The sequence below is a fragment of the Centruroides vittatus genome, unplaced genomic scaffold (assembly GCF_030686945.1).
Source record: "Centruroides vittatus isolate TY-2023 unplaced genomic scaffold, ASM3068694v2 contig_880, whole genome shotgun sequence".
Classification (NCBI taxonomy): domain Eukaryota; kingdom Metazoa; phylum Arthropoda; class Arachnida; order Scorpiones; family Buthidae; genus Centruroides; species Centruroides vittatus.
The window spans coordinates 1,650,969-1,795,147 of NW_027122572.1; the positions used below are offsets into that span (position 1 = coordinate 1,650,969).

Consider the following 144,179-nt stretch of genomic DNA (forward strand, 5'->3'; position numbering starts at 1 on the left):
GAGAAAGAGGCTCTGATTTTTGTCATCTAACAAACAGTAAGTGGAGAAAGGGAAAGAAAAAAAAAAAACGTCGACGAGGATTGTATTACCTTCCAGATGTTATCGACTCAAACATCGTTCCCAGCTGCAGACCTTCTACTATAATCTGCAATAACGCGTGAGTCACAACTCGGTCGCTTGTCCTACTAATTGTCACTAAAAGCACACCAAAAATGAAACTAGTTAGCTCATTGTATTGCAGAATTGAAGAAATCTATTCATCTCTATAAAATATTACTCTATGTTTATTTTCAGTAAACTTATCGCATGAGTGAACCTGCCCCAAGTTTTTTTTTCCTATTAATTATTTTTCACACGTAAAACACTTTTTTACGACATAAAAATAAACAATTGACATGTATAAACAATAGCTTAAACTCAATTAATTAATTATAATTAAATTTAAAAATAATTTTTTTGAATAATTAAATTGTAGAGATATGCACACCTCGACTTAAACTGCATAACTAGTTTTAAGTATATAATTTAAATCTTATCAATATTTAATGTTCAAAAGCGGGTGGTTGTTACTTGAACTATTTATTATTGACCTATATTTATCTTATTGCATCCCGTAAGGGCGTCGAACTTAAAGAAGAAAAAAAAAATATATATATATATATATAGATATATAAATACATTTAAATCTGTTAAATTATATTATTTACGTTTTAAATATTTTAAAATATTTTTTTAAAAAAAGAAACACGCTTACAGGATATTGTTACAATTTTTTGAATTTTTTTTAATGAAGTTATGAGAAAAATTTGATTCTGAATAGTTTTCAATTTTCCACATTTATAGAATGAATCACGGCATTTTTACTGACTGAATAAAATAGTTACTTGGCATCCGCTTTCCCAAGGATGTTCTATTTAGTTTCATTAAATGGGATGACTTACTCCATCTTGTCCGCTTAGAATCTTCTAAATTGAAATTTTTTCGAACGATAAAACTGTACATTTTATTTAAATGTGATTTAAGTCACGTAATCTAATTGAAATTAATTCAGATTCATTTACTTAAACGGTGATCAACCGAGATTTAAATGTAAAATATTTATTTAATTGTGTTTAAGTGAATTCTAAATGCAATTTTCTTATTTTAATTGAGATGATCATTTTACTATAATTATGTTTTAAATAATATTTATCTATTTTGTGATTGGCGTGTTTTAAAGATGATTTAAGTAAAAAAAAAATATTTTAGGATTTAATTAAGATTTGCCTGTTTAATTAAAAATGTAAAATGTCATAAATGTGATGAATTTTAATTGTGATATATATAAAATGATTATTACATTTGTGATTTAAATGATTTTACTTTTAATTGTCATATAAAATTAATTATTATAATTACGATTTAAATATGTTTAATTTTAATTATAATTTAAATATAATTTTTTTTTTTTTTTTTTTTTGCTATAGTTGTATTTTAAATATAATCTATTTAATTTAAACACAGTTTTAAATGTGATTTAGAATGATGATTTGAATCTAATTTATTTGCTTTAAATTTCATTTAAAAAACGAGAATATAGAATTGCTGGAAAATATTATTTTTCCATTTATTAATAGTTAATAATGGATTTCATATTATAAATAGTAGTAAATGGGAAGGCCAAACAATTGGTTTGGGAGTTGGGAGTTGTGTTTCGTGCAGGTGTGGATACACAGGTGTGAACAAACACAATTAGCCATTCAGGAAAATCAGACTTTTCTATGTAAGGAGTGAGTCAGGCAAACTTGTTTCGGATATGAAATATTTTTAGGAGAAAACTAGGCCATTTGAAAATATTCTTGACCTTTACGCAGTTTCAATAATAAAGAGATTTTTATTTTTGTTTATCTAGATATTAACTGAATGTATGTTACGTTTAATAAAAAGCTACAGTTTATAACTTCACAAACGCTTTCGATAAAAGATGAGACTAAGGTCAAGGGAGTCAAAAATTATCAATTCGATAGACACTGACGCATTTGGAAATTTGTTTAATCGTTTCTTCATTATCTTAATATCATCTATGAAAACAGGATAGCCTTCGAATACAAAATTAAGAATTTATTAAAGATTACATCAAGAACCTACATAATTTTTAAAAATTTATATAGATTTATACAGCGTTTTATTTTAATTATATATAATTTAGAAAAATTAATTTAAAAAAGAAAAATCTAATATTCTATAATATTGGGTGACGTCATATGGGGTAACTTGGTTGTCGGTTGAGGTTCAAAGGCCAGTTCCGAGCTGCCGTTGCTGACGTTCGGAGATGCTTTCTTGATTAGAGCTGACTCTGAATCAAAATTCTTTTATAAAGTGTGCAACTTAAACACTGGAATACTGGAATGTTAACAGCCATATATCACTGTAATATGTTTTGGTTTGGACTGAGTGTTGTGATGTCCTTTTTTGGAAACTCGTATGAACAGCATTCAGAACATTTAGTTGTGGCTCATGATGTATATCCTGGATACAACATAAAAAAGTTAATAAATAGGGGTCAGTCATTTAGTCTTATCAATAATGAATTTTCAAATTATTTTACCATATTCAGTGATGGTGTTCTAATTCCAACAGTTAGTATAGCTCATTTTATAGATTCCTCATTTACTTTGATTATTAGAGAAGATTATCCTAACAGAACTGTAGAAAAAAATTTAATCATTCATGTAATGGACAAAGACAAGATGTTAAAATTTATAAAGGATACATATCTAGGAAGTGTAATAGAGAATGTTCCAAAAGGTTCTGAAGTAGAAGGTTTGGATTTATTTTTTGCAACAACTGATCCAAAGGATCAAGTAAAATATCAATTTATAGATGGAAATGAAGATAATTCATTTTGACTGAAGTTGGTCTTACATCTGATACCATGCAAGTCAAAGAACTAGCCAACCGTTACCTCTCCTACACACTCCGGCAATCCTTCCGCGTCTAATCCCCAGACCGCCAGCCCAGCCCGTCGTAGGGTTTATTTTTGCTGGACAAGAATTGAGCCATCACGCCTTGCATGACTACATGAGGTCTAGGCATTGGACTAAAATATAACGCGTTGTGTACTGGTGTATGTGTGTAATGGTCGGTTTATTTCGTCTGCTCTGTCATCTATTGCATTTGGTCGGCGCGGCACTCCGCGATATAGCTGATCAGACTTCACGAAGAATCTTATGTTAACCGACGCTGGTATGTGCGGTCAGCGTAAGAACTGAGCTGATTATCGCTGTACTACCAGAGTGAGAATCCACTCCGTATCTCGACTACCTCTAGTTTCTTCTGCGACAACCTGGCAGGCGCTCATACGTATGATCTAATCGACTTTTTATAGTTCTTTGCTTTGGTGGTCACTCTAGTGCCCTCAGTCCCGCCAGAGTGTAACGATGTAATCGGTTGCCTGCTATCCGTATACTAGATGTACCGCGAGTGTGGGAGCGCGTAGTTTTAGTCTTATCAATAATGAATTTTCAAATTATTTTACCATATTCAGTGATGGTGTTCTAATTCCAACAGTTAGTATAGCTCATTTTATAGATTCCTCATTTACTTTGATTATTAGAGAAGATTATCCTAACAGAACTGTAGAAAAAAATTTAATCATTCATGTAATGGACAAAGACAAGATGTTAAAATTTATAAAGGATACATATCTAGGAAGTGTAATAGAGAATGTTCCAAAAGGTTCTGAAGTAGAAGGTTTGGATTTATTTTTTGCAACAACTGATCCAAAGGATCAAGTAAAATATCAATTTATAGATGGAAATGAAGATAATTCATTTTCGATCAGGCAAAAATCAGCAATTGATACAAATCTCATTATATATACAAATAATTCATTGGATCGTGAAACTAGAAAGGAATACAATCTGACTTTAGAAGCATCTAATAGTAAAGGTGATAGTGCAAAGACTTTCATTAGGATAAAAGTGGAGGATGTAAATGATAATCCTCCTCATTTATTAAAGAATAGTTATAAATTCCAAATACCAGATTCTACAGAGCTACACAAAGTTATTGGAAAGATAATTGCAGTGGATGTTGATGGTGATCAACCTTTATATCATTTTTCAAAAAAGCATTCAGTGTTTACTATTATTCCAAAAACAGGACAGATATTATTATTGGAAAAGCCACAGCTAAAAACTTACAAATTCCTAGTGGAAGCTCACGATAATCGTAAACCACGTTTAACAAGTAATCGTGTTCCAGTTATAATTGAAGTATACAGCCATAAGAAAGTCAACGAAAATACAACAGAAAATCAAGTTATATTAGTGCGTAGTAAAAGATCGGTTAGACCTACAAAGACTTATGTATATAAAGAAACAGATGGAAGTATCAAGGGTAAAATGATGTTTCATTTAGAGAAACTAACTAACGAAGAAACATTTAAATTAGTAGACAAAAATCGTTGGATAGACATTGAGGAAAATGGAAGTGTTAAAGTAAAGGAACCTTGGGACTACGAACAGTTAGAAAAAGAAAAAACTATAGATTTTTGGGTTTTAATAGACATTCCAAGATTTCAAATACAGGAAAGACAGCGTGTTATTATTTACGTGAAAGACGTCAACGATGAGAGTCCTAATTTTATAAATAGACCTCTACCTATGCAAACTGTAGTACAATTAAATGCACCTCCAGGTACTCCTGTTTTCAAATTACAAGCTAGGGATCCTGACCAAGATCATGATATACATTATTACTTAGTTCAAGATCAAACTGGTGGCAGATTTGAAGTTGATGAAAGATCTGGAGAGGTACGGACATTAGGAAGTGATCCTTTCATGTTGAATAAAGAATATGTATTGCACGTAAAAGCTGAAGATCGAAATGGACGAATGGGAAGTGGTAGCACTCTGCAGTATCAATCGACCGGAGAGAAAAGGTTATCTATAATGGGAGGGAAAAGACCACCTCAGTTCTATATGTCACATTATGATGTAACCATTCCTGAAAATCAAAAGAAAGATTTTAATATTATTGAAGTGAAAGCAAAATCATTTGCTGATAGAGAGATTAGATATAGATTAAGAACTCAAGGTAAAGGTTATGGAACTTTCAATATTGATCCTATAACAGGAGAAGTAAAATTAACAAAGGATTTGGATTATGAGGATTTGCGACAACTAAAGTCATATTATCTTATTATTACTGCAACTGAAGATTCTGGCGGATTTTCCACAAATGTTGAGCTGATAATAACAGTAACTGATGTAAATGATAATCCACCAAGATTTGAATTACCTGATTATCAAGCTCATAATGTTCCCGAAGATGTAGAAATTGGAACTTCAATTTTACAAGTTTCTGCTGTTGACATGGATCAAGGGAAAAATTCTGAAATTGAATATTCTATAGATAAAGATGAATTTACAATTGATAATAAAGGCATTATTCGTTCCAATAAGAGACTTGATGCAGATATTATGAATACATATGTTTTAACAGTCAGAGCTACAGATCAAGGAGATCCTCCTTTAACTGGAACAGCAACAGTACGAGTTTATATAGGAAAAAAAAAAAAAAAAATGATGAACTACCAAAATTTAGCCAAGATGTATTAATATATACACCCAACGTAGATATTCTGAAATATTTAATTAATTTTATTTTATTATTTTTTCCGCACTTCAAAATTTTAATGATGATATGCATTCGTTAAGTTCTCTCAACCGACAGAAAATTATGAAATTTTGACTGATGATGGACTAACTATGCAATATTCTTTATTTGTGTCAGAAAAGATTTTTTCAGTCATTTTTCTTCCAAATAGCTTTATACTTGGACTTTTTATCAGTAAAATTTATTGAAGAATATTAAATTAATATCTTGAATGTAATTTAAAATATATATTTCGTAAAACTTTATGATATTAACTAAAATAATTTTCTTATAAAGATTAAAGTGCGTTTTGTATAAATGAACATAGATTTATATTTATTTGCATTTATTTGTAAGCAAATATATAAATAGAAAAAATAAATATAATAAATACTGGAAATTATAATTTAAAAAATAAAATATTTGATTAAAATTTAATAATTTTAATGAGTTTAATATTCTTATAATTATTTAAAACGTGCAAAACGTTTGTTTTGGTAGAATAATATCAATAGTTTACCTAAGATGATGATGGTAATGGTCAAAGGCGAAGAGGAGAAAAAAAACGTCAATCAGTTTATTTAAATATAATTATATAAAAGTAAATATTTTAAATTTTATGATTTATGGAAGAGTAAATGCCTAGAACATAAATTAAACAAAATTATAAATAAGCATATTTTAAATTAACGATGATAGATTTTGACAAATGTTATCAAAACCATAATCTCATTTCACGAAGATCAGTTTTATATTCATAGGACAACTTTAAAGAAAATCAGTTTTAACTCAATGAATATTTTATGACAGATAAATATGATAAAAAAAAAAAAAAAATGATAATATTCATGCAGAGTACATATTATTCTAACAAATAGTTTGAACAAATACTGTATTTCATGAGTGGAAAAAAATTTACAATTATCTTTCATTTATGTATTCCTTTCTAAAAAAAAATATAGAATTAATTCTATATTTTCATTTTAACTATTTGAATTGATTATTTTTAATGTGTTTTTATGTAAAGATATCGTTTCTAACAATTTTAATAATGAAAGAATTGATTATGAAGAGGTAATTAGGGCACCTCCTTCTTACAATCATTGCATCCATCTTAGCTTAAAGGATAATTATCACAAGTAGCTATTGACTTCCCAATAAGTTAGCAGTGACCTATAAATGAGAATTTAATTACTTTAAATAAAAGAAACGACTGAACTAAGATAAATCAAATCTGTTTTTTCTTATTTTTTATCTTTCATTGTTGAATTAAGTACACTTCGATTGAAGAAATCATAATAAAGCTTTTCTTTTTTTTTTCTTTCTCAAAGAATATTTTAATTCGGTAGCCTTTATCAAAGTTGTACTGTCTTTTACATAGTTAATTTATATATCTACATGTATTCCTAAATGTTATAAAAGTAAAATAATTTTAAAGTTATTTTCCTTGTTCTTTTTACAGATATAATGAATTCCTGTTTTAGTAATTTTTTTTCTTTTCGATTCTATGAATGAAGTCATACGTTTTATTTTATTTTAATTTTGTTTGTTTTCGGAAATATCCTAAAGGAAATTTCTTAAAAGTTAAATAGAAGAATAACCTTTAAACCGTTTTTAAAATTAAAAATTTGCTTATGATAAATTTTTAATTAAATTCAAAAAACTTTAAAATTTTATAAAAATGTATTTATATTTTGAGAAATTGTTCTATATTTCGCACAACACAAGATTTTTCTGTTAATTTTTAATTTTCCTTTAAATATTTTAGAAATTAAGTTTTATTTTATAGCAATTTTTTAAATTAAATAATTTATTTGTTTTCAACATTTTTAAAAATAATCTTTTCAATTCTTTATTGGAATTGTTTAAATTTTATTTTATTATTCGAAATAATTTATTTATTACAACATAAAGACAAATATTGAACGACTTCCCTTCTGTGTGCTTAATGTTTAAAATCGTGAGAATATTCCAACTTTATCGCATGAATAAAACACATTATAATGCAAATAGAAGACATAAAGGAATAAATTTGATATCTTTACAGATAGGGATTATTAGTATATTCTGAGTAGATTTTTATCTATCTTCAAACTTATATCCTGTGGAGAGGGATCCATACAATGCGAGTTTTCAGGAATCATGAATAAGCGCAACGCTCTTTCATAATGAAGGACATTTTGTATGAAGCGTTTATGTAGATAAGAAAATGGGTTTGACTTTTATGACTAAAATAAATATAGAAAAAAATCTGTACATATTATTTTTAAACAGAATAAAAGAGAAAATAACAATAAATAATTTTAAAACAGAAAAAAGTTATAGCTTCGTAAAATAGTGCTTCTTTCTTTCCTTTTTTTTAGATTTTGCAAATCCAATTTTATTAATTTTATAAAATTTTAAATATCTTTTATACTGCATTCAATTACGTAACTGCATGCTTAGAGATGAGAATATATTTAGATATCTTGTCATATTTTATGCAAAATATAATATGTGACAGGAGACACAATGGACATCTGTATAAAATGACAGGCTTGACAGAAATGTCAAATTTGTTGAAGATTCATCTACATACAATATTGTTTGACATTTTATAAAATCGATTTTTTTTCTTTTTTTATTTAAATTTTTCGGTTCAAAATTCTTATTAGAAAGTTCTATTTCCTACTTAATATTTATATATTTACAAAGATATATGTGCATCAATAATATTCATTCAATCTGAACTTTCACCTTCAATAAAACAAATCAGCATAAAATATAATGCAAAAATATTTGCCAAGTATAGTATATAGACAAAGGTAAAAATTTAAATATGGCTTTCAGGATGTTTACAAACTTTATCTTTTGCTTTTTTAAAAGGAAAAAATCTATGTAAAAATACATATAAGAGATAGAATGTATCATAAAATTATTATAGTTCAATATAAAGGTTTTAATTTATCACGAATAATTGAAAAATTTTTTTTTTGTTTCTCTGTTTCAGCGGACATTGTTATTATAAGAATTTACAACAGTCATTACTTGGCCGGATAATGCTGATAGTCATAAATTTTCTTTTCCTGATCTGCAGTTGGCTGTCACTTCGCATATCAAAAAACTTTAAAAATTTTTTTCTATTAGCTTATAACGTATTTTATATCTTGTTTACCGTATTTTAATTATTTTGAATCGAATATTGATGATGAGAATGTGAATGTGATAAATTATATAAGACAAACAGGTTATAGTTCAGAATTATAAATCTTCTATAAATCATTTCAAAAGGTTTATATTTTAAATTAGTTATTAAGAATATTTTTTTCATGGTAAATTTTTGATTTTCTATGTTTAAACATATGTAAAGCCTAGGCTAATAAGTTTTCTATATTTTAATCGACTTATTCTATTAAAAATGTAAAATTTCGTTCTTTTCTAACAATATAATCTCAAATTTGAATTTTTATACTATTTTTTATAATAAGAACATGTAAATATCACAAAAAAGTTGGAAAGAATACGGTTTAATACGATTTAATTATGATATATTAAATAACATTTTAACATTAGATATATGTGATATTAAATTTAAAGTGTAAATTGTAAGCAAAATCATTTTTATAAGTTATTTAACGAGTTGTAGATGTCTACATTTTAAAATGCACTTCACGATTAAAAATTGTTTGTTTTTTTCACTTTTTAAATATTTGTTTTCGTTTAATTTAGTTAGAAAGAATTGTTAAAAATTCTCTCCACTAGTTATAATATAACATCTATTAATTAACCTGCTGAAAAAATATGAATTCGACTTTGATTCTCTCTTCAATCTTTTCATAGCTTTTGACCCATCTTTAAAAGGGAATTAAAGTCTCTATCCCGTTTAAGATATTTTATAACAGGATAGAAAATTCTTCTAGTGTTAAACTTTAACCTATTAATCTGGAGTTCATCTACGAGCGCACCTTTATTCGAATTCTCATAGTGGATGGGATTGCAATTTTTCTGTTAGCACGGTGATGATGATGATGATGTAGTACGGAGTGATTGACCTCTCACCGTTGATTCGCATTCGTTGCCGTTTTATCCCCCCACCAACAAACAGGGACTAAACAGGGGAGATGGACGGATGAATGTTGTCCGTTTAGTGAGTATTCTTGGGTGTCGGTAGCCAGACTCGATGCCGCCAGTCGGTGTGATCAGTCACTCACTCAGTTAGTGTAACATCACACACCGAAAGATAGATCTGTCCAAATAGTTATTATATAACGTAGAAAGATTTAAAAAAGGAAAACATTTAAAATTTAAAATATTTTAAAGCATATACCGATCAGTTTTTTAAAAATGTTTTAATCGTGTTAATATATTTATTTGCACGTTTACTATACTCGTCGTCGCAACAACCGCAGCGAACGAATACTCGTAGATCTAATTGTGATGCGGTCGTTCGTCCGTTCGTCGCCCGATGCTGTGTTAGTGTTGATGGATTCGTAAGAGGAATTTATTTGTTATTTTTATGAACATTTGTGAAAAGTAATATATTAAATATATTAATAAATGAAACCATCCTCGCTACATCACCAAATAACGTAAGTACGAAACATTTTTATCCGCTACGGTAACGTAAATAAGTTAGGCCTAGCCGAGTGACTTACTTGATGAATCCGTGTGAAAATTGTTTAAAAAATTCACTTATTAATACTTTAATTAATTAAATACGCTTCCGCCTCTTACGTTCTTCTACGATTTACCATTCTGTTAAGGATTAACTCGCTTTATAACTCGTAAATGAATTCTTTTTTTCCCTACCAAGTGTCATTCTTGTTAAGAAAGACAATCTTATCTCTGTTTCTTTAACAAATATTTAGAATCTGCACTTCCGTCCGACTGACAGTTCGTTAGATATTTCTCTCCTCCACTAATTTCCATTTATTCTCTTATTTATATCTTGAAAATATTCACTTATGACTACAAACGGTACAATATTTATTTTCTAACAAACTTCATTTACTTACAATTGATAATTATGTTTTAAACTTAAATTGTTAATAGGTTTTAAACATTTGAACAACAGGTGTGGAATGTATCATATTTATCAAGTGTGGCCTAGTAGGTAGTTGAATTGTTCTTTAAATATGATAATGTTGATTTCCTCATTCAATGATTGTTACATTTTACACTCATTATATCAAGCTTTTCTGAAGTGTGATGTTTGTGGATTAATTGTCTGAAATATATTAATCCACAAATGTCGTAGACAATATTTGTAAATATACTTGTACGTTAAATTGTTGAATTGCTACTGATGTCGGATATGTAACTTAAAGTTTTCGCTTTGTTAATTAAGAGTTTATCTGATGATTGTATTAACTACTGTCGGCATATGTAATATGACATGTATGTCTAAGAGCGTATATATTTGTAGATACAAACTTCAAAATAATAGTCCAGTGCAAATATTAGCTTGGAAAAATTGATATGTATTGTATTTTGCAGCTTAGATTTTAATACCAAAAAAATATATATATAAAGATTTAAATCTAACAGATGTATAGTATATTAAAAAATCCTTTAAAGTAGAAATTTCCATGACTGATTTTTGTTATATATTACACAAGTAAATTATGAGAAGAATTAAGTCAATGTTTATAATTGGGTAAAAGTGATTTAAAAAATTCAAAATTTCAAACATTTTACAAAATAAATTGAACATTTTGGAATGTTTACAAAGCTTATTTAATATATAAGAAGTTAGAATTTTTCTATATTCCTATAAATTATTTTTTCCTGAAGTTGTTTGCAATGTATTGAGTACAATTATTTGCTAAATAACTGAAATTATATTGAATTGCATATAGCTGGAGTGGCTCTAGTGTTGTTTACAGGAGGTGACATTATATTTCATTTATAATGTTTTCTGTAAGACATTCAATTGAATTTAGCATTCACTGTGTTTAAATCTAGAAATTACTTGCATGTTGATTTTAATTTTAGAAGAAGTTTTAGGTAATGGATGAAAGAAATATGATAACTAAAACAGTATACACATTGAGTGCTGCTGTTTACAGTAGCCTAATAGAAATTTATCCTGGAGAAATAAGCTTACTAGTAAAATGTGATTTTATTGTAATTCTATATATGATATCAATTGAGAAAATTGGTTTTTAATTTTATAAATTGTTTCCTTTTTTGTTTTTAAAAGGTTTAATCCTAAGGTAGCCTACTACGATTTCTTGGTAAATTGAGTTATTTTTGTTATCATTTTATTTTTAACTGATTTCAGTCTGTTATGACACACTACATTTATTGAAATAATAAAAATGTTTGTTGCAACAAAATGATATTTAAAATTAATTTGATATTTACTTTTATTGTTATATATTACAATGGGATTTTGAAACTGTTTTTGATAAATAGTATTATTCCTGTGAGTCAAATATGTTTTTACTTATTGTTATCAAGACAGATGACAATAATAGTTAAGATACGATCTACAAGTTATGTCTTGATTACTTATCATGATATCACTGTAAAAACAGATTTTTAATTTTGAATTATTTTAACATTTTGTAATATTGATAAAATAGAATTATTTTGAGCTTTGGTGTGGGTAAAGTTAGAAATAAAAAACTAACATTGAAAACATTATATTTTATCAGTAGTAATTAGTAAACATTAAATACAAAATAACAAAAATTCTTACATTAAATGAGTATTCATAGTTATCATTACTTTCTTAGAATAACTTATATACAGTGAAACCAACCTGCTAATGTGACTAATGTGACCACTGAAGGGACCAGCTCATTATACAGATGGTGACATTAGCAGGTTTTACTGTATAAGATAACTACATAGATGCTTAAAAGTGTAAATAAGCCATATGTTTTATCTACTGATAATGTTTTCAGAACTAGCATGTCCATCTTTAGACTTTCAGACAATTATAATAATGCAATAAGAATGAAAAACAAAAATATAAATTTTAAACTTTGCAAGTTCACAAGGATCAAACATAAATAAGAAGCAAATACTGTAAATTAAAAACACTTTTTAATTGTGCTGCAATTTGAAAAAATTGTAGGTCTATAAATTCCCACTGTCATCTGTCTCTCTTTCCTTAATCTCGAGAATGGAGTTAGATAGATGAAATCCGAGACCAGATATGGAAACCTTAGGGGCAGAAGGCCCTGATTAACTATGTACAAACTTCTGATGCAAACTGAAAGTCACATTATTTCAATTCAAAAGTTTTCCCCCAAAAGCAGTTAATGGATAATCAACTCTAGTGTTAAAGGAAAAGTATGATGTACAGAGGCAAGCCACTACTAATAATTTGAGATGAAGAGCATATATTTTAAATTAAATAAATTGAAAATATAATTAAAAATTGCAGCCTGGCATTGTGACAATGTCACAATAAATAATTTCTCCATTTAAATATATATGCTATGTTTAAACATCTGCAAATTTGCATGTACAGAATACACAATAAAAACAAATGTGGATATAATTATATATCAAATGGCCATGTATGCTCAGCAGTATATATAAAGCTTAAGCAATTTAAGCCTGAAATTATCTCAAGATAAAATGGAAACTTTAAAATTATGCAAATGTTAATATAGTTGTATTAACAAATGAGAATTAAACATGAAATGGAAATTAACAATAAAATAATGTAAAAATAAGATAATAAAACTAAACTAAACTACATAAGATAAAACAAACATCATTAGATAAGATATAGGAAGTCTTTGGACTGAATAGTCAAAAATTTTAATTTTGTTTTTTATTTATTTTGTGAACATGTATACATCAACATATCACCTAACCCTTCCAGCTTCTTTGCTGTAAGTTTTATCCAGATCAAGAAGTTCATTTTCTCTTGAGAACTGTTGCTATCTCAGATGGTAAGTGGTTTTCAATATTCACACAAAACAGTTTGGCTGCTCTTAAAACCATGTTTTTCTCAGATGAAGCTTGATCTCATTTATCAGATTATGTAAATGTCCAGAATAATTGGTTTTGGGCCTTGGAAAACCTGCATATTTTTTATAAAAAACTTCATTTACAAAATGTAGACATTGAATGCATATCTCACCAAAGAATAATTGAGTTTCTTTTTATGGTATTGTCATAACTTATGTGTATAAAGACGACATCCAACAATTTTTTGCTCTTCTGGAACCAAATGAGTGATTATGTTTATGTTGGTTTCTATATTCAGGTACTCCTCCACTTACATACAGATTAGGCTTCTGATGTTTTGTTGTAAGTTGAAAACTAACATAAAATATTTTTACACGGAATAACCACTTATTGTTAGTGTTTGGTCCTTTAATATAATTAATATAATATATTATACTCATTTACCTGCTCGCTGCTGTTTAGGAGCAGGTGTTTTAAAAGGGTTTTTTTCCACCTAATGCACTAGTTTTATAATATCCAATTTAGTTTCCAGGATATAAATGGAGATAAATGCATTTCTTGAATTGAACATTTATCCCACTGCTAGATTTACTATTATATTTTGGATGCATTTTGAAGTACTAATCATAAAAAAAAAGCCGAAAACAATAATGAAAAATGCTGTTACTCCAAAGTTACCAACTTTGATACCATCTCTTGAGTGTCAATCATAGTCCCCACAAGGTAGTGACTGACTGGACCCTAGTCAGGAGCCTGGTATGAAGATGACCAGCTTGTATTTTTTGCTTTGCTTGGATTTTCTTGTGGAATATTCAGTTAATTTAATTGGAGTATTTAATTCCTGTCAATCTTTCAGTTGGTTGTTCTGTCAGTTCTTGTGTTGGTTGTTATTTTGCTTTTGTTTTTAATGTTGAGTTTGTCATTGTAAAATTTGAGTTTGTCAGTGTAATTCCTCTATTGTCTCTAATAAATCTAATCTATGTTTTTGCAAATGTGTGCTTAATTTGTGAATGAAAATAATATTTTTTGTCATTTAGCTGCCTTATCATATCCCAAAGCAGCTTCAGGGGCCAAATGGTTAAGTCCTTTGCCTCACATCACTAAAGTCTTGGGTTCAAGTGGGGAGGGGAGCTCGCAAATGATCCTGATCTGGAACCCCCACTGTAGGATGAGGGGCATGGCACCAATGGACAATTTGCAATAGAAATAACCTACATTAATTACAGTGGAACCTCGTTTAATGAGCACCTAGCACAATGAGTATTTTTGAGTATTTGATTATTTTTGAGTATTTGAGTATAATGAGTATTGAGTATTTGCCTTGCTTAATGAGCGATGTTTTGTATAACGAGTGAAGAGGAGAGGGGAAGTCCCAAATTGTGCGCATGTAGCATGCTCCATCAGTCTGTGTTTAGCAATCGTTTCTCTAGCATCTTAGTGTTGCTTGTGATCACATATTTTTCCAAACTTGTGTTCACACATATTACTTATAAACATCAACAACCATAGCCTTTTATATAATAAACACATGCCAAACGATATGCCAAATTAAATTTTAGAAATGTCTGAATTAAAAATGAACTATTTATAATTATTAAATTTAATACGAGATGGAAACATAACTGCCTACCTCTAGTCAAATTAATTAATTTCTAATATTTAATTGTAGCCTTTACATAACCCAAGAATTTGACATATTGTTTGGAGTGTTTATCAAACATATTAGCTGTGATTTTTTTTTTTTTTTTTTGTTTCTGCAGATTGAATTCTCATTCCAGGATGGTTCATTCCACGCTAGAAGAAAAGATGATGATGATGATTCACGTTCCTTAACAGTCTATATTATACAATTTATTTTGAATAAATGTTATACATAAAATATTTGAGCATTTTTTCGGCATGGAACACATTATCGTATTTTACATTAATTTCTATGGGAAAAATTGTTTTGCTTAATGAGTGTTTCGCATTATGAGTAAGACTCTGGAATGAATTATGCTCGTTAATCAAGGTTCCACTGTATTTATTTATTACTGGCCAAAGACTGATTTAACGGCATCCCATAAGCAGCAACTGAACTTCAGAATTGGTGTGAAATTTAAATTTCAGATGTATGGTCAAATTGTTTGTAAGTCTGAAAGTTCATAAGTTGAATGTTTGTAAGTAGGGGAACTCCTGTACAGTAAAATCTTGTTAAATCAAAGTTTGAGGTAAAAAAACTCCCTACTTTTAGTTAGAGTTTTGTGTTAATGACTAATATCCAGTTTTCTGTGACTATAAATTTTGTCATGAAGCTATCTCTCAACAATCTGTTTATAGAATGATTACAAAATTGTGTACAGTTTATGATGCTTTTGAGTGCATTGTCAAGGTGTTTTCTCATGTTCCAATGAGAATGCCAAAACAAACCGTATTAATAAAAAGATGTTGATTCAAGGCTGTAAAGGTGTGATATTGTGTTTGGCATGGAACTATAGGTAGTGTTTATTGTAATTGTCTGTATTCACATGGAATATAAAAGAAAATGAAGGCCATGAGCTTATCAATGGGTGGTGGGTACCCAAGAAAAAAGGTTTGAGTTAAAAGTACTAACAATTTCAAGTTAATGCGACTGTATTATAATACAGTCGCATTAACTTGAAATTGTTAGTTGTTCTTGAAATTTCTTGGGAAATTTCTTGGTGAAAATTCTTGTAACTTGAAATTGTTAAAACCTATTTACTGTTCCTGGGAGCTGTGAGCTTTGAGCTCATTAAACGAGGTTCCTGGGAGCTTTGAGTTAATTCAGTTTAACTTAGTGATGTTTTAATGTGTATAAATTACAACCACCCAATACTTTAATATTGCCAAGGAATCTGCAGGATTTTATTAAGCTATATTTCAGATTATTAATTAATGCTTCTTGCCTTTTTTTCTTTAAATATTAGCTTACTGTGACTGGACTGTGCTGTACTAAGGATTGACTATGCTGTGTAATAAGTTCTATATGTTAATAGGAGCTATTATACTGATGTAATGTCTAGTAGAAAGAGATTGAACTAGTCTAATAGTTTAAAAATCAATTTTTTTTCATCTAGATGTTATATCAGCATAATAAGTTAAATTAATATATTATATTCATAGTAAACTAATATTAATAAAAATATTTGATTATTAAATTTATCAAGAGATAGTGTCGTAACTGCCTACCTCTAGACCAGTGATCTCAAACTTTTTTGATCATGTACCCCTAACACAAAAATAATTATAAGTTGTACCACCTATAATATATATATATATATATATATATATATATATATATATATTATATTATAGTAGGGGTACAACCAGCGCTGGATCCAATAGGTGAGAGGCCTGATCGAATTTTTTTTTTTGCGGGGCTCCTCAAACTTTAAATAACAAAATTAATTAACAGCTATTTTACATATTGAAATATGTTGTTTTATTTTTAATAATAATATACCTAGATATTTATTTTTGTAACATGTACTATTTTTAAAAATATAAATTTTGATGTGATGCGGGGCCCCTTCAAGCACGGGGCCCAATTGGCACCAATTGCTCCAATCGCCTCAAATCCGGCCCTGGGTACAACCTATAATTGTTTTTGTATATATATATATATATACAAAATCAAATTATTTATTATTTATTTATTTTAAACAATATACATACATTTAAATTAAATTACAAATTTACATTTTGAATTAAAATTTAATTTGAGTTATGTGATTGTTTTTGTTTAGTAATATCAGAAAAATCTGGTTTGATACCCTCTGTTAATGCAATTCGAAGATCTGATTCTAACTCTAATTTATTTCTGTGTTTGATTTTAATTGTTGTCGTGGCATAAAATGCTACTTCACATAGCTATGTAGAACCAAATAGTAAGATTGCATTTGTTATTGTGCTTACTAAATCTGGATATTCAGTTTTTAATCCCATCCATCAATTACGAAGAGATTTTTCTTTAAATTTGGATTATAATGTTGTTCTTTCTCTCATGTCAATTAACTGTTCTTGAGCTGCAATTGAAAGATGATCTATTTTTACATTTTCTTTGTGTCAGAAAATTTGCTAAATTTTCACTATAAATACATAATTTGTGCTAAATTTCCCACTACCATAAAGCAGATAAGTGCTCAGCAAATAATTAGTTTAATTCACCACACTACACCTTAAAGAACACAAGTATGACGTCAGAAAAGGCTCCAATGCAACGGTACTTTTGCAGTTTGCGCAGACCCAAGGTTCAATAATTAAATGGGAAGAAGCAGTTATTGTCAAACCCTTGAGCTCCCCAACGTTAGCAAATACCGCTGAAAAAATTGAAATTTACAAAAGCAAACTGGAAGAGACATGCATAAATGCGAGGGACGCAGACAGCCTACCGACAGCTTGGAAATTTGTAGTCAAGAAATTTAACATGACCTCGTAGTCTTGTCTTAGTTTATATTTACATTTTTTATCAATTATTCCTTAACAATTTGCTACTATGTTTATATAAAGTATCACCAGTAGATTTATTTTTATTTTTTACTTTTTATTTTCACTATTTTGATTTTATTGTATATTTATATTTGTATATATTATCTTGTTCTTCCTTTTTTCTGTTATTGATGCTTTGAATTTTTAAACAAATGCATTCTTTTAATGGAATCTAATGTTCTGTTTTCAAAAGTTAAGCCTGAGGATGGCCTATTGAGTAGGCCGAAAACGTTAGTTCTTTCAATAAAACTATCTCAGCAACAAACAAAGGTGTAGTGTGGTGAATTTCCCACTACCTGCAATTTGAATTTTTTTCTGTTTATGATCGCAAGTGATTGTGAGTCTACTTCTTTGGGAGGATGACTGTAAGATTATACAGACTGTGGACTGGACACACACAGTATTTTGAAGGGAAACTTGGCATACCCCATGTATTACTTTGCATATCCCTGGGGTACGTATAGCCCACTTTGGAGACTACTGCTCTAGACAGAGTGCTTGAATTCTGATTATTAATTTAAGTAGCCTTAAAATATAGCCCAATAAAATACATCAGATCATTTGGTTATAAATACTATACATTTTTTATACATGTTTGTTAAGGTTATTCATTTTAAGTCAAAAATAAAAATTTAAAAATTAATAATTTTAAAGTCAAACAATTGCTGGATTACATTGTGCTATATTACTGCTGCTATTAATAATTATGTGTTAATGATTTTAAAAAAATAGCTAATTATTGACTAGGTTCAGCATCTGTTTGAAATTAATTCATGAAAATTTTGTTGTTAAAATAACTCAGAGATGGGCATGAGTTTTTTGATTGTTTCATAAATTCAATTCAGAATTTGTGAGCTGTTAAGATAGATACTGTACAAAATATTTGCAAAAACATTCTGAAATAAGTGTTTTACAGTGAATTAGAAGTAGAGACATACCTCTGTAAGAAACACATTGAGGACAATTATGAATAACTAGTAAGAGAAGTGAATAATAATAAAACTATTGAAGAAAAGGAATCTTGTCATTATTTGTTACTAGCAGATAAGCCCGGCATTGCTCGTGCAAAAAGTAATGATAGTGAAGATTAAAATTATTATATTATAGGAAATCTTACCCGTTTTCACAGAATGCAAGAATTAGGTCCCCCTGTTTCCAGACTAATTAGAGAATTTTTAGATGGGTGTAAAAATATGATCGATTTTCCGCAAAAAACCGCATCTGCGCCTGTAAATCTCACACATTGCTTTCTCTTAACACTTCCATTGTTAAGGAATAAACTTTCATCCCCACGTAGTACTCTACTAAAACGCAGATAAAAACAAAAAAGTGCATCTAAAATAGTTCAGTAGAAGCAGAGTTCTTCAGGATAAGCTATAATCCTCTCCGTCTCCTCGTGGGGGAATTTCAAAAAATCCCTTCTAAACATTCTTGTGACATACCCTGTGTACCAAATTTCAACTTTCAACTCCTAACTGTTTGGGCTCTGTGCTGGATCCAAAACATTTGAGAGTATTTGAGTGTTCTGGAATGTACCACAATGATCCGGGATGTTCCAGAATGTTCCAGAATGCTCTCAAATACTCTCGCATGTTCTGGACTGTTCTAGAAATTTCTAGAGGGCGAAACTTCAACAGCACGCCCTTCAGGTAAAAACGAGAACCTTCTTCATGGATGGAGGGCTCCACACCATATAACTCCTTTGATCGTACCGGGACTCATTTTTGAGTTTTAGCAGCACGCACATTGTACACTTACTTTTATAATATATATTGATTAAATACGTACAGTATAATGGTACATGGAAAACAAAAACTGATTAGGCCAATGGAAGAAACAAACAGGGCAGTCAAATTCTATATTTCCGTGAGTTATTCAATACTTGTACTTCTATTAGTCAAGTTGGGTGAGATTGTAATTCATGGAGAGTGAGTCAGCAAGATACAGAACTTTTCGTACAGCTCTGTGAAGCCTGCCAACGAAAACAAAGGTTCCAAGAAAGATATCACAGTGAAACTACTGATTTCATTAGAATTTAATTCTTGATGTCAAATGGACCTGATAAATTTTCAAACTCATCCTGATGATGAATTTAAGTATACAGCAGTGTCTTGTATTTTTAATTTAATCCAGGAGGTTGTTTGAATCTGAAGCAGTTTTTCCCATAAAAAATAATGGAAAGCGAATTAATTCATTCCCTGACTGTGAAAAATATCCATTTCAATAAACATCTCTTGTTTTATTTTTACATTAACTAATGTGTATTTGCAATTTTAAAACTGCAAATACACATTAGTTAATGTAAAAATAAAACAATATTTGCTCTAATAATAAATTAAAACTTGAAAACAATAAATAAAATATGTAAATAATGTGTAATAAAATGAAATGAAAATTGCATTCACTGGTTGCAGCACACCATCAACTTTGGCATCTTAAATATGGCTGCCAGATTTGCCACAAGATTCTATAGTTTTTAATTTCAGTTGTCGATATTTCAACCTATCTTTTAGACTTTTTTGCATTCTATAGTTAATAAGTTATATTGAGTAGGCAAAATTTTTGCCTATTTTTAGCAGTGTCATTACTTAACATAGTTGTGTAATTTAATTGTAACAGTCATGAAATTTAACACATTGCTAATAAGAGATTGTATCCTTTGTTTAGAAGCTTATTTTAAACTTCATATTTGTTTGAATCAGATTAAGTCCAAATGTCTTCAGATAAAAAGTATATCCAACATGTTACTCTTTATGAATTTCAGAAAGGATATAACACTGTACAAACAGTAAAAAAAGGTTTGTAATGTGTATGAGGAAGATGCTCCTAAGCTCTGAATATACAAATATGGTTTAAAAGTTCCATTCAGGAAATTTTGAACTAATGAATAAACAATGTATGGGACATCCAAAAGATGTCAACAAACAAAAGGAAATTATTAAAAATTAATGAAAAACACACAATATATATAACCAAACATACCAAAAGCAAAGCAAAAAAAAAAGCACTGAAAACATATGAGCATAACATGAGAGTGAGAGAGGACTTGTGTTTATGGTTCAAGTGCATTTTTCAGTGCATACACAGTTTGAACTCTGAAGCATTGTTCAAAATCCAAGGCAAATTTGTGTCGAATTTAGAATAGAGTTGTTTGAAGTACAAGTTACCACTGTGTCTTAGTTTACCACAATCACCTAACACATTTTCTGGTATTGACAGCTCTTAAGCCTGGACTCCACATTACCGGAATCCATGACGGAATCATAAAACTGAAAGCCAAACTGATGAAATTTTCAGTTTTGGAATGTTCAGTTAAACAGAAACAAGACTGAAAGCAGAGTTAAAAATTATTTAACTTTTCTATTTTGTTCCGTGCTGCTGTTGTAATGCAACCAATAAAAACGCATGGATTTGTGATGTGTAGTCACTTGCACATTCACATGTAGTTTGATTGTCATAATGGTGGAAAGTCTAGTAAAAAAGATGAGGAAACAAATAGATTTGGAATTAATTTATCAAAGAAGTTGGAAAATACAGGTGTCTGTACAACAAAAAATGTAAGGAATTCAAAGATATGGATGGCGATTGGCATGAAATTTGGATGGAATGGTAAGAAAGTTTGATATACTGCATTGATCTCCTAAAATGGAAATGTTTAATTACAAAATGTTTTAAATGGGAAACAAAGCAGAACAGAAGTGGAAGGTACAGAGAGATTGCTACAATAAAGAGAGAAAAAGATTTGGGAGGTTTCAGTCAGTGGTAGTAGGACGAAAGCTATTTATAGGACTACATGGCATTTGTACAATTTAACGGATGTGTCCTAAGAGATTGGATGAGCGAGTATGTAAGATAAGTTTATTAATGTCACTGTTTCGATGAGATTTCGAATGTATCAACAATTTCAGTGTTAATAAATGCAGAGAAAACATTGCAAAATCCATAGCATCGTCCATGTTTGATTCTTTATGACAATTACAGAACTGATCAACAGGTGGCACATTTCTGCGTAACATTCATTTTGGTGCTAGTGGAGTCAAGTTAAACGAAAACTCTGTGTTTCAGTTCTGTTTCTGAGTTTCTGTTTTTAGGTAATATGGAGTCCAGGCTTTAAACTCAAGGAAATAGCATATCATTTGCTTGTTATATTTACTCTTCTTGGCATTCTTCAGACAATTAACAAAAAGGATTAATGGATTTATATGCCTATAATGTGTATATGATAAAACAACAAAAATAAAGACAACAGAAGAGAGTTTGCAAACAAAATAATCTGTAGTTTGAAGGATTATGGTATCAACTGAAAAATACTGTGTACAGAAAACACTGACATAATTGTCAAAACCAGAAAGCATTGAAAGATCAAACCAAGATATAGAAAATATAATAGCAATATGGATGCAGAATAAAAATAATCTTCATTGGAGGAAAGATCCAATTACTGAAGAATAGAGCCTATCCTAATATTTATTACAATTATTAAAATTATCACTAGATGGTGGCTTAACTGCCTAAATACTCTAGACTAGTAATTCCCAAACTTTTTGAGCCACTGCCCATTGGTTCCATAAACTTTACCAATGCCTCTAACCTATTTTTCCTCGTGGGAGAAAGACTTGGAAATATTCTTAGAAAGACTTTTCTATGAACTTCACACTTAGTGTACATTGTTCTCTACATCTGAAAACCATTAAATGCAATGTTTCTTACCTGTTTTAACAGAGGAAAGGGAAAGGTTGTGAGTTACCCCAACCCTTGCCTATGGTTACCATTCAGTAGCACTTTCTGCCACCTTGCTTCTTTTTGCCCCATACATTTACTCACTGCCTACAGGAAAGCAGTAGTGCCTACTTTAGGAACCACTGCCGTAGACAAATTACTTTGTATCTAATTATTAACTTAGTCTTATTATAACCTGATAATTCTGCAGATCATCTGGCTATTAAAGCGAGTTTAATAGATCCTCCTATTCAGGTATCAAAAGATCTCCATATGAAGCATTATTTGGCTGCAAAATAAAGCTTTATTTGAACACTTCATCTTTGTCACCAAGAAGTATTGAACATCACAAAAGAAATGAAGTTATTTTAGATTCTATTAATGCTGAAAAAACAATGAATATAAAGAGAAAGGGAAAGATAACATAGCTGCAAACAAATGCAATAGTTTGAAGGCACATCTCTAAAGCTTTGACTTTGACCCAGGAATCTGAAGATCATTTAATGTGTGTTTAAAATGAATTAGTGGTACACATCAGTACCTAGACTGTGGATGAAATATTCATGACAACTGTGGAAATACTTTTAATGCATTTGAAAAAGAATTTGGTGTGCTTGTTACTTTTTTCAAAAAAAAAAAAAAAAAAGAAAGCTCTTGGTTGCTGACAAGATTAAAATAAATCTGGATTCTAAGAAATGAAAATTCTCCCTGAAAACAAATTCCCACTCATTGAATATGGTTTTACAGTTCATCTTCCAGTTTCAGAAGTAGATAATGATAGAGGGAATACTTGCAACATTTTGGATATTGTATTAAGTATGATTATTGATGGATTTTATCAACTGGAACCAAACAAAGTGTTCTAAAATAGTTATAATCAAGATTACAGTTCACAATGTGTAAAAAACATGTTTTTTTATTAATGATGTCTGTAAGGATGAAGTCTCTCTCAGGTCAGCAGCAACTGAGCAAGCAACAGGTACTGGACAAGGATTTGTGAATTTCCTGTGTAAAAATAGATGCCAGAACCTAAAATGTTTTTGCCTGAAAAGAAAAATTTTGGGCTGCAATTTTTAATTTTCCATAATTTTCCAGTTTTGGGCTATAATTTTCCAGTTTTGGACTATAATTTTCCATTCTTGTCCATTTATCTTTCCATCTTTCCTTAATCTCGAGAATGGAGTTAGATAGATAAAAATTGAGATTAGATATGAAAAGTTAGGGACTGGAGACCCCGATTAACTATATATGAACATCCGGTCTGGATCAGAAGTCACATGTATTTTAAATTATAATATGATTAAAAATTGCAGCTCAGTATTGTGATAGTGTCATGAAAAGTAATTACTCATTTTTAATTTAAAATGATGTTATAGTGCTGTATGCTGTAATAAATAAACTGATAAATAAACAATAAATAAAATTAATGATACAATTAGTGTTATTTCATGTTCTAGTTGTACTGATATTAAAAATGAAATGTTATTATTATATAGTATACACTTGTACCTTCTTCTATATACTTTACCTAAAGAATCACAGATATTCTGTAGAATTTGTAGGTATTTTATGAAATGTCTAGGCAAAGTGGAATGTAAACTTTTTGTTTTATATATTGCCTAATATATCTAGGCATTCCACACAGTGCCTGAATTTCATATTTTACTGGTAACATAAATGTAGCAGGGATTATGCTTCATAGCACCAAAATTTATCACTTTGTGATACAGTGGAACCTCACTTAATGAGCATCTTGCATAATGAGCAAAACAAATTGTGAAAAAATGACACTTAACGAGCGATATTTCACATAATAAGTGATCAGAAGAGGGGAGGTCCCGGATTGTTCATATGCTCCATCAGTCTGTGTTTAGCACTCATTTCGCTAGCATTTTCTGTCACTTGTGGTCACATATTTTTCCAAATTTGTGTTCAGACGTATTACAAATAAACATCAACAACCATAGCCCGTTATATAATAAACACCAAAGGATATGCCAAATTCTTGGGCTATGTAAAGGCTATAAATTAAATATTAGAAATAAATTAATTTGACTAGAGGTAGGCTTTATGCTGCTACCTCGTATTGAATTTAATGACCAATTCCAGTTAATTCCAGAAATGTCTAAATTAAAACTTTATTATTTATAATTATTAAATTTAATATGAGATGACAGCATAACTGCCTACGTCTAGTCAAATTAATTAATTTCTAATATTTAATTATAGTCTTTACATAGCGCAAGAATTTGACATTACATTTGGCGTGTTTATCAGACATATTATCTGTAATTTTTATTTATTTGTTTTTCTGCAAATTGAATTTGCATTTCAGGTTGGTTCATTTCATCCTAGAAGAAAAGATGAAGATGATTCAGGCTCCTTAACAATGTATATTGTATAATTTTTTTTGAATAAATGTTATACATAAAACATTTGAGTATTTGTTAGGCATGGAACGCATTATCATATTTTACTTAATTTATATGGGAAAAATTGTTTCGCTTAATGAGTGTTTTGCATTACGAGTAAGACTCTGGATCGAATTATGCTCGTTAAGTGAGGTTCTACTGTATTTTTATTAAAATGACAAAAAAATATAATACTAGCGGTAAAAACCCTAATCCTCTTATTTTGACATTTTGCACAAAATTAAATCACAAAGCACACTTCAGGAAAACCAACAAAATATCAAGCTCCTGTGTGATGGGAGATCCATGGCCCACGCACCTATTGATGTCATGACATTGCATGGCAACTTTGGACAGGAAAGCAGGAAGTGACAATGAGAACTGAAGGCAGATTTTGTACAGTGCCACCTAGCATTTCCATATTGAGGATTTTTTTTATCAACTGACAATTATTCATTAAAAAATTATTCAAAAAATAATTTCTATTTCTAAGTGACAGCTTAACATATTACTTTGCTTTTCAGACTCCAAACTGTTAAGGCTATCAGTACCTTCATTAATTAGTAAGTAAAATTGGTGGCAATAAATAATTTGAAGTAGTGGAAAAAAAAAACTTTAAAACTGGAAAAATGTTGGCAATTTTTTTTAATTTTTCAAACTGATCCTTGATGTAGTACTGGTTCTAGGTACAATAAATAACTGTTAATGTCATATCTAGACAGTATAGATCACTACAATACTGCAGAGTTTTATTTAAACAAATATGGCATAAATGACAAACTCATTTAATAATTAATTCTGTAATATTTGAAAAGCTCTAGCTTATTCCAGCAACAAATTTTTATTTATCAAATGCTTTTTACTATCTAAGTAGCCATCCTCAGGATCAAACATGTAATAGAATTCCTTAACTGGAATAAATAAATAAATTTATTCAGTTAAATCAAGTCCAATTAAGTTTATTAATTCTGTAATAGTTCGTTCTGATTAATTAATTAAATATTATAATTATTAATTTTAATGAGAGATGGTACCTAATGCTTAACTCTAGTGCCAAATTTATTTCTAATCTATAATCATTTATCCAAAATTTAGTCCGATCATTTACGGCAGTTGTTGGTGTATTTGTTCTGATGAACTCAAAAATATGCTTAGGCATACTCTGTACGAAATTCTCTAATGCAGTATTCTTGGTTTCTTTCCATGTGTTCAGAATCACTGCTTTTAGCTAAGCTACTGTATTATACTGTTGATTATTTTCATAGATTCAACATACAAATATTCCCAAATGTTCTCCAATTTATTACAATCTGGAGAACACATTGGCCATTGCAGTATTCGATGATGATGGCCAGCCATACTTTTTTACTGTTATTGTGAATAAGAACATTGTGTTGTTGAATAAGAACATTGTGTTGTTGAAAGGCAAGTGGCTGTTTCTGGAATCTTTGTAAATAAGCCATCAAATTGTTATGAAGTACTTGCTGGTATTCTGTGCTATCTTGGAAGATGTAAATATCAGTGTGAACTTGCTGAGAGCACTAAAGGCACCTCACATTATACAGTTTCCTTTGTCAAAGTTCTGTCTAGAATCATGAGATTACACCAAAATAAATTCAGTCTATTGGACTCATCCAAAGAAAACTTTTTTTCATTGCTAAAAATGAACTAAACAAAAATTAAATTCTATATCACACACAATACTATCAACAAGAGTACAGTACACTAAGGTAGTGTCATACCATATTTCACTTGTGGTTTATCTTATTTTTAGCAAATTTCAATCTTGCTATTTTATGCTGATGTTTTAAAGATGGTGCAAACTTCAGTTTGGACCTTACGATGTTGAGACTTTGCTTAAGCACTTAATGAATGGTTTCTTTGCTAAAATTCACTTTGTAGAACTTTGGATTTGAGAAAATGCTTGCATAGAATTTGATGCACTCTTTAGTATTCGCTTTTTATCTCTATCAGAGAGCTTTGAAGGACATTCTTAATGATTTTTCTTTCTATATGGTTTTGGGTTTTTGATATAATTCAAAATTGTTTTGTGTTTTATATATATTGTATTTTAATTATTTCATTTACATTTTTATTGTGTGCTTTCAAGAATTTATTGTTTATTTTTATTATATTTTTATATTTACTGGGTTTTTATTGTTTAATTGGAGGGACAATATTTCTAGTTATCTGCACTTAACTGTATTAAAAAATGAAGAATGAATATTAACATGATGGCTTTGATTTATCTCTGGAAATGGCATGACCAGCCATTCCAAACTTAAGAAATTCATCACTAATGTCTGTTTCTTTTCCAAGTAAATGAATACTAAGTAGCATTGTACACACAAAGGACTCTTATTGTACAGTACATATATGTGTAGAAAATGCTATATTTGCTCATGGTTCTATATTTTTAAACAGTCTGAAAAAATTCCATATTGTGTAGCTTGTTAAATGGACTGTGACTGAAATTTGCACTCTTGCATGCATTTTTACTATTGGATAATGTAGCATATGGAAATTCATATAACTGCTGATTAAAGAAACCAAAAACTTTTTATTTGAGAAAAGCTTTCAACTCATCTTCAGCTCCAATACAGTAATGAGCAACATGTAGAATATGAATAGCATGTAATGTACTGGTACATAGTTCTAGTCATTTTATCATCAGGTACAAAACAGGAATGTAAGAATGGTTTTATACTTCACTCAGTGTTGTTGCTATTACTTAGATAATTAGCATTGTTGGCTGATACATTACTACACTACTGTTCTGGGGAAAAAAATTAAGTCTTAAAACATGGATTGCTCTGTGAATACTACTAATAAGGTTATTTAATAATTTTCTTATAAATTGAGTATTTATGTTACATGTCTTTTTAATTCTTTTTCTACATTAACTTTCTTAGTTTAAAGTAGTAGTACTCTATAAATCAAATTTCTAAAAGCTGATGTCTTGTATTTGGAAGAAACCTTACATTTACATGAAAGAATAATATAGCCAATTAAATAGTATAAATATGGCATTTATAATTCAGGTAACTTCAATATAATATGACAATTCTGCAACATTAAGGAATTGCAAAGAACTTAACATAATATTTCTTAGCTTTTGTGTAGTAAAAATCTGTGCTTCCATTTTCCTGAATACATGCAGCAGTACATTTGGTGTAAAAAGCATAAAGACATTGCAAGACTTAGATTCAAGGAGGCTTGTGGGGATTTTCCCTATTTCTGAGAAATTCTCTTGGAGAAATCATGAGGGGTCTCCCCTTTATGCCATTATGTCATTAATTACAGTAACTTGCAAATCAGTTGTTATTAATAATGATGTATAAAGTAGATTAAAATATTAGAAATCTTAGAATTTAAAAATTATATCATTGCATCAGTGATGTGGAAAATCCAAGTCCACAAACTTTTTGAATCAAGGTGAGACTCAGTTCTCATATTGTTGACTAATGTGAGAATATGAAACATCTTATGATGTCATAGAAATGTTGCTGAAATAAAAAATTCTGAAATCATTGATTTTTGTTACAGCAATTTCCACAATTGGAAACATGTAGATATTGCTGAAATTATAATTCTAAGTCATAATCTATTGCTTTTAATATAATGTCCAATTACAATTATATAATATGTGAAGCAGAAAATAATTGAATTAATTCATCTTTAAAGAAATTTGTTTGTTTTTATATAAAAACCTGTTTCAGTTTATCTGATAATGAATGTGATATCACTATTCTGTGGCCAAAACAAATTAGTTTGATTCAGTTATAATTCTTATAGGAGCATATATAGAAATTAAAAATATGTTCAGTATCACATCATACTAATATATACAACTCCATATTACTAAATTTGGATTGCTCAGGACTCTACAGTAGAGCATCGATTATCCGACTCAATTGGAGACTGGGGTTGGTCGGATAACTGAAAAGTATGAAAAAATACATTATTGGTATAGTGTATTAGGCCTGGTTTAAATACTAGCCTCTCTTTCATGGTCGAGCCAGTGCTGCCAGCTAAAACATGCAAAAATTTAACAAAAATAATATTAAAGTAGCCAAGACAACCAAATATTGTAGCGCCACATCACTAGCGGACATTTGAATTTGCCGACTAGAACGCGGTCGGTTAACCGATAAGTCGGTTAATTGGGGTCGGATAATCGATGCTCTACTGTATTTGCTTATGATTTGAATATGTAGTCCTTTCCCTGAGCTTGGATTGGAATCTAAACTTGAGTAACAAAAAGACCATTCATCTTTACTCTGCATTATTATATTAGCAATTGAGTTCTTAGTATAACATCAATTGGCATATTTAAATTTTAAAACATTTTACAATTTTAAAATACTGTGCTAGTTAAGTAAAATTATAAATTTCAGAGGGCTTCTAATAATCTAATATCAGTAAAATTGTTTTTTGAGTATTTTGAGGCAGATCTTGATTAAGATCAAAAACGTTTGTTTGTGTATCATTTCTTACTGGAAGTAAAGGTTTAACAGTGGTGTTTCCATGTACTGGTAATTGGTTTAGTAGTATGTACTGGTAAATTTGTATTTTTGAATATTTTAATTCTTTCTGAAAACCTCAAAATTATCCTTTACACTTTCAATTTAAGGCATGTGTTAATAAACTAATCTAAAACAGCATTGCCAGATGTGATGGTTTCTGCTTACATTGGTAGATTTGGACTTTGTGATGAGAAATGTGATCATTTAACTCTGTGGGTGGAATGTATTGATTTTGTAAATTTGTTAAGATGCAAGCTGAACTTAAAAAATAATAAAAAAATTTATTGGAGTGTACCCAGAACAATGAATAAGTACAATTTTTTTGGCCAGATGGCTGAGGCAGTTAAAGACATCAGCCTACTGTTCCAGCAGACCTGGGATAAAATTTGGGTGGAAGGAAGACCCCCAGGAATTTTTTGAGGGGTTGTCTGTCCTGGATGTGTTCTGCTTCATCTCTTATCACTCAGTTGCCCAATTGCAGCCTAGAAAAAGACTCTCTTAATGTTCACAAAGCAGAGAGTCAAAAATGAAAAACAAAAAAAAAATTTAATTTTGAAGTATTTGGGTTTTTTAAGTAAAAAAAGTTGTCTCCTATTTAAATACTTTAACAGAAAATTTCTTCTGTTAAGAAAAAAAAAAGAAAGCAATTGTATTCTGCATAAAATTATTGCTTGGCTTTTTAGGGTCTGTTTCCCTGAATCTCGCTTTCCCTGATGAACTAAAGACATTACCAATGGTTCAGAAAATTCACAGAACATACTTAAGACTGTGTAGGCTTTTGGTTGGCAGTGAAAAATGATATTGATGCTGCAGGCAATTAGACTTGAAAATATTTCTACATTGCCATTGAACTTCCTTTCTCATGTTGTCATTTTCTGCTGAAGGTATAAAGCATTTTTTTCCTCTGAATTTGAAATGAGAAATTTGGAACAAAAGTTTAAAAGTTTACTATTTTTATTTCTCCAGACTGAAGTAAATAAGAAAATAAAAATAAAAACAAAGCTACCTTTCCTGATTATTCTTATAAAGCAGTTCATACAATCATGTAACCCACTGCTTACTTATTGCCCATAGACAATTAAGAGAGTAAGGGGTGATTTTACTTAAATGAGAATGGGTGAGTGAGACTGGAGGAGCGCTGAATGAAATGTTTTCCAATAAAATTTACATTCAAAACAGCAGTGTCTTGTACTTGCTCATGGGCAATTATGTGAAGATTTATTATAAAACATTTTAAGTGCACCTGTGTATCAGTGGCTCTGTGCATTATAAATCTGTTTTCTGTGTGCAAGACTCAATGCATTTATTGTAAAAATTGTAAGGAAATAAATATATATAACAACAGGTTAAGAAATAAAAAAATATAGGATTATAATTATATAATTATGGAAAACAAAAATGTATTTTTGAAAAATGCCTATTTATTAATTATAACAAAAATATTAAATAAATGTTAAATGAAAAACTATTTTATCAACTGTTGTTATTTTTAAAAACAAACTAAGAAAAATTGTGATTAAAATTTAGTAATTGCTTATCTGAACTTTGTTTTATTGACTTAAAATAAAGTATTTTATAATATAATGTATTTAGTAATACATACATAATTCAAATTTTATCTAAATCATTTGTCAGTATGGGATGATATTAATCACTATGGATGTACTGACATATGATCAAGCTATGTCTTACTAATTGAATTTAGAAGAAGGAACAAAGAAAGGGTTTTACTTGCTTCCATAAATCATTTATATGTAGGAGTAAATTTGGTTTGTTGCACTTTGTTTAGCATTTTTTGACACAAACAACAAGGTTCCTGATTTTTTTGTTGGTCAGGATATCTAAGGGAGCCAAATGAAGAAGGTAGAGGATGTGATGTGATGGGCTGTCAAAAAGCTCTTCCTAGTAGCATCCATATTCTGTATAATCTTGTATATAATTTTTATATTATGTAAATATTTTTTTGCAAATAAATGTATGGTTAGACAGTGCCAGCTCTAGGAATGATTAAACTGTACTGCTGCACATGCTATCAAGAGAAAATGGATGCAAAATTTATAGTATTTATACATTGATTGGCAAGTCTGTGTTGTGCTAAAACTTGCAGAGTGTAGATTAGATATGGCTATAGTCAGTACTGCAGTTTAGAAATGTAGATTCTTGTCTCAGCTAATGGTGTCTACTTTGCCAAATGACAGAGATATGCAGGAAGAGGGCCTAGGTAGAAAGTATGGAGACAACAGATAACTTCCAGACCCATGAGAAGGGTTGAGAAACTGCAAAAAAAAAGTTTAATGGGAAAACAACCTTAGCAAACAAAAGGGATTGTGTACATGCCTAATATGACTTCACTCAAAAATTTTCTACATTTGAATGAATTGAGAGAAAATTTCAATTCAAAATAGCAGTAGTATTAATATTCTCCAAATCTATAATTTAAAAAATTTAATCATAAAAATTTAAAAATTTGAATTGAAAATTTTATTAAAATAATTCTGAATAAAAATTCATCATTATAGATTAATGTTCTGTTTAAGTAAAAATCAATGTGTAGAATATTCTGCATTAATATAGTAAGGCCAAAAAATCCACTGGTTTATATTGGGTTATCTGGGATGACTGGATGCTCATATTTTTATATATAAGTTACACCATGCTGTGGTAAAACAATAGCTGATTGAATGCCATGTAGGGCCTATTAAGTGGATTTTTAAGTCATCTTCAGTTGGTGCCATGTGTAACCAGTATGGTTATATCTAAATTATTAACAGATCTGGAGATAAAGATCATAGGGCAATCTTGGTAGTGTAACTGGTAACACAGCTGCATGGTTTGTGGGAGTTGCAGATATATGCAATTAATTATTATTATTTAAATCAAATAAAACTATGTAAGTAACTTAAATTTATATTTTTAGCTTTGCGTTGCTCAAAGTTAAAATATAAATATTAGCAACTCAAAGATGAATAGGAAAAGAGGACATCAATCTTATATTTTAACAGCATGCTTATTAATATACTAAATTTGATTATTTTTTAGTTTTTTTTTTATTGTTTACCTGTAAAAACTTTAATCTGCCTTCAAAAAAAGAAACATGTTTAGTGGAAGTAAATTGCTTAAATGGAATAACAACTTTGGTATAATAAACTAATTTATAAGATACTATTGAAAATAAATTCTGTGGTTAGGCATATTTATACAAGTTTCTGAATTATCTTTACTATATTTATCATATATATCATTACCACATATAGTAATTTCTGAAGAAAGCAAAATAACAAAACAAAAACATTTGCATTTGTTAACATTGAAGTTTTTGATTCTATTCATTCAATAAATATTTATATATTGATATAATTATTTTTGTAAATATATTACATAAAGCATTTTTTAAATAAATTCATATTTTTCAGAAATCTTCGTTAATGATTCATATATTAAAAACTGAATCCATATGTTGATATCAAAGCTGAAAACAGAATGACTACACTGAACAGTCTTTTTTCATTTACTAGTCCAGCTGTTAAAAAACTTTTAGGATGGAAACAAGGAGATGAAGAAGAAAAATGGGCTGAGAAGGCAGTAGATTCATTAGTTAAAAAACTTAAAAAAAAGAAAGGTGCAATAGAAGAACTTGAAAAAGCTCTTAGTTGTCCTGGACAACCAAGCAAATGTGTTACGATACCACGTTCTCTAGATGGCCGATTGCAGGTAAATTTTATTGATAATTTTAGAATACTACATGACAGGATTGAAACTTATAATAAATTTCATTATTTTCAGGTTTCACATAGGAAAGGTTTGCCACATGTGATTTATTGCAGAGTTTGGCGTTGGCCTGATCTTCAAAGCCATCATGAATTAAAACCTCTTGATTGCTGTGAGTTTCCATTTTCTGCAAAACAAAAAGAAGTCTGTATTAATCCGTACCATTACAAGAGAGTAGAAAGCCCTGGTTAGTATAATTTAGAAATGATAGAAATGTCAAAGTATTTTATTATATTACAATAATCTATTATTTTATATTGGATTAGTTCATATTATAATATAAAATAGAATTATTAAAAATTTATTTTTAAAAAGACCTTCACAAGTTAAGTTTTTCAAACATGATTTTACAACTGGGTATTTTGGGACATTCTACCCTTTACTTCTATAAAATATAGTTTATTTGAATTAAACAAGGAAAACAATGATTCAAAATTATTCCCAAGAAATAATTATTTAAATAAATATGGGTCTATAAGTATTGGAGGAAATTTGAATGAATTTGGAGAATATCAATGCAAATTCATTCCAAAAAATATACCACCATACAGCCATTAGATAACAACTTATTAAACATCTCAAATTTGCTATAAAAAAAAAGGTTCACATTTAGATGCAGCTACATTTTCCAAACATGAAGGTTTACACCCAAAAATTTTTGGCGAGAATGCTCTCTTAATTTATAAACTATACTCATCAAAATATGAGTCATTGAGAAGAGAACCTTTGAAAGTTTCTAGTCTTCTATGTACATTTCTTTAGTAATTTTGAAACTTTTTACAATATTTTCCATTTTCATTTTGGCCAATGATATCCTATAAAAATCGCTCATTTTCTGTGTTTTTTACTCTAAATTTAGTCTTTTCTACTTATTTTCTTAAGAGTAATTTTGGCATCATTGTTTTCCTTGTTTAATTTTGTATGGAATGAATTAAATTTTATAGGGTAGGACCTTGCAAACTACCCAGTTGTTAATATGTTAACAGAATAGGGAAGTTCAAATGTTTTACAATATTTTTGTTAATGAGTAATATTAATAAGTTAAGTAATCAAACTGTGAAAAAAAAACTTTTATTAAAATTATCAAAAGACTACTCATTTATACTAAAAAAGTTTAAATTTAATACTGACTTATACTTTAATTAATCAGCATACACAATACAAATGTGAACTGGAGCAATATGACACCTTACTTGCATTGAATTGAAACAACTGAATCTTAGAAATAATGTACAACTATTCAAATCAGTTTTAATCATTTTATTATCTTGAAATATTCTTGCTTAATATTTGAAATATTTCTTGCTTAATATTGCTTGCTTGAGAATATAATAAATATTCTCTGATTTTTGAGCCATTCTAAATATCATATTGACTTAATTATTAACTAGAGTTTTATTACCTTGTAATTACAGAATGTATTATTTGCAAAATGATCAGTAATGCAGGCTTTTTGAAAAGATGATTGTTTTTATTTAAATTATTTTTGATATTTTGTTTTTTGAAATAAAATTGTTAAAAGAATTGCTTAGTTTGTGTAATTTATATTAATAACAAAAAATTTAGTTTAATTTCTTATTCTTAATGTTTTTTCATGTAAAATACTCAGCATCATTCATAATGATGAAATCAGATATGTCATATTTAATTATTCAATATTTAAAAGGGTTTCTGTTTGATATGAAGAATATAGAAATTATACATTACATACATAATTTGTATATTATGTGAATGGGAGTGGGAAATATGTGTATATAATCTCTTGCTTCTTCTCCTCCTCCTTCTCCTCCTCCTCCTTCCCCTCATAAACAATTGCAATAATACAGATCAGTGTTAGTCATTTCAACGGTAATATTAAAGAATGTGTGTTTATATATATTGTATATATATAATAAATGTTATTTAAATGGAATTTTTAGATTAAATAATCTGTAAATAAAAACCATATAATAAATAACAAATAATATTTCACCCATTCTGCAAAACAATAATTATTTCATTTTAAAAGAAAAAAACAAAATACTTTGAGTTAGAATTTTCTACTATTAAAACATTTAATCATTTAAATGATAACTTGTTTTTAATATAGGCCTATATACTTAACTTATCATTTTAAAGTTCTTAATTTTGTCTTCATGATAAAAAGCATAATTCAAAGTATTTTTTAGTTATCTTTTAATGAAGTCATTTAATTAATCATTATCTCATAAAAAATAATTAAAATATTAACTGTTTATAGCAGTATGATCAGTGCAGTTTTCTCCAGAAATTTTTCCTAACCATTTTTTTTTGTCTGGCTGGTAAAGGTTTCCAGGAAGAACACTATTTTTTCAGTTGTTTCTACCAAAAATTAGTGGAAGTTAATATGATGATTTTATCTAATTTTCATAAATTTTGTTACAATTGAAAATTTAAATTGAATGAAAATATTAAAAATCATAATATTTTAGTTTATTCATTTTTTCTGAGTTAATTTTATTGTTTTCAATTTATTTTCAAATACAGTAATAATTTTTATTGAGAAATTTTGTTTAACTAAACCTTACAAACCTTTAAAATGCAGTCTATTTTATTATATTATCTAATGTTTTTGGTCAATTAATTGACCTTAATCAGGAATGAATTGAACAACTTTTCGATTTATAACGAATGAAACATTAGATAATATAATAAAATAGACTGCATTTTAAAGGTTTGTAAGGTTTTAGTTATTTATTTGTAAATACAGTTAGAGAAGAGTGAAATTTTGTTTTTAAATGATTAAAAAATAGAAATCTCTTCTAGAAAAATTATTGATGAAGAAAAATTAACAAAAATTGTTTTTTTAAGTTTTCACTACCCTGAATAGGATCATAACTTATTGTTAGTTAATGTTCATTTTCTTTACATTGACAAGAATCTGTTGTATATTATAAAACAAAGAATAATGATGCGTTGTAAAGTTAATAGAATAGTAATAAAATAAAGGTAAAACCTAATTTCATTCTATTTTCAACCTAATACTGATTTTTACGATCAGTATTAGATTGAAAGTATTTACTAATTAAACAATTTTTAATCTAGTTTAAAAGATTTCCTTTTTTTAATTTCCAATTTCATGCCATAATAAAAATTATGGCATGAAATTGTTTATATAAAATTAGCTCATTTGAATAACTTAAGATTTCAAATATAAAATATGACATATATTAATTCAGACTATTCAGTATGTAAAGACAAAAAATTATGAAGATAAATATTTATCTAATAGCTAAAGTTAACTTTCTTTTTCTTCTAAATAATTTATGATAGATCTAAAGTTCTTTCAGTTTTAGCTGATTATAAACAATCTGTTCTAAAAAGTTACTAACACATTTTAACACAAACTATGAAAGAATGATTTTCTGGTATTTCCCTTCTCAGTAACAACTACTTTTACTTGAAATTCATTGTATATTACTATATTTTTGTTATTTACAAGTTATAAAAGTGAAATCTCTAGAACAGTGAGTATAATCTATATATACAACTCTATGATAAGGTTGAAGATAAAGATTTTACTTGTGTTTTGATTTCAATATTGTACAGTTTCAATTGCTTTGGGAAAAAATAAAATTTATAAGTTTGATGCCAGATCAAGGCTTGGAAGTGCTATATTTTTCTTGTAAGAGAGAGAAAGCAATTTCAAAAAAATTATATTAATACCAATAAAAGAAAAAGCAGTTCATAACTTGTATTTTAAGATATTAACATATTTTTTTTTTAATGAAAATTTTTATCTCTATTTTCGAATGTTTTGTTACTTAATTGAATGATAATTTTCTATTTTTCAGAGTAACATTAAAATTTATTAAATGAAAATGATCAAACTTAAAACTGTTTAGAAAACTTTTGGAATTGTTAAACAATTCTTTCTTTAAGATTTATGAGATGAATTTATACTATTATTTAATTTATAAATATCATTATCTAAGTTCAATATAAATTTGGCTAAAAATATAAACATTTCAGAATTATCATTACATTGAGTTGCCATATTATTCAATACTATTTTTAATAAGATATTAACTAACTATTAATTAATATTTATTCAAACATTTTTGGACTTTTATATCTGTTACCAGAGATTTTAGGTTTTAAGCATTTGACATGTTCTGTTTTCTTAATAACTTTAATTAGAACATGTATTAAATCATCTTTAACTTTGCATATAGGCCCACTGGATATAATGAATTCAGTCAAATTCTTTATAATTTTATGAGGAATGTGTTATAGCTAGCCTGGTCAGCAGGTGGGTTTTGATTGTGTTACCTGCAATTGACCAAAAAGTATGTGGTACTCAACCAATCTGTTAAGACTTGAAAGAATTTGCAATTTTCATGGAAATTTTAATTCCATATTTTCCACTGATAGATTTTTTTAAACTGTCACTATGGATTGATAAACAATATATTCTGTAAAATGTGTGGTTATCCTTTGTTTCTGATTATAGTACAATGAAAAAATGCATTTGTAGATACTAAACAAGGAACACAGGGAAGTGGATCATATTCTTTGTATGGATAATCATAACTAGGTTAAGTTGTTATTTTAGAAATTCTGTATCACTGCTGTTAATAATATCAATTTTGTGCAAAATGAGTGCACCAAAGAAGAGCAAAACTTATTTTCATAATGTGAGTGAGAAATAAAATGCTTCATTACAGTGAAAGATAAATGTGATATTTAATTTACAATGCTTCATTCTCTTTGTCAAAAAAGATAGCTTGGAATATAATTTTATGCAATAAATAAATGTATTTTGCTATATTAACTACAATTTGCAGTATAATTTTATTTTGTAAATGACCAATAATAAAAAAAATTCTCAAAAGAATGAAAATGAGATGGTAGGTTGGATCATGAAAGTAGGTTATACCCTCTAAAGTTGGTCAAGTCTTTCTTATGTGATCATAGTTGTAATTTTTTTTGTTGTTTAGATATCTTTCCATTTAATTTTTCTTTGCCAGCTATTTCCATTGATAGAGTATTTGCATCTTTTATATTAAATACTTCTTGTTTGATGTTTTCCTGAAAAGATTTTATTTTTTGGCTTTTTGTGTGTTCATTCCATCATTTGGCTTTTTTCTTATCTTCGCATCTTCCAAATATCTTGCATCTTTATCTTTTCTTTAATCTTTTTTATATTAGCATTGCTACTTATCTCTCTTTGATTGATCTAGATTCCTCAATTTCTCTCTCTCTTGATATTTTTCCCCTCTTATTCATATTTTACTTTATGTAATGTTTTTTTTTATTTTTTTGGTCTCTCTTGAATTGTTTGAGAAATATTTGGATATCTATGTAAAATATTGTAATTGATTTTTTTTTTCTGAGTCACAGTCATATATCTGACAGCTATAAAATGATGTATGTAATCTTGTTAGAAGTATTTGCAAGCATTTTCAGTGAAATGGGTCATATGGCATAGCTCATCAACTTTCAATGTGGTGTAATTATAGGATGTCATCAAAACAAGAAATTTGTTTAGGAAAATGTTTGCATTGTTTTAGATACCATCATCAACTATTAGTGTTGTTATTTTCAAGTGAAAATGTCTTGGAACATCAACAGTGCAACAACGGTTTGGGAGACAATGTAAAATGAAAGACCAGGACTCCCAAATGCTGAATCTTGTAGTATATCAAAACTGTCTTTTTTCAGTTGTAACATTTGCCACAAATTCCAAAATACTTTCAGAAGCAATGTCATGTTATGATGTTTATTGTGAACTGCATTCAGTGCATTTTATTGACTGATCAGCTAAATATATGAATAATATACAGTAATACCCCGACCCCGAACTTACGCGATAGGTGGGACCGAGCGATAACTGCATAAGTCAGGGTATAATTTTGCATATAAATGCGTACAAATTATTTTTAATTGGAGCCGGAGACTAAAGAAAACAATAATTTAGAAAAAAATGTTTAATGAAATCTTAGATAATACATATGTATAACAAATTATATTATTAAAATTGTAAACAGAAGTTATTTCGATGTAGAAGGCTTCATAAAATCTAACAAATTTGTCTGACGGCTCAAAGATTTTTTTCTCCCACAAAATTTCCTCGTAGCATGCTAATAATTTTTTTATTTCTCATTTTGTAGAAGAAATGCGCTTGTCGTTAGTCTTTATTTTCTAAAATTTGTAACCCCTTTTCAATTGAACTGAGGCCTTCTGTCAAGTTTTCACAGCTTCAAGAATTTTTTCTTTACCTTTTATAATTGTTCTGACCATCGATTCTAGTAGATCAAACTTCTTTGCCAATTCACAGATTTTCATTTTTGTATTGAAGTCTTTAATAATGTTAACTTTACATTCCAAAGATAAAATTTTTCTTTTCTTGTTTGATGCAGAAGAATCAGTTCTACTTCGTTTGGATGACATAGTAGAGTCTCTCAAGTCTTCATAGATATAACAAACACAGAAATAAATAACACAAAATAAATTGTAGCTATGCATCGATTCCACGCGACATGTCCGAACATGTAAGCTGAACAATAGTGTAGGGGGACTGAGTAATCAAGAGTTGTGTGGCACTGAAACAAAAGACGAATCAACGAGATTTGAAAATCGTGTAACTCCGGGTTTGCGTAAGTCGGGGTAGCGTAAGTCAATGCGTATTACTGTATATCTGTGTTCTCTGTATGACCATGGTTTTCACTGGCCATGCCAGTTGAAAGCCTTTTTTACCAGTCAAAAGACCCTACAGGCTCTTGAAACTTTCATCAGAGCAACGGACATTCTAAAGTATAACAGCTAGGCTGTACAGTACATACACATTTGTTTTGACCCCATGGCAAGACAGCTGTTTTAATTTGTTTTGTTTTATTTTATTATGTTACCTCCTAAGCCATGGAGGGCTTTGTCTGTTTTCCCCCCAAAGGGGCTGTTCATACACGTTTTGTGTTGAGCACCAAGGCAAGTTAGCTGTTATGGGGCTCCTAATGCCTCAAGTTGTAGAGGCAGTCATTCTGTACACAACTATATGTTTGTAATTTGTATTTATTGATGAATACAAATTACAAACATATAGTTGTGCTCTTGGGTGGCACACTGTAGTCTCATATTTCACACTTTCTTGTCATTCTTTTCTTTTCTTCATTCTTCTAACTTCTATAACTCTTCATATTTCTTTTTCCAAGGCTATACCTATTGATGGATGCCTTCTAATCCTTTGGTAAATGTAAAATGAATGTATACCTGTGTTGTCATTAATATGATGGGTACACTTCTGTATCAACATGAAATTACTCCCATTTCTTGAAGCAAAGTTTATCAAGCAGTAGTTTGGTGAACTGGATACTGTAGAATTTGAATTTGCATAAAATCTGGATCTTAACACCATTGAACAGCTTTTAGATGAACTAGAGTGCCAACTGCAAGCCAGACCTCAACACTTAACATTGGTGATTGACTTGCTAACGTTTCCTGGATGAATGGATAGTAATTCCTAAAGTAATGTTTCAATAGCTAATAGTAAGCCTTCCTTTGAGTGGACGTTGCGATAACAGTAAAGGCTATTACTTTTCATCTTGTACAAGAAAGCTGTTTGTGACCAGGTGTCTGTTTACTTTTGATCAGATAGTGTGTGTACTATAGCAACATTGTTAATGTATAATGTTGATATACGTCTAAAAAATTTTGATTAGAATTAGGAAGAATACTCACTCTTGATGTTACAATGATAGAACAGAAAAGTAGAACAGCATCTAAGGAAGCTAACTTTATGGAAAATATTTGTAAATCTTTGGTATATTTTTCTGTACTATTAAAGTCCAATAACATCAAATCTCAGTATTATTGTTTATTTTATGTAACAACATTTTTTTTTTTAAACAATTAGAATAGAGTATCATTCCATTTTTCCTTTGTCTATATTTCTGTAGTTTTTCTCTAATTTTTTTTTTGTTGCTAAGATATATTTGAAAATCACATTTTTTATTACCAGTATAGTCAACATTATAGTGAGAATAAAGGACAATTGTGATGTGCTTTTTGTAAGATATCAATGTGTCACCTACCTTGTTAGTATATACAAATGTTTTTATTTGTATTTTTATGCCAACTAGTGAGAAATAAAAATGAATATAAAGTTTTTATTTCACAAAGTTAGAGAACATAAAGTTTCTTTATTTGACTCAATACAATAAAATATTAAAATACATTAAAGAAATGTTCTAACTCATTTACTGCCATTAGAAATATACTACATCATTTCCTACTTTTCTTAAAAAAACAATATGGCTTTTTAATACAATATGCAACATTTGTGGTTGGTAAACTTCATCTGTTAGCTTTTCATAAATGATTCTGTTATAGTAATTGATTTATGTGATGTAGACTATAAATAAAGAATTTATGTATCTCTGAACTAAATGCAGAACAACAAAATATAGTATATTTTGTTGTTCTGCATTTAGTGCCAAAATCACCATTTGGCAATAAAAATATAATAGTGGCAATAAAAAACAACAAAATGTTGTACTCCTGTACAATGGGAGACCCATGCACCACACTATCTGTCATGACATCACATGGCAGTTTTGGACAGGAAAGCACATTGAGAACTGAAGGTGGTTCTTGTGCAATGCTCCCCAGTTTCCAGATTGGGAATTTTTTATTGGCTGACAGAAAGTCTGGAAAATTTTTTGGGATGACTTTTTTTACTTTGATAGTTTTTTCAGTAGACTAAAGCATAAAAATTTTGACATGACAGAATGTACGAAATACTGTTTAAGTATTACGATTAAATGTGTTACTCAGAATTATTCATTAAAAAATTATTCAAAAATAATTTCTCAGCTTAACATGTTACGTTTGCTTTCCAGACTCCAAACTGTTAAGGCTACCAGCACCTGCATTAATTAGTAAGTAAAACTGGTGGCAATAAACAATTTGAAGTGGTGAAAAATTTTAAAACTGGCAAAATCGTTGGCAATTTTTAAAAAAATTTTCCAGAACAATGCTGACAGCATATATAACATGAATCATTTAAAATATTAAATCAGCCTACTTAATATTAAAAAAATGAATGTTATAAACTCTATAAAATATAAGTTGTTGATTATTTTAATCATTATCTTTCCATATTTCTCAAATATATTCTTAAAACATTCAAATTTCCAAATTTTCTAGATATTTCCATATTTTTTTAATTTGTGCTCTATTTTTGGATACTAGATTTTTTCGTGAATCAAAAGATGCATTCTTTTGTTAGATGACATGTTTATTTGAAAGACTGCACAATAAATGTAAAAATAAGTCACAAGACAATTTTAATATAGTTTTAACAATGCAAGTAGATGGTTCACTCGGGTGAAAGTGATTTTCCCCATTCATTAAATACTACACAGGACAAAAGTTTGTTTGTTATATCCATGAAGTTAACTCATTAAAACCATGAATATTTACATGAAAATGTATTTTAAACAGAAAGCAAAATGAAGATCTGCTTACAATCATTACAAACTCATTATAATCATACTTATTACAACAGAGTTTAACTCTGTAGTTCATTTGATTATTCAAAGAAACATTTTGATTTTACTTTTGTAGCAACTGAATTGAATTTACTGAAATTTTATATAACTTTCTTTAATATAAAGTTATAATTAAAAATTAATTTTTATTGTAAAATATTTGCATTCTCCAATTATTATTTTCTGCTCCTTTTTAGTTTTACCTCCTGTCTTAGTTCCAAGACACAGTGAATATCCTCCAGGTCATCCAATGTTGTCAAGTTTTCAACCAGTTCCTGAGCCTGCTATGCCACATAATGTTAGTTTTTCTGCACAAGGATTTACAACACCACCACCAAATACTCCTATTGGAAATACTTTATCAGCATCATCTGGTTTGAGTGTACCTTCTCCAGTTACTAGTTTGAATAGTAGTGCTCCAAATAGTCCATTTGGCTTACCTGGTATGTTAAACTTTTGTTTGTATTCAGTTTACTATTTTGTGTTGTTAAAAATTCAATAGTAATATCTTTTTATGTTACATTCTAACAATAGTAAAAAAAATTCAAATTAAATTTATAAAGGTTATAAAAGGAAAATAACAATTGGAAAGATAGCAGAAATAGCAGAATTTTTGAATATGTGTAAATTCATATATGTATTAACTATGCACCAATAGTGACTATTTCTATTTATAGTTAAATTTTACTTAAAATAATAATAATAATAATAATGGTTATTCAGTGGCTACTTTTGAGTTAACTTAGCGACATTCACATTGTGGTGTTTTGCAGTGGTACCTTGAAAAAAGGGTTATATTTTTTTGTTAACACAAAGAATTGATGCTATTATTGATTGTCATCAGTGGAGTATTTGATCATAGTGTTATGTTATAATGGTAAAAATTAGATTACATGTATTTTTTTCTTTTTGAATGACACGAGTTTTGTGGAGTGTTGGGAGTTGAGTTTCCAGTACTCTACTGTATAGTTTAAATTTGGCTTTTACAATTTAATATTTGAGGAATGTGATTTGATCTTCCCTAAAATTTTACAGGCTAATTGAATATTTTGTAATTCAAATATTTATTAAAATTTAGATGAGATGTAAAACTTATACACATCTGACCAAATTGTTTTTAGTCATTTTATAGTTTGATCTGTCACATAATGCACTTACTCACAGGGCTAGTATAGAAGTTTGATGTGTAGTGATATAAAATGGAGACTGTGAAGGTATGAGACTCCATTACATAATTTTTATTAACCTTAAGATTTTAATATGGACATAATGTTTGTTACTGACAAAGACTGCACATTTTCATGTCAAAGACAGGAATGTAGGTCTGGTTTTTCACTGTATCTGATTCTCCCCAACCTCTTAAGAAGTCATTTCAGATTAATTATGCTTACAATTCATAAGTATATATATTTGTTTAATGTATATTACACATTATAACAAAAGTGAATCTCTTCAACTGAACTATATCTTTCTCTGTATATAAGTAGCAGCTAGTTTTAACATATTCAATAAATCTGCAGTAAATAATAAATGAATAAATAAAATATATTAATATCTAACTACTATTTGGGCATTTATTATATGGATATTATTTATGTAGCAGTTTTGCCCACATTTTAATATTTATTTTTTGGCTAATTTATATAATTTTTTTTAAAACAACTTTTTTCCTAGCAGAAACACCACCACCAGCATATAGTCCAGATGACAGTCAGCCTGGATCCAATAGCAGCCAACCACCACAACAACCAATGGATACATCTAGTATTACTTCTGGTTAGAAATTTTTTCTATTTGAAAAAGATTTATTTATTTATTTTATTTATTTATTTTTTGAGTTATAGAATTGTAATACTTAGGTAATGTTTTATTTTTACAGTAGATGTGTCTCCAGTGACATATCAAGAACCTCAATATTGGTGTTCAATAGCATATTATGAACTTAACTCTAGGGTTGGAGAAGTATTTCATGCTCAGAATCATAGCATCATAATTGATGGATTTACTGATCCATCAAATAATAACAACAGGTTTTGCTTAGGTTTGTTGAGCAATGTAAACAGGAATTCCACAATTGAAAATACCAGACGTCATATTGGAAAAGGTAAACATTTTCTGTAAAAATAGAATATAATAAAAGTTTTTAAATGCAAAAATAATATAAATCACATCAACAAAAATTTAGTGTTCATACTTCAGTTTGTATGGAGGAGATTTGGTATTCACTTTATGATCATTAGTTTTTTTACAAATTGATAAGATTATTTATCCTCTGAATTTTTCCTCGGATTGGAGAATTATTTTTACAATATTAAAACAACGTCTGTCCAAAAAGGAACCACCATTTATTTCTTGCATTCGTAGACAATTCACACATTCGGCACAGTTGCCGAATGTGTGAATTGTCTACGAACGCAAGAAATAAATGGTGGTTCCTTTTTGGACAGACGTTGTTTTAATATTGTAAAAAGATTATTTATATTAATCATTTTACACAAAATATTTGTGTTAAAATGCTTTGGAAATTTTTTTGCTACATATTTGTCACAGAAGAAATTTGTAAATATACATCACTTACTTCATATTTTATATTTTCATATTTTTGATGTAAATAAAATACAAAATTTGTATTTGTAGAGAGAAGTTTTTAAGGTTAAAACAGGGCTTAAAGTGACTCTCTTTTTTAGCTTTTTTAGCTTTTTTTCATAGCTCCTCTCTTTTTTAGCTTTTTCTGAGAAAAACTCACTTTTTTAGCTTTTTTCACTTCCCATGTGAAATTTTTTTTTCGTAAATGCGCTCAGGAGTGAAATAGCGACCAGCACGTTCCCATATGCCTTATGGACTGTGCGCGACATGATAAGGCACTGTTGTATACACATGTAGTGTACTACATTTATATAAACTAACAAAACGAGGTACTTCCCAAAGTTTGATACTCTGCACATGCTGTAGGAATTTGCACGCGGGTTCTCCTTGCTTGTATCCTTGTGAAATACCAATCTCCGCGGCACTTCGATATAATCACGCTGCATTAAGACATAAGTACACTTCTAGTTTAGCGTTAAGAGTGATTTTTATACAGCATTATTTTTAGCATTTGTATTTATTTAAGTGCAGTGGACAAAAGAAAGAAATAGATTTTATTTAATACTAACAGTAGAAACTCATGTTTTAGCAATGGAAAATCGTATAGAACCCAATACTTTTCTAGTGGTATACCCAATACTTTTGCACAATTACTAGTGGTATTGCTATATAACAGACATGGGCAAATGCAACTCTGAGAGCTGCATGCAGTCTCGGAGTCGCATTTTTGAGTTTTATGTGGCTCTCTATCTGGTGTCAGCGTGTGCACCAGAGACATGTTTAGGGTCATCATGTTGCCTAGGTCCTTGTGGGCTATAGTGTATTTGGGGCAATGTAGCCAGTAATGAAGTGTAGTTTCCGCTGCGCCACAATGGGGGCACCCCGGGGAGTCGTGTAGATGCCGTGAGTAAAGGAAAGCATGTAACGGGGCCGTCTCGGTCCGGAGCCGGGCCAAAAGCGTCTCCGCGTGGCGAGATGACGCACAACTGTACCTCCAGGGGGCGAAAGGGCGTAGGTGGTCCTGGCCTTTGTTGCGGAGCACCACTGACCAGGAATCCGTCAGGGTGCCGATGGTGGTGTCCTGCAAAGCCCGAGTGAGGTCGCGTGGCGTGAGGGGTTTCCAGATGGAGCCACAGAGCGGGTCCCCAGAAAATTACAGCTTCTAGGCCCCCCATAACAAACTCTGGCTACACCAATGCACGTTAATTAATATGGAGGCGAGACTCGATTCAATTACTTTTTCATTTCAGACGTTAATTACAGTGTTATTTTAATGTAATTTTATACATAATGTATGTTTATTATAATTAATAAATCTATATAAGAACAATATCTGTGTCTAATAAAACAAAGCGATTATAAAAATAAAAAGCGTGTGTTCCATCTCGATCTTTTGTAAGCGAAATTTTATGATTTTAATTTTTAAAAAATGAGATTTTTATTTATAATTTCTGTAATTTGTTCTATAAGAGCAAAAAACTAAACTTATCAAATATCAACTCTTTGTAAATAATTTCATCATTTACTTATTAAAGTCAGATTTGTTAAATTTCATGGAATATTATTATTTTTCAACTTCAGGGTAGTAGAAAGCTTTGTATATTTTCTCCCATAAAAGTAATAGACTCTGCCGGTTCCCCACTGTGAAGGACAACAAACTGCTAAATGTTTAATTACATTGTTTTCATAAACTCTCTTCTCTGTCAGTTGTGGGTCGAATGACTAACAAATTGTTCTATTGTATTCAGGGGAATAGATTTGTGAGACTAGTATTACCAGTAATGAATTCTGTAATTTTATTTTTAATCATTTAAAAAATATTGATAAAATTACCAAATAAATGATTGGGTCACAATTACTAGTGGTATTGCTATATAACAGACATGGGCAAATGCAACTCTGAGAGCTGCATGCAGTCTCGGAGTCGCATTTTTGAGTTTTATGTGGCTCTTGCTGAAAGTGTTAATTTCTGCCTTTTATTATTATTTTTACAGTTTTATTTCTACAATTTTGTGAAAATATGTTTATTAAAAAAATTCAATACTTGTTTTATATTATATAATAAAATCAAGGTACAGAACTGCGGCTCCCATGCATTTTGCAAAACCTACATTTCGGCTCCCACTGAACTTTTGCTTGCCCACCCCTGCTATATAATGAACATGCAACCCACTGATTCTGCCAGAAGTTGTTTTTTTTCTTCTTTAATTACATTTTTTTATGAAGAAATCAAAAAATGTACCTTGAAATAAATGGCATTTGAAATTTGGCATGTTATATGGAAACACATTCTGGTAGTTATGTTACTATTCCATTTGCTTTGCTGTGTAATGGTGGGAATTCTGTATGGGGCACATGAAAACTTAATGTGGGCCTGTTCTGGCTTAATGCAGTCTTACTGGTCACTTTTCTGGAGTATAAACTCAGCCTAACTATTTTCATATTTAATCTTATCAGTCCACTTAATAATCAATCTAATATCATACGCAATGTTATTGATACAAAATATGTGTGTGTTTGTGTGTTTTTTAATAATGCCTGTTTTCATTCATTTTAAGACTATTAGCTTTTTTAGCTTTTTTTCAGTGTGAACTCTCTTTTCTCACTTTTTTTTATTGCCATGACTGCTTTAAGCCCTGTTAAAAGTACCAACATAACACAATTGATGCCAATGAAAAAGTTTTTGCAAATAATGAAAGGGTATATTTGCAAAAAATGAAAATATTTATTACAAGAACCAAGATAATTATGCATGCCCTACAATGACACACAGTTGTGCAGTGAAGTTTACTATTTGTAAATTATTAATTACTTAAAAACAGTTGGCTTAAATGCATAGTGAATTATCTTTAGAGCCAAAAGTTTTTGCTAGTTTTTGGCCTAAAATTGCCAATTTTTTGCCTTAAATTTGCCAAAAAAAATTGGCAGTTATTTATTTCAAAAACAAGTTAAAATGAATTACACTTAGATATTTCAAATAATCCTTGCTTAAACTATTGCTCAATATATATTGCTCAATATTGATGAATATAATGAGAACGAACGTTCAACGTCGACTGCAACTAAAGGAGCGTATTCACTATTAACTTTATCACTTAAATTCATATCAAAAGACACAAATTTGATAAGATCAGGATTGCTTGACAAAACTTTTTCCAATTTTTGATAAAATATAGGATAACCAGAAACAATTTCTTTTGCACTTTCAATTTGTTCGGCTTGTTTAGTTACACCGAGTCCTTGTTCTTCCAGTGAAATTGTAATATTTGATAGCTTGACGAGATTACGGAAATCAAATAATTCTTTCTTGAGGTTAACTTTCTTCTCTTGCAATAGTTTCACCAAAACATTTCTAGCATTTGAATGAGATTTTTGTTTATAGTTCAAAATGAAGCTCTCAACAGTATCAAAATTATCGACATAGTACTTTGCAGTGTTTAACCAAGACTCCCAGCGAGTGACAATTGGTTCTGGAGGAAGATTACTAACTCCAGTTGCATTCTTAAAATCATTTTGTCTTTCCCTTGACTTCACAAAAAAACTTCTTCATTTCTGATATAAGCTAATTTGTTAATTTGTACTCATTCTGAATCCTAAATGCAATGTTATATAAGGCGTGAGTGAGACACATGATGTGATGTACATTTGGAAAAATAAATGACTTTTTCTTAATCTCACTTACTGCCTTCATCATGTATTTTGCTTGATCTGTCACTATTAACTTCAGTTTTGAATATTTTAAATCATTTGGCCACAATTTTCTACATACGTTGAGTATACATTCTTGTATTATAATGTTGTCAACTGTTGAGTGAAATGTCACATCAATTAACATTGATTTAGCTTTCTCGCCATTCAATTTTCCTACAAGCACGTTGACCACTTTACATTGCACTTTGTCACTAGTTTCGTCAACAATGAAATAGACATTGTGCCCATTAATTTCGTCCTTAATTTTTTCTGTTACTGAGTTTTTTGATGTGCCCACAGTGCTAAAAAAAAATAAATAATGCAATGAGACTTCAAATAAAATCACATTTTAGCTAAATTATGAGCACAATCACGAACAGCAGCATCAATTTCGATAAAATAAACATTTCATTAAAAAAAAACTAATTACAATAAACAAATACCTGGAAGACTTTTGAGTGGCTTCTTCATATATTTCTGGAGAAACAATCTCAGTTTTTCGTTATTTAATTTTTCAAGCAGAATATCTGCACTGGTGAATGCTTCAACCATTTCTTTATCAAAATTGCTTCCATTTTCAAACAACTGTGTTTGTGTAGTGTGTTATGTTTCTTGTGTTTTGCACTGTTGAAATGTTCCGAAAGTCGTTTCTTAATTGTATCACGTTCGTAGTTGATGTGTTTAGAGCACTTAACACAAAGAATTGTTTTTTTTGGTATGGCAAAATATATTGCCACCTAATTCCTTAATCACAGAATCAATTTTAAACTCAATTGACTGTTTTCTAGACATTTTTGCACGAAGCACATGGGAAATTGATGATTTCGCCACTTATTACCAAATTTGCCAATTAGGGAGAAAATCGCTGATTTTTGCCAAAAAAAACTTAGTCATATTAAGACTGTATTTTTAAATTAGTACTAATTGAAAGATGCTCATTCCATTCATTATAGCTGAGAAATTCGCCAAAATTTCGGCTCTATAATTATTATTACAAAGAATTCATTTTCTATTTAATTTTCTAAAATTTAAAAGTAAAGAAGAATTGAATATAGTTAAAAAGTCTTTTATATATTTTTCTAAGTGAGAATTTTAAATGCACACTTCAGCATAATTCAGAATATTCATTGAACAAAATTTGATATTTTTGATGTTATTTCATAAATGCTGATAACTTTTTATTAAAATTTAAATCTTATTCATACTTTTACCAAAACCAGTATTAACTATGTTCAAAAATTTTTAAACATAAGTTTTAAATGTATATTAAATGTAACAAGACCATGTAAAATTAGATTTCTATGCAGTAATGCATATTAGTTGTGTACATAACCTTCTCTAGTCTAGTCAAGATCATCAAATCAGTTTCTTAACTCATTAAAAAAATAATTTTATTTATGAAAGAATCATTTGAAAACTATATATTAACAATAAATTGTTTTTTCTAAATATTTATACATTTTTTAGAGTTTATTTGTTACTCAAGTTTAGAGTTTACTCAAAAAATATATGTAATAGCTTTCCAATGTGTTTACATTATTTACACTAGGATAATAAGCAAAAAACCACATTTAAAAACTTTGCCTTTTCTTTGTCGTTAACACACATTTGTCGTCTCTTTCTACCAAGAGGTGATTTGACACCATTATCTCACAGGTGAAAACCAGTTTCCCTGTACTTAATCAGAAGAGGTTTGTGATGATGAAACCAAAGTTGGATCATTATTTTTTCAATTTTGATTGACAGTTATTTACTTTATATTTATAAAACATTTTTATGAATGTACTGGTATTTCATTTCTTTCCATTTTTATAAATATTGTATAATAAATGAATTTATTTTTTTTAGTCACCAATATGATAGCATTACATTCAAGTTGCTAGTTACTATGAGCTAACTCTGTAAATTCTATTATAGTATTTGAAAAAAAAACTAATAACTTTTTGCTTTAGGATATACAGGTTGTCTCATTTTCATCAATACATGTGAATATCTTGAGAAATTTGCATCCAATGAAAAAATATTCCAGACAAAGTTTGTACTATATCAAGAGAGCCAAAAGTTGGTGCTATTGGTTTCTCCATAGATGGTACTATTATTGGTAAAACCAATAACAACTTCAAATGGAAATGCAACCTTAAAACTTTTTTAAGAATAATTAAAAAATGCACTATTAGAAATAAAATTTAAAATAGTTACTATAATGCCAATATAGAAAAGAATTAGATTATATATTAGTTTTATATATTCAACAACTATTACATATTAGTTTATATATTCCAGTTGGCAGTACAGATAATTCCAGAAAATGAGAAAGAAAGATATGTTCTGATTGCAGAAGAAAGTTTTAAATTATTAGAGAAAGGCTGAAAAACTAAAACCTGGAAAAATGTTTAGGTTCTTAATGATAAAATTTTCATAAGAAATTTTTTCTCACTTATCTTTCTGAAACTAATTTAAACTGCAGTATAAAATTTATTTCATTTTTATATTATAAAATTGCAATGTTAAAAATTTTTTCTTTCACTAAGTCACTTAATGTTTTGCTACTTATATTTCAATAAGAATACATTAATTGAAAATAAATCCTGTATTACTTAATAAAAAATATATGGTGTGGAGTAATAATAAACATTAGCTTTATGATATAAAAATAGTTCACTGACATCTAAATTAACATCATGTCATGCACAAGAAACAATGTACAAAATAAAAGAAAAACTATTGTATTTTACTATTAATTTTGGAAGAATTAATTATATACATTGAGATAATCAGCTTAAACTGAATATGTTACTTATTTTTAATTTAAAATTTCTTATTTTCAATAGCAAATTTAAAACAAATTGTGTTATATACTTCATATTTATAGGTGTTCATCTGTATTATGTTGGAGGTGAAGTGTATGCAGAGTGTCTTAGTGATAGTGCCATTTTTGTCCAAAGTCGTAATTGCAATCATTCACATGGATTTCATCCCACAACTGTGTGCAAGATTCCTCCTGGTTGTAGTTTAAAAATTTTTAACAATCAGGTAAATTAGAATTTTTAATCTAAAATTTAATTTCTTAAAATTAAGTTAAAATAAATTTCTAATCAAATGTTGAAAAAGAACAGTAATAGTTATTATAAGGTAAATTCTTTAGAGATTAAATGGTTATTAGCTAGAAATAGGAACCTAACTCAATTTACACATTAACGATAAAATAGTGAATAACAATTTGTGCAATGACAAAAAATAGATATGGTTACTTTTACTACTTAAAAAAATAAATTATTAAAATATCAAATAAAATCATGTTTTAATTAATAAATTAAATTTATTTGTTTATATATTATAATTTTTTTATTAACTTTATTGTCAATAAATTTGATTTAAATTATATTTTGATAAAAGAATTAATTAAAATCCCTAAATAAGTGGCATAAAAAAAGTGAAACCAGACTAATTTACATAAATATACAAAATGTGTTTTATTACTTGTTAACATTGGACACATCACTGGCCTCTTCATGTAAAGCTATGCTTGATGAAGATGAATGGCTTGTGTCAACACTAGCCTCCTGTTCTTGTTGAAAGTCTGTGACATTCTGTTGATGATTCCAATAAGTGGTTTGTGACAAATAACAAACTCACCCTTGGGATAATAGTTTATGTACAACCTTGTTCTAGTCTTGTGTACTGTTCCTTTATTTAGGAATCTATTCCACAATCTGCTAATGATATTTTATAACACTACAGCAGCATCTGCAATGGCATGTTTAATTTGACCACCTTCCAATCTTATTGACCAATAAACTACAGAATATGATAAATCTTGCTGATGAGACATGGTTAAATATACCTGAAAAAGTGTTTTCTGTAATGCAATACTGATAAACTGCTGAGAGCTGGACTTAAAAGCAGTTCCTACCTTTTACAATTACTCATGTAAAACAAATCATAAATACAAATTTGCATATTTACTACACTTTCTACAATGATAATCAATTGTTTAGTGTGTGATATTACTTAAGTCTAAAGTTTCTGGATTTAGCCTGTAAATTTCTATTTGTAATGCATTATCCTCTAACTGGTGTGTGTGTGTGTACACACTTAAGTATTTATGTATGCATGTGTATATATAAATCTGTACTAGTCTCACTGTATAATATGAAATGTTTGAGTGGAAGCAACTTTTTAGGAAAAAATAAAATGATGCGATCAAAAGGAAACATTAAGGGTATTTCCAAAAAAGTCTGAATCTTAAAAAGTAAAACAGTTTGTTTTATGAAATGACCAAGTTTTTCTTTTGGTATCACATGTGTGATATGCAAAAGATGGTTTTATTGAAGTTTGTTTTGAATTGTATTTTTTCTCTTTTTGTTTTTTCATTTTTTGATATTTAGTCTTGAAGCAAAGAAGTTAGGTAGCATTATTAGATGTTTTTATGAAAATTTCAGCTTACAGTGTACTCCCAATTATTCTAACTAATCACTAGTAGTGGAAGCACAGATAATGTGGAAACAGATAATCTGCAAGTTTTTTAATGAAAGCTAATTGATTTTTCTTTTACTTAGTTTTTAATTTCATATTAAATATAACGTAATAGTTTATATATTATGAGTAAAATACATTTTGAGAACAATAATAAATCAATAAATTTTTCTGAATTTAATATTAAACTAGTGCTCCACAGTTTACAATTAATTTGTTGTATTGTGTTATTAACCGAGAATGACAGGATGTCAGTTACATATCATCATAAAATGTCATTAATTCTGTGATATTAATGATTTATTAATAAGGAAATAATTCAAAATATTTTCTTCAAACAATTTTACAGCTTATTTAATGAAAAAAATACTGTGTACACATGAGTAAAGCCATATATTTAATATTAATGACATTATATTAATTTAATAAATAAATTAATTAATAGAATTTAATTTATGCCTTCGTGTTCTGGTAGTAGTTCTGACACTCAATATATACCATTTTAAATAGCAAGAGTTAACAATGCAGATTTTAAAAAATTTTAATGGTAATATTTGTATTCCTGACATAAATTTTTATTGAGATGTATGCATGCATGGATAATCTGCACACAGATAATTGAGAGTATACTGTAAATAAACTTTAAAGTATTATTAAAATATCAAGGAATTTTTTTAAAACAGTTATGGCTAAATTTAAAAATAAATTCATATGAAAGATCATTTCCTATTAGTTACTATTATGTTAAGGTAATATATATTTTTCTATAACAATACTATAAGCATTGATAATTTAAATACTTCTAATAACATCCTGTATTGCTAGATAATTTTTCTATATTAATATTCCTTTCATGTGTGCATACATACATACATACGAGAAAAAGAGAGATCTATCAGTTACACATTATGATGTGTAAAACAGAAAATGATGTACAAATACAAAACATTGTCTCACTAAATGTTGTTAGCATTGATTTCATTCAGTAACATGTTAAAACAAAATTATTTTTAACAAATATCTATTTCTCTTTGTTAACAGTTATTCATTTTGAAATGTTATTGAATGTATTCTACAGAAAAACACGATATACATAATAATGTAAAACAAACTAGTATTGTCCACTGATACACAAAGGGTTAAAATAAATTCATAAAGAATCGATTAGTTTATAATTTGCATAAAATTTTCTGACACTTCAAATGGATATCATTAATCATTTGTGATATGAGATTTATATATTATTTTATTTTTATTTTTAATAATCTACTAGTTTCAATTATTGGGGTATTCAATTGCTTATATATACAGGGATCGAAAAGTCAGCAAACATTTAAAAAATTGATATTTTAGAAAAACTAAAAATTTGACACATGGTAGATTAGCATGGAAATGCATAGAATAACAATGGGATTTTTCCAGGAAAGTGTCAAAATTAGTTCCAGTTATGTCTATCTGGTGGTGCCTTACTATGAATGACGTCACATAGCTTTTGAAATTGTCACTATCATAGATCATTATTAGGTTAACCTGGAAGAAAGGAAAGCATTGAATGTTGTGACATTCATACAGGATGAAGTACCATTCCATGTTGCTTTTCCTGTGAACTAACTGTTAGTGTCATTGTTTGGAGAGACTAGAGTGATAAGCCATTTCTTTCAGAATGAATGGCCACCAATGTCTCTATATCTGATGACCTGTGACTTTTTATGGTGCTACCTGAAGTTATGGATGAAATTGCCAGCTGGTAGACCTAATTGGAACTAATTTTGACACTTCTGGGAAAAAACCTCTATTATCCTATGCATTTCCATACTAATCATGTTACTACATAAAAAATTCACTGAAATATCAATTTTTTCAAATGTTAATTGATTTTTGAATTAACTGTATATGTTAAAAAAAGACAGCTATTTTATATTTAGCATAATTTTGATTAAATGAAATTTATATTCTAATAATAATTTTCTACAGGAATTTGCTCAGTTGTTGAGTCAAGCAGTAAACCATGGATTTGAAGCAGTATATGAATTAACCAAAATGTGTACCATTCGGATGAGTTTTGTCAAAGGATGGGGAGCTGAATACCATCGCCAAGATGTCACTTCCACTCCATGCTGGATTGAAATTCATCTGCACGGTCCATTACAGTGGTTGGATAAAGTACTCACGCAAATGGGTTCACCACATAATCCTATCTCATCTGTATCGTGACAAAAACTGTTGTGTTGTACAATCATTGATATTTTAATGTCTGTCTGTGCTCAGGAAGATATTCATAAAAGTGAATGTAAAAATTTAATCATAAAGAAGTTACATTTTTTTACTGAGATCAGACAAAGATATATAATCTCATTCTAATTTTTTCTCTCAAAGGTTACATTTGTACATGAATGGTCACAAGAACATCGCGTTTGATACAATTCTTTAGTTGCAGTTCTATCTTTGTATCCTATTTTAGACGTGGAAATGTGTTCCTTGTTAAATATATATATAAACATGAAAATACACATAAATATAACTTGTACAGCAGCTGTTTTAAAATATTTCAGATGTTTAAGCATTTACTTGGGGATGATTTGAAACTATTACAATATTTGCATTTTTACTTTTTATTATCTCTGATTATGTTTGAAACTTTAGTTTGATCAACTGAATTTTTTCTAATGACAGTTGCTTTTTCTTATGATATCTGTCATTAAAAATACTTTTTTCCACTATTGTACAGTTACACATATAATTGTAAAGAATACCAAATCATGCTCATTTCATTGTGTTGTTCTAGGATGTTCACACTTGTCTGTAGAAAATAACAGAGGAAGGATTGCATTATCAAACTGCTTAAAATAGATTGAATAAGTGTAAAGTAGATCTGATGTAAGTTAGGTTACTTCAAATATTAATTTCAGTATTGGTATTACATTTAGACATATGAAATATTTAAATCTAGTTTAAAGGTTTGTTCTCATTGTTGTAAATATATAATGTTCTATGAATTGTATTATTCGCAATGTATGATTATGTATTGAGTTTAATTGCGCTCTCTGTGATTTATAGAATACTGTCACTTTATACAGTAACAATCATAGTTTAATTCTTTTACATCAGAAGTGCTAATATAAATATATTATGTTATAAACTTTACTGAATGGGATAATATTCAGAATAGTAATAATTTAGTTTTGTTTTTCAGATAGTTTATTATGACACATAGATGTACTGTATCCATCCATTTAAAATCAAAATCAGTATATATACATATATTTTAAAATTTTTCTAGCAGAAAATAAAATAATTGAATATCTTTTTAAATATATATATATAATTTGGTGTGAAGAAATTTTATTTTATATAATTGCTTTATTGCATAAATGATAAAATTTCAGTACAGTGTATTGCTAGCTTTATAAGATATTTATGGAATACGGTTTTAATGTACAGTATTTAAAAATTCCTTTAACAGAATGAAACTTGGTAAATAATTATACTACTATATAAGAAAAAATATTCAACTTTTAGATGTGCATTGTATTATTTTGATTCTAAAGTTTCTTAAATTGATGAATTGTGAAGATTACAATAATTATGTAAAATTTATATTCACCTGGACAAAAAAAAAACAGAATTTGTTTCTTTTTCTGATACTTTGCTCATGTACAAAAAAAGGGATTATGTTTTATATTTTTTTAATCATAAAACTGGGGTGAAAATGTAATAGATATATGCAGAACATTTAATGTAAATAAATATCATCAGTGTCTACATTTTATCATTAATTACAATGATGAATCATCATGTAGATTTGCACTATACAATATATTAAATGTGAAATATAAACAAAAAGTTGTAAAATGGAAAAGTGAAGACAAAAGTTAACAATGGAAAAAGATGCTTTATTCTTATGAGTTTTAATTTTAAAATATATTGAACATTGCCTTACTTGTCTGAATCTCACTTTATTTGCATCAAAAATTAAAGAACAATGTTTAATCAGTTTGCCTAAATTTCTGCATAATGCAAACTTTTTCTCCATGAAAATATTAAAATTTTGATTTTTTCATTTATATGAATGAATTTCTTTTCAAATTTTATATTATATATATAATGTATTACTATTATATATATAATATAATATAAATAAAAAAGTATTTTTTAAATCTTATGTATAAATGTTCCAGAATCATTTTTAATTAAGATCTCAAATTTAGTCAGACTTTTTATGAAATATTTTATAAAAAAACAGAAAAGATTTCATACTGGTAATGTGATTTCTGCCACTATGTTCAGACTGTCTTTCAGTGGTTGTGGATTAAAACAGTAAATATATATTTTTGTATACTGGTGGCCTTATTTGCAAATGACTCGTTAAATTGGCTTTATATTCTTCTAATAGATAAAAGAAAAAAAAATATAATAAATAGTTAATAATTTTAGCTGTATCTAATATTCTAGTATATGGGTTGATTGGTATATATAATATATACATACTGACAATCTGACAAATTAAAATTCTGTTGACATTTGACACTGTTGTATAAGTATTGTACTGTTTGTGCTATGCCCACCTGAATCCAGTACAGAACAATAAATGTAAAATTTTCAGTGTATAATTGTAATGGGATTGTCCAGTTTTATTTTCTCAACAATTGTCTTCATTTTTTATTTTTAATTTCAGAAATTTTGATGATTACAAGTTAACCATAGTTTACTAATTTATTCATTTTTATTTTTTATTTTTATATGACATTCATGATGTAGTCCAAAATTGGTTCTCATCAGTCTTGGTCTGTTATTTCACTTGTTTAAAGAATAATTATGAGCAAATGCTATTTTAAGCAATTTATTATTATGTTACTACCACAGAATACTAAAAAATTACTTTTTATTTTGTTGATTTTCTAACTACTATAGTTTATTCCAGGAATATTCATATCTGTTATGAACTTGGTTTATTAAGGCACAAATGAATTTTATTAACTGACTTCAGTAACGACAAAATTATTTTGGAGCTTGCCAAATTATGGTAATTTTAAAACTAACATACCCTAGTTTACAGATGTCTAAAACATATACAGATATAGTAAACTAAAAACAATTAAAAATATACTACATAAAAGATACATTAAAGTCAAGTTAGATAGGTAGTATATTGTTTGCTGCTGTTGATATATTTCAGGAATCTAGGTTTTTTTTTACTTACAATAGTATTTTATTTTTTAAAAATCAATAATTATATTATTCTAAGTGTTGCGCGTATTTGAAAGATTGCCAAGAAGAATTGTAAATAAAAATATTTATTTGCACTAAAAGAATTGGGTCATGTAGACTTCTGTCTAGACGCCAAAGTTCTACAGGTTTCTTGATGGTTAAGAAGCAACAAAGTTTGTTTATTTTGATTCACGATTGATCATAATAGATTTTTCAAGTCGCGTTAAACCATAGATTTCGACACGTTCTAATTTTTCGATTTCGTTTTTAATAGAAGCGGAGGGTTAGCGAAGCTTCTATGAGGCTTATAGAATTGTGTTCGTTCTCAAAATCCGTTCGATAGATTTTGATTAAACTTTGCCATTTTCCATTAATTGCGACGCGGAATCCAAAACTGCAATAAAAAATGGGGGTCCATGACTTCGTTTTTGAGGTATGAAGTCGTTTCGCGAGCGCGCGCGACAAAGCGATATCGCACGATGTTTCACGGTCTTTTACGGCTTATAGAATCGAATTTGTTCTCAAAATTTAAATGGATCGATTTTGATGAAATTTTGCTATTTGTCATAAATTGAGATGAGGAATCCAGAAATTTAATGTGGGTCTATTCAAATGTAAAAATTCAACAACGAATTCGCGGCAACATTTAAAATTCTGGTGGCGCTATCTGTTATGATATTCCATTTAAAAAAACTACTTACATTTTTAATTATTATAAAATGGCAAAAAGCTTAATTTTAGGTAGAGTGGTTTTATAAAAAAAATTGTATATGCTAATAACGAGTAAAATCGTCATTAAGTCCGACCCTACTCGAGATATGACACACGACCACCCTTTACTTCCCCACCCCGTCGACCTTAAACCAGCAAAATTTAATAACATCAATCCCCTAATAAACAAACTTTCCTACAAAATTTCATAAATTTTCGAAAGCACATGAGTTATTAAGATTCAAAGAGGGTAAACAAAATCGTGCCCCATACAAACACACACACATTAACATTATACATAGAGAAAAAAACTGAATGTTTTTGCATTTATCGACGTTTCAAGATCCCCTTAAGTCCAAAAATGTAAAAATCGTGGAGAGGGGGTCATTTTTGACCATCCTCATACTTTCCCTCTGTTATCCATAATAGAGGCAGAAAAGTAAAAATAGGAGTCCATGACCTGGTTTTCTATATACAAAGGTTTACCGTGACAATGTCCTTGCTCTCTGATGCGACGAGCGCACCTAACGGAATTTAGGTCTAGGAGTCAAAAATAAAACCAGTATTACGTGCGCCTAAACGAAAAATAGGCGCGAAGAACGAACGATCGTCTCTCCGTACCTGGCCAGTGCAAAGTTCACCTGTCTGCGTCAGTCAGGTACAAGGGTCGCCTGTTCTGTGCCTAACAGGTGCAGGGATAACTTCTTTCCTTCCGGCTCCGCTTCAATTCTATCGCGATACGACTAAGTGCGCGATATCCTAGTTTTTAGTATCATAATAGACGAATTGTGTGAATTTTCTTCGAAAGCGAGATCTATTTCAGATGTCCTGCCGCTCGGAATAATAGATTTTTGCTGTTGCTCTAATTTGTATGAATTCACCGTGCATTTCATGCCCCAAAGTACTGAAGTAAACATTTAGAGTTAGTTCTAAATGTTGATGTTTTAATATATTAAATTGTTTTGGATATAGTTCTAGATTTTAGTAGTTAAAATTATATGGAGATGCAAACATTTTGATAAAAAGTCCAAAATGATGGCGATTCCAAATCTTGCCTGGTTAGTAGTAGTTTATTTATAGATAAAAAGTCAAACAACGAATTTCTTTACTTTCCCGGCAAGATTTGGTGTCGCCATCTGTTATGATATTTTATTTTATAAAAAGTTTTTATTTTAAAAACTTTTTATATTTTTAATTATTATAAAATGGCAAAGAGCTTAATTTTGATGGTGGAGATGGGTTTTATACAAAATTGTAAATGCTAATAACGAGTAAAATCGTCATTAAGTCTGACCCTATTCGATATATGACAGACGACTTTTTTTTTATCTCCCTCACCCCTCTACCTTTAACCACCAAAATTTAATATTAATAGCACCAATCCCCCTAATACCCTATTCACACTGTACATTTTAAGCGGGATTAAGATTTAAGCAGAATTAAGTTAAGTCGCATTGTCGAAAACAAGATTAACTACTCGTTCACACTAGGGGTGCATATACTTTTCGTTTTGTATGGATCGATCTGTAAAATCGGATCAGTCCTTGTCACGTGATACAGATAGCTTCTGTCATGGCAGAAAGTATACAAGTAGGATCGAAGATGGCGGCAAATATTGGTTAGTTAATAATAGTCTCTGCTTGTTAGTTAACGTATACTGAATTTTAAAAATATACATATAATATCTTTGAAATTCTGCATATGTTAACTAACAAGGATCAATTAATTGAATTAAAATAATCCATTTTATCCCTCGATATTAAAACCGTAGTTAGTACTAAACGACATACGCTGTTATGAATTATCGTTTATTTGACAAAATTGTTTGTGCTCATTCATACGAATTTTTAAATCGTATTACTCTGTGAATAAAATTGTTTTCCACAAAATAAAATTTAAATAAAAATTTCACAAAATTAAAAAATAAAACTTGCAGAAAAGATGAAAGTGCACGCCATACATTCTTGCTGTACAATCGCAAATTGTCTCTAAATACTTATTTTTTCATCTCAGTTTATCGGATATTTTAATAATGATGTTTTTACTTGTCATTTATAAGTTTTAAATAAGTTCCCTTGTCAACAATTAAACGTGTTTCTTCGTTATTTACTGTACGCTTAACTTTAGCAATGGAAACCGCCATCTTTAATCTCTTTTATCCGATCCAAACGATCCTACTCTCCGCTCGGATTAGTTTGATCGCGATCCAGTTGATCCTGGATGGCGTTTGTATACGCAAACAGAGATTGATCGGATCGCAGTAGTTCCTTTGTATACACGATTTGAACGATCGAAGTGATCTTGGATCAGTTTGATTCCAAAAGTATATGCACCCTAGATAATTAAAAGCGAATTATTCGCTTAGCCCTCAAGTGGGTGTACTCAATATTACATTTTAAATAAAATCAAACTTTTGCTTATTTTTTGTAAATCATCATAAATTAATTTATATTTAGTAATTTAAATTTTAAATAACTTATTTAAAGAGCATAAGACGTTAGTTAGGAATTATTAACATTTATTTATCAGTGATGTCGTCGTCGACGGCCGGATGGCCGAGCGGTAAAGGTGTCAGCCTACCGCTCTGGGTGACCCGGGATCGAATCCGAACGGGTCGAAAATCCCCAGGAATTTTTCGGGGGGTGGTCCGTTCGGATATGTCGGGCCCCGTCCCTCACCACCCGGTCGCCCCATTGTGGGCCTGGCCGAACCGATAATGGGCCTTCTAAAAAAGGCCCTCTTAGTGCCCACAGGGCAGAAAGAGTTAAAAAAAAAAAGTGATGTCGTCGTCGTTGGCAGTACGATTCTCTCAATGTTTATGTCACTTTAGCGATAGAACAGTGATAAGAATGGATTTTTGACAGAAATTTATATATATATATTTTTTTTTTTTCGTAAACAAGAAATTTATATTATCATTTAAACTTCTTGTACCAAAGCAGCATATACATGCTAACAGAGAAGAGTATCGTTTGTTCGAACATTTGTACTGTACCTGTACTGTACAGTACACCTGCTTCCGCCATTATTTTTGAACTTGTGGCGGACCTCGTGGAAAGCTTGAAGTGACTTAACCTTTGAGAAAGCGATTTAAGCTGTGCCGGTTGTTGGTAGTTAAACCGGTTTAACGTTAAGTCAGTTCCGTTCATATTTCATACCTTAAGCTGGCTTAAAATGTACCGTATGAATAGGGTATAATAAACCTCTCTGCAAAATTTCAGAGATTTTCGACAAGAAGCTCAGGAGTTAAGCTTCAAAGAGGTGAATAAAATCGTGCCACATTAACATCCATACATACAGAAATCACTTCCGAAATTTTTTGCATTTCTCGATGTTTCTAGGTTCCCTAAGTCCAAAAGTAAAAATATTGGGAGGTCATTTTTTGACCGATCGCCATACTTTCCCTCTATTATATATGTTACGGACAAAGTGATTTTTTTTTTGTAACTCTTTCTGCCCTGTGAGCACTAAGAGGGCCTTCTTATAGCAAGCCCATTATCGAGTTCGGCCAGGCCCACAATGGGGCGGCCGGGTGGTGAGAGACGGGGACCGACATATCCGGACGGACCACCCCCCGAAAAATTCCTGGGGATTTTTCGACTCCGTCCGGATTCGATCCCGGATTCCCCAGTGCGGCAGCTGCTAACCTCGACCGCTCGGCTATCCGGCCGCTGGACAAAGTGATTAATTGGGCATTATTTGTAATGCCCGGCCATTATGAATAATGACCAAAAAGGGCGGGCAGTGTGATAAATATTGATTAATTTATCAAATTGACGGGTCATTATAAATACTGCTATCACCTAGTCGGGAAAAGTGATAATAATAAGTTAAGGAATGATCATCCGACATACGCTAGGCAATCGGCACTCAGTTGCGTGTGCGTATCGTGTTTAGTACCGAATTTAAAATTTGATTAAAAAACCTCCACTTATTTCATTTAGAAATATTTATTTTTTGTGAATTATTTCAAGGTATTTTAAAAAGAACATGTAATCTTTTAAAACTATGTACTATTAACTATATTAATTAAATGGCAAAATTTTACCTATGTGCACCATCTTGGCGGTGGTCGCGATTATTTGTGCTCTCGACGGATTTCTCCCGGAGGGGAGCCGCCGGCAGGCCGCCGATTGTTTAACGTCACTAGTTACTTATTCCCGGTAGTTCTTGAACACACGTATCAATAACTAGTATGTATCAATATCTACTAACGTTAAACAATCGGCGGCTCCCCTCCAGGAGGAATCTGTCGAGAGCACAGTCGCGAATGCCGCCAAATTCGGTACTAAACGCAATACGCACGCGTAACTGAGTGCCAATTGGCTAGCGTATGTTGTATGATCACTCCGCAACTTATTATCACCTTGCCCGACTAGGTGATAGCAGTATTCATAATGACCGGTCAATTTGATAAATTATTGAAATTTATTACAATGCCCGATTTTGTTGGTCATTATTCAAAATGCCCGTATTAATCACTGTGTCCATAACATATATAACAGCCGGGAAGTAAAAATCGTATACACGTCGGTTTTCAGTTGATTTATAATTTGAAAAATTAAATATGATATCTTTTCGTAGAAATTGATGCTGAGATTTTTATATCAATTTTTTCTGTTATAAAATCCCCACGGATTTCTTAGATTTTAATAAATTTAAGGAATCCACGACTTCCGAAGTATATTTAGAACAGTGCTTTTACTAAAATACAAGTATTTAAATAAACAAGAACTTTCTGTATGATCATTGATTAAATACTCTTGCAAAATGATATTGGTAAAAAATTATTTTAAACAGGAAAATTTTAGAATCTAGGACTACAACGCTTTCCCACCCCCTTGTTTGTGCTCATTCATGCGTTCTGTGTAATTTTTAATCTAAATTTAAACATATCTCGAACGAAATTAGTAAGAATCATTATGGAATATGCAGTTTTGAACAATTTCGTTTATGAATTTTCACATTCCGATATAAAAGTATCATTTAACAGCAATCAAATAAATGGATATACACAGTGGCATACTCAAGAGTTAATCTTGGGGATCCTATTGAATGGATAAAAGATTTTGTAATGCGAATAAAATTCATACCTTATATGACTGCTTATTCATAAATTAGTATAAAAATAAAGACAAAACACAATATAAATAAAAAAATGAATTTCAATTAAAATATTTCTGGAAATGTTTTCTAATGTACCCCTTTTTTCGGAGGATGCCAAGTCTCCTTAGCCCCATCTTGCAAACGGCGGATGGCCGAGCGGTTAAGGTGCAGCCTATCGCTCTGGCAGACCGGGTTCGTTCTGGATTGGTCAAAAAATTCCCAAAAATTTTTCGGGGGGGGGAGGTGATTCGTTCGGATATGTCGGGCTCTGTCCCGCGCCACCCGGTCGTTTCATTGTGGGCCTGGCCGAACCCATAGTGCGCCTGCTAAAAAGAGCCCCTCTTAGTGCTCACAGGGCAAAAAGAGTTAGTTAAATAAATAAATAAAAGCCTCCGCTGGTGTGTCACTAGATAGACCAAATCTCTTCATGTTAATTTATTGTGTTCAAATTTTAAAAATCGCTTGTTTCACAATTAACTGTAAAATTTCTGTATATAATGTATACACAGAATAAACTTTTTATAATACTTTTTATTACAGTATTAAAAATTTCCGTTTATTATGTTTGAATTTCGTATACTTTATGGCAAATTAATGAATAGATACATGCGATCCAAATTAATTACAGCCAATTTTACTAGATAATTTGCATTAACTATTGTCAAACTGCGATTCAGCCTCTCCATTTGCTTGCCTCTGAAATTGGCAGTAAATCGAGTGTGGCGCTAAATATCAATATGCCCAATATCTAGCGTAAAAAAACGTTCTGTAATAATTACAGAATACAATAATTAGGTATGATGCTAAGTAAGCAACTTGATTTTGAATTTTTTGGAGACAGAGTCTTTTGCCTTGGTGCGGTTCAATTCACGCCTAAATACAAAAAATTTCAATTCGATGCAGAGGAGAGTGGAAAAGTTAACATCTATATGGTAATGGCTACATAGATGGCCAAAAAAGTTAGATTAAATAAAAATAGTTGTTGGAATAGGCTAATTCTTTGTGTACATTACAATAATCCAGTTTAAGATTAATGTACGTGGAACTTGAAATATTGAATACTCGAACAAAAACATAATAATATCATAATAGGCCAATAAGTCTACTGAACATAAAAATAGGTAATAATATTTGATGTCATAATTAGCAGATTCTTGCCATCTCTCTGGAAAAATTAAGCCATATACAGCCACTAAATTCCGACGGCAGGATGGCGATTGGTAAAGGTGGCAATCTATTGCTCTAAGTGACACGGATCGAAAAACACCGGAACTTTTTGGAAGTGGTCCGCCCGGATACTTAGGGCTTCCTTTCTCCCTCATAGAGTGGAGAGAGTTAAAAAGAAATCTACTAAATTCCAACATTATCAAAAATTAATCCGTATATATATTATATACAGCGGCGGCCTTAATGATTGCGAGGCTCCGGGCAGCAGATCTTTGCGAGGCCCTTGTCTTTTGTGCAAAGTATGTGAATTGAAAATAGATATTTCTGATGATTGACGAGAAATGCAAAAGTTATAAATAAATAAATTTAGAGTGTTAAAATATTATATTAGAAGATTTATAAAAGTTAACAGTCATAAAGACGACAAATTAGTAATGATGATAAACTAAGGTACACGTACAGTACATAAATGCCTTAAAAGATTTGCGCAGGGATTTAAAAATGATGTTTGCGGCTTATAACTAATAGCTAAGGATAAAATAAAAAGTTTTAAATATCAACTTTTTTCTACTTCAGTTATTGCGCGAGGCCCCTGCAAGAGCGAGACCCTGCTCGCCACCCCCTAAGGCCGCCACTAGATATATATATATATGTATATATCCGATTGATACGTAGCAATGTCTTTTTAAAAATTTAGAATTTGCCCCCCTAATGCCATTGCAAATCTCAAAGGAGATATCTCGAAAGATGTTACTTCGATAGTTGCACCTGCCATTCGTCAGCTCTGCAAAATCCATTTGTATGTTTCCTTACCCTAATTGGTTAATGTTACCTATGGTTCCAAAATGGCGGCTCGTCTCTGATTCCAGCAAATAGAAGAAAGGAAACAGTGGGGATGCACGTTCTAACCTAACCTAACCCAACCTATTCTAATAAATTATCATAATTATTATCAACAAAATTATTAGAATAGGTTAGGTTAGAACGTGCATCCCCACTGTTTCCTTTCTTCTATTTGCTGGAATCAGAGACGAGCCGCCATTTTGGAACCATAGGTAACATTAACCCCTTAATTTGTTTTTTATGTTTGCCTTGAGATAAAATTATTCATTAAAATTTTAAATAATTTTTATGTTAAATTTAATCAAATTTCTAACAATTAAAAAAATTATGGAAATACTTCAATATTCGAGTAGATGTCGCTAGTTGTATTAATAAAAATAAAATCGCGCACTGGTTTGAATTTAAATGTTAGGGAAGGTTGGTTGGTAGGTAGCAGGTAGGATTTGAAATATATTCGAAAATATTTCAAATTAAAGTTTAACGTATAAGCAAATTATAATTAACGCGAGTTAACTGATTAGAAAATAGAATAAATTAATATAAAAAGTTTATTTACAGGTGAATAACAGCCGAACGTTACCATTATTTTAATCATGAATAAGACCATTCGGATAAGTCCAAAGAAAAATGTTTTGCATCCAATTAATAACGTATGGATATTGGATATTTTATTATTAAAAATAATTTAAGTTTTAAGATAAGTTTTAAAAATATAATAATATCTATTTTAAAATTGTGAAAGTGCCATGAACAAAAAATATTGTTATTATTTCATGATCTTTAACTCCAGTATGTTAATTTATCTAACATAAATATTTCTATAACATAGAGATGTTGATCACACACTAATAAACTCCATGAGATTAAACCAGTGATTTGAATTTTGCACATCTAGCTGTTGTGGGTGTAGGTGAGAGAAAGTTATCCTTATGTAATTGTGCTAGGTTGACTATTTCAAAGTTTTTAAAATGGAAGACAATGCTTACACATCAATATATATATAAAAGTTCCTTCAAATCTCTTGTCAGATAGGACAGATGGGCAACCTGCAGCCCTTGGACTGCATGTGGCTCACAGTAATATTTTTTGCAGCCCGTGTTGCATAAAATATGAATAAATATATCAATTTCCCAGCTTAAGGGAGTATGCAGCAAAAATTCAAATGTTATTTTCTAGAACTTATATATGTAAACAGTTTTTCCTACAATGAATTTTGTAAAAATTAAAACAAGTAGCCAGCTAACAGACACGTCGAAACTAATTTAAAATTAGTAGTGACTAATATTTAATCAAATATTTCTGATATATTATGTTTACATCAGTTCCGGAAGCTAAATTAAGTATACCTATGCTAGTTTATAATTATATATGAATAAATAATTGTGATTTACTGACTTTTTTCCTCTCTTTTTTTTCTTGTATGTGGCCCGCATTAGTTCAAAAATTTTGAAATGTGGCCCTCACATAGAAAAATGATGCCCATCCTTGAGATAGGGTATTGATTGTCTCACTTAACATCCATATCATTTACTGTCATAAAAGAAAAAATGTTTGTTTCACTTTATAGTAGTGATGGAAAAGTGGAGTTTATAATGTCATCCCTTGTTAACTATGTTATAAATGACTAACTTTTACAGATTTCAAATTTGTTTCTTGTATGGTTGGATGTCAAGGGCAGTTATTTTGTAGGATATCTTGACCTAAAACCATTACCTCCAGAATCATTTCTTACAGTTTGGTCTGAGATAGTATTACCTGTTTTATCTCTATATAGAATGTTTAATTTAGAGAATAAAATTCTAGGGATTTCCTTCTTTATTTTTGGAAGAATTTGATTATCTCTCATCAAATATTTACAAAGATGTTCAGAGCCAATCTTACATAGTAGATTCATGTTGAATTTTGTGAAAATTCTGGCTACTGCTTGCACATACATACATACATACACTGGTGGCCAAAACTTAAGGACGAAGAAGAAATGGGCATGTATATGAAAAACTGTGTGTGGTTGTACACCAAGAAGAAAACAATTGTATTGACAGCATATTCAACATGATTTTAATATAATAATTATGTTCAAAGGAAGTACACAGGATACCAAAAGAGGGTGTTTTTGTAAAAGGTGCATATTGTCTGAAGACATGGTCATACAAAAAATGCACAACACTTACTACAAACAATCCTGAGCATCGTGTCAGTAAGGGATATGGCCACTGTGAAGTGTGATGCAACTTTGTACATGACATGCCATACTCAGAACTTGATCCAGGAGCTATTGAGGCAAGTGGTACCACTCCTCTTTCACTGCATGGATGACGGTCTCCTTGTCTGTCAGTGGATATTGTCGACCAGCAATATGTCTCCCCAAGGCATTCCATACATTTTTAATCAGATTCAGGTCAGGAGAATGGGCTGGCCAGACTATGTGATGAATATCCTCACTGTCAAGACACTCCTCTACAGCCTGTGTGCGATGACAAGGGGCATTATCATCTATAAAATGAAACTTCACCGATAGCACCTCAGAAAAATTGAACATGTGGGAGCAGAACTTCATCAATGTACCGTTGGCCGGTCATGGTTCCTCGATCAAGCATGTACAGGTCCATATGGCCATTGACCACGATGCCTGCCTACACCATGATACTGCTAGTCGATGTCAGTCCTTTTCCTGAATATTTTCGGGACGATAAACACTGCTAACCTTGTGCCATATCAGTTGCTGTCTAGAATTTGATGATAGACTGAATCTACTCTCATCTGAGAAGAGCATGATAGCCCAGTTGTCATTTGTCCAATTGTGATGCAGACAGCACCATTGCAAATGGGTGCTTCAGTGAACTCTTGAGAGTGGGACACACTCAACAGATCTTTGGGCATATAGTCCTTTCTTTTGCAAATGTCTTGCGACAGTTTTATGAGATATCTTAGTTCCTGTGGCTGCCTGTAAATGACTTGTCAGTTCACTAGCTGTGCTGCTCTTGTGCCTGCTGCACATTCCACTAGTTTGAAATGCTGCCCGTAGCCTAGAAATGATACTGTGTGTGGATAAATTCACAGGCAACATCTGTTATTTGCTGCCCTTCTTCTAGCTTTCAATTATTTTTCCACGAGTAAAATCATCTAAATCAGTGATTCTCAAAGTGGGGGTCGTGAAAAATATTTGGGGGGTTGCTGAAAAATTGATGCTAGATCAATTTTTTCAAATATTTTATAAATTTACTATGGATTCATGTTTAGAAATAATAGAAATAAAAAATATATAAAATAATTTTTTCTTAAATAAATTGCAGATATAAATAATAAAAATAATATAAATATTTAAATACGAGCCTAACCCCCTTCCTCCGGGATGTTTTTTGACACACACTTATTCTTCGGGGTCCATTGAAATTTTTAAGTGCAGAAGGGGGGTTGCGGTCCAAAAAGTTTGAGAAACACTGATCTAAATGATGCCTGGAAGACATGTCCAAAATTTCATTATTGTGGCTTCACTCCTTCCTGTTCAAATTTCACATCCAATGAAAATGTACTGTATGTGCAGATTGCCTGAAATCTCTTACCTGTGCTGTCACGTCGTCATCACGTGCAGAACTCAAACATTTGCATAAGTTTTACATAACAGAGTACATCACAATTTCAAGCATATTTCAACAGGCTGCTGCAGTTCAATTTCTAACCGTAATTGTTAAAAATAGCATCTGTCCTTAACCTCTTTGTTATTTGTGAAATGCTTGTCACCAAGGTGATATTTTAGCAGCCAAAGAAGTGGAAATTGCTAAAGTCTGGGCTAATTGGGGCTAAGTTAAGGCATTTGTTCAAGAAGTTTTATCCTTGTTATCCATTTCTTCTCTTGGTTAATTGAGTCAAATGAAGATAGAAATTATGATGAAACAGTACTTTCTTAGTCAGTAGAACTGGTTGTTATTTTTTTTGAATTGCCATGTGAAAGCTTTGCTAAATTTTTACTATCAAATTCTGTTATTCACTTTATAAGATTTCTTCTGTAAATAGGTTGATAATACTTCTTTAAAATCCCAAAAAACTATAAGCATAACCTTCTTTCCTGGTAGCATTGTCTTAAATTTCTTGTTTGAAGGTGAAGAAGGATGCTTCCATTACATTGAAGCATGTTTTGATTCAGGTTGTTAGTGATGCATCAATGTTTCACTGCCAGTAAGAATCCTGTTAAGCATATCTTTTCCTTCATATTTGTACTGAATGAGATGTTGCATAGATCTGTTTGATTCATTTTGTTCTTCCATAACTTCTCTGGAGTACCCACTATGTATACAACCTAGTGCAGTTACAACACTGCCTACAGTTACTCATCTTTATAATAATCTACCTGCTTCACAGTAGCTTTTGTTGCAGTTTTTTCGGGGTAACCAGGTTGGTCTCACCACTTTTAGGGTATCTTTGAGAAAATTGACCCAATTGTATACTGCTTTGTTATAAACATTTCTCTTTGTAAATAGGAAACATTTTCTTATGAATTCCTTTGCAGGAAGTTTTTTTGTTTACAAAAAACATGCAACGATATGCTGTTTTTCAACTGTACATTCCACAAACATGGTTTCTATTTTGAAACTGAGTTGGACATGTGCACACAACACCAAGTCTTCTACTACAATTAAGGTGGATTGTGCTGCCACCTAATGATACCTTCAGAAATTACTAATGACCATTAATAAATATTACTGTAAATAAATCACAAACTGATATGTAATAGCTAAAAATGCTATTCTTACATATTAGTTTGTGATTTATTTACTGACTTTTCTCATAAATAAACTTTGACTTGTCTTCAACCTGTCTTAACGTTTGTTTTTATATTTTATTTTATCACTTTTATAACTTTACAATTGTAAACTCCATTGTTACCACATCAACAACTTGACCTATGTCACGATTGCACTTAGAACAGTGCATGCCTCTACGGCAGCAATGAGAAACCTTTTCTGGATGCAGGCTACAAGTAAAATTTAGGCTTTCAATAGACTGCAAGCATTTTTATACACTTTTTATTAACTTTGTTTGTCTGTTTGCCCAGAATCTTGTAACTCAATTTCACCCAATTTCCAATCTAGTTGAAACCTTGCATATGTATGATTTTCAATGACAAAACATTTTTTATAGTTGCAAACAATTGTAGAAATTAGCAAACATTTTTAGTGAAAAATTTAAAGTTTGTAAAAATCTGATAACAGATGGTGTTACACATAGGGCCAATGCACTGTTCAGTAATACAATTTATGTAAAATCTTGTAATTCAGTTTTTTATCCACTTTCCAATTAAATGTTTCCAGGGAGAATTTCAATAATTGAGTGTTCCATATCATAAATCATCTCTTACTTTTTACAATACATTCTATCAATATATTTTGAAAAAGAGAATAATCAAATGCATATTTATCATCATTTAGTGGATTATCAGTTTCTAAAATACAGAGACCATGTTTTTTTACGAAGAGAAACTATTTTTTTATCTAAATCATTCTAATTTGCTTATTTTTCAAAATAAATATTTTTAATATAAATTATAATAAAAGTTATAAATAAGTAAAAATTAAAAGAAATATCTTTAGAACAATGTATAAAATTTTAAAGAAACATGCATTTCTATAGTAACCAATTCAAAAAAAATCCACAATTAGTTGCATAACTTTCCTGGCAAAAAAATTTTAATTGTGGTGGCACTATCTGATATTTAAAAACTTTTATTATTATTAATCATTATAAAACAACAAAAAATAAATTTTGAGGGTAGATATAAATTTTATAAAAAGTTATAAATGCTAATAATGAGAAAAACATAAGTCAAACCCCATCAGGATGTAACATATGATCCCCCTCAATCTTTAACCACCAAAATTTATCATCATCAATCCTCCTCACACACACCTCCCTGCAAAATTTCAGAAATTTTTGATAAAAGACACAAGAGTTATTAAGCTTTAAAGTGGATGAAGAAAATTGTGCTCCACATGTACAAACATCCATACATACAGGAAAAAGTGGGAAAATAACTAAAAAGTATAAAATAAAAAATATTTAAAAAATTTTAAAGAAATGCTTTTTATTCATTTAAATGCACTAAAAGGTAAAAAGTATTTTTTTCAACTTTCACAGTTATCTTAGAAAAGTGCATAACTGATAAAACTAGTATTATGCAACCAAAAATAAGTGTGGGGTGCTCATGGGAAGCTCATAAAAATTGATAGAAAGTGTAACTAAGAATATTTCTAAACATGAGCACCCATGCTTTTATTTTTGGTCATATAACATCAAGAATACTGTGAAAGCTGAAAAAATTATATTTTGTCTTTTAGTGTATTTATGTGAATTAAAATTACTTCTTTAAAATTTTTATTTTCTTAAGAGGATTTTTTCAAGTGGTTATTGGAGTTGTAGAGTACCCTGTAGCAACTAATGCCTGTGAAAATTTTATTATAACATTATCTATTTTAAATTTATAAGGTATTTATAAATATAGCCTGCTGTATTTTGTTTTCTGAATCATTCTGTATATTTTTTTTATGATGTTTTGGTGGAGGCTGTGGCTTGTACCCAGGACTTCCATCCATAAATATGGTCTTATCCTTAATATACTCTTTAAAAAAGACTAAAGGGGGTAGACCAGGTGATTCAGTGGGTTGAGGAACGGAACTACTTTGACCAATCCAGTGATCTGAGAAAGTTTGATTCAAGACCACTTGTATGTCTGAACTTCAGTGTATGGGAGCTCCATCTTGCTGGAAGATATTAGGTTGCATGTGTTTAATTTGTGAGAATACAAATATCTCTAACATATCCTGGTAGTTAGGACCATTTTTCACTGTTAATGGATACATGTGTTTCTTCATTGATCCACACCAAATGTATAGGTTAATAGTTCCTGTGCCACTCATGTATCACTTTAGGAGATCAGAAAATGGCTTTTTGTATGCATGGCAGAACTTTCACTACTAGCATAACTGATTTGAACCTTCAAGGTAAATACTACATTCTGAATTTTAACTGCTGCCACCAGTTGACACTCTTGATCTTGACAATAAAAATGGGTGATTGGTTGAACCTGTCATAGACATTTGATGCTGTCTTAATTAATTTTGCTTCTCATGTGCATCATAAAGTGCACGATGCCACTGTGTAGCAGTGGTGTGACCCTTTTAAACATTTGAACATGAAACTCGAAGTAGTGACTAATACTTTCTAACAAATTTCATTCATCTACTTACACAAGTGGATTTTGCAGAATGATTTAAAACTGTGGAGGTTGTAGAAATACCTTGTATTTTTTCCATAATGACTAGTGAGTCAGCAATGGGAATTTATAAAGAAAGGGAAAAGTTGAAAAATTACATCTAACATAATAGCAAGGTCTTGTCCACAGAAAAGCTAAAAAAAATATTGTATTGTTTGAGGTTTGCTGTGATTCTGTGTTAGAATGAAACCATGTAGAAGTAAGTACTGTGCTGCATGAGGGTTATCTGTATTAGCTATCTTGGTCAGTGTTATATTTGACTTTAAAATATAGTAGCTCCTGGTTAAATTGCATGAGAGGAAACAAACTAAATGAGCGATATATCAGATGGTGTGATAGAACCAATGCATCTGTTCAAATGTTTTGTCTATTTTCAATCTCCATGCAGACTTGCTTTTTTGTGGGTTGTATTTCATACAATAGTAGTTTGTCATTAATTGGAATAAGGTAGCATTTCTTTGCCAGTAGAAATTCAATAGCAACTGATTTAAAAAAAAAGAAAAAACTATTAGCGAAAGTGCTTTTACAATATATTTGGAAGACAGAAAATAGAATGATATATTTGAATGAATATTTGAATTTATCTGAATGTAATTTAAAGATATGGGTTATTGTAATTCAAATTGGATATTTTTAATTCCAGAAAGTATTTGCTTAAGCAACAGATATTTTTGTTTATTTAATAAGCTATCCTTAGGTTTATATTTTTTTAAAATATGGAATATATAATTCAAAATATTTGAATTTAAATTAAAGAAGAATAAATAAAAAAGATAATACATTAATATTTTTAAGTTTTAAAATGTCATAAAATATAATCAAATATAAAAGTTTATTCTTTAATATAAACTTTGAGATAAAATTTTTTCAATCCTTTGCATCAATGAACTCTTCTAAAGTTTTCTGTTTACAAAATTTGAACAAGTTTGCTAATCTAGTGTAATATAGATTCCTAATTTTTTTTGATAAGGATGAAATTTTACAGTTCTGTATAAATTAATAAATGCTACTAATATTGTTAATTGGTGGCAGGATGGCCGAGCAGTAAAGGTGGCAGCCTACCGCTCTGGGGGACCCGGGATCGAGTCCGAACGGGTCGAATAATTTCCAGGAATTTTTCGGGGGTGGTCCGTTCGGATATGTTGGGCCCGTCCCTCACCACCCGGTCGCCCCATTGTGGGTTTGGCTGAACCCATAATGGGCCTACTAAAAGAGGCCCTCTTAGTGCCCACAGGGTGGAAAGAGTTTAAAAAAAAAAAAAAAAAAAATGTTAATTGTCTTACTGGTAACATCTTGTCTATTCAGCCATTCTTGGAATGGCTTAAAAGTATATTCTGTGGAATAACTTTCATTATTCTGGAGAAAAAACCTTATTAATATACCAATTTTTTATTAACCACATAATCAAAGATGCATTCTCTATGCAAATGATTCATTGTTAAGTTTTTTGTTTAGTTAAGCAAATTAATATCAATTTATATACAGTATGTAAAAATTGTAGTTTATTACTTTCCCAGCTAATATATATAACAGGGAAAGTGTGACAATTGGTCAAAAATACCCCCTGCTGAGATTTTTATATTTCTGGACTCAGGACCTTGAAATGTCAACAAATGCAAAAAATTTGAAGATTTTTTTTTTCTGTATGTATGGATGTTTGTATATGTGGAGCACAATTTTCTTCATCCACTTTAAAGCTTAATAACTTGTCTTTTGTCAAAAATTTCTGAAATTTTGCAGGGAGGTGTGTGTGAGGAGGATTGATGATGATAAATTTTGGTGGTTAAAGATTGAGGGGGATCATATGTTACATCCTGATGGGGTTTGACTTATGTTTTTCTCATTATTAGCATTTATAACTTTTTATAAAATTTATATCTACCCTCAAAATTTATTTTTTGTTGTTTTATAATGATTAATAATAATAAAAGTTTTTAAATATCAGATAGTGCCACCACAATTAAAATTTTTTTGCCAGGAAAGTTATGCAACTAATTGTGGATTTTTTTTGAATTGGTTACTATAGAAATGCATGTTTCTTTAAAATTTTATACATTGTTCTAAAGATATTTCTTTTAATTTTTACTTATTTATAACTTTTATTATAATTTATATTAAAAATATTTATTTTGAAAAATAAGCAAATTAGGATGATTTAGATATAAAAAATAGTTTCTCTTCATAAAAAAACAAATACTGGTCTCTGTATTTTAGAAACTGATAATCCACTAAAAGATGATAAATATGCATTTGATTATTCTCTTTTTCAAAATGTATTGATAGAATGTATTGCAAAAAGTAAGAGATGATTTATGATATTTTATGTATTGTATTTTGTTTATTGTTATCTTAATATTCTTTTGGGAAAGATTAAATAATGGAAATTGCAAAAATGCTACTTAAAAATGTTCAAAATGTAACAAGGTCTGCAGACAGCATCAAGTAAAATATGGGTTTGAAATAAAAGTAAAGAACAATAAAGAAAACAATATTCATAATGTCTATATTATACTGTGTCTTTCTATTTTTATATCTACTGTATGAACAAACTATAAATTGAAAGTATTCTAATACAGTAGAGCATCGATTATCCGACTTATCGGTTAACCGACCGCGTTCTAGTCGGCAAATTCAAATGTCCGCTAGTGATGTGGCGCTACAATATTGGTTATGTCTTGGCTACTTTAATATTATTTTTGTTAAATTTTCGCATGTTTTAGCTGGCAGCACTGGCTCGACCGTGAAAGGGAGGCTAGTATTTAAACCAGGCCTAATACACTATACTAATAATGTATTTTTTTATACTTTTCGGTTTTCCGAATTTTCAGTTATCCGACCAACCCCAGTCTCCAATTGAGTCGGATAATCGATGCTATACTGTAATTTAAAAGTATAGATCTATATATAGCTGACTTATGAGTTATTGATGTAAAGAAGTCATTCAATTTCATATAGGCTTGTCTCTGGATAAAGTAACCCAAGTTTTTGGACTTCTTTACAGAAAAAGATTAGAACTAAGATAAAGTTTAGACAAATTAGAGCCTGAAAAATCTGGTTTAGATTTTTCAGCTATAATTTTAGGGAACTTTTAGCATGCAACTACCATATCTGAATTTAGTGGATGAAGACCTAATTTTAAAATTGCAAAGCATGACCATCTACTTCAAGCAGTTATGGAATGTCCGCAAACCATATAACCCAATATTTTGTAAACAAAGCATCGTTTTTTAAAGAAATCCTCAAAATTTCAAAATTTGTTATTTAATTCATAAAAAATGGTATCTTTTGGAATCATTTTTACTTTCCTGGCTGTTATGGAAAGTATGGTAATCGGCCAATAAGTGACCCCCAGGAGTTTTACATTTTTGGATTTAGGGAACCTTGAAACGCCTAGAAATGCAAAGAAATTCGGAGGTGATTTCTGTAGGCCCTATGTATGGATGTTAGTGTGGCCGATTTTTTTCATCTCTTTGAAGCTTAACTCCTGAGCTTTTTGTCGAAAATTTCTGAAATTTTGCAGGGAGGTTTGTTTGTTAGGGGATTGGTGCTATTAAATTTTGGGGGTTGGGAGGTAATGGGGAGTCGCGTGAATCTCCAGTAGGTTCGGACTTAATGACGATTTTACTTGTTAGAATTTACAATTTTTTATAAAACGCATTCCTACCCTCAAAATTAAGCTTTTTGCCATTTTATAATAATTAAAAATATAGGATTTTTAATAAATTATGATAACAGATGGCGCACCAAAATTCTAAATGTTGCCGGGAAAGTTGAACAACTAGTTTCTGGTTTCTTTTGGAAAGAGCTTATTTTTCTTGTTTGATCTTGCTAGTCCAAAGTTTTATATTAATTAAACTAATTTTAGTTATGCATTACTGGAAATCATTGTCAGTAAAATGTATCAAGCAAAACAAAATCTAAAAGATGTATTAATTCATATTTCTAGAATTCATTTACTGTATTGTTTTCCATTTACCAAAAATAGAATCATGTAGTCTGAAAAATATGTATCTAGAGTTAAAATAATATAGTCGATTTGAAGGAAGATGATAGTTCCTTTTTGGCTTCGATTTTATACAATTTTTACTTTATTTATTATTCATTAATTTATTCATTTACACATTCAGAAATTATGTAAAAAAATTGCAGTTACGGTTGATGTATATCATTGATGTATTTGAATTTATAGTTTGTGTCGTCTGTTATGAACAAGAATTGATGTTTCCGAGATAATTTATTACCAGACGTAGAGTATTTTTAATTAAGTACGTTCCAATATCAGTACTGAAAGCACTTAGTGGCGTCAGTCCGTCAGCAAGACTGAAAGAACAAGAATTGGATTCTGTATAGATTTTGATAAAGTTTTTCTAATATAATTCTAATATAAATTTTATTTTGTTAATGTGAAATGACTGAAATTCAGAAAAGTCAAACTTACCATAATTATGTTTACTCGCTGTTTGTTTGTCTACATCTTTACAGAATTTAAAAGCTAAATTCTATTTTATAAAATTTAATAAGTAAATTTGATATATAATTTGTTTTTACAGGTATCTCTAAATTTAATTTTTTTTAATGTTAAAGTGAATAAAGCTATAAAAACAATCGCGAAGAATATTTAGAGACTTTTCATGAGAAATTCTATTATAATAATTCTAGTTGTAGACTATTCATGAATAAGTAGTAGAGAACGACTATTTTTTTTTAAATTTAATTCCTTTTATTTGAAGATTTTTTTAGTTTTTTTCCACCATTTAGATTTAAAATGTAATTAGATTAGTATGTGACTAAAAATAAACATGAAAACTAATAAAAAAATTATTTTAATGAACAAATCAATATTAAAAATAAATTCCATACTGTTTTGTGATTATCACTTTAAAAAAGTTTTTTTTAAACTGATTTCGATTAGAATTTTATAGGCAATTAAAAATAGTTGTTCTTTAAATCATATGTGGAAAATAAAATCGAATTTACTCTAAATACGGAATTTGATACACAAAAAATTATATTTTCTTTTCTAAAAATGTCTTCTGTATGTAATTATTAAAATACTAATCGAACTTTATAAATTAAATTGTGTAGGTATAAAATATCTCCGTTAAAGAGCGGAAAGAAGTTCAATGCACTAGCTGTGATCGTTAAGGCATATAGAAATGAAATTATTAACGGAGTAATAATACTTGAATTTATTGGTTTATATTTAATATTTCTTGAATTTACGTAGATTTAGGACTCTCATATTCTCAGGTGAATCTGAATATTCTATATAGGTATAATTAATTGTACAGTTAAGCTTTTATTTGCAAAACATATAAACTGATGTTTTGAATAAAATTAGCGATTTTATAGCAAATTATAACTTGTATGTACTAAAAATAAAAGAGTTTTATTAGAAAGAGCATATTTTTATTCAAAATAATTTGTTAGAAAGCTGATCTACTCATTCTACTTGATACTGTCAGAAAGGACGTGGATTCAGTTCAAAATATTTGCCTATTTGTCAAAAATTTCTTTATTCTTTAATTTATAAAATATTTTCGACTTGTTGTAATTGAGCTAATTTAATAATTTTGCTATAATTAGGGAGGAGACGATAAGATACGAGTCGTTTTCTCTTTATGGATGACCTCTTTGCGTATCTCCTCCCTCGTAAATTGTTAAACCAGGAAGTAGTCGCTTCGATTTTTATCTAAAAAGTGTAATGACTACTAATTTCATTGAATGCATTTTACTACGTTATATATTATAAGTTTACGTGAAATTTAAAAAACTTCACTTATTTGTATAAAGAGATCAAACTTATCTTCAGTGACAAGATACGAAAATGTATACCAAGCTTTCTGTATATTAATTATTTTTTTGACGACATTTAATTTATTCTTTACTTCACAAACTATTTAACGATAAGCTTTTTCGTACAAAAAAATTTAGAAAAAGCTAACATATTAATATTGTATTCTCATTCTTACCTATTATGCTGCGAACTTGTATTTTTAGAACTTGTGTGATTAGATTTGCTTCGTTAATGTGAATAATATCTACGTGAAATCTGTTATTATTTATAATTAAGTCTTACAGTCACAACCTGTTTATGTAGAAAATTGAGTTTTATTATTTCATGGACGTCGATCTCATCTCCTCTTTTAACTTTTAATGACACAAATATTTTCCATATTCTATTTTTCTCTCTGAAATATTCCAGATTTTGAAGTTTCGTTTTTCTTTCCATAAAATAGAATATAAAGTTACAAACTTAATGTCTTTTAATATGACATTTTTGTATGTTTTAGATCAGATACACGAATATGTTTACAAGAATTTTTTTTATCGCAAAAATATCCAAAATCGTGTAAAATTGTATGTCGTATTTCGCCTATAATACTTCAAAATAATTACAGACATTCTAGTCAAAACAATTACAGAATTAAGTAGGACGTGAAGGAATAAGTAGCTCTTGTATCTACATTAAAGAATAGTTTCACACTATCAGATGGAAGGGAAAATCAAAACGGAATTTGATAGCACTTCATCTTATAAATGAGTCTATTTTACTGAAAATATTGAAATAGATTTTTAGGATTATTTAACTTATCTAAGCTATAGCATGCATCTTATTTTTTATCCAGATTTTGAATTTAAAAACAAATATAATAATGCTTATTTATAATTTTCATGTAATTAACATTTAAGATATAATAAATTTAATATATTTTAAGTTAGTTAATAATTTATAATAAATTTAAAATGAAAGTAGTTTTTAAATTTTATTATTGAATGTGTGTGAAAAATATCTTAAATTTTTGAAGAGTAGTTTTAAAAAAATTACCAGTTGTTTCTCACTTTACTACCTCGACATATAAAGATCGATGAATGGAGTGACCCTAATTTACCAAATAAAAAAAAATTGTCTGGAGTGGAGAAGATTTTAAATCAATTCAAGAGAAGCAGAATTACATATAAAAGTTACTGAAAAGTCAGAGATTTTAGTTATTAAATTTCTTCTCTGATTTGCTGCATCACGCGACAAGATAACAGGAAAAATTCAGTGAAAATGTTTAAAAGAAACGATGTGATTTTAAAAGCATAATATCATTAAATGTAAATTCAAGTTACTTGCTGGTTTTAAGATGTTTAAAGCTATTTATTATTCATAACAGATCTGGATATTCCCATCGAGCCAAAACCTTGTTTTCTATTATTAAATGTGCCATTATCGACGGACTTTATTAAATATAGAAATTGAATTGGCTCTATATAAAAATTGATACTACTTTATTTTCTACAAATTCTGATTTATGACTCTACGCCAAAGTAGAAACTTCGACCTCGTTTTAATGTTTTTTAAAGCTGCTTTTAATCTCTGTAAAATATAGTTTTCTTATAACAGTTTTAGATGATAAACATATACACTTAAATTCATGTTTGTTTATAAAGGTTTTACTGACACAAAAATAAATGTTGAGAGGAAAAAAAAATTAAGTCAATATTTATATTTTACAATAAAAATAATTTTAAATTATAACCAAAAAAAAACTTTTATATTTAAAATTCTGAAATAAAAATAAAATACTGAGTTAAAATGTAAAGAATATTTTCCGAAATTTCGTAAAAGAATAATTTAGTGTATGTTACTATTCTTAGTTTTCATTCAGTTATAAAGTTTACATTAACATGATAATTCACCATGCTGATGCGACCTTAATGTATCGGACGTAAATATTTAATAGGCGAGAGATGTATGCTACAATATTTACTCTTAGGTGATCGAATTGTCCGTTGTTCAGGGTAATATGTACTTTAAATTATTTTATTTTAAAAATATTTTTTATTATAATATAAACTGTTGTAATTTATATTTAATTTTTGTTAAAAGTTCTTTTTAATTATCTTACATTTTTCCTGTCTTCTTCTCTTAATGAATTTTTTAAGATTTAGTTTTTTTTATCTGTGAACTTATTTTATCAAATATATATCGGCACATTAAATATTTTTTTTAGGATTTTGATACAGAAATTTATATTTTTTTAAGTTAAATATTCATTTTCAGTTATCCATGTCGCTTAATTGTTAGATATAAAAGTAAACCCTCTTCTGTAAATTTTATTATTATAATTAATCTTTTTATACCATATTTCTAGTAGGAATCTAAGGTAAAACGTGTCTGTTACACTTGCTTTAATTAAATTAATTAAACCGCACTTTTATTATCGGAATAGTCGCAGTTTTTAACATTTTAAATTTAGAAAAATTAGAAGAAATTGTGTATTCTCTTACGTGTTATTGCCCTTTCCGTGTAGCAAGATCCAATCTCGTTAATTGAAGTATCGCTTTCTGGTAATTGCGTATGGATCACCTCTACTAACTGAGGTTAGACAATCCCGTTGATGTAATTAAACTTTTTGTTATACATATTGTACAGTACGTAGGTAAGACGGATAAGTCGCTCATTCGATAGGTTTGAGTCATCTTTTTGGATATTGTCACGTAATTATCTCACTCGTCACCATAGATATTTCGATTGATTCTATGTTCGGTGCCATTCGTCTACGTCTTAAGAAGTGGATGACTCCACTTCCGCCATCGAAGAATTCTCGGAAAACGGAATTTTCTCGTCCAAAAATCGATGGCAAAAATATTTTTTGCGAAAAATCGATTAGGTCGATCTGTTTTTTTTTTTATATATAAGTAAAGTAACCTTAACACGTTTACAATTTAGATCTACTCTGTAACATAAAACTTAACTTTAAATGAAATGACCTATCTTGAAATAAATAATCTTACGGACGAAATTTTTATGATTTTAAAGTAAAATTTTACTTGCACTTAAAACAATATTTAGCGTCGAATTCAATTCAGCCGAAGAAAAAGTTACTAAATTAATCATAATCAATTGTCACAATTAAATTCTACACATCTATATATAGATTATTATTCAAAACTTGCAATTAATCATTTAAATTACGTTGAAAGTAAATGCAATAACTAACTAATTATATCAGAATATCGTTGCGTCACTAAATGTCTGATTTTCGTTTAAAGTTTATTTATTTATTTTTCCTATTTGCTTATTTTTACTTCGAGTAAACTTTTTTTTTAAGTCAGACATTTTTAATTAAGATTCATGTGGCATCTATCGTGAGTTAAGCTTAATTATAATTAGCGTAACGCAATATATGTTCAAATGAAGCTTTCGTAAGGTATAATTATAAATTCAAAGTTTCGTAACTTGTACTTTTAAACTCACGATTATCAAATTCACGAAGGAGGTGCGCATCGTTTTTTCTGTTAGGAAACGGCAAACCTTAACTTGTGTGTACAATCCGAAAATTCAGGTTTGATGTAGCACCTACTTTTAAGTAACGTTTCCACTCCCTCGAAATTTTTAGGATAATTTAAACGCACTTAATTCATAAATAAATTATTCACGAATGAATCGTGTGACTCGTGTCTTAATAAATAAAAACGCGGAAAGGGGAAGAGGAAGGTCGTAAAAATAATTACGGCACGCGCTCCGCTCGTATTTAACGCGTACTATCGTAATTATAATAAAACTCTCTCCGGTTTGTGTGCTATAGTTAAAAGTCCCCTCCGTAGTATACTGCGCACCCCCCGTAACTAGTGGAAGTCGGCCTGTTTCGACTGCGAAGCCGACTAGTCTCGCGTATATGCACAAGATTTTAGATCGATCGCGACATGGCGAATGCTCCGCTGTATTTACCATACTGGATCTCTTCTACTCTAGTTGCCATGGACTGATTCGAAGATGGAGAAGGTGAGCTATACCATTTAAACGTTATAAAATCGATAAGATTTATAAAAAAATAAATGACAAATACAAGAACAAAGGGCATATTTGTCGAAGGACCGTTCGGATACTTGAAAATTTCCATAAATTCATATAGATGTAAAATGTAATTCAGCTCCACGATCGTTTTCCATAATTTTATAATAATAATTTCGCTTGATCATTAAAATCCATTTTAAAATATAGATTATATAAAAAGTAATCTAAAATCGTTTTTATTAAAAATATATTTATAAACTGCATCCAGTGACGAAACTAATATAAGATACGGTATATGTAACATTCACAGAAGACAATAGGAATAGATAACCTTATCTTTCAGTTTTTAGTTCTTGTTATAGAATAAACGATTTTCTAATTTATTATCTGTTAAAAATGTTTTCTATAACGAGTGATAGATCTAGTTTATTAAATATACTTTAATATTGTGTATGGTTATTATCGAAAATATAATCGAAGCACACTTTTAAAATTCAATTTCTGTGCGACATTAAAATGTTTCTGAAATGCATTATTTAAAATAACGATGTTTCCTCACGATTCTTTCGATAGAAAATCCACGAAATGGAGGAATATTTTAAGGAACTGTACTGTACAATATATTGAAGTGCATCTTTTACCATATCCAATTTCTCTATATATGTGAGATATATTCTCTCTATTGATCTAGAATAGGTCGAATGTCGTCTCTCAATTGCCGACTTAGCTTCTGTTTGTATTGTATTTTAACATTTTCGACTATGATTTTAGTGCTGTATAGTTATAAACATCCATAATTTTTAAAGTGTAAATTAACTATACGGACGCAGTAACGAAATTTTTATATAAAAAATACCCTGCTTATTATAAAAAAAATTAAATTCGTTAGTTTTTAACGAGCTGTTTTCATCTTAAATTGATGAGAGTGGTGCGGATTCTTGACGCTGCTATTCGTTTCGATGAGGGAGGAAAACACGATGCTTGATTACATTCTAAGATACAATATCTTATCAATAACTGTTCATGTTTTATATATGTTGATAACTTAATACGAAAATTAGAATGTCAATAGAGAATTTGGATAATTTTTTTTTCAAGAAAAATAGTGTAGAGATGATTTAAAAAATGATAGAACACCATTTTTTTTTCTATGTATAAATGATTTTGTTTCCAAATATTTTTTTTTATACAGATGTTGGGTAGTGAAACATTTTTTTTTTATGGGCATAGTTGAGTAAATATTTATCATTATTATTTTGAACTGTTAGAAAAAAGTCATATGATATTTAACAAAATAAAATATTTTAAATATCGAACCGCGGTGCATATTTTTAATTCACACCTTTTATTTGCATTATCGATTTTTTGAAAAGACTTTCTTATCACGTTTAACTCACGAAGTCGATAATAAAATTTAAGGTTCCAAGCTACGAAAGATTATTTTTTAAGCCCACGAACGATATCTAGTCGTTGAATAAATTGTATTCTTCCTACAGTAGTTATGTTATTGCGGACGTATCGATGGCAATATCATAGAATGGGTTGTTATTTTTTATTTTTCTTGCGCGTGACTATCATCTGCGTCACGCGCTACTCGCTTGGGATCACGTTTCCTTACTTTCTTCGACACCCAAAAATGTAATGGCGTGTAAAGACCGGAAAGCAACAGGTAGATGGATGAATTCTACTCGCGGGATACCGCACTCCTCTAATTATAAAATAAACTATTTTTAAATTAAAAAAACTTTCCTACTCGAAAAAGATTGATTCAGCATCACTACCAAAACGATAAGGTTGGTCTTTCAAAGTATTGATAGATTGTAAATCACTTATTACGGCTTTATAATAATAATTTTAGATTATGGATTTAAATTAGTGATGAATTGTAGTTTTTTTTCTAAATTAGTTAAGTTTTTCCAAAAGTTTAATTAAACAACTCATTTCGATAAACGAATTAATTATCTCAACCAGTATATTAGTTGTCGACCTAATGACTTAGTCCCCCCTTCTAGTATTGGCAGCATCGTCTTGGATTAAAGCCAGATAGGCTATTTTTTGAAGTTTCGTCCGAGAAGAAAGATCGTTTAAATATTCGTAAAATTAAAACGATGCACTTCGTTTATTCATATTTATAAACCTCTTATCTTATTCTTCCCTGTTTTGCTTGCTTTACATTTTTATCGTGCTATTTTTTAAGGTGGTGCGTATCATCAAAATACTAAATAATTTGATATGTCGTCTGATAAGTTTTGTATTAAAATTAATTTGAATAAATTAATAATTTCCAAGCGCAGTTGTTGTTATAATTTTTATGTTAGTTTTTAATCTGCGGAATAGTTTTTCTTGTAATGAAACAATACTAATTATTTTTGAATATCTATTTTTAGAAGTTTTATCGTCAAGCGTAGAAGTTTTATAAAGTTTAACGAGATGCTTTGACTACATTTTATTGCTTTTTTCCGTCTTGAAATGCTTTCTTCTATATTTTTAGGCATCTAATTTTCGTTGAAAAATACGAATTTGGACTTCCTTATCATTATTATTACTTGATTTTTTTTTTCTGCTCGAGTTTTACGATTCGAAGTGTAAGAAACTTCGTGTTGGTAGAACCAGTTTTTGGAAAGGAGCCAACGAAGAACCACTAACCTACTACTATTGCAGTTTGACAGGTGCCAGATTTAGAATCAAAACTTTATGCTTACACGTACATCCCTCTTGCCTTCTTTTCTTTTGTAAGAATTCACTTGTTTCTAGATGGTAAACGTTTCGTGACGAGAAAAGGCCGTTAAACGGATATGCAATGGTTTGAAAAATTATACATATATATATATACACACAAAGTTACGGTGAACAAACGCCTATTTCAGGACACTGCCCTCACTTTGCGCGTTCGTTTTTTAAGGCATTGCTCTCGTGTATAATCATCGTGACGATTATGAGTTTGATAGTTGAATGTTTAGTGAGTGATTCGTCAGAATACTTTGAGTGATCCTTCCTTCATCTTCGATTCATTTGTAGTCTCTAAGGTGATATTGAAGTTAAGTCGATGACCTTTAGCGTACATTAACTTAATCATCGTAACGGAAAATACAGAAATTGTTCCAAAAATGCTAATATAATTACATTTTGCTATTATTTACAGATTTTATAGAGCGTAAGAAAGATATGTATTAACAAAAAATATATATATAATTTAAGTGGAATTCTATATTAAAATTATGATATTTTTCTTGATGCTGATCTCTCGAAATTTCTTCATCGTAAAATTACTTTTCCGCGTAACGTTCAGTGGTTGATGAATTTTTTACTACGAGAACTCCGGGCGTGATAACGAATGATTAATTTTTAATATATCACAATGACACTCTTGGGAAGGTTTCGTGTTGTGGGGAAGTTTTTAACCGTGATATAAGTGAATAATCTGAATTTGCATTGATTTGTTAAAATATTTTTGGGGGAAATATTCATTTCTTATGGAACTGGTTTACTATTTTTTCATAAGTTTGATAATTTGAATGTTACCAAATGGACCGAAACGAGGTGATATCTTCCATACAGTTGTTGATTATCGAAACTGGGGGAAAGTCTTCTGATTGGTCATCTCACGTTTACATTTTTAAATCAAACGTGTTGATTTGTTGTATAAAAAAAATTGTAAAAATTCTGTTTGGATATGAGTCAAGTGTATGATAAAAGTTAATAAACTTCTAAACTTAAATGACAAACATTTAGCCGAAAACATATTATTTTCGGCTAAATTCCCATTTAAAAAAAATGGAAAACTCGTTATCACGAACGGAATCATTTTCGTAAAATAACCCGAAACCCGTTAGTTTCGATCTGGATAATGTACGCCGTGACACAGAATCGATGTCACACTTTTGCTAACAAAGAACGGGTGTACTGTACGTCTGATGTCAAACATGTACTGTACAATTCACTCTATAAATTTGCGGAACGGAAAGGAATTAATATGCGCATGTTTATATAGTAAAACGCATTGACCTTATTCCATTAAAAAGAAATAACGATTACATATATATATTTATACATATTATTTATTGGATAAGAATGCATTTTTGGATACAATAAGCTGCACGAAAGAAATTAGTGACGCAGGAATGTTTCCATTATTTTTACTACGCGTGCACAAATATTGAAACGTGAGAGAAGTAATAATAAGATTTTATCGAAATTGTGTTTTATAATTTTCGACGAAAGGACCATAAAGTTTGTTGATTAGTGTCTGTATTGATATAGATTTTTCACGATGTAGGACGTACTGTACAGTACTCCCACGTAATTTACTATTAGGACTAGGTTAGCCTATATGATAAAACTAATTGAAATTTATATAAAATTAATTTTAAAAATTCTAATAATTTTTTTTTTATGATAACGTGTTTTTAAACAAGTTTGTAATGCAATATACTTACTTTTATATGTAATAATAAATATTTACTGGTAAATAAACTTATATTGTAAGGCAAAGATAACTTCTTAAAATAACTTTTATTTTTCTCATCATTTATTAATCGTTATATTGCAAGAAAATTTTGTTTGATAAAAAACTTTATTTGATAATGTTTTTTAAACATAATCGATTGAAAAAAGTTGTGTACCAATTCATTTTTTATTTTATTTATTTTTGTTTTTTCGTGTTTTTCGACGTCGTCGAGTTGAATATAATTTAAATGTCTCATAGAGATCAATTTTGGAAGATAAGTTTCCAGCGATGACAATCGATTCTGTCGGTTTTCTTCCTCACAAAATTCATGACAAAATAAGCTTTTGGAAAGTCTTTCTCATTTATTTTTGATAACGAGAAATTTTACTTTTTTATTGAAACACTAAAACCAATATGATGCTATTGCTACACGAATTATCCATCCAAAACGAATTTTCTCATATCATTTGGTTTTGTGAGAATATTTACTTGTCTAAAAAATGTCTTGAATCATATTTATTTGAGAGTTTTGAGTTTTGTTTACTTCTCAGCATGTCTTATACAAAATATATAAGTTGGATGTTGCTGTTTTACCTCTGTTCTGTTTTTTTTTTTTTTTTTTTTTTTTCAGTCAGATGTTTGGAATTTTGTTAAGATATAATTATGACTTTTGTGTATGAAAATGTTTTAGAAGAGAGTATGTTTAATGTAGTTTATAAGTTTTTAGTTTTCATATAAAGTGCTGGTTAATTAACCTTTTAGGTCAAGGTGTTTTAGGTTTTTTTCCTACTTACACAAGTTGATGGTTTTCAGATGTCATGGAATTGTATCTTGCTCTCTCTTTACTGGCTATATTTTTGATCAAGAGTCTGTAATAGCCAACAGAAACATTGTCACATAGCCTATGCTGTGCTCTTTTCAGTTGTGTTATTTACATCAAAAATATATTTCAAGCAAAGGGGGGAGAAGATTAGCAAAAAATATAGAATATAAAGAAATATGAAAAATGTGTAATTTCAAAATCTCTCTGATGTTGTATTTATTATATTAAGTATAAATATTCTCTTTTGACTTTATTAGCTGAATTTCAATCTTTTATTTATTTATTTTTTAAATCAATCTTCTGTCTTTATGAACTGACAGAAGATTAATTTAAGATTACTCTTAAAATATCAAAGAACTATTCTAACATTAATTTAATCTCTAACTAAAGCCAACATTTTTTAAATATTTCAAACATATTGACATAAAAATTTGTTGTAAAATAATTGTAATAATTATTATAACAAAATTATACTTTTACTTGTAAATTTATATAATGAATAAACTAGGGTATTTAGGCACTAAAAACTATAATATTAATTTTTTTAAAATCTAAACTTCATATTATATGCAAATGCTGTAACGAAAAGGATAAACTACAAAGGCTCCAAATTGGCCACTGGCTAACTGTACTAGTGAGAAGGAAATGTATAAGACATTTGATAGAGCTAATACTAACACGATTTATATGTTATATAACTACGTTAAACAATTTATTAAATGATAATTGTGACAAAATATTAATGAAATTCTATAGATCAGTAAATAGAAAATATCAATGTCGTAAAGATGTTATTACATGAGATGTAAATTGCATTTAAATAAAACGCCCTTGTAACAGACGAAAGCCTTTTACGCCAAATAATTATTATTATTATAATATTAATTTTTATGTGAGTGATAACATATATGAATTTTATAACTCATAAGTTATAGCTTACTTGATTTTTATTGCCTGGATGTATAGTGCTAGTTTTAGTAATGAACTATTTTAGGATTTCTGCAGTGGCGTAGCGTGGGTGTCAGCCACTTGGGGTGGAGGAAAATTTCGCCGTGTCTTTATTTAGGTATTTTTACAATATATTATCATTTATTGCGGAATTTTGCCGCCCCCTATAAGTGCCGCCTGGGGAGGGCCGCCCCTGCCGCCCCCACTATGCTACGCCACTAGATTTCTGACAAATTGTTGTCATCTAAAAATCAAAAACAAAGGAATTACAATGTGCTTTAGGTTTTTCAGATATAACAGATTGCAATGCATTGCATATTTTAATTAAGTTCAATTATTAAATTATGATGATATAAATATTGTCTACCATTTGTTCATCTTTACCAAATAATAAATACACTAAGACAAAAGCCATGATGTTTCATCTATTGTTTCTGATTATATGGTTTATTATATCATAACAGACTAATCAAACAGTTTATTGATATTAATCTGTTTGACTAGATAAACAAATTATATTGTAAATTTCTTAAACTGGTGCTTTAATTTGATTACAAGATAAAAAAGATCAACCTTAACCAGCAAAACTATTTATTTACATTAAATGTTTTTGGCATTTTTGTTTGCGTTATCCTGATGGCTGAAAAGACAGTCAACATTTAATGTACTATAGTTTTGCTGGTTAAGGTTGATCATTTTTGCCTTGTAATCATTTTAAGAGAATCATTTTGGATAATATGTGAGTTCTGGAATTGTTTATGTAATAAAATTTATTTTAATGTAACTCTGTAAAATGTGTCATTTTACAGAGTTACAAAAGAACATCATTATAACAATAAAGTTAAATTGAATAAAAGGAATATTATCAATCTTTCTATAGACTGTTTTAAATTGTCTTTGTTTTCAAATGATCTTTTTTGGAATGTCTTTTTTAATTTTATTGCTAGATATAGTTTGCATAAATTTAGAATTCATTTATGTAGTTAATGATGAATTAACAAGATTGAAAATCTTTTTGCATTAAATAAAAATTTTTGGTCTTATATTAAATTATTAATTTTATTACTGTTCTTTTGAAAATGGAATTAATTCCAAATGAATTAGCATTTTGATTTTTAATTGATTTAGTTTTTCATGTTTGTAATTTTGAATTTTAAACACAAATCTATAATGAAATTAGTAAATTATAGGAGAATCCAAATTATCTCAAGCAGTGGTTCTGAAATTCTGAAAGATCACAGACCCTTATAAAATATATATTTTGATGGACCTCTATTTTTAGCTGTTAGCTATTACTCATTAATTAATAAATTACAAAAATAATACTAGGCATCTGAGTCATCTATATTATTTTTAGATGGTTTATTAAATTTAATAAAAAGAACCAACTTTTTTTCTTATCGTTATGATGATGTTAAGATGTATAATTTTAATTACAATATACTAATTTATCACATTTCACTTTAATGATAATTATAAATATTTGCTAAGTAATAAAACAGCATTCCAAAACTGTGGATCTTCAGACCCACAGTTTTGGAATGCTTTTATTACTGATCTGATCTAAGGTAATATGGATGAAAGTTACTTCAAATAATCATAGACTGGATAACGTGAAATGTTTGGTAAATTATTAAACAAACTGGATTGGATGCAATAATATGTATGGTATTGTACTTTGTTTAGCTTAGACATATTTATTGAATATAATAACTTTTAAATTTTATAAGAAAGCACTTTAATAAATACAGTTGTAAGTGAAATTTAAAAAAGCAAATTTAAAGCTGTGATTTACAATTAAAATTTTTGACTCTTTTTAAAATTTTATATTATGACAAATAACTTAAAAGTTTTAAAAATAATAATTAAATATCAAACTCAGCTTTTTTTTTTTTTAAAACACTTAATAAAACATTGAACACCTTCAATTGCTGAGAATACCTTATTTAATTAAACACAAACGTTTTCAGCCTAATGTAATAAGCCATCCTCAGGTGAACTGGCATTCAAACATATTTCAAAATTGTAATAAATGGAACGTTCGATCATTATATATTCAAATTTAAAACGAAAAACAGATAAATTAACAAAATAAATAACAAAATAAAATATACTAAATACACTAAAGCCACAACGATATAAATAATAAAATAAATACACAAAAATTAAATACATAAAAAGGCATCGCAATTTAAGGACAGATACAGACTAAGAATTTTTATATATTAATTGTTGATTTTATGTAGAACTTCCATGCAGAAGCTAATCCATCTGCATCCCTTGCATTAATACAGCCATCTCTTAATTTACTTTTATAGATTTCAATCTTTTCTTGTTGCAAATCTAATGATGGGAAGTGCATGATCTTGAAGATAGTTGCTTCACTCCACTTAGAGTCCTCCGTTCCATTTATTACAATTTTGAAATATGTTTAAATGCCAGTTCACCTGAGGATGGCCTATTGCATTAGGCTGAAAATGTTTGTGTTTAATTAAAGTATTCTCAGCGATAGAATGTGTTAAATGTTTTATTAAGTGTTTTTAAAAATAATTATTAAGAACTCCTGTTGAGCACTGTTCTGTATTCTCTTATGCAATTTACTTCAGATAATATAGGACTTTGTATAAACAAGCCTTGTTATTTGTGATGTCACTACATTTATTCAATTTGGATGAAATTATCAAATGCTATGGAAGTACTTGAGTGTATTGCTAACAATGTAGAAAGCTTTTTAGATCTTACCTAACCTGAAATATTGATAAAGTTTGGCTTTGACAGATTGATTATTTTATTGTTTGAATTGTTTTTTTAGATATGTTCCAAAGCATACAATTTGGTATATATCAAAAGTTTCTCAGTTATAGTTATAATAAAAACTAAGACAATGTAAATTACTATTTTGCATTATAAAATTGAATTGTCAATTTTATAGATTCAAATTAGTTATCTAGGGGAAAATTGTTTTAATTTCCTGAAACAATCTTTTTTATTACATTTCAATGATTTGACCATTATGAGTAGATCTGACCCTGTGATTAGGTTGATTTATATAGCTGTGTAATTGAATATAAAATACACTGGCCTAATCTAAATTGTAAAAGATCACAAGAATCCAGATTAGATTTGAATCTGAATTCCTGAAGGCAATCAAATTTTATTATGTAATCATTTGATTGACTTTTAAGATTTGTAGTTAAACATGCATTCACACTAATTTAGTGTACTGTATGCACTGTAAATATAAAGTGCAGGATATAAAATTAAAAACATTCAAAATAAAAATTATTTATGGAAAACCAGTTTATTTACTAGAACAAATAATTAGGTTAAGTAGTTAGACTAATTATACTAATTTTAATTAGAAATATTGTTACACTATGTATCTACAGTTTAAAACTTGGTAGTTAAAGTAAAAGAATAGTTTGTTATAAAAGATTTTAATATTAAAATAATAGTAAATTTAGTTTTTAATAAATGGATTTATTCAAAATTAAATTTATCAAACTGACTTATTTAACTTGTAAAATAATAATGAAAATTATGGTATTTTGTGAAATTCTTTAACAGTTAATAGTATTTTCTAATGAAATCTTACTTTGTATCTTAATGTTAACTTTCTTTAAATTCACTTTAAATATATCTTATTTTTATATTTTGTTACTTTTGTAATTCTTTTATTCGTTACTATTCAGTTATAAAGTATAATAATAGTAAACAATAATTAAAACAAGACCTCTAGAAATAAAACTTAAATCTACTAATCACTAAAAATGTTTTACTAGCCCACAGTATTAATATGTTGTGTAAATAATTTTTAGATTGATGATGATAAAAAAAAAGTGTGTTAAATATTGTGATAAAAATGAAGCAACATATTCTTTGCTTCTTCTGTACCAGAATCAAAAAGTATGTTTCTCGGTTACAACTACATAAGATACAAAAATAACTTCTTTGCATATTTTAAAATGAAGCCACTAAAATAATTACACTAAGAACATATTTTGAATGAATTTAAAATGTGGCTGAAAAAAATTACTTATCTGTTTCTAACAATTTACCAATGGAGTATATGCAAATGGATTCCTGGACCCCAATTAAAACTGTTCAAAATTTTTTAAATTGAGAAATGCTTCATAATTACAGTGATACCTTGGTTTTCGTTGACTTTGGTTATCGTCGGTTTCGGGTTTTGTCGATTGCCTCGGTTTTCGTCGGCATGCTCAAGTGACACCACTGCTAATTTTGTGAAAACAAAGAGCGACTCATGCGTTTTCTGCCGCAGTGTGGCATTATTTCTCCTTGTATGAACATTACTCCACGACAGCCCACTATTGGCCAATGGTTTCGTTCCCCGAACACTGGGAAACGGGTCATAGGTTCGCGCTTCGCCAGGGCGAGCTGGCCACGTAAAGTTTTCCGGGTTTTCTCCACGTCTGTAACGCCTGAATAGGAGCCAGTTACCCTTAAACGGATTTTCCGGAAGGCATTATTCCCCGCGATACGATCATCATAAACACATACAACTACTATTACATGACAATTATGTCACACTTTACCACAGGGTGATATAGGCTAGAAGCCCATGTCCAACTAGCTTCTACAAGATGAGACATTACCCCGCGTGTCTAGCCGAACAATTCTATTGCTTTCATCTTAATGCTAATTATCTTATCTTTAATCTTAATGCTTTTATCTTTATGCTAATTAGTTTTTTATGTTAATTTCTTACTGCTTTTAGTATTTAATGCTATATTAATTCTCTATAAAATGTGTTTTTGGTATGTATTTTGGAGTGTCTAGAATGAATTAATTGGATTTACATTGATTTCATATGGAAATAATTGCCTTGGCTTTTGTTGGTTTTGGATTTTGTCGATTGTTTTCGGATGAATTATCAACGAAAACCGGGGTATCACTGTATAAAGAATTTGAAGTAAAAGACCAAATTCTAAATTATTGTGAAATATTAACTTGTAGTAGTTAGTAAATTTAAGTTTTATTTCTGGAGGTCTTGTTTTCTTTGTGAAATATTTTCTTGTAATGTTTAGTGCCATGTTTCAATTTTACAAGAAGAAAAAATTAGCAGTAGTAGTATATACAATCCGACTCTTATATTGAACAACTCCATATTATCAGTTACATAAAATGTGTAATGTGTAACTATGTATATATCAATAATATACAGTGAAACCTCCATTAATGGACACTCCCAAATAGCAGATACCTCTACTTAACAGATATTTTTACAATCTGTGGCTAGCAAATAGTCTTCTAACTGAAACAAAATGGAAATGAAACATGAAATTTAAAAGTTGGTCAAATCATTCTCTGTTGTGATTCTGGTTTTTGCTTTCCTGAGATACAACTGTCTATATTTTTAAAATTGTTACATCACAAAGCAAAGCATGTGACAATGATATGGGTTTAAACTTAAAAATTTTGTAAAAAAAATTTTTATAAAAGACAATACATAAAAAATGTTGTCCAACTTCATTTCTTTCACACACTTCAAGAATTAACAGTCTCATGGCAGAGTTGACCATTCTTTAGAGACTACTCTTTATCTCAATATGTAAAAAGGTTAAAATCCTCCCCTCTAGCAATGGCAAAATTAATTGAAAAATATACATTTGATAAAAAGTTTGCCAGGACAAATAATAATCACAAATACAATAGATTCTGTTTACTGTAATCATGAAGATTGTTACTTGTTTGTTATCCAAAATTAACATCCCAAAACATAAATGTACTTTTTATAGGATATTTTTAATTAGAATTTGTTTTTGGAATTCATTTATTTATAATTTTAAAACCAAATTATTTTGTTTATTTGGAATTCATTTATTTCCAAATAAAGAGGTGTTTTTAAACTTTTTTGGCTCTTTGTCTTTGTTGCTAATGTGCAATTGTTATTAGTTATAAATATCTATCTTAACCAGTACATTAAACAAACAACACTAATTGCTTTAATCATTATTTTCTCGATATAATAGTGCAGAAAACCCTCAGAAGTTGGAAAAGGATATAAATACTCAGTCACTTTTTTGTGTTGGTTGCAGCAGATGGCTATTAGAATATTTAACAAAATTTTTTTAAATATTTAAACATACTGGAAAATTTTTTTTATTCCCAATTGTATTATGGAAAGTTATGTGGATATTTTAAAAATTTTTATTATGTCATATTTCTTCATTATGTACATCACATGTTTTGAATTTGAATATCATAATGTGGTACATAGAATGTTCCATTTTTTACAAAAAGCTGCTCAAATAACATTTGATTTATGGGAACAGTATATTAATATATTAACCCGACAAAGATTTCTGAAAGTGATCGAAAATGTTTTTGTTCTTTTTTACAGTAATAACAATCTGCTGGACCAATACAAAAGGTGACTGTGAGTATATAATAGTTTAAATTGCTAGCAGTTTTTTCTTCAATTATATACCAGCTGCTATTAAAGGTGATAGTAGGCAAATTATTTATGAATTATATATTAATAAATAATTATAATTAATAAATCTTTAGTTTGCATTTTTGTTTTAACATGTCTTAGTTTCGTCGACTATGACATTTAAAAGATTTTCACTCATTGTAGCTTTATTTACCTATCTCACTTAATGTTATCAATCTGTTATCATCATCAGTATAGATCAGTCCCAAAATGGTATATACTAGAATCTACCTAATGTAATCTCTTTGCCAATTGGAAAAATAAAGGCAAATTTTATAATATATCATAACTATTGATTTAATATTAAAGAAGTTTTTTATAGTTTTATTAAAATATAAAATTTGATATTGGATTTTTTTTTTCTGATGTTTTATATGATTTTTCTTTTATTAATTTTTATTTATATTTTTCTTTAGGCAAATGAAAATCGAAATCTTTATCATGGAAGAAAGAAGGGAATTTCGAAGTTAAGACCACCGCAATTGACTACAAACAAATTTGGTTTTGTTAAAGAGTCTTGTGTTGCGGAGAAAGCTGAATTTGAACAGTTGGAGAAACAATCAAAAACTTTTTGTAAAGAGAATGTTCCTAAGACAGAATTTAAACAATGTGATTTAAAATTAGGCGATCCAGTTTGTATAGGTGGAGTTAAAAAAGGAATACTGAGATACTATGGAGAGACGAAATTTGCTGATGGGATATGGTGTGGAATTGAATTAGATGAGCCTGTTGGAAAAAATAATGGCATTATTGAGGGTGTTCAATATTTTCAATGTGAAGAAAATCATGGTATTTTTGCACCTGTGTCTAAAGTTCAGCTTATTTCTAATGCTGAACCATCACACAATGCCCAACAGCCAGTATCATCAAATTTTAGAGTTGATAATTTTCAACCAGTGCATAAATTTTCATATAAGAATTTAACAGATTTTAGAAGGACTAGTTCTCCAAAAGAATCACTAAGTCATTTAACTTTCTGTGCTGATCAAGAAAGTAGAATACCTTTTCCAAATTATGTTGGAACCAAAAAAGATAGCCATTCTGAACAATGTTTGTCATTTGTTTTAAGAAGGAATTCTGGCTTTGGCAAAGATAACAAAAATTCATCTGTAAAGGAATTAAAAGATTGTGAAAATTTATGCAGTGATACATTTGTAAGGAATGAAAAAGAAGAATCTACAAAAATTATGCCATCATCATTCTTAATAGATAAAACCACACACTCTACAGAGAGCTTGACAGTAGCATTCCCAGAAACAAATTCAAAAGCAAATGTGTTAGATAAAGATGATCTAAATAGTACATTTACATTGGGCAAGCCAGCTGAAATTTCAGAGACCACTATAATAAAAAATCAAGATGCACTCAATACAACATTTGATGTAGATTTATCTCCTATAAATGATAATTTTAATAAATTAAGTGATCCCTGCTTAAAATTAATTTCTGATCTCAATTCAACTTTTACATTGGAAACTTCTTCAGAAGTTGAGAAAGATAAAGAAGAACCAAAAGATAATGAATGTAATTTGCTAAAATCAGAAAAAAAACTGAGCTTTGAAGATGCATTTGATATTAATGATATAGATGATGATCAACCATCTTTAGATGAAAGTTTAGGTATTTTGACTCCAAACCAAATGAAAGATTTTTCTATAGACCAACAAGGTGTGATAGTATTTGATGGAGATATGTTTAGAATACCAAAAATGGCATCCTGTGATAATATTGATGATATACCAGAAGATGAAGTTAAAGAAACTTTGTCTCATTTGAATGATCCATATGTACAGATTTTAGCTGAAAATAGGGAAAATGATTTTGAAAGTGCAGATCTACTCTATGAATCTAGGACCCTTCCTAAAAGCACAAAAAATACTACAGAAAACAATGATGAATTTGATAATGAAGTTCCAAAGAATTCCAGACAAACTTCAACACCATATGGAAATACTAGGACTTTACAATCAGAATTTCCTTCTAGTCCATTAATTGGTTCTTTAGAGTTTAATATAGGTATTGATTCTTATGATAAGAATTTGAAATTGGTAATGAAAGATCAAACCAAAACAGATACAACTTTGGGAGATGATATTGTTACTGGCAATAAGAATATTGAAAGAAACACAAATGAAATCAATCAAGAAGAAATACCTTCATGTTCATTTATACATGATATAACACTTTCCAACCAAATTGATGGAGATGATGTAAATTTTGACAGTGAGTTAAAATCTTTGAATAATGATAAAGAAAAACTTTTGGCTATATCGAATGAAAATCTACAGGTTTCTATTGAAAATTTAAACATGCAACATATTTCTGACAATAATTGCAATAATGCTCCTTTGACCATTGATTCTGAAATTTCTGAAAATAACTTCTTAACAAATAGTATTCCTATATGTAGTGATACAAATGTTTTAATAAAATCTGATATTGAAGTTATAAAGGTTGAAAGACCAGCTTCAACTTATACAACTGGTAGTACAGATACAGGTTATCAAGAAGACGGAGATTTTGATGTGCAGAGTGAAATAAGCGCTGCAGTACCATCACCTTGTTCAGAAATTCCTACCCATTCTATATATAATAGTAATAGAAATATGGGTGTTGAGGATAATGAGAGACATCAAATAGAAATGAGTGATTCAGATTTTTTTACTGATTCTGGTGGAGTTGGTTTTACTACTGAAAGTGAAATGGAAACTGATGGAGAGTGTAAAATGGTCTCTGATTTTACTGTTGAAAGTAATGGAATGGATACAGTTGTTGAACGGAATAATCAAAGTGAAGATCAAAGAAATACCATTTTGGCCACTAAGCAAGATGATACTTTAAAAGAAATAATTTCAGAAAATGTTTCTGAAGATTTAGCTAAAGATGTTATTGTGTCTCAAACTGTGACATCTTCATTTAATTCAGTCTGTGAATCATTTACTACTACTAATAATAATAATGATAAAAATATTACTGTTGTAAATGAAACAATAGATTTAACTGAAAGAAAATTTTCAGGAGTTGAAAAAACTAATAGTTTTATCATTTCTGGTAAAGAAGAGAACTCTCTGAAAGAAAATTCAGACACACAAAAGCATTTATTAAAAACTAAAACTTGGATTAAGACAAAAGAACCAAATAAAACTAAGAAGGATAATATATTGAAAGCAAGAACTCAGAATGAGAATTTACAAACTTCTTCTGAAAAAAGACCAAAAAAGAATGTTGTTTCAAAAATTAAACTTATGATCGAAACATCAGTGTCAAAAACACCAAAGAACAATGAAAATTCTCAAAAAACAAATCGTCTTAAAAAGAACCGATGGGACGATGTCACTTCAAAAATTGCAGCAAGTTTAGCAGAAGAAAAATCCAAGGTTAAAACTAAGAGAGAGATTAAAAGTAGAATTGACACAAATCTTAGTGTAGCAAAACAAATTCCTTCAAGGAGATCTTCACAGCTTGATTCTACAAGAACAAGTTTTTCTATAGAAAACGAAAATACTTCAATAACTGATTCTGTTAATACTAAAAGGATAAAAAATGTTCAGAAGTAAGTATAAATTTATTTGTACACTCAAACCTGTTTTTGTGCGGTCTTTTTTTTGTGTGATTTTTTATATGTGCAGTGTGTTTTGTGCAATTATTTTTGTGCAGTATACCAATTTGATTGAAATTCATATACCGCACATAAAAAATCACACAAAACAAATTGCACAAAAAAAGACCGCACAAAAACAGGTTTGAGTGTAATAAACTTTTATTTTATAAATTTACTCAGAGTTGCTCAACAAAAAATTTTGACAAAACAGACTTTTTCATAAAACAGTATAGAAATGTAATAGAAGTTAATTTGATAAACTTGAAATGCCAGTTGAAACAAAATCCTAGATTTAACAATGCAATTTTGGATTAATATCTAAAAAACTTTAAGCTATTATTGACCAATATTGACTTACTATAATTATTTTGTGTGCATAAACTGATGATTTAAGTAGTTCATTCTGTCTTTTTTAATGAAGACAAATAGTTTTGATTATGATACACAAATTTTCAAAAATAAATAGGAATGTTTAATTAGCTTCACTAAGTAAACTGCTTAGAAATTTTCTACAACAAAAATGGTTTGTAGAATGTCTAAAGATGATCTATAAAACTACAGTCAACTCCGCATAAGTCGATACCCTAAGGGGAAGTGGAAATGTGTTGACGACTAAAACAAAGTTGAAAGAAATCACAAAACTACAATTAGGAAAATACAGTAATGCTTTATATAGCACATGCAATGTATCTCTCTGACCATCCATCACTGGCACTGAAGTTAATTTCTACTTCAAGTACCTCAGCGATTTTCATCACTTTTTGTTTCAGTATTGCCCTGAAACAGGAAGATTTGATGAACAAATTTATTTTAGCCAACGTACCAGAGCATTTTCAACATCTTTGTACAGTGACTTTCTCTGGCGTTTTTGAGACAGCCATGATGAAAACCCAAGAAAGTTTCTTAATTTCCTTTTTGTAGTTAAGAAGTCCCACCAATGTTGTTCTTGGAAGGTTTTCTTGTTTTGTAAATTTAGCTTGTAAAGTTTTATCACATTCAGATACAAGTTTGTATTTTTCCTTCAGTGTAAGCTTTATGAGGTTTCAGATACTCATTTCTAATAGAATTGTGAAACACTTACTCGAAATAACACATGAAAGGCGAGAAAATGCAAAATCGGATTCTGCTGTGTCATTAAGCTGTGTGGTGTGAACTAATTTTTTTAGGAGGGGAGTTGACTTATCAGACGTCTAAATGAGTGTGGGACAGAATTTATCCAGGAGTGATGAGTTGAACAGTATCAAATAAACCAGAGTATTTTAACATTAATGCCTATGTAAGTTGGCTGGGCTCACAGAAAACTGACTACTTAACCAATGGTATCTATTTATGCTTAGATGACTTATGCGGACTCTACTCAGTAGAGTCTGCATAAGTCGTTTTGTATTAATATGAAATATTTATAATATGAAAATGTATTCTAGTGAATATGAAATAGGTTAATTGTCTTCTAGATGAATGAGTTGAAAATTTTAAGTATGTTTTTGACAATAATAAAGCATTTGTAATAAGCTATTTGAAAGTAATGATTATCAAAAACAAATGTTTAAACACTTGTAATTTAGGTATTTATTGTTTAAGTATATAAATAACTTGATGAACAATCCCGAAAATAATCTTTCATTTAATGCTTATATTATTACAAGCATTAAGTTATGTTAATTTATTACAATGTTTTAACTTTAAGATAAAGTAAAACTAGATCATAAATTAGGTCAGGGGAATAATAATCTAGTCTATGTAACCTAATTTTTAGTTTAAATAATGCAATGGAACTTATTTAATAATGATTGGTAATCTGTTGTTTGTTTCAACTGCATCAAATATTAACAAAAAAAACAAATATTTGTAATGTCTATTTTTACACACTAAACATAGATATTTGCTGGAGGCCAGGAAGTATAAATATGCTGAATTTTTAGTTAAAAATCAGTTTTTCTGTTTGCAATTAAAATAACAACAATGAACAACAAAATGATTGTGATTTCTGTTGCATTCATGGTATTTTGTGAATCAATGATTTTTCCATTCTTAATTCAAATGCGTGTTTAGTTTTTATGCACCAGGTAAAGCTTGAATGACATGCCATAATTTTATAAAATTCTAAAATGACACTTAGCTCATTTTCATTATCTAAAATGTAACTATTTTTAATTTTGCTTAGAAAATGTCTCTGGAGTGACTGGTAGTAATATCTAGAATACTTACATTACAACCCAGTATTTGTATAACTTTAGTTCATACATTATTTCACAGAAGTTTTCAGTCTTAAGATTTTCTGAAAGTTTCATGTAATATTTTTGAAAGATTGCTATGCATGAGGGTCCACGTCAGTAAGCTATTTTTAAAATTGTTTATTTATTAACTCTTATATTTGAGGATCTATAAATATACTTATCATTGTTCAGTTTTGGAAATTAAACGATGCTAAGTACTGTACAGTACATAAATGCAGCACCAATTAGACCCATTGCCTTGACAAAATTTTTGCAAAGGAAATTTGATGTTCAATACAACAAACTGATAACTTGTGTAGGAGTTTTATTCCTGGATAAATGATTCTAATTTTAGTCAGTTTTTAAACATGGTGATTTTTTTTTTTTTTTGTTTTTGCTATCCCACTCAGTGAAAACAATAGTACTTTATTTATCCAAGCTGCAAGCAAATAAAATAGCAACCACTTTCAAGTCTTCACAAATGTGCCAGAAGCACTTCCATATTATTACAAATACATCAGCTTTATATGCACTATTACATATTTCAAAACATTACACACAAATTAAGCATGATAGACAAAATGTCTATCATGCTTAACTTTTACATAACATTTTTTGGATATAAGTGTAAAAAAAATGTAAACAAGCATCATGAAAAATATAAATAATATGAAAATATATTATAAAAGAATATGATAATTGTTTGCCAGTGTAATCATTTCTGTCAATAATATCATTTCAGTGAATACATTAATTGTTATGAGAATTTGATTTCAATATTTTCTTAACAAATAAAAGTTCCATTGCTGCTGTATTATTTTTCCTAAAGAAGGAAACTCTGTGATCTTCAAGAAGCAGAAGAAAAATAATAAAATGTTAGATCTGTCAACAAATTTTTGAGATCAGTTAAACACAAACTAGTTTTTATAAAATGAAAGTATTTTAATAGTATTATATGAATAAAAATAAGGTCTCAAACTATCAGATATAATGTGTACATAAAAATATGTATGAAAGTTAAACAATAGAGTTGCATGTTTTATAACATGTAGTTCTACAGTTACCATAGTTTCCAGAGCCAAAAAGAAAAATTGAAATTTCTTAAAATAATCAAAATTGACCTGACATCACTCTCATTGATAAATACAATAAGATTGCTTATATAATAGACATTTCCATTCCAAATACACAAAACATGAAAAATGCTCAAACTGAAAAAATAAAGTACATTCCACTTGTCCAAGAAATAAGATAGCTGTGGAGGATGGATAAGGTATTTATTGTACAGTACCTGTTCTCTCTTCTACTGGTCTTATACCACATGCATACACAAAAGTCTAGAAACATTAAACCTTAATAAAAACATATACATGACACACAAGAAAGCCACAGTATTGAACGCACATCACATTGTTTCTGGACATGGATACTTACACCAATAACACAGAAGCTTAATGTTACAATTGTTTGGGCAGTTATGTCTTGTCTTTAGTCTGGTATAGCACTTGGCACTAGTATCAGCTGAGCATGACATTTGCAACATTATTATTATAATAATTAATATGACTGGAAAAATAATTTTTATATCTAATAGTAGCTTGATGCAAATTAATAAATTATCTGGATGATAAAATAATTTAGGTTACTTATCTATATAGATTTTCAAACTTATATTGACTTCAAGCATGTAAGGAATAGATTTATGGCTAAGTTTTAAGGAAAAATAGAATTGAAATGTGAAAAAAATACATCTTTGGAGAAAAAATAATTTTTAAACAGCACACATTTTTAGATCACTACAGATCAGATTTTTGCTTAGTTTTTTTACAAATGAAAGTTTTAAAGAATACAAAATTGTAACTGTGTAAACATAGCAAACTGCCAAATTGCATTACCTCCAACCTATCTAGTGTTACCTTATTTAAATCTTTTTCTTTTAAAATTTCTATTTATAATTTGACTTTCATAGAACGCATTCAACTTATAATAATCAAAATTAATAAATGTAAATTTTTATTTGTCTCAGAAAAATTAATAAAAAAGGAGCTAGACAGATGATCTGTTTTGTAATTAAAAATTTCAGAAGTATTTATTTTAATTATTCACTATTTTGAGAATGTTTTCTGGATAAAACAACAATAAATTGTTTAGTTGGTTGAAGATTATGAAAATTCATCTTTAGAAACATCAGTCATGTATGCTATTTCTGCAGAATATAGTGTCTTGTTTGTAACTTATCAAAAAAAGAAATGAAACCAATCAATTGTTTGGTAAAACGTGTAATTTTTTTTTAATGAAAGCCTAATGGTGAGCATAAACCTGTCAAAAATGATAGAAGTAATAATGAAACAAATTGATTTTATCTTAAAATTATGCATGCTTTATTGAACTATAAAATTCCTTCTCCCAACATTTTTTGCGAAGATTGTCATCGAATGATGATTAACATTGTTCCAAATTTGAAGTATGTGATGTAATTCTAACTTATCCAAATTGATAAAATTGGGTGTCTTATTTTGAGCCATGTTGTAATTCTGGATGACATATGCTATTCCTAATGGTAATTAATAAGTGGCCACAGGTGAACGTTTTGGTATGGTGCACAACAAATTGTCTGTCTGGCAAAATTGATATATTTAACTTGTGGAAAATGTCATCCACCATAGATAATACTATCAAGTGAATTTTTCATTACCATTATTATTTCCAATGCCTAGCTTAACACATTAATTGCCAGACCAAAATCTGTAATGTTTCACTTGGGGTTATAATTTTTTTAACTTAATATTTATGTAAATGCATGTTTCTTGATAATTATTTTTTCCTTCTATGAGTTACAGAATTTTTCTTTTCTTTTCCAAACTGGTTAAAGCATGACTGTTATATTCAGTGATTGAATTTTTAAGATTAGCAAGAACCACATTATTCATACATGGATGATTTGTATGGCTCCTGCAGATCTTAAAAAATTTTGGTATTTTATGATACCATTAAACATTATATCACTATCACATAACATTATATCACTTGCATGGCACTATTGTCTTCTTCCTCCTCCTTGTTTTTGAATAAATTATATAAGTCTAAATATTACTAGTTTCGTTAACATTTTTTATTTATTCTACAAGGTGAATCAAATTAAAGTTACTCTATTCAGCATTTTCTACAGAGAGAACCAATGGACAAAACTTTGTTAAATTTGGTTTATACATAGGGAACAACTTTATGGGGAGGGGAAAAAATATTCTGAAATCATCACTATAGGTGCTGCGTGTAGCCCATGTCAGTTAGTTTTGCAAAAACATTTATAGTCAACTGTAATTAGCTTATTCAGACACATTTAATTATTGACAATTTTAATGAAAATTATAATTGTAAGTTTTAGTTGCAGTACATATGACAAAATTTCATCAGATCACTTTTATGCTTCAGTTAAGAATTTTGCATTATCAGATAAGTTATTGGTTTTTAACCATGGCTACCACTTTGAACACATCCTCTGATTGACACTGACAACCTGTGGATACCTCTTTAGCAGCATTGTTTTATTTCAGTTTTGTTCACACTGATTGTTGGTCATTAAAATTGTCAGTAATTAAATGTGCTAATTGTGGTTCACTATGAATGTTTTTGTAAATCTGACATGGATTCTACATTCTAAAAATAATCCCTAAGGTGATTTTTTTTTTCCTTCATAAAGCTCTTCCCAAGGTCTGAAACATGTGCAAACTAAATTTAACAAAGTTTGGTCCATTGATTCTCTCTGCAGGTGCTGAATCATCCTATACTTTTATGTTGTAAGGTTTTTGTTATTTATATAATGTTTTATTCTAAAGTAAAAGCTTTTCTAAAGCTTACTATAAAATGGGGTGAATAGAAACAAAACTTGAAGAAAATCTTGTATGCAGAAGTTGAATAAAATATAAAAAAGGTAAATTTATGAAATAACCGTAATCTTTTTATTTACACCAGATTTGATACTTAGAAAAAAAAATAGTAGTTTTTCTCATCTATATGTTCTGAATTACATCAGTAATATAGATATAATTTTGAAATTTATTGTCAGATTTGGTTTTGTATTTAAATCATTCGTTGCAAATTTTTTCAACAATTTTCTTGAAATATTTGGATAGAGGATGGCTTTGTTTTATATTTCATGTATTTGAAAAAATTCAAATTAATGAACATTTCTTTATATAATATCTTCCTGGGGTTTGATGTAGACTATTCAGAAGATAAATTTTAAAGGCTGTCCAGTTTTGAAAATCTATAATATGTAAAGTTGACAATAGAGCATGCATTTCTGAAATTGAAAAAAACATACATGCTATAGCAGAGAGATGACTTTATAACAACTATTTTTTTAAATAAAAATAAACTAAAATATTACTTTTTTTTTTATTTTTAGAATTCTTTCACCAACTGAAAATATAAATACAGATCTTCAAGATAGAGAAAACATGCAATCTTTAAGTAAGTGAATTTTATATTTGCATTAATATATAATAAATGGAATATATTTAAATATTTTTTATTTGTATATGTTAGATATGTAAATTATTCAATTTTATAAATGAATACAAAGTATATAACTGAATTAATATCTAGCTGCCCATCAGTAATATATTAAAATTGGAAATTACATTTTAAAATTTAACTATTTTTAATTACATTTTAAATAAATATTTGTTAATTAGATATTGTAGTAGTGTCTCTCAAACTTTTAAAGAGCCACTATATCCCTGTTTTTTGTAAAAGCATGTTGATCTATAATTTTATTATGATGCATTATATTCTAATAAAACTAAAAATTTCTTACAAGGAAGGGTTTTTTCATGCCAGTCTTACATTTTAATAAAACATATATCATTCGATAGAATAGGAAAATAAGAAGACCCATGTTTTTTTTTTTACTTGTCAGATTTTCCCTATTTCTCAAAACAGCTGTGTTTTGAGAAATAGGGTTGTGAATGTTCTAATGTAATTCATATAGAAACATAGCACTGATAGCTTTGTAGCCAGACTGGAAATATGTTTGGATTGGTTTTGCTTGAGGTTTTTACCTTTTTATTGGGTTTCAATTTGAAAAAATTGTAGACTTAGACAGACAACAGTGGAAATTTATGTCTTTTATTAATCTTTAACGGAGTTAGATAGATGAAGATGAGACCAGATATGGAAACCTTGGACAGGAGGCCCTGATTAACTATGTACAAACTTCCACTGCAAACTGGAAGCCATGTTATTTCAATTCAAAAATTTTCTCCTGGAAGGTGTTAGATGACCAGCACAATTCTATTGTTAAAGGAAAAGTATGATGTACAGGGGTAAGCCATTACTATTAATAATTTGAAGTGGAGAGCATATATTTTAAGTTAAATAAATTAAAAATTGCTACCCATCATTATGACAATATCACAATAAATAATTGCTCATTGTTTAATGTAAATGTAAAGGAAAAATAGTTTTTAAGACTGACTAATTGAGCAATATATAACTAATTGAAATTAAAGTATTTCCATCAAAATCTTCTAATGAATACTTTGTTTTGGAAAATGTAAAATTAATGTTGATAATATTAGAAAACTTAGGATGTATTACAGAAAACACTACATCTTCTGCCATGCATATATTAGCATGTTTAAAAATAAGAGCATATACTTGGTTATATATATGCCTAGTCCAACACAATGCTACAATTGTACCATCAGTGCTATATTTCTATAAGAATTACATTAGAACATTATTTCTTGTGAATGGCTGACCTGACAAAAGAAAAACACAGATCTTTCTTTCCTTCTCTATAAAATGAATATATTTCATTAAAATATAAAACTGATATGAGAAAACTCTCTCTTGTTAGTGTTTTGTTAGTAAACAACTACATTTCAAACAAAACAAAAAAAGTAAAATAGCGTATGTACTAAATGAAATCAAATTTTGAAGATGACTATATTGTAGGGATAATCATAACTAATTATTCAACAATGTTAATGAAATAAACAAACACATTGCAGGTATTTTTAATGTAATGAAACCAATGGAGATAGTATGTAATGGAAAAGTTGTATTAAAAAATTCTTCTGAACCTGTAGTCTCTCTCTTACTCCACTTAGAAGGTGTTTGAGAACTACTATATTATAGTAATTATTATTATTATAAATTTAACAGAACTTTGCTTTTGGATTTAAACATGAATAAGAAGCTTATTACTAGCTTAATATATTTATTACTAAAATTTTAGTATATATGAACTTATATATTAAGAAATTAATTTCAGTTATGTATAAGAAAATATAGATATTTAAATTTATTATAACTAATTGAATAAATATTTTCAAGTACAGTAGGTGATCAGTTAACAAACAGTTCAGACTGTGAACAAATCGGACAACGAACACTTTCGTGAAAGATTTTTATGTTTAGACAACAAACATGTTTGGGTAATGAATACCTGACAGAACAAACACAAGAAGAAGTGATTCTGCGTTTAAGATTTGTAAAACTATATTTTAGTGGCTTTTATACGTGGTTTATGGAATGGAACTTTCACAGTTGTATACATAATCTTTTTTGCACTAGTTACAAAAATTCAGAGAAATTAAGTGCTTTTCTAAACTTTTTTATTGTAAAAACTGATAATATTATAGGGCCTAAAAAGAATGGAGTGTCAAGAACTGTGTTCACTATATAAACTAAGCAAGAGATAATAGCCAAGGTAGAGAGTGGGAGATGATGTATGATATTGTAGGCAGATAATTTAAACAGGTCTACAGTAGATACAATCTTAGCTAAGAAAGATATAATCAAAAAGACACTAGCAGATAAAGAAGTAACAAAAATCACATTTGAGAAACAAAGATATGCCATTCATGAAAAAATGGAGAGATTGCTTTTAGTTAATAAACATAGTAAAAAAGTATATAAATTTTCATTTATTTTTTGGGGTCTCCAGAACAAATTAATCAAGTTCCCACAAAATCTATGGTAAATTGATAATCCATTAACAAACAATTTGGATAGCGAACATTGTCTTGAAACAGATTATATTTGTTAACCAATCACCCACTGTATAAGCAATGCTTTTGTTTTAAAAATTAAATATAGAAAATTTTAGTAATCAAGTTTACATTATCTTTTGAATTTAGTATAATTAATGTTCTTTGATCTGAAGGTTGTTTAATCAATTTCATACAATTTATACTTAAACCAAGCAATTTACAACCAAACAATAGGATTTCTATCCTCAAAGATGAAGTTCAACTGCTGCTATTTTGGAATCTAAGAATAAGTTTTGCAAGTTTAGATCAAACAAATGATCAATTCATATATAGTATTTTATTTGTTTAAAATAGATGATAAAATAAATTTCTGAAAACGGATTATTTATATGAATATTCAATTAACATACAAATATGCATATACATATTCAAATATTGCAGTTTACTGAAAGAAAAATTTTTCAAAAATTATTTTTTCTAATAAATTTATTTTCATTTAAATAACTATTTTTATTTTTTCTAGAGACTTTTAAAAAAAGAATTGTGAAATTAAAATATATTTAGAAAATAATATATTAAAACAAATGAAACCATTCACACTTTTTCCAGCAGCAACACTTTAATATACAGTATTTGACTTCCTTATTAATTTTCATAATAAGGAAATCATATTTACAAGAATTAAGGATTTCTGTAAATTTTTCTGTAGCTTTTTCCATAGATTAAATGGATGCTTATTGCAAATACCTTACAAAATATCAAAATATATTTATCAAATTTTTAAAAAATTCTTGTACAAACTTTCCAAAACTAATTTTAAAGTTTATTACATGATGATATGGATGTACTTGTTTATAAAGTCATTAATTATAGAAATATACACAATCAGTTAAATATGAAATAAAAAATTAATGCGTAGAAAAAAGTTTTGTTCTAAAAGTCAACCTTTATTTTGTAGAATTTTTGGTTAAATTCTATAGTTAGAATTTTTGGAAACAGTTTCTGTTGATAATGATTATTATTATGTCTGATACACAACTCACTGATAGAATGGTTTCTAATGTAGAGATAAACAAATGAAAAATTCATACTTCTGCTAATTAAGAAAATTGAAATATTTTTATTTTGAGAAATGTTAAGACTGTTTGACTCAACTTCAGCTCTGATACATTAAGGCAGTACCTGCGGCCCGGGGGCCACATACGGCCACCTTTCAGTGTTTATGCGGCTGTGGACAGTATAGGCCAAATCCCTTCTTTCAAAGTTTCTAAGTATGGAACTTTTTCCCTTTCACAAAGTCATTAGCACTCAACTGTTTTATGCCTTTCCCTGAGATGAGAAATGGGGGTTGAAGTTCTTCTATTTCTAGCTAACACACTTTCTGGTTTAGATATGAATATTTTAAGTCTAATACACAGTGTTATAATTATTTTTAGAAGAATCAAATAGAATAAAATGATGTTAGAACGTCATTTCTGATGTTATCAGGAAGTTTCTATTTTGGTGGGAAATTTTCAATTTTATGCTTCAGAAAACTTGCTTATTTGTTTAAATAGCATCAAATAACATAAAAAATAAGTGAAAATGGTGCTGAAAAATCATGAAAATAATGATTTTTTTAGCATTTGTTTACATTCTAGATTCTGATTAGTATAGTCGAATTTGAATTAATTTTTTCTGAAAAGATCTTATTCGTCAACTTAATGTCATTCAAACTAGAAAATACTGATCAGAGTTAAAAAAGGAATGTACAAAAGCTATAACAACCAATTATTTACAACAACAACTTTATTTATTTATATTTACAACAACATTTTATTTACAACAAAGTCTCTCCATGGACTAACAATAGAAAAAAATTTTTTTCACACCAAAATTTTTAATTATTACATTGGACCAAGAAAATTAATAGCTGGAATAGTCATACAACTAAAAGGAAGCCAATTGCACTAAAAAGTTTTGGATTTAATAATTATTTTAAACCATGTCAAGTCATAAACTTCCCATGATTATCAACACTGCCAGTGGTAAAGTAATTGGATTCCTTGTATCAACAAAGAGGGTTGTAAAATGGTCCAGCCCCCTGGTCAGTAAACTTAATCCTAACCTGGCTCTTCTTTAGAAAAGGTTGTGCATCCCTAATTAAGGAATAGTAATTTTAAATGAACGATCATATAACAAATACCTTGTAAAACTGGATGAAGTACAAATTAACAGACCAACACCAAAAAAAATCCAACAAAACATACACTTTAATAGACAAACTAATATTTTCATCTGTCTTAAACAGTCATCCTCAGGTTTAATCTAATAAATTCAAACAGTGGTATAATTAGAACAAATTTTTTTAAACAAAATGAACGTTGCAACTTTGTCTTGCATAATAAAGTATTTGTTTGTGTTTCCTAGCAACAGAGCTGCTTTTATTTTCTCCGATAATACTATTCCATCCTCCATAAAGAATTCCTTTACAGTTGAAAGGTCTTTTTTAACTATGCTATCAATTTGTATCTATAGAATCCATCATAGTTTGTTTTGATATAATGTTGCTGAAGCTTTCTTTGAAATTACAAAGAACTTCTGCAATATTAGTCTGTAGAGTTCTGAGAAAAATAATAATCACAATAGTATGTAAACAAACCTCTGTTCTTGCTTGGAGTAAGCAGTACTTAGTAGTATAAATATTTCTATACTTTTTGTGAATTAGTGTTCAGGCATATTTTTCTGAAGGTTTTTTTCGTCAAGGAACAATTGAGTGATAGCAATATTCTATATTTGCACATGGGGAAATACTTGATCAATCTCATATTGATTCAAGAAAATGGAATTATTAAATTTTAATATTTTAGATAAAACAAAAATCATTATACATTAAAACAAAAGCTTTCTGCAGCCTCTGCATAATTTAGAGGTAGTTTACTAAACTGCATAGACTCATTCAAATGAATGGCACTTTTCCTGAGAAATGAATACAGTGTGAAAATGTAAACTGGAACCTACAATTCATCTAATCAGTGTGTGCAAGAATTTCAATCTCACTGCACTTGTGATCAGAACATTTTATTCTCATAAAAATCAATCAGTACTTGTAATTTAAATTCTCATATATTGAGTGCTCAGAAATTGGGGTCACACTGTGACTTATAACTTATTTTTTGTCATTTAAACAGCAATTTATATCCATTATTTCAGTATATTTATTGAAATAAAATTCATTAAAATCTTATTACATTTATCTAGTTATATTAATAATAACACATTTATGATTAACTTCAAACTAAGTTTGAAGTATGCTTTGAATTTTGAATAATTTCAATTTTTAGTTACTATTTAAATTAGTTAATTTTTGTTTTTTATTCAGAATTAAGTATTTTTATTTTCATTTTTATATTTAATTTTTAACAAAAATAATGTTAATAAAAAATGAGGTTATTAAATTTTAATATTTTAGATAAAAATGAAAATCATACACTAAAACAAAAGAAGCGTTCTGCAGTTTCATCATCACATTCTATATCTTCTCTTCCGAAAAGTGAAAGTTCTACTATATCAATTATTTCTCATAACTCACATATTTCTAGGCCATCATCTGGGAATATATCACAAAATTTTCAAACTTTTCAGAACATTTCAGGTATTTAAAAGTAAGTGTATATAAATATTGCATTATAAAGCATTTAATTTTTTCCTTTCTGTTTAAGGTAATAAACCTAATTTGTCCAAGCAAAATAAACAATTAATGGAGAAGAAGCCTAATAAAATGTCATCCCAAACAATGAAAAGAACATTGAAAAAGGGTAAGCATTTAGAAACTTGATTCTTATTAAATTATAAAAATATTGATTATATTTACTTTCACAAAATTTTAAAAACAGATATTTTTTTAAATATTTATTATTAATTTAAAAAAATTATTACTACAATACTACACTACATAATAATTTTTTATATAATTCATTGTTCTCTGTTTACATGTTTATTTCTATGAAATCAGTTTTGTGTATCTGTTGTTATAAAAATCATTAATAAATACATCCAATAAATTTTTAAAATTCTTAATAAGAAAATACTAGTTCTAAAAATTACTATTATCATTTTTATATAAAATAGAATCTGCTTATTGTAATCACTTGGTACTCACTGATACTGATAACATTAAGCAGTTTAAGTAAAAAAAGAGTGCAATTAGTGAAAAATCTGGTTTTATTGACTATTAAAATTATATGTTAAAACAATTAGAAGTGTATAACTTGAATATTTATTATTATTAATTAACATGTACAGTAATTATTAGTATGGTCAGATTGCTAATGCCTTCAACAACAGTTAGCATATAATTGAAGTAAGAAACGTCTGCAATTTACTCTACTATAAGAACAAATATCAATTCATATGATTAACATTTAACATATAAAACTTGAGTTAAGATATAATGATTGCATGCTATGAGCCGTATTTTGAGGCTGATGGCACAAGAGGTATTTACCTGATTAACAACAATAACTGAAACTTTTGTAAAACTTCACTACTACTTATAATCAATATATTTAATTTACTGCATGTTATATAGACATTCTAATTCTGTTAACATTAAGCAATCCAATAATATATGTGATTATATTAAGCAGAGTCTATTGTAATTACATAGTAATGTAAATATTGATCTCATTTTCATAATAATGTCTATTATAAAGTTATGTAGTAATGAAACAGAAGTAAAGTATTTTTAATATTAAAATGAAGAATAATTGATTTAATCGACAATAAATTTATGAAATTTTTTTTATGTTTAAAATAAAAATATTAACAATATTTCAAATATATTTTAACATTTTAAACTGTGTTCTTATTAAGAAAATCATTATTATTTCTGTCACTTACCTTTCTACTTCAACCATTAAAATAAATCTATATATATAATTGAGATGAGTTGATGATAATAAATCAGAGTAAAGCCCAAACAGTTAGGAGTTGAAAGTTTGAAATTTGGTACACAGTTAGGGTACGTCACGAGAACATACACTAAGGTGGTTTTTTCGAAATTTCTCTCCACGGGGAGAGCAACAAGATTAAGGCTTAACACTTCCATCAACAATGGAATTGTTAAGAAAAAGCGACATGGAAGATGCAGATGCAGTTTTTTTCGTTTTTGTGGGAAATCAAACATATTTTTAGACCTATCTAAAAATTCCCTAATTAGTCTGGAAACAGGGGGACCCAATTCTTGCATTCTGTGAAAATGGGTAAGGTTGACTATGACATAATTATCTTAATCTTTGCTATCATTACTTTTGCCCGAGCAACGCTGGGCCTACTTGCTAGTATTTTTAATATTTTGATGTATTATGAGCAGATTTAATAATTTTGCTCTTAAATTACAAAAAAAGTGATTTAAGAAATAAAGTGGATAAGATCGTATTTTTGATTGGAAACTAATCTGTTAGTAAATTTAATTGTTTTTTTATGGCTTAGCAAGAGTTTATTTATATAATATTTTATATATAGATATCCAATTTACAAATGTTTTAAATATAATTATTTATTATAAATGTTTTTGGTATAGAATAAGCATCTTTAGATATTGCATTACAACTATATGTAAAAGCTTTTAATATTGTTTTAACTATTTACTTTATACCACAGCACTGCTATTTATAAAAAGATGGCCAGACATTGTCTTCTCCAATTTGAACAAAACTTGATGAGCACATAGCCTTAAACACAAATAGTTCCTTGTCCAAATAATAGGGCCCACTTCTCAAGTGTTTCCAAAAATGGGCCTCTGAAAATTGAGTGTTTAGTTTATAAGTTCTATGTATTATAAAAATGGCAGTAGCTGAGTAGATAAAGTTCTAGATGCTGAACCTACATGAGATGGGTTTGAGAGTTAAATCTACAGAAACTTCATTTTTGCTAAACAGGAAATGACATGACAATTTTAAATTTTATTTTATAAGCTCTAAATGTGAGGAATAAGAATGCTAATGATATGCTGAAATAATAAAATAACTATGTTACATCTTTTAAAAAAAATAAAATAAAATAAAAACTGAAATTGCCTAGAATTGAGCCCATATCAAGTAGTTCCAGCATCTACAACCTTATCCACTTGGCTACTGCCATTCTTATAATAAATAGAGCTTTCAGACTTACCAGCTAAACACTGAATTTTCAGATGCCTGTTTTTCAAAAATGCTTGAGAAGTGGGTCCTATTATTTGGATAAGGAACTGTTTGTGTTTAGAGCTATGTGCTTGCCAAGTTTAGTTCGAATCAGAGAGGACAACATCTCGCCGTCTCCTTGTTAGACCTGTAAAATGCAGTCAATTTTAATTCTCAAATGTTTTTAGTTGTTGTTTAATTGCCACTTGTTTTTCTGATAGATCCTTTAATGATGAGCATAGATTTTTCTGAACAGATCATACAAGAAAATGCATTTTGTGTTCTTTTATTCTTGCTGATAGTGATCTTTTATCCTCATTGTTAGTAAAGAAACACAAAGACAGCATTTGGAAGATCCATCTTATTACTGCTTTATCAGCATGTGTGATTTGAAACCCTGATTCTGTCTCAGTTGACTGGAACCAAGCAAAATAATCTAGCAATAAAGGAGTAGGCAGCAAATCAGATACAGGAAATCCTTGTTAATTCAAACTTGGATAGTTCGAAATCACTAGTTCATAACTATACTATTTGTCCTGGCCAGGGACAGAGATTTACATGTTCGGTAGTTTGAAATTCAAAGTGAAAATTCTGTTCAAACTGTGATATGCATATGTTCACTCTTTCGGTTAAATTGAAGTGCCTCCAAACTATAAGAGAAAAATAGATTAAGAACAACTCTGATCTGGTCAATATGTCTTTGCTTTTACAGTAATACATTTTGAGTGTCACGTTACATATGGACTATCCTTCTTTTTTTTCTTATTTCATAAAATACAGCTGGGTTTGGGACTGCAAGATTGGGCTACAAGTAGCAGATATTTGTAGGGCTCTAGGCTATTACATTTGGGCTATTACTACTTTTTGGGCTACTTTAAAATAAATTGGGCTACATTTTGAGGAATTCCTGCTTTACTTTTTATAAAATCTATTTGGCTGCCTGTGAGGTTCTGACCAGACACCTATTTATCTCCAGTTTATTTATATTATTTATTAATAATTAAAAAAAAGCATTCTGTTTACATAGCCTATTCCATTTGTTTAATAAATTACATCAGTTACATGGCATTTGGCATATTGTACCACACTTTATACATATACAATATATATATTTTTTGTACATAATCCTAGTTTTTAGTAGTACAGTACATATAAGTTTTTGTGTGGTATAGTATACTTATTCTATAAGTCTAAAGTATGCTTATTATAATATATATTTTTATAATCAACATAAAAGTCTGGCATGTTAATTTAAGTTTCTGTTGTTCTAAAACAGGGCTCACCAAACTATGGCCTGTGAGGTCAGTTCATCTGGCCCATTGCCACACTGTGCCACAAATGAGCTAAAATATAATCACAAGGAAATATCATAGGTTGTAGATAAATTTATTATGTAAAAAAATTAAAATAAGCATAAGTAAAGTGCCAAAATTGGTCCACTCTGATATTTGCATCTGACAGTAATATAGTTTTTAGATAAATCAGTGAAATAAAAAATTTGGCAACATTTTGTGACTTTGGATATCAGAGCACTTTTTGTGTAAGTACCTGCAATGAAGTTTTTAACAGAAGTGATTGCAAACTTGCTGCAGTGATTGTGTTTGTGTATTGGTAAATAAATATGCTGATTGTCTTTATTTATTGTGTATTCAGTGTGCTGTACTGAACAGAATAGTTATATGGCCCATGCTCGACATTATCTCGGTTATCTGGCCTGCTGTGAAAAAAGTTTGGTGACCCCCTGTTCTAAAACATTACTATTCAAATTTGATTTAGTTCTTGAAAAAGGTCAATAAAGATGACCAAAAACATTTGAGGATTAAAATTTCACTGTTTTAAGGGTTTAAGTAGTAGTACTGTGGTTAATACAAATGTAATTACTCATAAAGTATTTAGTTTATTAGTTGAGAAAGGGTACTATCTAAAGATATTTCTATAAACAAGCTAAAATGATTGTAATAAGTGGTTATATATTAAATTATATTTAAGAGTGGTTATTTTAAATAAACAATTAATTATTTTCTTTAAAAGTTTTTAAAATGCTCAAGTCTTTTAATCAGTCTTATTAAAGGATGTTTCAATACATTTGTATTTTAGAATTTATGATATAAACTACTTTAATAACAATTATAGAAGAAAATATAGATATTTAAAAATATTTTTACTGTATAAAAATTTAAAACTAGCTAGCCATTCCTAACTTGAATAAATTTCTGCCTTGATTTGTGGGGAGTGGAAATTAAATCAAGATTCAAATATTAGATTAAAAATGTTTTGTTGGGGTAAAAAACATATTTTATGTATTTTAAAAATATTTTTGTCTTATCTGTAGGAAACGTTAATTTATTTTTCTATAAATTTATAAATATCATATTATCAGATTTTAGAAAAAATTTTAATTTTTATCAGGTATTGTACTGAATATTATTTATAAATTGATACCTATTGCAAATGAATGCTTCAGTTGTTCAGTTCAATTATTACAGTTTATTGATTACAAAATGAGGTAATTTTATTATTACATTATAGAAATTATTAAATTATACTGTAAAATACATTTTGCAAAACACAAAATATATAAACTATTAATATTTAAAATAAAAGTAAATTTAATAACAGCACTTTGATTATTCTTTGAATGACTATTTTGGTGACTATATATAGATATAAACATTGCATCAAGCTATATTTTGCTTCCACTGTATAATTACTAAATGCAATTGTGCTGGAATATAGTAAACAGTAGAGGACTGTTTCTTGGTTTGAATGCTATGAAACCCAATCTTCTGCCAGGACAAATCCTATTTTGGGTCCAATCCATTTCCAGATCCTGTGAAAGATAACTTCTTAGTATGAATTACAAAGTTATAGTGTCTCAAGACTAACACAAAACGTTTTTTGTCTAGTTAAAATATTGGAAGGTAGCTGGAACCTTCAAAAAAAAAAAAAAAAAGAGTGATAAAACACACCTTGTAGAGAAGTCTCATGACTGTATGAGACTTCTCTACAAGGTGTTCAGTCATTTCACCTGAGTATTTTAACATGACAAAAAAAGTTTTGTATTGATCATGACACACACTAAGACAGTGATGATCAACCTTTTCTGGATGTGGGCTGAAAGTGAATTCCATAGGTTTCTGACAAGTGCATGCATATCTTAGAGTGGCAGACTTTAGCCTGCTTAGTACCACATAATCTATAATGGCCAGAAGTAAATTGAGGTCAAGTTTTTTTGTTTATTTTACTGTTTGTTTTTCTTTTTATTATGGATATTGTCTCTAAATATTTATTTTTTCATCTCAGTTTATCAGATATTTTAATAATGATGTTTTTACTTACTATTTATAAGTTTTAATTACAGTACTTTTCATTCTTGACAAACATATTTCTTTGCTGTCAACTATAAGTTTGACTTTAACCATCTTTTTTATCCGATCCAAACAATCCTACCCTCTGTTCGAATTACTTTGATTGTGATTCGGTTTATCCTAGATGGAGTTTGTATACACAGATAGAGATTGATCAGATTGCTATAGTTTGTTTGTATACACATTTTGAATGATCAGAGTTGACTGTCCCAAAAGTATAAAGGCATATAACACTGTTTAATAAAAAATTAATGACATATTAAATTAACATTAAATATAATTAACATCTAATGAAGCCTCCTTTGACTAAAATAATTTTGCAAATGTGCTTTGACATTTGATTTGTGTGAGTTTTTGAAGAACAGATGCACTTATTTCCTCCCTGTGACAAATTATGGCTTGTTTTAGTTTCTCCACACTATTATATTTCTGCTCATTTTCATATACAGCTCTAGACAGAATCCCCAAAAGATTCTCCTGATATTAATCCAATGGAAAAAGTGCTGACTAATCAATAATAGGCACCTCATTAGATACACATTCAAATCTAGAGTTTGCTATGTGAATGGGAATATTGTCTTGTTGAAAGAACAATCAATTCCTAGCAATGTGTTCTGCAAAGGGCAAGAGATTGCTTACCAACTTGTGCAGATAAATCATTTGCTTTTGTATGCCCTTGTAAAGAAGCAAGTGGAGTTTTTCCTTGTCAACTAAAGCTACCTCACACCATAACTGAGCAATACCAAAAATTCAACCTTATGCTCCAACCATGTGGACCATAAGGTTGAATTTTTCTTGTCACTCCAGATCAGTGGTCATCAACCTGTGGTCTGCAGACCATTGATGGTCCACGAGAAAATTTGGGTGGTCCATGGAGAAATTTGGACATTGATCAGCTGATGGTTATGAAAGAAATGCAAAATGCTTAGTTGCTTTTTTCACTCATTTGGGGTTTTTATTTGAATTTAAAACCAAATACGAAGTGACTGTTATCAATAGATAATGAACAATAAACAATATTATGAGTGCGATTGTCATTCTTCGTGGAAAGCACTAAGAATCCATAAACTTATTTCAAACAAGCAGCAATGAACTGTGGGCTTGCATTAATTTGTTATAATTAAAGATGTGAGTTTTATATTAATATAATAAAATTGAACTTTTATGATCTTTATTCTACAGATTTTGTATCATTTAAAAAAAATTCATGATAGTGGTCCACAGGATTCAAAATTGTGAGTTTAGCGGTCCATGAGGTCAGAAAGGTTGCTGACTGCTGCTCCAGATGATTTGTTTCCGCATCTGTCCAGCTTATTTTTTCTTTGGCTCATTATAAATGTTTTTCCTTGTAAGTGGGCTTTAGTGATAGGGCAAATTTTTTTGACTTATGTACAAGATACAGGCATGTCTGCAGAACTCTTCCAATAGTTGATTTCCCACCATTACAGTTGGTGTTGCTGCTAACTTCTGAAATGTTTTGTTATTGGCAATCTGGTAAACAATGACTTGTTTTTCTCTATTTGTAATCTTTGAAGGACATCCTATTGATTTCATTTGATCATATTGATCTCCAAGTTTAATAAAGTTGTTGATTACAGTGGATGACTGATTTTAATTTTTTTTACCAAAGTAAGTTTTCTTCGTAGAGCAAGAATCTCATCTTTCACTAAGTCCGTTGGGGTTTGTCTCAGCTCATCGTTAAATTAGTGATTCTAACCAACTCCAGTCATTTCTAGTAGTTTCTGCTAGATTAATGTTGACCTCTGGATGCTTAAAAATATAAAAGATTGATATTGAGATGGTCAACTTTAAGCTAATTATTTAAAATTTTCTGTTTTAATACATTATTATTACTACTATTTAAATATATATTTTTAAAGGTTTAAATAAACCAAATATAAATAGGATATGCAAATTTTTCCATGTAAATGATTTTATATGAGAATCTATTAGTGCCTTTATATTTATGGGAAGCACCTTAATTATTAAACTATAATATAGTCTGAAAATAACTCATTGCTTTAGGCTGATGCAATACATGAAAGTAAATCAAAAAATAAAGTTAATTTGTTTTTTATTGAATGTAAGAAAAGCAACTGTATAAGCAATTTTGAATTATTTTTCAACATTAAACTTTGCTTCTCTAAACACTACAGCTTCCTAATGGAATTATACAGTGTGTCTCATGTAAGATTGGTCCCACTCACTGGAAATAATACAAATGAGTTTGGACAAAGGACACTCATTAGAATATTATTTAAACAGACAGAAACTTAGAGATGATGCTGAAAGTGATGTCCTTTTACAGCTATGCACTTTTGTGTATATTAAATCATGTTCAGACAAACTTGCATAAAGTATTAATGTTTATCCTTGATGCTTCTGAGAATTCTTTTCTTCGGTTTTCATATAGTTCTGGGATTGGTTTCATATACTTTACGTTTAAATATTTCCAATAAAACTTACCACACTTTAATGTTTCATAAAAATTCCCTGTAAACCTTACATCACTAATGTTTTGTTTCAGTTGATGATTTAAGTGGGACATCCTGTATATACAGTACATATGTTTCTCTTGTTCAGGAATTTTAAAGTTAATAATTTCATGCATATTCAATGATACAAACAACAATAAATTAAAACCTTTTTATTGCTGAAAGCAATACCACCTTTAGAACAATTAAGGTTTTGTTGTAAAATAAAATATAGAATTTAAAATTATTTTCAATGATGCAGTCAATTTATAACATATTCTAGTGAAAGAGTTTCATGCTTATTTTTGTATGAAATTATAGTAAATGATCATTACATATTGTGATAATGCAGTTGAATTGTCATATGATTTATTCTTAAAATATCAAGATTAAAGAGTAAAATTTTAAAAAATGTTTAGTTAAATAAATTTATTTGTATGCCATCTATTAGTTTCTAATTGTAATACAGAATTTATAGTATTATTAATAATTTAAAATTTAATATGAAATATTTTTATTTAAGTATCAACATGCAATTATTCTATAAATTAAATTCTTCATATCATATCATGTACTTCAGTGTTGTTTATACATGTATGTTCAGATATGCATAAAGTTAATATTTTTATTAATAGTTAATAGTGATCTGAAGAAATATGCATATGATTACATTTGAATTTATAAATATAATCGTGCCTTTGTAGTTTTTCTTAAATATTTCCAATTCATAGTACGTTGTATAATATGAATTGTAAATTAACCAGAATTTATATAAATTAATTATGTATCATTTATAATTATTCAGAACTAATTGAAATGCTGAGGATTAAAATAGATAGATTATTGTACATATTGTATTGTGGAATGCAACATTGAGTTAATCTCTTTTAAAACAGTCTTTGGTGTTCTTAGTCAATCTAATACTTTAATATCATTTTTCTTTGAAACAGTATGGATTTAATCTCAAAAGTCATGTATCCAGAAAAAGATGTCTAACTTTAAGAGTACTGTTGTAGATTAGAGAATTAGCTTAGGAAGCAGTCAGTAATAGTATACTAAGTAAACAACATTAACATATGGAGACATTTTTAAAATTTAAGTTTTAATTATATTTACATATTATATTGAACATTATAAAAATATATACCCTGTTTTTCTTAATATTAGATTTGTAGAAAATTTACCATTTTGGTTTAAAAATATAATAATTACATTTTGAATTTTTTACTTTGTTTTTAATTTGCAAATATGTACAAATGCTTATGTGGTATGTATGTATATATATATCTGTGTGTGTGTGTATGTTATTTTATCCCTAATTATATCCTTGCATTTGTGTGTTTTAACAAAAGTAATCTATTGCAAAATAGTTAATATGCTTTATGCTTTCAAGATAACTTGAATATTAATTAACATAATTAAAAACATAACTTTCTATCATCTTATATAATAATTTATTTAAAAAAATATTCAGTAGATACTAAATTTCAAAAAAAACTTTTGAAAAAAAAACTAAAACTGACACTTTCTATAGAATTTTAAATTAATTCTTTAGTAAGTCATTATCATCATTTACAGAAAAATTTCTCTGCTGTTTTGATAGAAATAGCATTACATTGTTTGATTAGAACTGCTATTTGGTTAAAAAAAATTACTCAACCGTAATCTTGTATGTTTTTTCCACATTCCATTCTAAAATTCTCTCCACTTTGATTGATGAAGCATTGATTTGATTAGCAGTAATGAAATGAATCATCATTTATTCTAATTTGTTTGTCAATACACTGTCATGCATTATGATTTTGTTATTAAGAAGTTTTTCTTTACTTTATGATTATGATTATTTTAATGCTAAATATAGTATTTACAACACTAAAAATATATAATTTTTAAATATTTCATCCAATGACATTAATTCATATGATTATAAAGTTTTAAAAAATATTTTTGAAAAATAAAATATATTAAATGAAATTTTTAATCAAATTAATTAATTAAAATGAATTAATTTAAAAATTTTTTTATTGATTGTATTATATGTTTAATATATTTTTTAATACCATACATTTTTAATTGTTTTTTTTGTTAAATAAACATATAATGCAACAGATATTTTGAATTGAAAATTTGCAAAATTAAGCAAGCGATGTTTGAAGAAAATTATTTTGGAAAACAAAAAATTTATGAATAATTTTTAAATATAATTTACATAATATTTTTTAATTTTTTTTATTTGAAGTTTTAATTTATGAAATTTTTATTTAAGTTAAAATAGTTATTTAAAAATTTTTTGAATGTAATTTAAGTTTTGATATTTTAAAATTTGTATTTTGCATGTAATTGTATAAGCATGAAAATAAGAAATGCATGCAATAAACAATACCCATGGTTTTTTTAATATATGTTCAGTTATTTGCATGCATCTTAATTGCAAAAATTTTTAAATTTCTTTTGAGATTATCATAAATTTTTTTCCTTCACATTGAAACTGACAGATGAAAACACAGAAACTACATATAAGCCAGAAAACAACAATGTACGCTCTTTAAGGGAACCACGAATTTGTCGAAAATTAGCCAGTGGAATTCCACGTCGTATGTGATCTAAATTTCAACATTTTGAATGCTCCTTACTTTATATAGTCAGTTCATTTGGAGAGATCAAAACTAAAATTTTTAAGCCATTTAAATATGAAAATATGATGCATTTGTTAATTTTTTTTTACATATATGTGTTATGTTTTGTGATGTAATTTCATGTAAAGGATGTGTGTGAGTATGATTAACAGATGAACTGTGTTGTTACTTCATCCTGCACTAATATTTATATACACACCAGTTTTGCTTGATATACATTGTAATTCTGTTGTAATTGTAATGTATAATCTGTAATCTGTATTGTGATTTAATTAATGTAGATAAAATACTTATTGTCAATATCATATTATTATAGTTAGTTTTTTGTATTTCATATCTTGTGTGTTAAAATAAGAATCTGTAGAAATTATTTGATACATTGTTTTATGTAATTATAATTTTTTGAAATATGTAATTTTTGTTTTTAATAAACATTATTATATGTGATATTTTGGTTGTGTATTTGTTAATATTTTTCAAGATTTTTTTTTTTACTTTTAAATTGTTTTTAATAATAGTTAAATAATAACAACAAAGGAATAATTTTTACAATATTTAACTATAAAATTTTGTTTTAAAATGTGTTATATTATCAGAATTTGTATAATCTGAAATATTATAGAATAATAGTATTAACATATGAATTACTAAGTTAAAGTTTTTATACATTAAATTATGATACTGGTACTTATTCTTATTTATTTTTTAAATACTGTGTTTCTTTGATTCTAAGAAGCCTTCTTTAAATGTATTTTAATGAAGAGAGGTGGATTTTACATTGTCTGAAACAACAATCCATAATCATCATGAGTAGACAATATGAGGAATTGTCCATTAATAATAGATCTTTTGTGCTATATTAATGACCACATCAGTTCAAATGATCTTTGATGGTAATATTTTAAAGTTCCTTTTTTTTAATCTTTAAAATACTTTCAAAATGACATTATAATACAGCATTGAATATATTGAATGATCTGTTACTGATTTAGATTAATGAAGAAAATTACCTATTTAATAGTGTTTGCATTACTTTTATAACTTACTGTTACTTATCAATACTGTATTAATAAACTTGATTATTTTTTCCTCTATAAAAAAAAATCTTAAAATTCAGTTTAAAAATTAGGTTGCATCATAGAATTGATGGCCACTTACAATCAGAGAAATATAGTAATAAAATTTATATGTAGGTAATCTTTAGGTTTTGTAGAAATTTTACTTTGAAATCAACATAATTATGTAATGGCAAAGCTTATCTGCCAATTTTGCAGCTTGTAATTTATTATGAAGTTATTAAATAGTTTTCCTTTTGTCTGAAGTCACCAAGAATGTCTTTATAAAATTTAAAAAATCCTTTGCACACAAATATTTACCATATTTAAATTAATTCTTTCCTTTAAGCAGATACATTTAAAAATTTTTTGGAATTTGGTTGAACTTCTTAACTGTTTACTTTAGTTAATCTTCAGTCTTTCTAATATAAATGTTTATATCTAATACTGTACTAATATGCTTTGTGTTAGCAATTGGTAGCAACAAATATTATGACAATTATACAGGTTAGTCATTCCCAAATATTTTACTTTTATTATTTTTTCCATTTCACATATTTTATAATTATATTTACATTGAATTTTTAATGAAAGGGAAATGGATTTTTTTCTTAAAAAATAAGAGAGTTTCTTTGAATATTAGTAAATGCCATATTTTCATTGCCATTTCAGAAGTGCAGGATGTACACGGATGCAAATTATGTAAAGATTTTTTTTAATTTAGCAATTTCCAAACTTATATGCTATGTGCCACTATGTGTTACCACATGAAAATACAGTGTTTAAAATCAGTCAATATTGATTAGTTTAAATTTGAAAATTAAATTTTATTATAATAATACTATTTCTGAAATATTTTATTATTATATCATTAATATCAAATTGTGACTGTCTATGCAGTAACAAAAAGCTAGAACATTAATTTATTTAGATTTTATATAATAATCTATAAGTGGTTTGAGTGTGCTGCTTGCTGCAAAAATAATTGTTTTAAAATGTTTGTTTTGTTAGTGCAAGTATCTTTCATTTTAAAAAGCTTGTGATTGATATGTTTAATATTTGTTTTCTTTAATTAATATGTAAAAGTGATTAGGATCTAATGATTAGCATATATGGCATGATATCTGTAGAAAAGAAAACTGTGGATAGAGTAAGTACTTTATTTTTCAAAGGTGCTATATATTTCTTGTGCAGATTTTATATATTTATTGAATTTTCCAGTATAAGTACTTCATGTATTGTGGATGTTTGGAATGGATCTCTCTAACATATGATGATTTGTTTTGTTTGTCAAGGAATGTGATATCTAATGTCAGAAATATATGGTTTTTATTTATTTCTGTCATAGTATTGGATTGTTCGGAAAGTAATTTAGTTTTTTCATAGAAAAATAAACGCAATATTCTTATAATAAATAAATATCTTATTGAATTATATATTGACCATTTTGGTCAAATACCTGTTGTCATTGTTTCTGGTAGTAGCATGATTTCATTCATAAAAATTTTGATTGTTGTTTACAAAAAACTGATCCGAGGGATTTTTGACATTGTCATTTCAAGTAAATGTCTTACAGTTAAAAAAAATTTGTAAACAAGTAATAATCTGAGTGTGCCTGATCTGGCGAATATGGTTGGTGCGATAACACATCTCATCTAAGCTATAACAGTTTCTGACCTGTTACCAAACTTGTGTGAAATTGGCATTATCATGGTAAAACACTACACTTTGTTTGTTGACCAATTCTGGCCTTTTCTGTTTGATGATGATACTTAATTTGTTTACTCGATGGCAGTACACTTTTGAATCGATTGTTAAATTGTCTGGTAAAAGCTCAAAAAAAAAAAATTTCTTTAAAATCCCACCATAGAGAGCATCTCTCGTTAATAACACGTGCAACGTGTTATTTGTTTTAATTTGTTTAACAATAGATTTAAAACTAGGCAGATTCACAGTGAGCTTAGTGAGTTAGTCTTCTTGAAAATTTTTTTACCTTATGTATGCTTGTTTTATTATAGATCTAATATAAATCAAATCATATTAGATCTATAATGTTTTTCTGTGATTCAGTGCTTCATGAAAATGTGCTTACGAGGGGAACCAGGGAGGTTGTCATCACTGGTTTTGACAAAATTTTGTGGACATGTAGTATTTACTTGTACTTAAACTTTACCAAGCTGCAGGACCGGCATTCTTGAGAAAATCATGATTAAAGTTTTTCTAGAACTATTAATACCTATGCAGAAGTGCCATTCACATGTGCATGGCATGATTAGTTAGTGTTACAAGAAGAGCATTATTATCTGAGTTTGAATCCAATATGATAGAATTTTTTTACATTTATAATTTAATCTCATTGTTAAATTTATTATGTGCAGTTTTTAAAGTCATCAAAAATTTATTCTTTTAATTTGATCACTCCATATTCAGAAAATATATATAACATTATAATCACATTTTGTATTGTTTAATGCAATGTAGGTTCTTATATTATACATATCAATACATTTATATTACATTTCATATGTAAGGATAGGAAGATATAATAAGCAACTCAACACCACCTGTACTCTTTCCAGCAAAAATATATTATGTATATTGTATGTAATATATTAGTGGGTAGATAGGCCTAATCTAATCAGGAAAGAAAACTAGGCAAAGATTATGCTTTCTGCCTGGACAGTTCAGTTTTACTTGAGAGGTAAGGGTACTACTAGAGTTTATTGGGTGGGTCCCTTTGATGTAGAAAGAGAAGTGATCAAAGTTGACAGCTAGGATTCTCTCTTCATTTGCCAGTAATGCTAATGATGGACAGTATAAATAAAACTATTAAGCATGCCAGACAAATTTTTATAGAAGATGTTTTTGCTTACACTGTATTTGGTTTGTGAGTCAATTCCTTTGCTGGTTTTCACAAAGAAAATATGATTTGAATCTGATCTGGGTAAATTTGTCAGCATCTTTGCACTGGGAAAGTAGTGTTCTTCAAAATCTTAGTTCATAGCCTAAGACATGCCTTGTAATGTGACATGGGATGATGATAATGAGCACTGAATGGGGTAGAATGGATAGTCCCAGTGATAATAAGCTTGTAGTTGGGTATTGATTAGCAAATGTGTGTACTATTTAGCCACAGCTGAACTGTATTTGGCAGAGAAGTTAAACAAGAACTAAGGCTGTAGTATGTAAAATGTTAGTATCAGATTTCCAAGATATACCAGCTGGTTTGTGTAGAATGTTATGACTTTTTTTAATTTGGTTGCACTATTCAGTAGATCAGCTGTTCCAAACTTACTTTAATCAGGAACACTTTTTATCTGGATGGAAAGTTTTGACACCCTGACAAATTTTACTGATTATAAATTAAACAAAAAAAAATCAAAAATTACTTACAAAACACTGTTAAAAAGTTTAATAATTTGTAATTAATTACCAGTTAGAGTTAATAATAATAATATGAAAGGTTATTTTTCACAGATGACTACATTGGTAGATGTGCTGGGAGAATCAAATGCATTCAGTTCTTATGTGAGTTGCTAAATGAACACTCAAGTGTTTGAATATTGCTACCTCCTGAGAAACAATTTCTACAACAGGAATGAATACTTTAGTAGTCAAATACAAAAAATCAAATATTCAGGAAGTAATCAAATACATGATTTGATTCTCCTACCATTAGACTCAGTGGATTTTACATTCCACAAATGTGAGCTGTGAAGAGTCTGTACGTAAGCCTCTTTTCTATGGAATGTTAATAATTTTTTTTAAAAATGTTTAAATGTATTTTTCATACATATTTTAAACTGTCAATTAAGTTAAAACTCAAACTTTAGAGATAGTAATTTTGCATTGGGTGTTGTGTTAAATGCACATTAGCAGCGTACACACCATGCGTTTAGCTCGGTGTTCAATGACCATTAGTAGGCTGTGCACACTGGTTCAGTTTGGAAATGAACGTGGAAGTGATTGCTTGTGTGTGGCTCCTCTATCATTGCTATAAAAAACGACAGTAGAGGCAAAGAGAATTTTGGGTGCACCTAATATTACAAGATAGACTGACGCATGGAATGTTTGTGGTGATGTATCCAAAACTAAGACAATATGAATCCAAGTTTTTTAATTATTTTAGAATGCCTATAAAATCGTTTGATGACTTACTCCATATTATGAAAGTGGATATTACTGGTGAATCAACAATTTTAAGAGACTCAATTTTTCTAGAAGAAAAACTCATTATAATGTTAAGGCAAGTACATTTATTTATTCGAATAAATCTAAGTTTTCTGAATCTTGGCTGGAAGGTGATGGTAACCACGATGACGGGGGTGGCGTTGGCGTTGTAGACCATTGCTGTGAAGATTCTGATGGTGTTGGGGGTCTAGCTGTGGTATATCCAGAATAAGTTGGTGTAGAATATGCGTATTGGTATTGATTTGTTTGTAGTGACAATGACTGATGACAGTTCTGTGCTCTTTGAATGACATCGAGCAATTCAATTTTAGTCGTAAGGCGTTGATTCTTGGATACTTTTTTTTAATTCACTGAACAATGATAACAGAATAATTTATCATTATCATTTTTTGTTAGATGGCTTGTTTCATTTTGTTCTCTTGCATTCAAACTTTTTTGTAAAATGTTAATGATTTGTTGTTCCACAGCATTTATTTTTTGTTTTTTCCTTGACCCCTCGTTTTGGTGTTTAGGAGGTGGCATCAGGTCTTAATTGTCTACACCAGTGTTTGTTGTTTCAGAAGATTGGTTTCCATAATTGCTCTCTGAATCATTATTTGCTGTAAAACTCTCAAGAAATTGTAGTTTTCTGTAATACACATATGGCGTATGTTTGGAAGATCTAGATCTAGACTAAAGCTTTTTTTGATTTTTACACTCCCTCATGTAATTGTCCTGAATGCTTTTCCACTTTTTCATTAGTGTAGTACCTGAAAATAAAAAATAATAATTTTAATTTTCATGGGTACTTGGCGACTGGCTGCTTGTTTGCAGATTTGCATTATGGATACTGTCTTGGAAAATTGACTATTATAAAGATAGCTAAACACATTTGTAAAGTGCTATGGGGCAAATTAAAATCCATATCCATGCCTGAAATGACAACAGAGAAATGGAAAGAAGTTGAAGAAGGTTTTAAGAAGTATGCCAACCTTCCAAATTGTATTGGTGCAATTGATGGAAAACATAGAGATAATACAACCAAAACATACAGGCTTGCTTTATTTCAATTACAAGAACTATTTTTCTTCTGTCTTACTAGCAGTTTGTGATGCAAATTATTTTGTATATGTTGATATAGGATGTTATGACAAAAGCAGTGATTCTGCTATTTTTCAACATTCAGATTTTTATGAAAAAAAGATGGAAAAGTTAAATATTCCTAACCCGAAACCCATTTCAAATGTCGATAAAACACCATTACCTCACTTATTTGTAGGTGATGAAGCCTTTGGAATCATGTCAAATGTAATGCACCTGTATGGAGGAAAACAACTTGCACACCCAAAAAAAATATTCAATTACAGATTATTGAGAGCAAGGCACTATATCAAATGCACTTTTGGAATACCGAATAACAAATGGCGAATATTTCACAGACCTATTGATGTAGATATTGAGTTTGTGGAAAATATTATGAAAGTTTGCACAGTATGGCACAATTACGTTTGAGTACATGATGGTTATAGATATGAAGACACACTTTATGCTTTGCCGTTAAAATCTATAAATTTAGAAAATATATTACAAGGGAGTTTGTGTGCTAGAACTGCAAGAGAAAAATTTGCGAACTATTTTGTAAACGAGGAAAACTACATTGGCAAGACAACATGATTTAAGTATCATGGTGTAATTATTGTAAACATTTTAATAAATAATAAAATTACTCACCTGACAGTTTTTTCCCTCCAAATTATATTCAGAATCACAAAAAAATTCTACCATTTCCTCCCAGTTTCATTTCTTCAGTACCCTATTTTTGTAATTAGGATTTTCCATGTCCCAAATGGCTGGTCTCTTTTGGATTTCATCAATAAATAGATCAGTATTGAAATGATCGTTCTCCGTTTTGGCCAACGTGCATCCACTCTACCCGAAAGCGTGTGATTGAATGTACAACAAAATGTTTGCATGTATTTCAAAGTGCATAGCTAACACCTGTGCAACACATGTTCTAACCAAAATCTGTCAACGTGCATTTGGCACGCGCTTAGCCAGAACCCGTGCGTTTGTGTGTGTACCTATGCGGACCTCTTGGTTCTTTAAAACATGCGTTACCAAAGCATGTGCTTCAAAACGCCTAATGTGTAATATCTCTTATTGCAGACCATATGTTGGGATGATCTGTAGGTGAGGAATCTATCCAATATTACTCAGAGATATTTTAGTGTGTTATTAAAATGTAAAATTTGATTCTCAAAAGTAACATTAGGTTGGTATTGAGCATGTGCTGTACTGAAATGAAATATAGATATGTTGGTTTTCTGGATTTGGATTGGAGACATCAACATCTGAAATAAATATCTAAGTTAGATAGGTCATCATTCATGAGTCAGAATTGCCTTAGTTTCTTCAAAGGTGTAAATACTGAAGGTAACGCCACCAGTATATATAAACTTATAAGAAACTAGCTGGTATGACATAGGTATATAAATTGAAGAGATGGTGAGAGCAAACTGCTTCCTGTGAGAGATCATTATTAAGTTTTTGAAATCTGCTCTTTGTTTCAAGTCTAGATTATACTGTCTATTGCTTAACACATCTATTAATTGAGCAATCTTGATCAAGATATCACAAATTCCTGATAAAATAAACTGACTTTTGAATTAACTAAAATATGAAATATACTGGTGTGCAAAATTAAGCAGATAGCCATGAAATTGTAAAAGGGCTTGTTGCAATCAGTACAATGAACACCCATTTCAGTAGAAAGCTGATTCGTATATGCAGGAAGAAGATATCACAGTTGACATGAGGTCACATAAAATGCATGCAGACAGCACATGCAGTGCAAGACTACAATAAAAAGGTGGCTTTGATTCCACACTGTGTGCGTTCTATTCATTTTTGCACTAGTATGCTTTCTTCATCCTTTAAGTACAAAATACTGTGTCTATTCTGAATGTCATGTCTCCCAGGTGATTTCTTGTGGAGTTATGGCCCAAAAAGAAAAACAATTGTTGCTTAAGTTTTGCACACTAGTGTATATAAAGATGCTGAAGATAGTGAGAAAAATAATCTTTTGTGAATCTAAATGAGACAAAATTTCTTAAATTTATTTTGAAACCATACTTCATTTATCTGGATTAATTTTACAAGTATCTAATAATCAAATAATCTGTTTCATTTAATATTTGGCTTAGAAACATTATTTTGAAATAATTATTTGTAACTCTAATTTACATTAAAAAAAATTGAAATGCAAACAGCAAATCATTTTTTTCTTGTTTCTCGTCATAAATGAAATATTTAATATTTTTTGTTCTGTAATTTTATCATGAAATAAAAAATATATATACAGGAAATCTTTGTTAATTCAAACTCAGATAGTTTGAAAAATAGACCAAAAACAACTCTGATCTGGTCAACATAGCTTTGCTTTTACAGTAACACATTTTTGGGTGGACTACCCTATTTCCTAAAAATATGGTTGGGTTTTGGGATTGCAAGAATGGGCTACAAGTAACAGATAGAAATATTTGTAGGTCTCTATGCTACTTCATTTGTATGACTTACTACTTTTTGGGCCACTTTAAAAATAATTTGGGCTACATTTCAAGCAATCTGTTTTACTTTTTATAAAACCTACCTGGCTACCTGTGAGGTTCTCACTGGACACATGCTGTTTACCTGCAGTTTATTTATATTATTATTATTTAACGAAAATAGCATTCTGTATACATAACCTTATATCGTTTGCTTAATAAATTGCATCAGTTACATGGCATTTGGCATATTGTACAGAAATATGTAAATCTTGGATAATTTGAAACTTGATAATTCAAAGTTGTGATTATTTCGTCCCTTGAATTTTGAACTAACGAAGGTTTTCTATAATATTTTTTTCTGATACATTACTTTTTTATTTCTTTTCTTTCTTTTGTTTATTTTCAATTTTACAACATATATTGACTAATTAGCCAGAGAATGTTTTTGGTTGCATTTATTAAGTAGTTAAATCAATTTGGTAAAAAGGTTGACTTGCAGCTTTGTTGGTATGTATGTTTGTTTTTAATATTTTTAAACCAATAACTATGTTTATTATGCAAGGTTTGGCCATTAGAATAAAGTTGTTATTATTATTATATTTCATATTTTTTTTTTGTCCTTTTAAGAATTTTATCTTTGTGTATATTTTCTACTTTATATATATGTTACTTTCTATATTCTATTTCATTTACGGTTATCTTTCACTCTTAACTTTTTTATGTAGAGAGACTTATGAATTTTGATTTTTTACTGAGGATTTCATTTGATATTGATATAAATTTTGATTAAAGTAAATTAAACTAAAAAAAATATACAAAGAAATTAAAACTAATTATTTTCCAATGTATTTAATATCTTATTTCTATTCAGTTTCAATCAATAATATAAGTTTTAAGGAAAGTCAGAATACATATATTTTTTTTCAAGGAAAATATTTCATATTAAAACATATTACAATGTTTAATTTAAAAATATCTGATTCCTGGAGAGAAGTATAGATTCTAAAAGATTGGATCAATGAGTATAAATACTCAATGTATATTATTATAATAATTTATTTATATTTATACATTATGATAATGCTTTAATACACCCTGTATGCTGTATTTCTGTTGTTAATATATATTTTTAAAATACATTTGATTTAATGATTTTTGGCAATAGTAGACACTCCTTACCTGATTAGTCCATTAAAATGAGGGCCTACTGTGTTTAAAATTTAAAATTAGGGTTACTATTGAACAAAATTTAAGTCAAATCAGGTTGTGCTATTTCTCAGCTCTAGGAAGAGGAGTAACACATTTAAATATAAAATAATAAACTGTCACGTATTAAATGAAAATTTTACTTAACAATTTTTCTTGAAATTAGAACTTATTTCTAGATAGAATAAAATTAGAACTTTATTCCATGTTCCAATTAAAATATGAAAAATATTGAATTTATTGGACATTTTACTTTTATAAGTTAAATTATTAGATTATGCAACTTACAGAGAGACTTTCTACAGATATGAGTGTCAAAAATTGATGCAACTTTTGGTATAGATTTTACTACATAATAAACAAAATTTTATATTACCACATCTTCAAAGTAAATTCCTTCTGTAGCTATCCAGACTTGACAGAACAGTCCCAGAACTTGTTTACGATGTCTTAGGGATTTTGTCACTGGCTTCAACGTTTGTTACTGATTGGAATCAGTGACTTGTCAACTTCTCTCTCATTTTAGGGAACAGATATGTCTGTTGGGATAGATAGGATCAGAGGTATAAGGAAATTAGAGAAACACTATTATATCTTTCTTGGTCAGATATTTGTTGACCAGAAATAGCCAATGATTAGGCATTGTTAAAAGACCTAGTTTGTCCTTTCCATGAATTGGAACACTTGTCATACAGCTTCACCAGGCATGTTGAAAGTTTGTTCAAATTTTACAAAGTTTCATACAAAATCAATATTTGCTTGCTGCTCCAGAGCATTTCTTATCTGCAAATTTCATCCTGTCACACAGTTCATGATGGAGACAGGAAATACAAGTGATGATTGTATCCAAGCATGGATTTGAAATTAACATTCCCATTTCTTACAATTGTATGTAATGTGTAAAAATCATAAAATTTCTGTTTCATATTAGTACATATATAAAATAACTATGAATGAGAAATTAATCTTAAAATAATTTCTTTAAATTTTGCATATGAGAAAATGTCAAAATAATAACTATTAATTAACAGAATGATGTATATTCATCTGAGCTTTTATTTATATTATACTCTTTAAATAAGGTAAATTTGTAAAAACAAATCCGATGAAAACTTAACATTGAGAAATGACATTCATTCATGCATTTGAATTTACTATTTAATTCCTAAATTCCACGAATAAATAAGGTTACTATGCTCTGGAAGAAGAAAAAACATCATTGATGATAAAATAATTATTATTTAACCTAATGATTGTGATTTGTGCAAAATAAAATTCTTAAAATTAAACTTATTTTAATGAGATACGTAAAGTTTTGTAATTCTTGTAGCAAAGTGCATTTACTTGCATTTCACTGCAAAGTTTTCTTTCATGAAAAAAAATTTAATGTATCAAAATTGTGTACAGACTGCATAAACATTTCTTGCAAGCTGGATTCACCTTTAAATTATAGGTTAGTATACATGGATTAAAATAATTACTGAAAATATGTTTCATACAGTATTTCCAGTAAGTCTATGCTGATAATAGCTAAATATCAATTATTTGCAATGATATTATGATAGATGAAGACATTCACACATTACATATATTTAAGTATGGATCTCATAATGATGATATTTAAGAATCTTACATTATATTTACTTAGTTACTGCCTCTTTTGTAGATGAATATTCTATTTATGAAATCAGTGAAAAATACTGATTAGAATTTTATATGAAATTTTATGAATAATAGCAGTTGAGAAGGTATTTGAACAAAATCATTTTCCCATTTACATCAATTTTAAAATATGAAATATCCATTCAAATTCATACATGAAAATTATTTTTTTATCTCAAAATTACTGTTATAGAAATATTTTCCATGAAAATCTGGAAGCGTTTTTAAATGATTCTCATTTGAAGGTAAAAACAAATACTGCATATCTTGAAAACAATAAATAACAATCTGTAATGATTCAAACTCTGAAAACAACTGAAAAAGTCATAAATTAATTCTGATTATACTACACAACAAAATGACTGATTTTCTGTCAGCCATAGTATTGAGTGAATATGTTAATTTTTAAGCTGAATATGTTCTTAATTTTTTTCCCATCATGTGAAGTTGAGTGATATCATATATAACTTTTATACAATTTTACATTTCTTTAGTAATACATAATCTGTTTATATTGTTTAAAATGTAATTATAGTTAAGAGAGAGATTTCCCAAGAAAATTAAGTATATAGTAGTATAGAGCTATCATATTTGAATTTACTTGCCATGGTACTGTGTTTTTTTTATTTTTTTATTAGATGTTCTGATGAAATTATAATTTTCACCATTGATGGCATGGATTCTCAGAAATGTTTAAAAGCTATTAACATGAAATAGTCTAAAATCATACAAAATATTTCAGAGTAGTTTCCTACTGTATTATTTCTAAAAAAGTTTATAATTTTAAAAAATGCTAAACATGAATTTCTGTTTCATTCTGCCAATCTTCAAAATGTTCATTTATTAACTTTTGTATTTGAGGATCTATAAATATACCTTCTTTGATTTTAATATCATTCAGTTTTGGAAATTTATTCTTTAATTACATAAATGGAGAACTAGTTGAATCCATTGTCTACAAAAATTTTTTGTCAGACCAAGTTTAATGCACACTGCAAATAGATAAACTTTTCCAGGATTAATCAACATCTCTCATACAACAATTCTTTTTCTTAGATAAATGAATCTGTTGACCACTGTTTTTGCACATAATGACTTTTTTCCTCCTTTTATAGAAAACAAGTTTTTCATTTCTCAAGCTGCAAGTTGAGTAAAATAGTAAGCATTTTTTTAATTTTTAGGAATACTTTTCATACCAAGTACTTATGAAGAGGTTTCATATTTTCTTGATTCTTTCATTTTACTAACATGGTATAGATGGATATTTATAAGGTTCACAATATTTATAAGGTTCACAAACAAAGGTATAGATGGATATTTATTCCCATTACGGAGAATGTCAGATTTTAAGCTAATTTTGGATGAGTCAATGCATTATTCATGTATATTGTGTAGATGATAAATTATCTCTATTAACAAACAGCAATTTAATGCAAAATTTTCATATTACACTATCACATGTATCAATGGCATATCCAGGATTTTTAGAATACAGTACAAGACAGTTCTAAGGGGATTATAAGGCGTGTGTTCTCTACCAGTTTTTTGGTGAATGTTATTCAATTACCTTAGTTCCCTAACTTTTTACATCATTCTTTTTCATTAGCTTTGTAAAATTGTTAACTGTAAGATGGAAAATAGATAATTGATTGATTATAAATCATACAAATTACAGTATGATTTTTAATTGGTATGATTCCAAAAGGAGAAATAGAGTATAAAATCATTACATTTTTATTGTCAATAGAAATTATTGAAATTACTTATTTTGAATTTAAATTACAGCATCTTAAGTATATACTCCACACTTTTTGATATGTTTTCAAGAACTATTAGTTTAAATTTTTCTGCTTTTTTTACTGTTTGCAAAATATTACTTTGTTATTGAAGTTATTCAATATGCATTATTTTATTTATTTTTATTTTAAAGTAATAAAATTGATTGCTTTGGTATCAGGATGGTGCTACAGTATCATAAGCATCTCCTGGATATGCCCTTGATGTGTTTGTGATTACATATTTTGAAATACCACAGCTATATATATAAATAAAGGTATTTTTTTTTTTTTTAGATTGAATTACATATATATATATGAGGCATGCAATGCTGTAATGTAAATGCCAAAAACAAATTTTTCAGGAGAGAGAGAGAGACATAATAGCAATGAATTGAACCTTTAAAGAAATTCCAGGATAATTAATTGCAAATTCATACATGAAAATTATTATTTTTTATCTCAAAATTACTGTTACAGAAATTTTTTCCATGAAAATCTGGAAGCATTTTTAAATGATTCTCATTTGAAGGTAAAAACAAATACTGCATATCTTGAAAACAATAAATAACAATCTGTGGCCGTTGCATTAATTTCAAAGAGGAAGGACAAGTATCTTATGCATGGCAATCATTATACCTAAGGGAACAGTTGAATTAAAAATTATTTTGGAGAAATTTAAATTCGATTTAATCAATTTAAAATATTATTTTAAATTTTTAAGAGAATTAGTTGAAAAATTCTCGTTCATACATTTTTAAATAATTTTTAAAAACGTTCCAATTTCTGCATTCCAATTTAATGAATCCTGAAGATCTCCTAAGTAGATTGAAATGTTAGAGGTTGCAATTGATTATTGAGTTTGCAATTAATTTCCTGGAATTTCTTTAAAGGTTCAATTTGTTGCTATTATATATAATATATTTCAGACTTGAAGAGTTTCAGAGAGAGAGACACTTTCTAGTGAATGAATTCCTTCAAGTCTTGGAGGAATTAATTTCAATTTTACTATGAAATGGTAAAAAACTCATTCCAGAGAATTTGTAACCTACTAACAAAATAATATAAACATAAGCCATAATGCTTTGTGCCAGAAGTCATGTGACTTGCACTTAAAACATTATAGCTTGCACATAAATTCAATTTCAAACTATAGCCACTTACAGTGCCACTATTGCCACAATACTTCTTTGCAGCAGAAAACATTGTGTTTAGAATTTATTTCTTCAATAAAATGCATTTAGAGAAAAATGGCATTTACAACATTATGGTATTGCATGCTTCATACAAGTGTTTTCATTCATTTGAAATGATCAGGCGGTATACAATGAAAACCAAACAGAACACTTTTTAAATATCTGAACATAATCGATATTTAAAGAGAGACATGCACAGTTGCATTTGATTACAAAGAAAGATAAAATTTGAAATAACAATAAACATAACCATGAAACATAAAACTCTTTGTAATGGGCTTATAACCCACAAAATAAGAAACCTTATATCAGACAAAAATCCTAAGTGAGTTCAAGTTTGCCAGTGTTTTATCAAATGACTTCAGGTGATGAAAGAATAAACCAGCAGAAACTTGATTTCTAAGCTAATATACTCATATTACCAATATAAACAGACAAGGATTTAAAAGAAGTAAGCAACTTTCCAAAGTTTTTTTAAGTTATCAGTCAGAATCTAAATGGCTTGCACTAAGCATCAGGTAAGAATATTAAGTTATAAAACTTTGTCATAAAAATTGATTTTAAGCCAATTTTAAGTTGAAATTTTTTTAAAAACTAATCTCAAGTTCAGTTCATACATAATTAACAGTATAATTCTAGTACAGCATCAGGTTAAATTCTAATACAAAGTATAAGCAAAGTCAATTATAACTTTTAAACATTTTCACATATATTACAAGAAAAACAAATTTTAAAAAGTTTAAACAATTCAAATTTTATCTAATGAGCTAAATGAGATAAATAACACAAATATAGTAATTTAATAAACTTAATATGTTTTAGTTATTTAGCACATGAACATATGCATTTTAAAGTATTTACAACTATAATTTTTAATTTGTGAAATTACCATATTTTTTGCCTTATAAGACACACTTTTTTGTATCTAAAATTTATCTGAAAATTAGGATCCTATAGGTCCTCTCAGTCAAATACCTCTTATACTGTGAAGAATGTTTTTTTCCAAAAAGGGATATGAAAAATGTTGAGTCCCAATATAAATGCACTTTATAAGGCAAAACATATAGTATATGGTATTATTTATTAGATTTATATTTATTTCACTAAATGATAGTAAATATTGTAGCTGAAAATTGTTTATAGTTAATTACTTTGCCACTTGAGAAAGAAACTGAAGAAATATAACAATATTTAAAATACATAAATATTCATTAAAATTTTGAAATTTAGAATAAATTCAAGTTGTCTTATTTAAAATTTGTTTCATTACTAATTTTTATTAAGCATTATTTTCAGAAAAGCATTGATGTAGAATAATAATTTGTTATGTAATTTTGATAGATATGGTACAGAAAAAGACAAATTGAGGTTTTTTTAGAATTAACATTTGAATAGTTTTAAAAACAATAAAGTTAAAAATGTATTAAATTAAAATGTAACATATATATAAATAATGTGTCACTTTTTATTATTCATTCATTAAATTTATAATTAATATTTTTTTTTATTCCAAAAATAAGGTAGTAAAATGCATGTAATGAACATAGTTTGATTATTTTGGAGAAAAATTGTTTTACTGTTTCCATTTTTCCTATTTATAGTCTTTCTTTAAAGAATTTATCTGCATATCTGATAAGAGTGATAGTTTCAGTTTATAAGAATATATTTTATTTATTAGCAATTTGAGATTTTGTTTCAATAAATGACACTATTTCAAATATAACTATTTATTTCTCTATATTAACTTACCAAAAAATCTTAATTTTTTTTCTAAGTTTGAATGAAAAATTTACAGGTAATTTTATTAAGGATGTGTTTTATATGTTATCAAATATTCAAACTATTACATTTAATACACTGAATCAAAATTATAGCAATTTATACTAAAATCGAATGAATCTAAGCAAACATAGTTAAATGTATATTTTACAGTATATCTATTAAATAATTTATTTCATTTTATTAAAGTGAAAATTGCAGCTACTGTAGTTTTTTTTCTATTTTTTAATTTTAATATATCCTAACTAACCAAATTTTATCTTTTACATATTCTACACCTAATAATAATTTAAATTAACTTATTTGTTTCATCATTTTTTTAATAATTATTGCATAAAGCACTAATATAGGCTCTCAGACTTCAATATATGAAAAATTATTTCAAAACTGAATTATTAAATATTAATTTAAAACAAAGTTTTGAATTATCAAAATTTTAAATTTTAAATGATTTTAAGATTTATATAAAAAATTTTAAAAGTAATCTTTAAATTAAAAACTTTCGAAAAGTAAATGAAAAATTTTATATTTTATCAAAATTTCTTTTAATAACAAAAGTCCAAAAGACAAAGGTGTTCAGATAATTATAATCCTTAACTAAAATGCTGTATCATAGTAGATTCCAGCCAACAAGGAGCTGATATTTTTTCGATTAACATTTGTTTAAATATTTACAATACTTTTAAATACTTTAATTGCCTGTTGAATTTACTGGATATTTACGTGATCCATCAATTAGTTATGTATTATCGAACGCAAAAAAAAAAACAAAAAACGGCGCCACGTTCCATTACGCTTACGTTGCCGGGCAAAGTGTACTTTCTTTAGTGTTGAATTCTGTTCTATCATTATAAACAAATTTTAAAAAAAAAATTGTTCTTAACAGAGTATATTATTATTTCTTTTAAAAGTAATTTACACAACAAATTTTCGCTCTGTTTGATATAATGTGTTCCGTCGTATCGTATTAAAGATAACATAGTTAAAGATAGGAAGTTACATTTGGAATGGTCTATTCCTATCTCAATTTATTGTTTAAAAACCCCACACCAATATCTAAACCTCTTAGCTTGAGATTTAAATTATCGATAGATAGATCTTTCAGATACACCCGAACTTATTCCAAAAACAAAAAAAAATATTTTTTTATAATCGGTCGATCCGTTAGGTAACATCGTACAGTAAAATTCCAATCATCCAGTGATAAAGGAATAAAAGGATAAAGCGAAAGGTGGAAGCACAACAATCGCCGCATTCAGTAGGACAACCCAGACATCAGACAGGCAGGCGTCGATGCACATGACCCTCCTCCCGCATTAATAGTTTAGATCGTGTTATCTTTTGTTGTTTCTATTTGTGAAGCGATCGAAAGTTGCCGTCGACCATTGGCAATGAAAGTGAAATGGAGCAGACACTTGGATGGATCCTTTCGGATAAAATCGGGTATTCGTTCTCTGGACATCACAACCGAAAAAAAATGCTTAAATTTTTTCCTTCAACTTTTTAAACTTAGAAGAAAGAATGCTCAGAGTGACAATAGAGTCAACGATGTTAGCCATAGGCGCAAGGAACGGAGAATCGTTCAAAAAAGTTATCAATATCATACCAGTTTGTTATCTTCCGAGACTAGATTCGAAGAGGATAGTTTAGAAATAACAGAAGCACCAACTAAACATTGGAACGATGCAAGGCCTCTAACGGGAAGAGATCGGCCGAGGCCGTCCAAAATTAATGCCACTGTTCTGCCTTCTTACAAATCATTATTTGAAGGTGAACATGTGACTTCTACACCTCTTCTAAATCGCGCTATTTCTCGGCAGAGAACTAGTAACAGCGTCGTATCTATAAGCATTAATACAGATATTCGTTCAAGTCCTGGTAAGATAACTTTTTAAATTTTATCCATGCTCGTATTTGAAATTCTTTCTCTTTTTCTCCTTTTTAAAATTACATTGGTAGTTTGAGTAGGCTACTTTGAAAGAAAAAAAAAATCATAATTGTATAAATGCATTCATTCAAAGTATTTAAAATTAAATAAATGCATTTATTAACATAAAATACTGTCATAAATATTTATAGAATTTTTTATAATCTGTTATCGTAATAAAAAGTTTTTACTTCTCAATAGTTCGTTTCGATGAATAGTATGAACGACTGGGATAATAAAATATTTCCATTATCTGTTAAAATATTTACACAATACAAATATTTTATAAGTATTTATAATAAATAGTAATATAATTTAGAAGCTTACATTAATTATTTATATTATTTTAATGTAATGAAATATAAATATTTACTAATGATCGGCTTAAAAAAAAAAAAAAAAAACATTTACTATTAAATTGGAAAAGAAAATAGATATACAATTCAACCAGTTGACAATTAATTTATATATTCCAAACTAAATTTTAGAATGTAATTTGTGTTAGAAGGAAAAGATTTATGTTTTACATTAGATCTATTTGTGCACATTCAGAGAATACATGATTGTTGTGTTCGTGTAAAAAAAATTTCTAGCTGATAAATACATGATTGTTTAATATGACTATATCAAGCTTCTTCTAGAAATTATCAATATAAATCCATTTATATTAAAATAAAAATCTGAGTAATTTAAAAATTATTATTGACAAGTTGGATAGCCATAAATTCCACATTACTTCATTAACGTATCATACTTTACAATTATGTTGTATAAATGTTCCTCGTTCTTTTTCCTAGAGGGAACACAAGGAAAGCCACTAATTTCACAGAAGCGACCCATTTTTCCAAATTTGGACATGAGAAGGCCACCTCTCTGGGCCTCCAAGACAGAATTGTCAAAAGAGATTCAGCGTTTGGGAGCATTATGTGAGGCTAGAACAAAAGAATTAAATTTGGTGAAGATGCAATTAAGACATGCTGCCGCAGGATTTGAAGCATTTTCTGTATTGATTAAATATATGATTGAAGATGTAAGTAAATACTGTTTTAAAAATATCTTTCTATAAAGCAAACAAGTGTTTGTCTGAACAAAGATCAAGTCAATAAATTTTACTTATGCCTTAGGGTAGGCAGATGGTTTAAACATTAGAATTAAGATTTTTTTTTGTTTTAAATTGTTAATTTATTAAGTATCTTTGAAATTTTAAATGAAAAAAAATTATATACATATATATTTTTTAAGAGTTTATATTTTATATAAACTCTTAAAAAATCATCCCTAATTCAGCATTATTTGATTATGAACGATGCATGCTTAGATGATATCATTATAGCATTTCTAATAGATTAGATATGAATAAATTATACGCTAATGACAAGAGGAAAATAAATGCAAGTCTAACATTCATTGATTTGATTTGAGTAACTTGATAAATTTTGATTGATTAACTTGATAAATTTTCCAAGAAAATTATTTAATTATCTCTTGTTGTTTTACATATTAAATAACTATTTTTTAATCATGTAAAAAAATTATTGTAGTAGTAAACGTAACACTTTTAGTCAAAAATGTAAAAATTTCATAAATTATTATAACAGCTTTAGAACTTTAAAGACAGGAAAGTAATTAATAGCATATTAGTATAGGCTTGATAAAAAAATTTTACATTCATATGCAATATATTGCGATTCAATTATACAAGTATCATATTATAATAAAGTTTTGTTGAGTAAAGCAATTCTATCCGTTCATTAAGAAGAAAAAAGAATCGTTCATAAGCTCTGTTAAGTAGTTACGCGAATCTATCGTTTCCATTCCGTGATCTTCGCTGTTGCGCTAACGTATATAGTAGTAGTGGTAACAAATTCGTGACAGTAAGTCGTTATTTAAAAAAAAAAAAAAAAAAAAATCATTCTTTG

The 144,179-nt window shown here is 28.6% G+C and overlaps 3 protein-coding genes across 9 annotated transcripts in view; all 3 read left to right on the forward strand.

Annotated features, from left to right (window-relative positions):
- Positions 1 to 2,408: 2,408 nt before the first annotated feature.
- On the forward strand, positions 2,409 to 5,805 carry LOC136983349 (neural-cadherin-like). Its single transcript, XM_067280048.1, has 2 exons — positions 2,409 to 2,541; positions 3,472 to 5,805. Exons 1-2 carry the CDS (start codon positions 2,415 to 2,417, stop codon positions 5,601 to 5,603), a joined length of 2,259 nt encoding a protein of 752 aa, XP_067136149.1. The 5' UTR covers positions 2,409 to 2,414; the 3' UTR covers positions 5,604 to 5,805.
- A 4,226-nt stretch (positions 5,806 to 10,031) lies between these two features.
- On the forward strand, positions 10,032 to 58,337 carry Mad (Mothers against dpp). Of its 7 annotated transcripts, none has more exons than XM_067280067.1 (8): positions 10,035 to 10,208; positions 33,109 to 33,406; positions 33,479 to 33,650; positions 43,167 to 43,412; positions 44,644 to 44,745; positions 44,852 to 45,073; positions 52,118 to 52,278; positions 55,696 to 58,337. In XM_067280067.1, exons 2-8 carry the CDS (start codon positions 33,176 to 33,178, stop codon positions 55,933 to 55,935), a joined length of 1,374 nt encoding a protein of 457 aa, XP_067136168.1. In that variant the 5' UTR covers positions 10,035 to 10,208; positions 33,109 to 33,175; the 3' UTR covers positions 55,936 to 58,337. The 7 variants fall into 7 exon arrangements, with proteins under 7 accessions (XP_067136163.1, XP_067136161.1, XP_067136164.1 ...); XM_067280064.1 differs by having other exon boundaries at positions 10,036 to 10,208; positions 44,849 to 45,073; XM_067280065.1 differs by having other exon boundaries at positions 10,038 to 10,208; positions 44,647 to 44,745; positions 44,849 to 45,073.
- A 25,262-nt stretch (positions 58,338 to 83,599) lies between these two features.
- Positions 83,600 to 144,179, forward strand: part of LOC136983338 (restin homolog) — a 92,465-nt gene continuing 31,885 nt past the window's right edge. Inside the window, exons 1-6 of the mRNA XM_067280034.1 lie at positions 83,600 to 83,798; positions 96,902 to 100,038; positions 106,711 to 106,775; positions 112,755 to 112,937; positions 113,005 to 113,100; positions 143,058 to 143,290. Coding sequence (XP_067136135.1) covers positions 83,790 to 83,798; positions 96,902 to 100,038; positions 106,711 to 106,775; positions 112,755 to 112,937; positions 113,005 to 113,100; positions 143,058 to 143,290 — 3,723 coding nt within the window. The 5' untranslated portion in view covers positions 83,600 to 83,789. The remainder of the gene's footprint in view (positions 83,799 to 96,901; positions 100,039 to 106,710; positions 106,776 to 112,754; positions 112,938 to 113,004; positions 113,101 to 143,057; positions 143,291 to 144,179) is intronic.

Coding starts and splice junctions, on each gene's coding strand:
- LOC136983349 (XM_067280048.1), top strand. CDS start 2,415: ATGTTTTGGTTTGGACTGAGTGTTGTGATGTCCTTTTTTGGAAACTCG. Junction 2,542..3,471: donor AAAAAAGTTAATAAATAGGG/GTCAGTCATTTA, acceptor CGAGTGTGGGAG/CGCGTAGTTTTAGTCTTATC.
- Mad (XM_067280060.1), top strand. CDS start 33,176: ATGACTACACTGAACAGTCTTTTTTCATTTACTAGTCCAGCTGTTAAA. Junction 44,746..44,848: donor TACATCTAGTATTACTTCTG/GTTAGAAATTTT, acceptor TTATTTTTACAG/TAGATGTGTCTCCAGTGACA. Junction 45,074..52,117: donor CAGACGTCATATTGGAAAAG/GTAAACATTTTC, acceptor TCATATTTATAG/GTGTTCATCTGTATTATGTT.